At 31.8% G+C, this 142583-nt stretch overlaps 17 protein-coding genes, 1 long non-coding RNA gene and 2 other non-coding genes across 28 annotated transcripts in view; 10 read left to right on the plus strand and 10 right to left on the minus strand.

Annotated features, from left to right (window-relative positions):
• Nucleotides 1-669, plus strand: part of LOC114373607 (protein indeterminate-domain 11-like) — a 2936-nt gene extending 2267 nt beyond the window's left edge. The window contains exon 3 of the mRNA XM_028331105.1: nucleotides 1-669. This exon is cut by the window's left edge and continues 290 nt beyond it. Coding sequence (XP_028186906.1) covers nucleotides 1-536 — 536 coding nt within the window. The 3' untranslated portion in view covers nucleotides 537-669.
• Nucleotides 670-9778: 9109 nt separating this feature from the next.
• LOC114377110 (beta-galactosidase 17) lies at nucleotides 9779-20141 on the plus strand. The gene is made up of 19 exons (XM_028335506.1): nucleotides 9779-9998; nucleotides 10322-10423; nucleotides 10759-10954; nucleotides 11858-11946; nucleotides 12801-12881; nucleotides 13524-13618; nucleotides 14766-14836; nucleotides 16266-16356; nucleotides 16427-16544; nucleotides 16626-16721; nucleotides 16810-16858; nucleotides 17814-18001; nucleotides 18078-18149; nucleotides 18313-18462; nucleotides 18792-18842; nucleotides 18922-19093; nucleotides 19245-19390; nucleotides 19513-19578; nucleotides 19844-20141. The coding sequence occupies exons 1-19, from the start codon at nucleotides 9810-9812 to the stop codon at nucleotides 19946-19948; spliced, it is 2127 nt and encodes a 708-aa protein (XP_028191307.1). The 5' UTR covers nucleotides 9779-9809; the 3' UTR covers nucleotides 19949-20141.
• Nucleotides 20142-22553: 2412 nt separating this feature from the next.
• Nucleotides 22554-23409, plus strand: LOC114373849 (LOB domain-containing protein 22-like). The gene has a single exon (XM_028331398.1). It carries the CDS (start codon nucleotides 22714-22716, stop codon nucleotides 23359-23361), a length of 648 nt encoding a protein of 215 aa, XP_028187199.1. The 5' UTR covers nucleotides 22554-22713; the 3' UTR covers nucleotides 23362-23409.
• A 2880-nt stretch (nucleotides 23410-26289) lies between these two features.
• On the minus strand, nucleotides 26290-28090 carry LOC114375070 (serine/threonine-protein kinase BLUS1). The gene has a single exon (XM_028332819.1). It carries the CDS (start codon nucleotides 28073-28075, stop codon nucleotides 26483-26485), a length of 1593 nt encoding a protein of 530 aa, XP_028188620.1. The 5' UTR covers nucleotides 28076-28090; the 3' UTR covers nucleotides 26290-26482.
• Nucleotides 28091-32109: 4019 nt separating this feature from the next.
• On the minus strand, nucleotides 32110-33470 carry LOC114376917 (NDR1/HIN1-like protein 13). Its single transcript, XM_028335242.1, has one exon. It carries the CDS (start codon nucleotides 33157-33159, stop codon nucleotides 32395-32397), a length of 765 nt encoding a protein of 254 aa, XP_028191043.1. The 5' UTR covers nucleotides 33160-33470; the 3' UTR covers nucleotides 32110-32394.
• A 4219-nt stretch (nucleotides 33471-37689) lies between these two features.
• LOC114374677 (receptor-like serine/threonine-protein kinase ALE2) lies at nucleotides 37690-43264 on the plus strand. 3 transcript variants are annotated; one of them, XM_028332350.1, is made up of 9 exons: nucleotides 37690-38270; nucleotides 39153-39440; nucleotides 39548-39661; nucleotides 39814-39888; nucleotides 40052-40423; nucleotides 40532-40816; nucleotides 41556-41957; nucleotides 42052-42295; nucleotides 42506-43264. In XM_028332350.1, exons 1-9 carry the CDS (start codon nucleotides 38195-38197, stop codon nucleotides 42909-42911), a joined length of 2262 nt encoding a protein of 753 aa, XP_028188151.1. In that variant the 5' UTR covers nucleotides 37690-38194; the 3' UTR covers nucleotides 42912-43264. The 3 variants fall into 3 exon arrangements, with proteins under 3 accessions (XP_028188151.1, XP_028188149.1, XP_028188150.1); XM_028332348.1 differs by having other exon boundaries at nucleotides 37692-38270; nucleotides 39781-39888; XM_028332349.1 differs by having other exon boundaries at nucleotides 37694-38270; nucleotides 39781-39888; nucleotides 41559-41957.
• A 2092-nt stretch (nucleotides 43265-45356) lies between these two features.
• LOC114377719 lies at nucleotides 45357-45473 on the plus strand. The gene has a single exon (XR_003659158.1). It is a non-coding gene; the product is annotated as a U5 spliceosomal RNA (small nuclear RNA).
• Nucleotides 45474-46815: 1342 nt separating this feature from the next.
• On the plus strand, nucleotides 46816-48215 carry LOC114373408. The gene is made up of 3 exons (XM_028330871.1): nucleotides 46816-46838; nucleotides 47580-47644; nucleotides 48037-48215. The coding sequence occupies exons 1-3, from the start codon at nucleotides 46816-46818 to the stop codon at nucleotides 48141-48143; spliced, it is 195 nt and encodes a 64-aa protein (XP_028186672.1). The 3' UTR covers nucleotides 48144-48215.
• LOC114377697 lies at nucleotides 48046-48196 on the minus strand. Its single transcript, XR_003659136.1, has one exon. It is a non-coding gene; the product is annotated as a U4 spliceosomal RNA (small nuclear RNA).
• Nucleotides 48216-51178: 2963 nt separating the features above from the next.
• Nucleotides 51179-57693, minus strand: LOC114374534 (protein HOTHEAD). The gene is made up of 6 exons (XM_028332190.1): nucleotides 57537-57693; nucleotides 56980-57334; nucleotides 54088-54398; nucleotides 53159-53544; nucleotides 52049-52617; nucleotides 51179-51482 (listed from the first exon to the last, which is right to left on the minus strand). Exons 1-6 carry the CDS (start codon nucleotides 57616-57618, stop codon nucleotides 51428-51430), a joined length of 1758 nt encoding a protein of 585 aa, XP_028187991.1. The 5' UTR covers nucleotides 57619-57693; the 3' UTR covers nucleotides 51179-51427.
• A 6033-nt stretch (nucleotides 57694-63726) lies between these two features.
• Nucleotides 63727-72329, minus strand: LOC114373409 (protein ROOT HAIR DEFECTIVE 3 homolog 1-like). The gene is made up of 23 exons (XM_028330872.1): nucleotides 72326-72329; nucleotides 71759-71908; nucleotides 71301-71367; nucleotides 71118-71220; nucleotides 70530-70600; nucleotides 70298-70361; nucleotides 70142-70207; nucleotides 69975-70022; nucleotides 69822-69884; nucleotides 69653-69709; nucleotides 69295-69453; nucleotides 69140-69208; nucleotides 68957-69048; nucleotides 68811-68889; nucleotides 68402-68567; nucleotides 68099-68223; nucleotides 67499-67761; nucleotides 67326-67422; nucleotides 67063-67230; nucleotides 66274-66378; nucleotides 65643-65737; nucleotides 64589-64685; nucleotides 63727-64316 (listed from the first exon to the last, which is right to left on the minus strand). Exons 1-23 carry the CDS (start codon nucleotides 72327-72329, stop codon nucleotides 64122-64124), a joined length of 2403 nt encoding a protein of 800 aa, XP_028186673.1. The 3' UTR covers nucleotides 63727-64121.
• Nucleotides 72330-73967: 1638 nt separating this feature from the next.
• LOC114377079 (WD-40 repeat-containing protein MSI4-like) lies at nucleotides 73968-78952 on the plus strand. Of its 2 annotated transcripts, XM_028335471.1 has the most exons (14): nucleotides 73970-74150; nucleotides 74223-74286; nucleotides 74362-74511; nucleotides 74730-74795; nucleotides 74939-75013; nucleotides 75115-75190; nucleotides 75729-75927; nucleotides 76323-76404; nucleotides 76894-76967; nucleotides 77080-77191; nucleotides 77300-77374; nucleotides 77917-77996; nucleotides 78227-78326; nucleotides 78594-78952. In XM_028335471.1, exons 1-14 carry the CDS (start codon nucleotides 74038-74040, stop codon nucleotides 78687-78689), a joined length of 1362 nt encoding a protein of 453 aa, XP_028191272.1. In that variant the 5' UTR covers nucleotides 73970-74037; the 3' UTR covers nucleotides 78690-78952. The 2 variants fall into 2 exon arrangements, 1 of the variants encoding a protein (XP_028191272.1); XR_003659037.1 differs by lacking the exon at nucleotides 77917-77996 and having other exon boundaries at nucleotides 73968-74150.
• A 686-nt stretch (nucleotides 78953-79638) lies between these two features.
• Nucleotides 79639-82247, minus strand: LOC114377080. The gene is made up of 6 exons (XM_028335472.1): nucleotides 81742-82247; nucleotides 80996-81048; nucleotides 80517-80604; nucleotides 80323-80421; nucleotides 79979-80100; nucleotides 79639-79882 (listed from the first exon to the last, which is right to left on the minus strand). Exons 1-6 carry the CDS (start codon nucleotides 82156-82158, stop codon nucleotides 79846-79848), a joined length of 816 nt encoding a protein of 271 aa, XP_028191273.1. The 5' UTR covers nucleotides 82159-82247; the 3' UTR covers nucleotides 79639-79845.
• Nucleotides 82248-82395: 148 nt separating this feature from the next.
• Nucleotides 82396-85321, plus strand: LOC114375269. Its single transcript, XM_028333048.1, has 3 exons — nucleotides 82396-83316; nucleotides 83405-84633; nucleotides 84748-85321. The coding sequence occupies exons 1-2, from the start codon at nucleotides 82878-82880 to the stop codon at nucleotides 84358-84360; spliced, it is 1395 nt and encodes a 464-aa protein (XP_028188849.1). The 5' UTR covers nucleotides 82396-82877; the 3' UTR covers nucleotides 84361-84633; nucleotides 84748-85321.
• Nucleotides 85322-89005: 3684 nt separating this feature from the next.
• Nucleotides 89006-95554, minus strand: LOC114377096 (beta-galactosidase 1-like). Its single transcript, XM_028335491.1, has 19 exons — nucleotides 95140-95554; nucleotides 94904-94999; nucleotides 94663-94775; nucleotides 94512-94578; nucleotides 94297-94389; nucleotides 94008-94151; nucleotides 93736-93824; nucleotides 93520-93625; nucleotides 93356-93443; nucleotides 92801-92919; nucleotides 92540-92704; nucleotides 92111-92289; nucleotides 91867-91976; nucleotides 91393-91502; nucleotides 91141-91251; nucleotides 90957-91067; nucleotides 90111-90316; nucleotides 89700-90030; nucleotides 89006-89592 (listed from the first exon to the last, which is right to left on the minus strand). Exons 1-19 carry the CDS (start codon nucleotides 95314-95316, stop codon nucleotides 89482-89484), a joined length of 2526 nt encoding a protein of 841 aa, XP_028191292.1. The 5' UTR covers nucleotides 95317-95554; the 3' UTR covers nucleotides 89006-89481.
• A 14866-nt stretch (nucleotides 95555-110420) lies between these two features.
• Nucleotides 110421-116625, plus strand: LOC114376095 (protein FLX-like 3). 6 transcript variants are annotated; one of them, XR_003658905.1, is made up of 7 exons: nucleotides 110421-110557; nucleotides 110804-111355; nucleotides 111471-111625; nucleotides 111773-111849; nucleotides 111942-112189; nucleotides 115748-116002; nucleotides 116319-116606. XR_003658905.1 is itself a non-coding variant. In XM_028334015.1 (6 exons), exons 1-5 carry the CDS (start codon nucleotides 110436-110438, stop codon nucleotides 112023-112025), a joined length of 990 nt encoding a protein of 329 aa, XP_028189816.1. In that variant the 5' UTR covers nucleotides 110421-110435; the 3' UTR covers nucleotides 112026-112053; nucleotides 115748-116625. The 6 variants fall into 6 exon arrangements, 3 of the variants coding, with proteins under 3 accessions (XP_028189816.1, XP_028189815.1, XP_028189817.1); XR_003658904.1 differs by having other exon boundaries at nucleotides 115748-116606; XM_028334015.1 differs by having other exon boundaries at nucleotides 111942-112053; nucleotides 115748-116625.
• A 5276-nt stretch (nucleotides 116626-121901) lies between these two features.
• LOC114373674 lies at nucleotides 121902-123289 on the minus strand. Its single transcript, XR_003658452.1, has 3 exons — nucleotides 123113-123289; nucleotides 122425-122982; nucleotides 121902-122124 (listed from the first exon to the last, which is right to left on the minus strand). It is a non-coding gene; the product is annotated as an uncharacterized LOC114373674 (long non-coding RNA).
• Nucleotides 123290-129043: 5754 nt separating this feature from the next.
• On the plus strand, nucleotides 129044-130035 carry LOC114373776 (PRA1 family protein F3-like). The gene has a single exon (XM_028331315.1). It carries the CDS (start codon nucleotides 129254-129256, stop codon nucleotides 129806-129808), a length of 555 nt encoding a protein of 184 aa, XP_028187116.1. The 5' UTR covers nucleotides 129044-129253; the 3' UTR covers nucleotides 129809-130035.
• A 2439-nt stretch (nucleotides 130036-132474) lies between these two features.
• LOC114374167 (apoptosis-enhancing nuclease-like) lies at nucleotides 132475-135960 on the minus strand. The gene is made up of 7 exons (XM_028331775.1): nucleotides 135740-135960; nucleotides 135156-135307; nucleotides 134925-135058; nucleotides 134525-134754; nucleotides 134166-134372; nucleotides 133667-133747; nucleotides 132475-132973 (listed from the first exon to the last, which is right to left on the minus strand). The coding sequence occupies exons 1-7, from the start codon at nucleotides 135778-135780 to the stop codon at nucleotides 132718-132720; spliced, it is 1101 nt and encodes a 366-aa protein (XP_028187576.1). The 5' UTR covers nucleotides 135781-135960; the 3' UTR covers nucleotides 132475-132717.
• A 3373-nt stretch (nucleotides 135961-139333) lies between these two features.
• LOC114376499 (inactive protein kinase SELMODRAFT_444075-like) overlaps nucleotides 139334-142583 on the minus strand; it is a 5825-nt gene continuing 2575 nt past the window's right edge. The window contains 7 exon segments of the mRNA XM_028334649.1: nucleotides 139334-140202; nucleotides 140205-140288; nucleotides 140614-140763; nucleotides 140950-141097; nucleotides 141188-141264; nucleotides 141398-141558; nucleotides 142052-142583. The exon segment at nucleotides 142052-142583 is cut by the window's right edge and continues 502 nt beyond it. Coding sequence (XP_028190450.1) covers nucleotides 140044-140202; nucleotides 140205-140288; nucleotides 140614-140763; nucleotides 140950-141097; nucleotides 141188-141264; nucleotides 141398-141558; nucleotides 142052-142583 — 1311 coding nt within the window. The 3' untranslated portion in view covers nucleotides 139334-140043.

Here is a 142583-nt window from a genome sequence, read left to right on the forward strand (position 1 = left end):
CTAACCCTAGAGGTGGTCCCACTCTTCTTCCTCCTCCTTACCACCAAACAGCTCCTCACATGTCAGCCACAGCATTGCTGCAGAAAGCAGCCCAAATGGGTGCAACGATGAGCAAAACCGGCTCCATGATTAGGACCCACCAACAGCAGGCTCACGTGTCTGCCAATGCTGCTTTGAATTTGTCCTCACGTGACCACCAGATGAACCCCACTCCCCATGACTTGCTACCTTTCGGGAATAATAAAGCTGTTGATAACGGTGTTGGTGTTTCTCCTTCACTCCTTCATCATGTTATCAATTCTTTCTCTTCTTCCCCCTTTGAAGGGACTTTTGAGGACACTTTTGGTGGTGGCGATGCCATGACCGCCGATGAAGGTGGCGGTGGCGGTGCCGGAGGAAACAATAACGAAGGCTTGACAAGAGATTTCTTGGGTCTTAGACATCTCTCTCACACTGATATCCTCAACATTGCTGGCGTGGGAAACTGCATGAACTCCTCCCAACACAACCAAACCCGAAACCCTTGGCAAGGTTAACTCCATATGTCTTATACATATTTGGATTCTTTTTCTTTAATATATTAATATACATTTATTTTAGCTTATTTTTAAATTTTGCTTTTGTTTATGATATATATTGTCAATCTTCCCGAACCTTTCGGAATCCCAATATTTTCTTTCCTTAAATGCACTTATTTCCTTTCCTTAAAAATTATGAAATATGATATGAATAAGAATTAGTTATAACATTGATTATACTATAAATATTAAAACATAAGTACAGATAAAATAAATTAATTCAGTTGTTTGTTTAGTTACAAGAGATAACAAATCAATTCGGTTGTTATAAATACAATAAAATATTATTATTACCGAGCCAAATAATTATAATACGTAAATATTTAAAAGTAAATAGGAAGAATATATATGTATTAGATACCGGTACGATAACTATTTTAATATATAGTGCTTCTAACTGCTTGCACCGGCAATGATAACCTTCAAATAGTTTTTTTTTTTTTGCAAAATTATATTTTTGTCTTATAATTGTTTCTAATTTTAATTTTAATCTTCCTTTAAATTTATTTATAAATTTAGTCTTCAATTATCTCAAATTCTATAAATATGATTCACAAGTCATATTTAAATGTTAATCGTTACCGATAATCATTGGATATAAAAATGTAGGATACTTTATGATTTTTTTTTAACATGACTTTAAAGTTGTAACTAACGAAATATTTTTTTTTCCATTGAATTGTAAAAAACTTAACGACTTCAATTTTTAATTTTTTTAAAGTCATAAATTATTTACGACTTTAAAGTCATAAATAAATTTTTATTTTAATTATTTAACGAATTAATGCATGTTTTCTTTTTTTAGTTTTATTTAATTTTTTCTATATTTGTTTACTAATGTTTGATTATTATTTGTTTTTTATATTAAAAAAAATCATGCAAAGACTTTTGAATTAAAAGTCGTAGATTGTATTATAATTTTTTTTTCTTTTTATTGAAGTCATAAAATATCTTACAATTTTTATTTTTATTTTTTTAATAAGACTTTAAAGTTGTAAGGGGTTATTTATTTATTTTTCTTTTTTTATTAAAATCCTAAGATACTTTACGACTTTAATTTTTTTTTTCAACATAACTTTAAAGTCGTAAGAGACTTAACGATTTCAATTTTTAATTTTTATAAAGTTATAAATTATTTATGATTTCAAAGTCCTAAATAATTTTTTATTTTAATTATTTAACAAATTAGTGTTTGTTTTTCTTTCAATTTTATTTAAAAAAAATTATATATATTTATTTAATATATTTTCTATATTTTTTTACTAATGTTAAAGATTATTATTTCTATTATAAATTAAAAAATAATGTAAAAGACTTAAATTTAAACAAAAGCATTAAAATGTACTTTGTATAACAAAAATGTTAATTTTTTTGTTATTAATATTAACAAAAAATATTAATTTATAATTTACCAAATAATATATATTTTTATTTTTTAGTTGATTAGAAAACTACATGTTAATATTTTTATTTAAATTTAAGTCTTTGCATTATTTTTTTTAATTTACCAAAGAAATAATAATCCTTAACATCAATAAAAAAATATATTAAATAAAACAAAAAACAAAAAACATATATTAATTTTTGAAATAATTAAAATAAAAATTATTTACGAATTTGAAATCGTAAATAATTTATGACTTTAAAAAAATAAAAATTGAGGTTGTAAATTTTTTTACAACTTCAATAAAAAAAGAAAAAAAAATTCCTTATAACTTTAAAGCTGTGTTAGAAAAAAAATTAAAATTTTAAAATATTTTATGATTTGAAAATAAAATAATCCTTACAACATTGAAGTCTAATTGAAAAAAAAGTTAAAATCTTAAAATAATTTATTACTTCAATGAAAAAGAAAGTCGTAACACATATTATATTACAACTTTAGATGCAAAAGTAATAAATTGCTATGATTTTTTTTTTTGAATGTTAATTTAAATTTTACCCCTATTTAATAATTTTGAAAAAATATTACCTCCGTTTTCGTCGTCAACCATATTGTGATTCAATTTTCATCTTTTCCGTCTTTCTTAACTTTTAAAATTAAGTGAAACACTGATATTAACATATGGTCAATAAATTTGTGATAAAACTATTCATCTTTTTTCAATTTTCTACTTTTAGAATGGAGTGATACTTTTTTTAATCATATATTTGGATATAGCTTTATATTCTTTTCTGACAATATTTGTCTTTTATGCTTTCTTGCGATGCCACTGGATTCAAGTTGAAGTATGTTTGTTGTGATATGAATAACTACATGCTCAGTCCTTATCACGCTCTGTTTGCATTCTTTATTTTGTAGTTCATGCAGCTTTACAGACATTAAGGAAAATAGATAAACATTAAGAACGATAAACGTTAATGGGCAAAATGTGTGTGTCGATCCGTATCACATTTCTACTTTTGCATATTGGCTAGCAAACCCTCTTATATAGTACGTACAACAAGAAAAATGATAAATAATTAAATAAATAAACTTAAGCACGAAGAACTCCCGCCAATATATATATATATATATATATATATATATATATATATATATATATATATATATATATATATATATATATATATATATAAGGACTTCATTACAAGATAAATGAGTTCATGTGGTGTAAGACTGTAAGATTCACCATTGCTTAAAATCCTTTAAATTCAATTTCTGCTTCGACACTATTTAATTAGTGTGTGTTTGGTTTTAATCACAAAGAGGACTATGCATGTTTGGATTAAAATTAAGAATGCGCTTTTAGGAATTTCAGTGACATTCTCAAGTTCTAAGATACAAAATGAAGAATGAAAAAATTGTTGCTTTGAAAATAAAAATATTTTTGAGTTCTCTCAAGTCTAAAATGTTGCACATAAATGTTTGGTTATTAGTATCAAGTAAAATTGATTAAGTGCCTCTAAACTTTGATTCGGCTTGAAGTAATAAAAAAAAATTTGTGTCAAGTTAAAAAAATTACAGTACAAAATCTCAACATAAAATTATTTTACACCAAAGGATATATATATATATATATATATATATATATATATATATATATATATATATATAAAAGCTTAAAGGATAGATAATTAACTTATATTTTTGGTTCGAATTGTGGATTTTAAGCAAACTTTCTCAGTTCAAGTGTTCCACACAAAAATGCATATTTTTTCTTTCAATAAAAAGATCAACATTACATGTCTCAACAAAAACATTAATGCATATTAAAAATTTGATATTGCACATATAGACGAAGAATATATATGTAACACAGCAAGACTTCTTTTTTTCTTCCTTTCTGAGAAACAATACTCAATTTGATATTGTATTAGTTTTCTAATACCTAGCTAATAGCAAAGTGGAGGACTTGTTCTTTGAATAAATTCGTGGTGTTAATGCTAGATCCAATGTGTTCATGGAAGACTTAACGATAAAATCTGCAGAATATATTCATCATTGATCGCTATTTTGCTATTTAGTTTGGTAATTATGAAGTAATCAAATGTTCTCATGAATAATGATAGCTTTGAATCGTTATAAGATAGTCTACATGAAAATGTATCCTACCTACCACTTTATCTTGGATCTTAATTATAACCTTTTTCTCTTCACTGGTACCAAATCTTAATTATTAACCTTTTTCTTTCATCATTTGCTGCAAACTTAATTAGTGGTGAAAACTCAAATTTTCTTAAGCCAGTTAAGTTTTTGTTTGTTTTAAAATTTAAAAAAAAAGTCAATTTTTCACATTGCTTTTAATAAAAAAACTCATTCTTGCAAATATATAGTTCAGATTAATTTATATGCATATCTCAATCACATTTAACTATTTAAAATCAATTGTACCAAACCAACACTAACTGGTGTATCTATTTTATTTTATAAACAACTAGTGGTTAGATCACTCTTAATCTTGAGTGTCTCCGAGAGTAAGGATCAGTTACAAAACAAGATCAAAACAAATAAAAAAGAGCATACATAGGCGTAGAGAAAAGATTGTGGAATTAATGAAATAATTGAAAACCAAATTGCTAAATTGCTAGTTAATCAATACTGAAGGAAGTTCAAAACAGTTTAGGTCAATAAAGAAACTAAAGCAACAAGACATAGTCACACATGGTCATGGAAGCAACATCGATATACGATCAGAATTTATGGAAGAGTTTGATTATGGGGACGTATGCATGTGTTGTGAGTATAAAGTTTGTTACGGGATATACGATTGACAGGATGGGTTTTGGGTTTTGAAAAAGCATTGGATTCTTTGTGATGGGGTGACTATGATATGCATGTTAGCTTGATTTAGATTTGTTGCTGTGTGATTTTTGAGGAATTAAAATAAAAGAAAGATGTGGTTTGATACCCGATGTAAGTGCAAGTAGGATTCAATCCCGAGGGAAAATCCCTTCATCATATCCATCCCTTATTTTTCTTATTTTAATTTCCAGCTAGCTCAGGCAGAAAAAAAAAATCTTGCTACAATTTATTCCTAATTTTGCAAACACACAGATATATAATCTTTCTTTTCTTAATTAGACGTTTTGTGGTTGACAATTCGGATTAATGTCCTTTTTAGATAGTTATGTGCAAATTGAAGACCATCCACCTGTCATAGTTTTTTTGGTGCATACCTGTCATGGTTTAAATAGTAGTATATATAAGGCTAGCTTAAGATAACAATGCTTAATTCAATTTAAGTTAAAAACTTCTAAAACTTTAAATTATAGACAAACACAAACATCACGAATAAAAAACAATAATAATAACGAATAAAAAAATAGAAAGCATCTCATAATTTTATTTTTTGAAAATTCTATCCTCTTCATCATCTATTTCCACACAAAAAGCCATGCATAATACAAATCTGATATCTTTTTTTGGTACACACATAAGTGTTATCCAATAGTATTATTAATTACTTGTAAATTAAAACAACCTTTTTATTCATTGTTTTCCTTTCAAATTAAGCATATGTATAATTAGAAAAAATTTATTTATTCAGTGACAATATAAAATTTTTTATATAATTATCCAATCATAATCATTATCATATAGATAAGTTTATTGATTTTTAAAATAATTATTTTAAAGTAATTCAAATATCAATTTATGATTGAATGATATTGTAAAACTATTTTATATTATTAATACATAAATATTAAACTCATGTTTAATTTAAGAAATATTTTATATTAATTTAAAATTAACAAATAAAGCATTACTTTCACTGATGTAAGCTTCTCATATGCTTTTTTCAAGAACATTATTTTAGCCTTCTGTTATTTACATTTATTAATTGAAATTAAAAGGAATTAAAAGAGTCATGAAATGGCAACACAGTATTGAACCATTAATGCTACCGAGCACTTGAATCAAGTGGCATAATAATGTTTTAGCTTAATTAGTAATTTTTTATCTATAAAAATAAGTATTACAAAATTTACAATAACTCATAATCTTATCCAATTAATTCAGCTAAATCCTACTATAGCTTAATTAGTTTGAATTTGAGCCTATGTATAAGATTTTGTTAAATACTTAGAATATATATACAAGAATTTTATAGACTATAACGATTTTATCTGATTGTTTGATGAGAAAGATGTATGTAAACAAACCCAATATATGTTTTTTTTGGTGCATATGGATATGAATTTTGTTTATGGAGGTGCCATTAGCACATTGGTGTTTCAGTATTTTTATCAGATGCGAAATGTGAGAGAGATTCTCATCCCTGCCCTAAGATTTGCTATGTCAGGTCAGTGTATGAAGATATATATTCATATAATAAGCAAGTTTTGAAAGTGGCGTTGGCACCTCTCTTTTTATTCGTTTGGCAAAGGCAAAACATCTACGCGGAAGATTCCTCTAAATTCAGATGCTCTAGTATTGTGAGCCGTCATCTTACACATGAAAAGAAACACAAATAATCAATCAGATTTAAACGGTGAAATCAAACGATATCTTGAAAGAACGTATTATATTTTCAATTTAAGAATCGAGAATGTTAATTTGTGTATTTAAAAAATTGGATAATTAAGAATATAAAAACTGAAAAGGGAAAATATTTATTATAATTTCAAAGAAATTTATTTTTTTATAAAAAATATTAGAAACATTAAGTAAAATGTAATAATGTATTAAGTTAATGATCATACTTAATGCTCAATCCTTGAAACGTGACAAATTATCTTTACACATATATACGTCTGAACTTGGTCTTGATCTCTGAAGTCGCATGATCAGTGTCGTTCTTCTATAGCTTCAAATGAAGAGGATCAGCAAAATTCATTTCTGATGTACGTTGAAGATAATAATAGGATAATTGCATGTTTGTCAAATTTATGTAAGTACTGAAATTTCTTTGTCGGAGACAGGAAAGATGGAGAGACAGCTAACAACGTAAAAGGAAAGGGAAGAGTGATAAAGCACAGTCCCCCAAGACCAAGAGAGAGTACTGTTACTGTATTATGTGGATGCATTGGTTTTAGAGGTTCAATTCTTTTATTGGGGTTTCTTTTTGTCTGCAGTCTTAATTAGAATAATATGAGGTTGGTAGTGGTACCTATAAAAGCTGAGAGAGTTGGCAGAATGATATTGAAAGGGTTTTTGTTTGTTGTTTTCGTAGTTTAATGGTTTGCATATGTAGAAGCCACAATCCCAGTTGACTTGTCATTGTAAAGATGCTTCCCCACCCCTCCCCTTTGGCAAAAAATAATGTCACCTTTTCTCTTTGACTCAAGCCCCCATCACTTTCTTCCTTCTCTCCATTCCATGTACATTAATGCAAAGCTTTCAGCTTTCTCCCTCCATTTACCACTTTATTATCTCAAACTCGAAGGTGTTATTAATGAAGTGACAAACTATCATTTTTTTTAAGTGAATAAGATTCAGCAGCCCAGTCTCTAAGATTGGATCGGGGCTTGAATGTGATTTTTTTTTCTTTCTAATGGAAAATGTTAATTTATTAGAAATATTAATGAGAAGATTTGAACTTAAGGTATGTTTTTCCTTTTTTTCATTCTTAAATTCTTCTTTCCAATCATTAGACCAATTATATATCTTTCTATGAATATGTTGATGAGAATAATGTGAATTGAGGGATGAATTCATGTCCTCCACCTTATATCTAAGTATAATTAAATAGATGCCCACCCATGTTATTGACATTCTTTTTTCCCTTTTGCCCCTGCATTTTTATCTCCTCCTTGCCTTTTATTCTTCTTCAAACACTAAGTCACCTTGTTCAAACTTAAAAAAATATATTTTAAAACAAAAGTATTTTTTTTAAGAAATAGATAAGATTTACTTTTTAAAAAAACAATTTTCTTCCTTTTTTAAGAAAAAAATGGTCTAGACAAATACTTCATAAAAGAAAAAAAATGCTTATTTTATTAATTTTTTTAAAATAAGCTTAAACAAACGATGCCATTATTATTATTTTTTGAACTTTAACAAAAAGTAATTTTAAAATAATTGTATAATCATAAGATACAAATTTTTAGATTAAAAAATAATCGTAAACTACAATTTTCTAAATTTCAGTCATGTTCCACAACATTTAGATTATTTTGCAAATAATTGTTTTTGAAAAAAAAGAAAAGCTGAAATCTTGGTTCAAAGATTAAGATGTCGATAGCATGATGGGCTATAGATGCAGTAAAGATGATATACCAAAACCAAAATTCCATGGTATTGACTCCCTGGACTTTTGGTCCAACAAAATAAAAAAGACTCCTGGACTCAGTCCATAGTTTGGAAGAACATTTGTAGTACATGGGTCAATGTTTTTTTTTTATTTTTTTTTTTTATGTAAGAATGCTGTTGTATTACTCAGAAACAGAGTTGCCATCAGGCATTACATCAATATCAGCTAATTGCAAAACTGGTGCAGGAAAATCATGAAGCCAAAATTTATCCACAAACTTAAAAGCTAATCTAGCCAAATAATCGGCCACCCTATTAGCATTCCTATTTACAACCAGCAAAAGATTCACAGAATGTTCCGTCATCAAGAATTTGCAATCTCTTAAAATACCTGCAAAATAGGTGTTCATATCAGCCAAGTCATCCTTCCAAGTAAAGAAGTAAAGAACAACTTCTGAAATGGGTCAATGTAGCAAATGGAGTACGTGCGTCTGTTGTTTTTTTCTTTTTGCTGAGAACATGCGTTTGTTGTTGGTGCGAGAATGATACAATCTTTTGGAGAGGTGAAAATATAATAATTTTGATGATATACGGTCAGTACGTACAATATTTACTATGTATAATTTGTTATGCATAAGTTTGTTTAATTTTAGTACACCAAAAATCCTCTCTGTATTTGTTCTTTGTTTGGTTCTATTAGAGTACCGGAGTACCTCACCTCTTAACATCACGATATCCGATATTCGTATTACGTTTTATATTTTGGACATTACAGGTGTTCATATATCTGTGTCCGTGCCCTGTTGGTATTGGTGTCAGTATTCCATAGCTTAACATTACTCGGTCCATTTGAAATATTGTTTTTGGGGATACTTTGTCGTTGGCAATGCTGTGACCGTGCTAGTGGAAACTCCTATTTTTGGCTTATTTGAAAGGGATAGAAAATGAATATTGAATAAAATTGTGTCATCTTCGAAACTGAAATGAATAGAAGTATATTCCAGTTAGTAGTTACACATTCGTATTCTTATTTCTCAGTACTAGTTATAGAATACAAATGTTGCGAATCCTTGTCTGCTCTAAAATGTGGATGACATTGATGGGCTTGTGGTGCTTTGTCATGTTTGTAGAGAAGGCCAATATTGGTTAAGGAGGCCATGCCTCAAATTATAGAGTGCCCTTTGCTTAGAAAAGATATATTGATATGATGGGATGAGTCATATAGAGTGACATACAATGTGTTTGAATTAGATTCAGCGAAAAATAATTAATTATTTTTTTATGATAAAAATAATAATAAATAATTACTTCTTTTTTTCATGATATTATCATAATTTTATAAGATAAATTGATTTTTTAATGTTATCCAAATACACTAATAATAGGCTTCCAAACTCAACAACAACACTTACATAAATATTTATAAATTACCCCCTTATAGCTCATTTAAATTAATTAATAGTAAGACTAAAACTTAAGTCCTTGTGATACTTTTAGATAAAATAAATGAAATTAAATTAATGGGGTTGGGAAATATGAAATTTGACCCCATAAATATTAAATATAGTGAAGTGTGTTTGAATTGGGTTTGGTGAATGAGAATCGGATTGAAGAAGAAGAAGACGACCAGCGGTGCAGCTTCGAAATTGCTGGCCATGGCGAAGAAGCTAAGCTCGAAGCCCACCATTTTGTTCATCTTCGTCTCTTTCATGCTTTTTTGCGCCTTTCTTCCTGTTTTCGCTCCTCTTCCTTCTTTCTCCTCTCACCATTCTCATCGCAATACAGTAAGTTCCTTCAGTCATTTCCCGCGACTCAATTCTCTCTTATACATTCATCTTTTTTTTTAATCTGAGTATTGCCATTTAGTTTGCATTAACTAGCTCTTTGCTAATTGCTAAGGATAGTAGATCGTAGTTTCTAAAATTGTTGTGTTCGCTGAATCAGTGATATTGAGCTGGTAGTGAAAAAGTTTTTAACTTATAGCTTTTTTTATTATTATTAAAATAGGACAATACTATGATATAAATACTTTCTTCAATTCTAAGATAGCTTGAACTAGTTTGTTTGTTATTTTCTACCTTAACTAACTGTGATTGTTGGTGATCAGGTTAACAGAAAGTTCGAGATCGCCAACGATAGGTTCTGGAAAGATGGTGAACCATTTCAGATCATCGGTGGTGACGTGCATTATTTTCGAGTGCATCCAGAGGTACTACACTTCTTGCTTGCATCTCTTAGTTTAATGAGAGGAATTTTCAACAATTCGCACAATACGCATCATAATTTTGTTACAATCAATGGCAATATTATTGCTTCCTCCTCTTTAAATATGTTTTGGTTCTTTTATCTTGGTATCTTATGCACATAGCATAACAAGAAAATTGAGTGAGCTATCACGCCCTCTTGTTATCTTCCTCATAAGGATAACACAGACTGATAAATGAATTTTGCTCCATTTCTCTGGGAGGTCATAACTCATAAGCAATTTATTTTGTTCGAGTTAAGTACTTTTATACAATGATATTGATTTTTTCTAATTCGCAGTACTGGGAAGATAGACTGTTAAAAGCCAAGGCATTGGGCTTGAACACAATTCAGACATATGTTCCTTGGAATCTGCATGAGCCCGCACCGGGAAAGCTTGTTTTTGAGGGTTTTGCAAACATTGAAGCATTCCTCAACCTTTGTCACAAACATGGTCTCCTTGTGATGATTCGACCCGGACCATACATATGCGGAGGTTACATATCTTACAGTTTAAATGTTCCATTTACTCAATTTATTAGGGAGCTTCAATTGTAATTTTTGCTATGTACTCTCTTAGATTTTTATATCTTTTTTAACAAGAAAGCAGAATTGTAAAACACTTAAAACCCATATCATGCAAGTTCCATGAAAAATTTCCTCACTGATATATTCTATTCAGGTGCACCGTTTAAGATTATATGGAACATTATAATTATGCTTATATGTTAGATTCACTTGCTGAAATTTCTTGTAATATTTAACCAATCTTGAATTGAAATTTTTAATCACCAAGTTTCTCCACTCTAAAAGCCATCCTTTGCTCTGCCTTTCCTAATTGTAGTTTTCTGATGTATGGTTCTGTTCTGCTGCTTACGTTTCATTTAATAAATATCTTGAATTACAGATGTGAAATTCATTTAATTGCTTGCCTTCATCCTGCCTATATGCAGATTTATTTATCAAAAGATATAAACATAAATATTAATGATCTTGCTATGATGATTTTCAAATCTGAGAGACCTGTCAAATTTATCATCCCGATCCATAATGCCAAATAGTCACTTCTTCCTATGTAATACGTCTAAACAACAGAAGGCAACATGTGTTAAATGTTGCCAATCCAAAGTCTGTATGGCTGCCCATTGTCATCTTTTGGCACAAATATTTCCATTTCTTATTCTTTATAGATGATATAGAGAAGCAAAAGAATGTTTGGCTTCCGTAATCCATATGCTGTGCACTAACTTTGACATTGTTCTAGAATACAATCTTATCTATTTTTATGTTATTTCCTCTTTTATGCAGTTTATTTAATGCCATCTCTGTTTCTGTTGATAGTTTGTTGAAAATGGTATACAAGAATTCAAGATGATGAGTTACTGTTGATTTATTTCAGAGTGGGATTGGGGCGGTTTCCCAGGTTGGTTCTATTCCATGAACCCAACCCCCAAACCAAGATCATCTGATCCTACTTATCTTCAACTGGTATGCTTTACTCAGTATATTTTATGATAATGTTGGTCTGCCATACAACTAACTTTTTACACTCACAAATCTTATGGTTAGAGTTGTATTTTTATGTTATTCCTTCTAGATTTTTGTCTCTTATCTGTTTTTCTGCTTTTCCCTTTAATGTTTTTCAATTTTGGAAACACAACTCAACATATCTCAAAAACGGTATTGGGTGTAATAAGGGAACACATCAGGGAGGGATCCATGTAATTTATTCTATTTTTAACCACGTGTAGCACCAGTATTGAAACTAGTGAATATATAAAGTTGTAAAAAATGTTTTCCCATGTATACTGGCTTTTTTCTTTGCTTGAGAAAATGGGGACTGGGACTGCCAGCAGGGAATATGGTGCCTTTATTACAACCTGACACGTTTGGGAGTACCTTCAAACATGTATGTTGGGGTTAATGCACAAGGATTCTTTGCAAATGGGGTTACTTCAGGAAGCAGCAGAAAATAGGCCACTTACCCATGAACAATGAGTGGGGGTTCAAACCTAGGAATTGAGCAAGTTGGATATCACTGAATCAGCCTCATTGGAGGAATCATTTAATACCTTTGCTGTCAGGCTATGCTTAATTATGCAATCTATTTGTTATTTCCAAAAGGGAAAAGGGTGAACTTTATTTGTGGCTTCATTGTAACAATGTCTTGTAGTGCGATTATTGAGCTCATAACATTTTGTAAACAATTCTAGATTGTGAATCTAAATACTATGATTTTCATTACGATGTCTATGTGCTTGAAAGCATTTGTTGTATGTCTTTCTCCATGTTTATACATTACTTTTATTGAAATTTGGACTTATTAAAGTTTGGAATTTAAGGTTGAAAGATGGTGGGGTAACCTGCTTCCAAAGTTTGTTCCTCTTCTATATGAAAATGGAGGCCCTATAATAATGGTTCAGGTATGCTATTTTTGGTAGAATTTATTAATTCTGCTTACCTGATTGGCAATTTGGCATTATTATACCAGATATTTGCAAAACATAAATTATATGAAAGTTTTGTGTTTTGACTTCAAAAACAAAACGTTTATTTGCTTTAGTTTGAAACTGGAATAATTTGCTACCTAAAATTATAGGGATATGATGAGAAATGCAAAGAAATAATTTAAATAATTGATAGGATGTGTTTAGAGACACCACTTATAGCATGTACTAATAATTTAAGTCATTAATAATTTAATACTGATGTTGTACGTAGAACTTAACTGGTACAAGCCCAGCCCAATAATACCATTAACATCATAAATTGAAAAAAATGTTATGAATCCTAATATTTTATTATTTCTCATCCTATTTGTTTTCTTTAAAACTTAAATTATGTGTGGTTTGCTTACATTGAGTGGAAAGTAGTTTGTCTAAAAGTGAAAGTATTCCTCTACAATTGTAAATTCCTGATTGCTGGAATTTCTTTATTATGATTGGACTTAAAATCACCATCATTGAATATTTCTCAAGATTTGTGCATTTCTTATCTTTTGAATGTTAACCACTTATCTTGTGATAGGAGAATTATATTGATTTATATGACATTGTTTGACACAGATTGAAAATGAGTATGGTTCTTATGGAGATGACAAAGAATATCTCCATCACCTGATCACCCTGGCAAGAGGTCATCTTGGGCATGATGTTATTTTGTAAGAGTTGTTATGTTTTTGAACCCTCTCACTTCATTGTTCTTAAACTGAAATATCCTGCTGTAATATGATATAAATGTGTTATAGTAAAAGATCTTGGTTTGTTATCAATTTATTTAAACACACATAATCTTTTTAGGCAATTTAATAGTTGTAATTCTCTAGTGTGTCATCCTTGTCATTGTAGGAATAGGGTCATCTGAAGAGTTAGATCATGGGTTTTTGTTCTCTTTCTGTCTGTATCTGTCAGTATCAGTAATTTAACTGTCAAGGAAAATGCAAAGATTGTAATAAGAAATGGACAAATTGAAAAAAAAGGAGAGACAAGTTATAGAAAGAGGAGTATCAGAGGATGTAGTGGGAGAAGCTAAGATAAAAAGAAGTCATTCAACACTGTCTGATTATGTAAAAATCTCTGTATAGGCACATTTTAGTAGTCCTAATTCTATTGCATAAAGACAATTTCAACCCCAAATGATCCCAAATTTGAGCTATTGAGGGTAAAACATTCATTATTAAATCCTGACATGAGGAAAAGTTTCCATTCAAACAATTGAATCAATCAATAATTACAAACATCATAAATGTTCCTAGTTCTTATTTCATTTTTCTTCACTTAATCTTACTTTCACTAATATATTCTCCAAGAGATCCATACATGTCCTGCTCCCCTTATGATGGGGTCTATATCTCAAAATTATGCAATTTTAAATCTTCTTGCATCTTCATAATTAACTTTACCAAATTTAGTTGACAGTCTCATAGGAATTCATGTCTAGACATATTATAATTTGTGCAAGGAATGAAAAGATGGTAAGGAGAACCAATCATTTGGTGACTGTAAAAGTTCTCTTGTCTACACACACACACTTTTGGAGTGGTCTTTTTAATGTTTTGAGACAAATCAGATAATGTGCAATAGTGGTATATTGTTCAGAATAAGGTATTGATATATTTATCCACAAAGAAGGATTGGTTAAAAATCAAAACATGAAGTTGAATTCCAACTTTTGAACTTCTATTTATAATGTACTAGTATGCCCCTAAAAACCCAAAATTTAAACAGATAATGGAAAAATGCAATATCTAGGTTAGTTTGAGGGGGATATACTTTTTTATTACTTGTTTTCAATACCACTGTTTTCAGATACACTACAGATGGAGGCACCAGGGAAACTCTTGAGAAAGGAACCATTCGTGGGGATACCATCTTTTCAGGTGAAATATATCTTATGTTTTTCTTTCCTGATTTAACTTATTTTTTAAGTTATTCTTATTAATAGAATTATATTAAAAAATATAGACTTAAAACTAAAACATAGATAAAAATGTTGAAGCTAAAAAAGAGAATCAACAACAATAAAACCTTATTCCACTAGATGAGGTCGGCTTCATAGATCTCAAGACACCATTGGGCTCAGTTAAAAACCTATTTTTTTTCCTACTTTACTAATTTTAAAAAAATTACATGTGGCACTCTAATAGAGGGAGTGGCACAATAAATTAACTTACCATCTAGGCATAAATTTGCATTTTAAAGAACATATGACATTCCAATTGGGAGATTAGTTTAGCAAACTATCAAGAAAGAATACTCAAAATTCTTGTATAGTGGTAGACTATATTTTTAGAAGGCTTGAGAACCTAGTAACTAGTAAGTTTATAGTATTTCTTAGGATTGTAGAGATGAAATCAGGTGCAAAGAATGCACTACCGATAGAGCAAAACAGAGAGTCCAGAAGAAAAGGGAGAGACTCCCCCAAGGGTTTCCCCTTACAACAGAGAAGGTTTGGGTACTCAGTACTCCAAGAATGAATCCAATTACACAGTGGGTCCACTATTTGACAGCCTAACTTCCCGTAACTGACTACATGAGACATTCAACTGCCTAATTGATTGCAGTTGACTAACTTGGTTGCTTCCTATTCTTTCAAGTGTACACTTTCCAAACCCCTGCACCCCATTGGGTGTAACCAAGAATAAAGAAGAGTGGAAGGAGAGAGAAGTTTGATTGTAGTCTTCTCAAATTCTGAACCATTACAATCTGAAATCTGAATCTTCTTCTGATTGTAGTCTTCCCAAATTCTGAGCCTTTACAATCTGAATCTGCAGTGCATTGTATATATTGACCTGAAACGAACTATTAACTGTTGTAACAACTAACTAACTGCTCTACTGGTTATCTTCTCACATGACCCATACATTACTGCCCCCGGGATGTCAGCTCTCAGGGGTGGTGCTAAGATAGGAATTTGGGTATTATGGGGAGTCCCACATCAAGTAGTATGGAATGCTTGTTGGAGTACTTAAGTGGCTTCATTCTCCCCCTTTAATAGCTAGCTTTTAAGGGAGGGTTCTCCAAGTACTTGGGTGCTTATCAATTGGGGTGTCTGCTCATCTTATGCGCGGGTGCCTAAGTCCTGCATTGAGCAGTATGGGGGCCTGGGAGTACTTAAGTGGCTTTCTTCTTCCCCTTTAACAGTTGCTAGGTTTTAGGGAGGGTTTCCCTATGCTTGGGTGCTTATCAGTTATCAGTGATTTGACCTATTATAACTGCATATTATTCTCATCAGTTTACACCTTACACCACAAACATTGCATTGACCATATTTGATCATATAACGTAATACATATTATATTTTTGTAGCTGTTGACTTTGGTACTGGTGAAGATCCTTGGCCTATATTCAAGTTACAAAAGGAGTTCAATGCCCCAGGAAAATCACCACCTTTGTCAGCGTAAGTGTACTCCTATGAAATATTATTTTTGTTTATCAAATGTTAATACTCAAAGTGCTTGTCATATCAGTGAATTTTACACCGGGTGGCTTACACACTGGGGAGAGAAAAATGCTCAGACTGATGCTGATTTTACAGCAGCTGCTCTTGAAAAAATTTTGCAAAAAAATGGTTCTGCAGTTCTCTATGTATGTCTCAACCTCTACCATTATATGGTTTGGAAATCACATTTTGAATAATCATTTTGGTTTGGGTTTTCTAATTTTCAGATGGCCCATGGTGGGACAAACTTTGGATTTTATAATGGAGCAAATACTGGTGTAGATGAGGCTGACTACAAACCTGATCTCACTTCATACGATTATGTTAGAAATCTTTTAACCCTTATGTTGCACCTTCCATAGTGAACTGTCTTGTGTGTACTACAAACTGGACTGACTATCTCATATCCAGGATGCACCAATTAGGGAATCTGGTGACGTTGACAATTCAAAATTCAATGGTATGGATCTTGTGTTTTCTCTCATTTTCAAGCTATCAAGAGTTTGCTAATATTTACATTTTCAATATTTTTTTGTGTGACTATTTTGCAAATTTTTATCTCAAATTTCTGAGTTCTCCCCAGCTATGGGCATTCCAGTAACATGAATACCTTTCTCTATCCCTTGTGAATTGTATCACTTCTAGCATTCATGCACCACTCTCCATTGTTACATCGTACTATCCAAGGAGTTCTTCAACTCACCAATGCATAGATAAACTTGAGTTGAAAACTGTACATAAAGCCATTAGCATCATAATTGCAAAAATTTGAAAGAGCTGTGCAATGAATCCAAAACTAGTTGGAGATGCATATATTATGTATTGCTGCAAAAGAAAATGCTATCACCGACATGGATACAGAAAAGTTTAGCGACTTTCAGTTGAAACTTTAAAGTCCTAACTACTTCCAAGTTCCAACAACTTTAAATTTCTAATTATGTCTTATATGCTTTATGTTTTTGAGTTTTTCGTGTTTATTATTTTGTTTTAAAAATAGTTGAGATTTCAAAGCCACACCCTTTGTAACTTAGGCTTTCAGAATTAAGAGATTTGTCTTATTTTATAGGGAAAAGAAAATATGATATTTGTTATAGTTTGGGTGTTCATGCAGAGATAGAAAACATTCCCCATAAAACACACCGGACAAGCCAGTTTCAACAGAGTCATGCTTTTCTCATCAGTCACCCTCTCACATTATTAATCAAATTTATGAGGAACTTTACTATCTATAATGTTTAATACTTTAACCACTTCTGTATTGATATAAAATATCATATATTCAGTTGAAGAATATCTTCTCATTGATCCAAACTAATATTCGTTTCCCCTTCTGGTTTTTTCATTATTTGTTACATTGTTATTTTCAATGTGATCATCCAAGCAAAATTTTAAATTTGTGCTTGTGTATGTTTCAGCTATTCGAAGGGTTATAGCCAGATATAGCTCAGTACCTCTTCCATCTATTCCCTCTAATAATGAAAAGGCAAGATACGGACCAATTCACTTACAAAGAGAGGCTTTCGTATTTGACATGTTTGATTTCACCAATTCCACCAATGTGTTTAAATCTGAAACCCCAATGTCAATGGAGTATGTGGGCCAGGTATGTGATTTCTGTTCATACTGGTGTGCAAGATTCCTCCTATTTTGTATTATTGAAGCTTAGCCTTTATGTTCAGTTGTTTGGTTTCGTATTGTATGTCACTGAATACAAAGCAAAGAGAGGTGGAAGAATTTTGTTCATACCAAAGGTGCTATTTGAATTCTTTCATTAATTCTCATTTTGTTTTCTAGCTATTTTCGTCTGATACTATCATCTTATTTCTATTACCCGATAGCTAGAAAGTTTACAGATTGTCTCATCTATCTAGAAGAAATTTGCTTCTCTGAATACAATAAATGATGAATGTGCAGTTACATGACAGAGCTCAAGTATTTATTTCATGCCCCTCTGAAGAAAGTGGTGCAAGGCCAACTTACATTGGAACTATTGAAAGGTGGTTAAATAACAAAGTAACTCTTCCGGATATTAAATGCCATTCTAAGATCAACTTATTTATTCTGGTACGTTACTACTATCTTTATGTATTCTTATTTTTTTTGTACAGAAAAATGTTTTGGCCATTTTTTAGTTGAGTAGCTTACATCTTGGACTAAGAAAACATTAATGTTTTGATTATTTTACTTGGTGGAAGTTCACGATCTGATTCTCGTCCAATTGAGTCAGACCCCCATGGTATTTCATACGGTTTTAAGTTAACATTATTTATTAATTAACTCCTTAATTTATTTAAATAGTTGTTTATGATTAAGATGCCACACATCTTCTGAAGAGTTTTCCTTCAGCTTATAATATTTTTAGTTGAATGCTTCCCCCCCCCCCTTCTTTGTAGGTTGAAAACATGGGTCGTGTAAATTACGGGTCTTTCATCTTTGATAGGAAGGTAAGGGTTATCTGAAGTTGACGATGCTGCTCTAAATGTTTTGATGGTAATTTTTTTATGTTTGTCACAACTTCTACAGGGCATTCTGTCTTCTGTTTATCTGGACAAGGAACAAGTAAAAGGGTGGAAAATGTTCCCTATTCCTTTGCACAACCTGAATGAAATGTCAACCTACAATCCCATCACGCAAGTTGCATATTCTGCATTCAGTGGCATATCATCATTCAGAAAAAAGTTGATTTATAAGAATGGTATGTGTGTGCTAAAGTACATCAGGTGGAAAAGGATACCGTTATCCATCAATGCTTTTTTGTACTATCTCGTACTTTTCTCAGTCATCACTTTCATGGTAATTTAAATCGTTGATGTCAAATATTGACCAAGGTATTTCTTTTTCTGCAGGGAATACTTCAAAAGAACCTGCTTTTTATTCGGGCCACTTCTTAATTGATAAATCAAGTCAGGTCAAGGATACATTTATATCATTCAACAATTGGGGAAAAGGCATTGTGTTTGTTAATGACTTCAATATAGGAAGATATTGGCCGGTAAAGTAAAATAGTCTTTTAGTTCTCTTAAATGAATTATATTTGTGATTATGTTGCATAATAGTTAGTTCTCTAACTCTTGTTGTTTTTGCTTTCAAATATTAATTTTGTTTCTTTGATAGTTGAGAGGACCACAGTGCAACCTCTACGTTCCTGCTCCACTCCTTAAACAAGGAGATAACTTTTTGGTATGTCTTGAGAATTGCCATTTTTTAACTCTAGCATTTATTATTGTTTCATGACTTGTAAATTTTACCTATACTACTAGTATTAAGTTTCATCGGCTAACATAAATTCAACTATTCTAACTGTCTCTAACCACGTCGTTATTCAACTGTTTATAGTTATCATTTATCAACTTAATTTTATTTTTTTGTGAATTATCTCACTGAATTATATTCACTTGTATGTATCAATGAAAAACACAATTCACAACTTGATTTACTTGTACAGGTAATACTAGAGTTGGAATCTCCAGACCCCGAACTTGTGGTGCACACAGTGGATGAGCCAGACTTCACATGTGGCTCTAGTGGGACGAGTCTCCATCAGCTGTAATAAATTGTCATAAAAATATGCTTGACCTTTGAAAATACATGTAAGAATTTGGAGGTTATCGAATGACTATCAAGTCATTATGCTTGTAAATATTAACTATGGTTATTATTGCTCTTTAATTTTTAGCTACAATTCTGCACAAAAGAAAAACCTCACCATTACAATTTAAATCTTTTTACATTAAAGTAACTCATAGCACTTGCCTCTAATATGCTATATCTTTTTGTGAGATAGGAACTCATTATGAGATAGGAACTCTTGTATTATTTGTAAAGGATCCTTTAGGTGTTGACACGGTTTCATCAGCATATAAAATGCTTATCGTCCCCTTAAAGATGGTTATGTTTGTGTGGAAAGTCTTGCGTGATAGGATTACTTTGAAACATAATCTTTCATGTCGAAGCCTCTGGGAAGGGGAGGATGTATGGTGTGTTGGGTGTCAAGCAGCTGTGGAATCTACGAAAAAATTATTTGTGGGAGGGGTTCTTCTGTTGATATGGATGGGTGGAAGGTGTTATGGTTTGCGGTGGTGTGATCAGTGTGAAAAATGAGGAATAAAATGGTTTTCAAAGGGAAGAATTTTACTGTCAGTGATATTGTGGAATAGGTAAAGATTTTATCCTAGGAGTGACTAAAAGGGAGAATGAGGGGATTCAAATATCCTCTCTCGTGGTTACAAAATTCTTTCTCTTGTCTTGGTGGCTTGTGGAGGTTGCCGAGGAAGTCATGGTGTTATGTATCTTGTCAAATAACCAATGTTGATCCCTCAAAATACTAAGATGGTCATCCCAAACAACTAATGTAGAATTATGTCATTATGAGCAGCATTCTACATCGGTTGTTTGAAAATCGATGTAGATTTCTCAACATATTTCTATATCGATTTTATCTTTAGAATCGACGTAGAATGTGCATCATTCTAAGGCGGCTTTGACTCGAGGCCCGACTTCGTATTTATGTCTTTCTATATCGGTCCATCAACTGTCGTTGTAGGGTGGTGAGTTTTCAACAACTTCAGCTACAACAACAAGTCGATGTTAAAAGAATCAAATAATCGATGTAGAAAACCTAATTTTTAGTACTCTTTTAAAGTTTGAAGTGATCATGGTGTGTTTCAATGTTTGGGGAGTTGTGTTTTGCTGTTAGGGTGAGTGGGGCTGGGATCTGATACTTTTCATATGATCTTTTTAGAATTGGTTTTTCATGTATTTGGCATCAGAGATTTGGTGGTTTTTGTAATTTTGTTCTAGTTTTCGTGAGTGCTTCTAGGCTTCTTGGTGTGGGGTGTAAGGCACATGGAGTTTACGTATGCTCTTACGTATTTTGTTTTGTTTCTTTGCTTTTATTTGGTTTTCTAGATCCTGTACGGGTACGTCTTGTTCTTCCTAAAGGATTGTTTCTTTAATAAAATTGTTGGTCGTTCAAAAATAAATAAATAAATTAGCATATATAATTTGGAGACGGGAGCTTTCACTCTTCCTTCCTTTCTTGTGAATATTTTACTATCTACCTCATCAATTAGCTAACAAGAGAATATTGATAATGATAATAATTAATCTAATTATTTAGAAATTTTAAAAATATCATAATTACTTGATAAAACTAATTTATAGTTATTAATTGTCATAAATTTAATTGTTCTTCAGAATTTTAAATCGGATTGATAATAATCAATCTAATTATTTAAAAAATTAAATATTTATCATAATTACTTGATACTAATTAATTTATAATTATAAAAAATATATAAAAAATCCACTCATAAGGATTTCCTCCCAGACATTTTTACTTTCTTTTATTAATATAAAGATTTTTACACTTGATCTTTTTAACAATTTACCTTTTTTAATCTATCATCTTTTATTTCTATTTCAAAATTAAATTTCAATAGATTTTTTAAAAAAAATATATCTATAGTTTTATGACAGAAATTATTTATAGTTAAAAATTACTTGTTTAACATAATTTAAGTTATTCATTATAAAATAAAAATATAATGCATAAATTTAACGATACTTATTTATTATATATTTTAATTATAATGTAATTTTTTATATAGATATATTTATTTATTGTCAATTTTAATTTTATCTTTTTCAGTTACAAAAGCTAACAAATTAATAATTAATATTGATCAGTCTTTTAAAAAAATCATTTTTAATTTTATTAAAATAATTACGAATCTTTACCATACAAACACTAAAATTTGTGGTTGGGATTAAAGCGTATACAGGTGAAGTGAATGGAATTGATTTGGATATATAATATCTTTAAAGTAACAACAGGTGAAGTGAAGGAAATAGAGTTGTGGATGTCATCTTTAAAAAGATCTTATCGAGACGGGTCTTAGTAGTTTGTTCAAACTTCAAACAACAAACAGCATGTATGTTTGTGTAGTTTACTAGTTGTTATATCTTCAGCTTTTGACTAGACTTTAAAAAGTCAAAACTGCATTATTCTGTATAAATTACTAAATTAAGCCATATGACTAATTCAGAAAATACTAAATCATGCCCTAGACATATATATAGCAACGAGACCAAGAGATCAATTTAATTTTGAAGAAATTAATAATTAATAGTTAAATATAAAAGAAGCTTTAATAAGATTTGATTCCACGATCCAAGAAAATCGTATTGGCATAACAGAATCAGTTGTGAGGAATATGATACGATATGATATATAGAATTGTTAGCAATTAATAAGAGGAAGAAAGAAAGTGGGCGGAGAAAATAAAGGCATTGCAATCGCGGCGGGCATGAAGGATGTCAAGGAGCAGCACACAGGCATGTGCAGCTTGTAAGTACCAACGCAGGAAGTGCGGGTCCAACTGCATTCTCGCACCTTATTTTCCTCATGATCGCCAAAAACAGTTCCTTAATGCCCATCGTTTATTCGGGGTTGGCAAGATCACTAACATGCTTAAGCCCCTCGATCAGCATCACAGAGACTTAGCCATGAGCACCGTTATCTACGAATCCGACATGCGCGCCCGTGACCCCATTGGCGGTTGCTACAGGCTCGTCCTCCAATTGCAATCTCAGATCGATTACGCCACCCAAGAACTTCATCTTCTTCTTCAACACCTTGCTTTCTTCAAATCACACCCTCCTAATTCTAATTCTCCTGACATCATCAATAATGTCACTCCTCAGCCTCCTTACCCCCTTGAACAACAAATTCCACAGGAGCATCAACAGCAACAACAACAATGCTTTAACTACAATCTTCTGCAAGATGATATCAATATGTGGACCATTCAGAACGCTGTACCTCCTTTGTCACCCTTGTCCTTAGAGAATGACATCAATCAAGATCAAGATCCTGTTGTTGATTATGGATACGATCAAAAGCCTGGTGTTCTTGATCTGATGGATAAAATAAAATCAGATGATTCAAGTGCCCAATATTAATCCACCAGTTTATAGGTTTGTATATAAGTTTATGTATTGATTTTTTAAATGAATTTGATTGATGTAGTTTACAATTAAAATTAAATTATGCGTTATCATTATTATGTTTGATTGGATATTATGGTTGGTTGAATGAGTTAATGTACATCAAAGGAGGAAAGAGAAGTTCTGAATGACACCAGACTTTTAATTAAATTTAAAAAATTAGAAGTGATATTTATTGTCTCTATATGACAATATATATACCTCTTACTCGCTCATGTCTTATGGAGACACATTCATTGCATTTGGGAAAAAAAAATATTTCATCAATATCCATTATGCTACAAGACATATAGAGGGAGAAAAATATAAGTATTATAAGATGAGAGAAAAATATAAGTATTATAAGATTTATAATATAACAGGAAGAGAAGGATAAAGAAATTAGAGGTGTTGGTAGATGTTTGTGTGTCATTGCTTGAAAAGAAAATACACTCCTTGCCTTGGTGGTATTTAGCATGAGATTACTGTGGTAATCTTGGCCTAAAGTTCATTAGGGAGATGAATATTTCTTGGCCTAAAGTTCACTAGGGAGATGAATATTTATAGCTTTTACGCTCAAAGCAGAGATGGTGAAACAAAATCTCCCCCTAACTTTGGGAACTTATACTGTGTACACTGTCAGATTACGTGGATGTTACTGGTTTAGAAGATTGATGCCTTGTCCTCTCCCAATCATTGCAGTTGTGCTTGGATCCCAGCAAAGGAAGGGTGTTTCCTCTTCATCCTAGAGCCAGTATTTTCAATCACATTTGGGGTTTGGCTGGGAGAGCAAAGTTAAAAACATTCTAATGAAAATATCTTATCGAGCGGTTTAGAAGGCACTTGTCCACCTCCTCTAATGATGTTGAACAAAAGAGGAATCCATTATTCATTCATTCATGCATGCTTTCACTTTCAGAGACTGTCAATCTAGTAAAACTGTGTATAAGACGGTAAGACCTATATCCATCTCTCCCCTAACTATGACAAGAAATTAAATGGTCCATTTTGTTTGGTATGACTCTTGATTCTTTAATTTGTGGCAAGCTAGGAACAATTGGATGTTCCCAAAACAAGTCTTCTACCATTCAGCAAATCATCTATTATTTGCAGGGAACCAGGACTACTCTTCCAACACAATTGAGTCTAGTCTAATTCTATGACTGCCATTGGCCTCATCCACAAAGGCTGTTCCCCTACTCCTATGGCCTTCTCTCTGGTTGCTAGAATCTTTTTGCTGCCTCATTTCCCTTTCCATATACATGGGACCCATGCCCTCCGATCGAGAGAGAAAGACAGAAAATTTAAATAATGTGATGGAGAGAAATAAACACAAATTATTAATATCATATAAATTATTGTATGAATTGTTATGTATGTGTATTACATCAAGATCATATTAACTGTTTTTCTGTTTTGTTGATTCGCAACATTTTCTAATATGCAGTGACGATATGAAGCTGTTTTATTTTATGTTAGACAAAGCAGCAATGAAAGGAGAGATTGATTGCCACTTCAGCAGAGCGGTTTAGTATTCAGATTTGAGGCAGGGTTTTTAATTTATTATTGTACAGAGATTATTAAATAATTGGTATGTTTGAGTTGCCTCAAGTGGCCAGTGGACGATGGTTTTGCCTCAACAGTTTCCAATATTCAGACATGGTTGCGTTGGACTTTGGAGTGAATGTCAGTTTCCAATAAACAAACCTTTAGCGCCTGGACTACATTTTCATTTCAAAAACCTGTTTAGATTCAAATTCAAGTGTTTAAGACTCAGATTCCACAACTATTAACACAAGAAAACTGGAACTCGATTCGTAGTGTAAATGTTGATTACACTCTCGTGTCTGGTCTGCCTACCAATGTACAGAAATAAACTTCACATGTTGCTTTAGTGGGATGACCGTTCACCAGCTGCCATATCATTTAATGAAAATAAGATCCACCTCCTCTAATTAAATTAGAAAGCTAAAGTTTAGAGGATAAAATGTTGTTATATAGTCATTAATTAAAAGGTTTATACTTGTATAATACAGTAGAATTTTAAAATTAGTTAAAGATCGACTTCATTATTATTTTTCTAATTAATGGTTGTCTTAAATATACTCTTTTTAGTCTGAGTCTCAAATACACTCTACATACATTACCAGAAAATAATCTTAGTTTTTCACACTCTAATTTTTATATTTTGTCTTATACTTCTCTTACTTTTTTTCCTTTTCTCATCACATTATACATTATGACAGAAGATCAAATAATAGTAGGAGTCTTAGTAAAAATAACACTTACAATAACTTCCAAATATTTAGTGTAAAACTAGTTAAGAATATGGCAAATTGGTCAAAATCGGTTTTGTATTATTTCTTAATTCAAAAAAGCAACAACGATCATTGATATAATTAAGTACGTGTCCTAATATATTTTTTATTAAACAACTTAAAGATCATCTCACTTTTTATTTATTTTTTCCTAGACTAAACAAAGCCTTAGGTGTACGAATGATACAAAATCTTGTTTTTCTTCTTTTTTTGGGATCATACATAATGATGTTGCAAATGATTGACTCCATCGGTTCATTTAAATGTTTAACTTGATTATTTGTTGTGTGTTTGTTTTTTCCGTTCTGCATCTCTTAAATAGACGTTCAGGCAAAAATGCAAGTATTTGTTGCTTCTTATAAAACAGTGATTTGAAATGTGAATCAACTGGATGGAACATGTATACAAATTAACATGCTCTTACTCGTTAGTTTGAGACATTTTTGTATGTTATTAGTCCCCCACGTGTACCAATAACAATAGATATGGATAATCATAATTAAATGTGAATCTAACAACAAGAAATTATACAATTTAGGATGGAGAGAAATAGGAAATAAGCCAAAAGTTTTGAATAAGATGAGTATGATAAGAAAAAGATAAAAGACAAATTATAAAAAATTATGGTAAGTGTAACATTAATCCGTACAACAGAAATTTAATCTTTCAATTAAAAATACAAACATTGACGTTGACACACATAATATAAGTGGTACAGGAGCAGAAAGTACACAGAATTCCTCTACATATGGTAGATGTATGATCGTTGGAATCAGATTTTAGTTGGAATCAGATTTCTGGTGGAGCTTGGAGGTCTGAAGCTGCAACTCCAACTGCAAGTTCTTCATCCTCTCATTTTCCAATTGAGCCCTCAGCCTAGAAATCTCCTGCTCCTCAGGAACTTGAGTGTCGTGATGATCTCCTTGTATCGTATTCACCAGAAACTTCACTTGCCACAGCTCTTGCTCCAGGCTCCCTTTCAATACATTCAGAGTCGCCAACATCCCTTCCCTACTGCTACTGTTGTTGTTCACTTTTTCCATTCCTGCAGCTTGTTGGATAACCGTTTCTCCTCCAAACCGAACCTCTTTAACATCGTTTGGAAACACAGGGTCAAGCTCCAAGCCGTCTTGATTGAAGTTCCACCCACTTATCCTTCTCTGCTTCACCTGCATGGAGGGATCATCATCATCATCATCACCATCATCATCATCTTCATGCAAATTACCCTTGCTCTCCCTGTACCTTTTCTCCACGCTGGGCAACCCTTGCAGCACATTCTTCACCAGAAAATCGGTTCCCTTACAGTTCTTAAAGAAAGGGTGTTTGAGCAACTTATCAGCAGTAGGTCTCTTGGAAGGATCTTGGTCGAGACAAGAAGCCACCATGTCCTTGAACGCCTTAGAGAACTTCTTCCCATTCCCCTTCCTATACTTGTCATCGAAATCATCGGAGAAACGAAACCTCTTGGTGATCTTGAGCATCATGGACTTGGAAGGTGGAAGGTGCGAGAGGGGAGGCCTTCCATGCGCAAGCTCCAACGCGGTTATCCCAAAGGACCATATATCAGCCTTGAAACTGTAACCCGTGTGTGAGTGAATCACCTCAGGAGCCATCCAATAGGGCGTGCCGGCAACATCGGTGAACTTGAGAGACGAAGAAGAAGACGTGGTGGTGGTGGACTCGTATATGGAAGCGGAGACACCGAAATCAGCGAGCTTCACTTGCCCATTGGTGTCTACGAGGATGTTACCGGCTTTAATGTCTCTGTGGAGATGGCCCTGGCCGTGGAGGTAGGAGAGTGCGTTGAGCGTGTCTCTGAGAACCACGGCGATGCAGGGCTCCGTTAAGCCGTTGGGGTGGGAATGAGAAATGATGGATTGAAGTGATCCTGCGGCCATGAACGGCATCACCACCCAGAGGCGGCGGTCCACGGTGAAGGAACAGTGTGCTTTGAGGATGTTGGGGTGGGAAAGGAGGGATAGGGTTTTGGCCTCGCGACGGACGTCGTCTAAGTCGGGCCGGGAGCGGTCGAGGTCGATGGATTTGATTGCGACGGCGGCGGAGTTCATGGGGATGCAGAGGGCTTTGTAGACGACGGCGCTCACGCCTTCGCCGATCTCGTTCAGGAGCTTGTAGGAGGAAGAGTCCAGTGGGTATTGGACCCTTTTGCCTCCTGCTGCTTCTTCTGCTTCGTTGGTTGCAGCCATGCTACTGTACATGTGTGTGAGGTTCAAGAATATGGTGCATGCATGGAGTGAAGTGGAGGAATTAATAAATGGAGAAGAAAGTGTGTGGTTTAGGTTTAAAGCGGTTTTCTTGTTGAGGGTTGCAGGAAAACAAAGTGCTGTCGTGACTTCTCCTGCATGCATGTGAATAATCACGATAAGGCTGTATAGCCAGTCACCTTTTTTAAGGTAACCAAAATTACTCATTTATTTCCCTTTTCATCAATCAGTTGGAATCACGTGAATATGTGGAGGGATCTCCTCCATTTTACCATAAAAGCAAAGTAATGGAGGAAGAAGATCAAATTTGCAACTCCAAGACATGCAAGCTCTACCTTTCTAAATTTTACTCTTAATGCTTTCCTTTAAAAAATAGTTATTGTGTTAAATTTCTCAATTAATTATATTATAATTTCAATTTTTTTCTGTTTACTTACTTATTTTTTTATTAATTTTTGGAGAAAAAAAATAATTAATACATCTAAAAATTAAAAAATAATCTTATGAAAAGGAACAAACAATTTTTTTAAAAAAATCTTTGGAAGGGATGGAGTATATATTTAAGTAAGATCCTATTCAACTTACATATCATCAAAAACATTTATAATTGAGAGGTTAAGAAGGAAGACAAGGAATAAAAAATTATTGTGGGTTCAATTCTTCATACTAACAAAAAAAAATTTAACATATGTGATTTATTTTATTTTGATTTTCATTGAAAATAAAATTCACACCAAACCAACCAATATAATTTCCGGCTTAATTTGGTTCAATTTTTGTAACTATTACTAAAATATTATTTTATTAAAATTTATATACTTTTTTTATCTTTTAAATTAAATTACATTAAAAAAATATGTTAATAACAATCTACAAAATCTTTTAATATTTTAAACTTTTAACAACAAATACAAGTGATATACATATAATAATAAAATGCAAACCACATATCCAACTAAACTGATTGGTTTGTGAAAAAAAAAACATTCAAACAAATTAAAAAAATATCGGTTCAATTTTTGGTTTTTTTTTATTTTGAATCAATTTAAATTTAAACATTCCTACCATTAAGCTCATCATTGGGGGCGACCAAGAATGGTTGCATATGGATATGGGAGGTTGAAGGAGAGATGAGAAAAATGGGTTGGAATTGTGAAAAGAATTTGTAGAAGAGGTCGCATTGAGCATGAATGAAGCTTTTATTACTCTCTCAATGGCAGTGCCAGAGATCAAATACTTCCAAGGCGGGGTTTCATGGGAATCGAAAGAAGTAGGTACATATTGGGGTGCTGTCTGGCCCAGCTGCAGGGCCCAATAGAAAATATCCTTAAGAAGGCCCAATCCAAACTTGCAGGTGTCATGAAATGGCTAGCTGAAGAGGATGAAAAGGATGAGATTATTATATTATTTTTAGAAGGCAGAAAGGATGAGATTATGTAGAATAAAATTAGAACAAATTGGATATGCATAGATAGTGTAGAATATTTTTATACTTTCATTATGTATAAATCATTATGTATATGATAAATTTATTGATTTTAATAATAATTTTGTTAGAAATTATACTAAATTGATTTTCAATTGGTTGATTTTTTAAACTGACATTGTATGCATATTAAACTCGTGAAATTATCATATTATGGTTTTTGTTTCATGATGATGCGAGTCTTCATTCCTTTTTTGGAATAACAATGAGATTAATAAAGAATAAGTTTATTTCATTCCATATTTTACATATTAGGGATAGATGGAATTTAATAAAATGTTATTTTAGATGTTTCATTCCATTTTTATATTATTGTTTTAAACAATTCAAATTATAACACTTAATGTCACTCTATGTTATTTATTATTGCATTATTCTTCATCAATTCAAAGACGACCTTGTGGAAGTAGTGAGCAACAAAAGAAAATCTGAAACAATATGCCTAGCCAAAAAATAATGGATGGTTAAATTTCAGAAATCTCTCCATGTTTTTTTTTTTTTTGACAAATATCTCTCCATGGTTTGATTGAGCTTGGCTCGAAAATTATTGCAATAAAAAATTATTTATAGGATCAAGATTTTGCAAAGAAATGTGGATCAAAAAAGAATTGTGCAACAACTCACTCTTTACCCTGAGTAAGTCTACCAGGGTTGGCCGACTTGAGCTTCTTAATTATCAATATAGTATTAAGTTTCTTAGCCTCTTTTCATGTTATGTATTAAGTTTCTTTTAGACCTAAAAGTATTTCTTGCTCTACATTGAAAGGCTTCTTTTTTTCCTCCTAAATTTTCGAAAAGAGAAAAAGAGAGAGATAGCTGATGAGACCTCTCCTTGAAAAGATTCAAAAGCTTTTTTCTCCAATCATGGATGATTCATAATAGCATTGCATACAGGTTGGACGATGAATACAGTTATTATCTGTTAGTACGACGAGAATACGGTTATTGATTTTACTCCATTAGTTAGGACGAGAGTTCTAATTTGGATTATTCATCCATTTCTGTTTTGTTTGATGGGGTCGTAAATGTTTATCTTCTAATATAATAAGATTTCATATTCGGTAGATAAAGTTGTCTTTATTTTAAACAACTTTTCGTTGTTCTAAAAAATTCTATTTAATATTTATAATTAATAAAATGTAACTTTAGAAATTAAAAAGAGAAAAAAAGTTATGAATTCATAATACACAAATAATTATCTTAGAATAATTTAAAGGATAATTTATAATTAAACGAGAGTGTAAAACTATTTTATATTATTAATACATAAATATTAAATTCAATTAAAAATATATCTACTTTTAATTTAAATTAAAACCATCTTGTAAACTTTAACTTTTTGACATTAACTATAAATATATCATTATTTTTCACCCCCATACACGTACTATAGCAGTAAAATAATAAATGTAAATCTGCACTTAATTAACTGAATAGTTTGGGAAAGTATATATTTTCCTTTTCCCAGACATTTTACCACTATGCTAAATTTAAAGAATAAAAAATAAAGTTTATGTGCCGTACAAGGAAAAGAGCACCTGAATGAGAATGGGAAGGGATAGTAGAGCACAATAATTGAAGGCTAAGGGAAGAGGAAAGAGTAGGGACAAGACAAGTGCAACATTGTAAAATTATGCAGAAATTTATGAAGTTGAGAAAGAGCACAACCACTATTGGCGCTTTTCAAAGCGATAGCGATTACCATTATTCGTATCTCGTGACCACACACCTTACCTCACCCTCAACAAGTCAAATCACTCTTTCTTTTACTAGCAATTTTTTGGAATTGGAATATTAAAGATGCCTCTAACCCCATAGGAACTAAACAACCTAATTCTATTGCTAGCATTGAAATTGGAATAAAGACTATTAAATAAATGTTTTTTTTAAGTAATTAAAATAAATTTATGCAAACTATTACCTCTCTTTAAGTTTGTAAAAAATGGTTAGCCAGTCCTTTCCTGTCTATTTTCATCCCTATTTCCTACCGTTTCCATGTAACTCTCAGTTTACTTGTTTTAAATCAATCTTTTTTATTTTGGGTCAACATATCAGACACTTTCGTATACGCCAAGATAAAACTAACCATTGTACTTTGTAATAGCACTACAAGTTAAAATTATTTGTGTCTTGATCTTACACTTCTGTGTCGGTACAAGCCTGAAGCCTAACACATTTTTTTTTAAAAAAGAAATATGATAAATATAGAATAATTTTGACAATAATTTATATGATATTATTTTATGTGTTTATCTATATCATTTATTACATTGTAAAAATTTCTCTCCCTTTCTCTTTTTTTCCTTTTTTTTTATAGTAAAATTTATCATACAAGTATAATTTTTTCTTAAAAAAAAGGGACAAAAGAACGAAAAAAGTGTAAACATTCATGATAATCTTTCTAACTGCTTCAAGTATTAAAATCTGTCTTTTCATTTAATTATTTCTTATCTTGAGCAATTGACTTAAAAGCATAATGATTAACCATATTTATTAGTGATAATTAAACAATGACTTGTGGGATCAAGCAACAAATATTTTACATTCCCCCACCCTAAAATAAATAAAAATTACAACCGGTGCCTGCCCTTTTAACATTATGTAATATAAATATAACTGGTACCAGATTAAAATAATGATAATGATGTGAATCTGTGATGGAATGCAAAAGAATAAAAGCAGAGACAAAATATAATAGAAAAATACAAAACTATGTAGAAAAAAATAGACTAGTATACATTGAAAATGCTAACAACTGTCACCGACTGAATCCCCCGGCAACCCTCGTTGCCATTTACACGCATTCAATTCAAGTAATTAATTATGAATATGGACAAATACCAAAATAAAAAGAAGCTAAAAGGAAAAGGTAAAAACAAAAACCAAAGGCAAGAAGAAGAAAACAAATTAATAAGACCATTAACACAGTACACACCTCTGTGCTGTTGTTGTATGGTGGTGTACATTATTACATGGATCAAACGGTCCACTTCCAGATCTTGAACCGAACATCGACGTCACATTTGGCGTTAGAAGTGGACGCCGTCGCCGGTTTCTTACCGGAGGGAAGACTGACTCTGATTCCGTCGCAGGAGACTCTGATTCCGACTTTTGGGGTTTTCAAATTTCCCATCTTGGCCTTCACTTTGGTTTCCAAATTCACTTTGAGTGGCAACCCGTTCTTGCTCTTCATGCTGGACTTCAAGCGTGAGGCTTCGTCGCTTTGGAGCGCCTGGCCGGAGCTGAGGATGGAGCCTTTGATCAGCGTGGTGTTCTTCTTCGGGTGCTGGAAGCCGGGGACGGTGCCGTCGCCGAGGTCGATGTCGGCGGAGAGGATGGTGATGGAGGTGGGGTCGTAGGCGAAGAGGATCTTCTTGTTGGGGTTCGTGGCGGAGACGGTGATGTCGAAGCGGGAGTTAAGGGTGTTGGAGGAGGAGGTGAGGTTCAGGTAAGAGAGTTTCAGCGACGTCACGGTGAAGGTGGGGTGGTGGGGGCGGTAGAGGAGGTAGAACACCGTGCCGCCGACGCCGATCAGGAGGAGGAGGATCAGAACGGTGAGGATCAGCCAGAAGAAGAAGGTGCAGCAGCACCGGCGCTTGCTCCGGCGCCGGTGGTGGGGCTGAGGGCGGTAGGTGGGGCGTGTGGCGCCGTAAAGTTGAGCCTTAGTCGCCGGAAAAGATGGGTTGGCGGCGGCGCCGTTAACCGCGGCGGGCTTGGCCGATGGGTACACCCTGTCTGTCATGGCTGTGTGGTGTTACTGTTTTGTTTGGTGAAATGAAAAAAAGTGTGATGTTTTAGTGAGGAAGAGAATGAGGAAAAAGGGTGGTGTTCTCTTTGGATTAGAGAGTGTATGAGAGGGGGGGTTTAATGGGTTATTAGGAGGTTGTTTTGGGATAACTAGGGTTTAAACATTTGGAGAAGGTGGGGTAGGAAGGGGAAAGATGGCAACTTTCTAACCATAGCCATTTAGCTGTATCCAGCTCTCCCTTCTCTCTCACACATTCGGCGCGTATAAAACCAGCAAAATCCTCCTCACGCTTTCTAATTTCTATATCTCGTTTATCATACTTTAAGACTTTAACTTTAAGGTCAACTTGTTTTTCTTTCACCTAATGAAACCCACTCCTTTCTCACGTACTGTGCCTATTTCTTAAAGGCATATTCAATGACATTTACGAACTAACTTGAGACAGAACGATTTTCGTTTTCTAATTACTCACCCACTAGGCAATTAATTAAGCGTGAAGTTGCTGGCTACTCTAGTTTCATTGAACATTTAACATTAATATGCAAATTCATCGCTTTTTCTTTTAATTATTTGACAATGATTTAGGAACTTTAGCCTAATTTTATACCTATTATTAGCCTGTTTTTTTAAAAGATAAATATTTCATGAAAATTGTCCTCTACTAGGAACATGAGTTGTATACTCGTATTCCTAATTAAAGGTGCGAATAATTGACTAGTGAGTACAGCTAGATGAATGAATAGTCTTCCATACTGTTTGTCAATTCAAACTCACCGTGAGTTATCTCTCCTTTCTCATATTCTATAATCCAATAATGTATAATTAATAACCCACATTACGTTGTTTATTAATTACAACTAAAAGAGATTATAAAAAGAAACAACTTAAAAACTAAAAACAAAAAAAAGCAGAACATACAAGAGTAATGTATTTTTTTAACAACCATAATCATTTAATTGAAATTTAGTTACACTTAAAATTCATCATTCTTCATATATGATGATAATGTATTTAGAAGAGAGTTGAATGAGCAAATTATAAATATTTTAATAAGTTAAAGAGTGAGGTAAAAACGTATCTCCTATACATACATAAACAGTAGTATATAATGAATTTAATTAAAATGTAGGATAAAAATTAAATTATCATCTAATTATAGTTATAAATTACTAGTAAAAAAACATGAAATTGACATAAATTAAGTTGAACTTGGTATAGAAATTACTAGTACTGTATAAGTAAGATTATTGATATGTTTAAGAGGGTGTGTTCCTAATATTATATATACGAATGAGATAAGGGTGCAAGCAACGCGCCTATATTGAGAGTGGAGCTGTTAATTTCTCAATCATTAGTGTGCAAGTGATGTGAGATGCTACCCCCTTCTCCTACTACTCCAAAGTGCCAAAAACTAAAGCAACGAAGGCGATGCTCATTATGAAGCTGGTGACGGTGGCTTCATTGAGTCAATTCTCTGTATACCATGTTTGAGTTATTACCCTCAAGTCCTCAACTACAACACTTGTAATCTTCATACGCCCACGATTTCCCAAATCATTCATCACTCAAATATACTAGAAATTAGAAACAAGGCATGCTAATTATTTATTAATTAATCTGCTACTTTACATGAATAACAACCAACGCTCAATTCTTAATCATAAATCACATATTTTATTTAATCATCATTCACACAATTAAAGTCGATAATACAAAGTTATAGCCAGCTGATTGAAAATTGGTTCGTCCCCTTTTATTTATTTTCGTGGCCAATCAAATTGATCTTATACACCTTCTATTGCTTATTTAGTTCTATACCTAATCATCATCATATCTACTTGGTGCATATCGTATATGTCCATTATTTCTCTTACCACGAGCGATTTAATAGTCCCTTTAGTTTTTTCCCCCTTCAGAGATCACAATATCCTCTATTGGAAATAATATTCTCAATACTCAAACATGAGATCACTGGTTTGTGAACTATTGTTTCAACTTCACCTTTTTCAATTGCACAACATCGTTTTCTTTGATGATTGTTTTTTTTTTGCTTAATTGTGTTTTTTTGTCCTCAATGAAATTTAGTTCAACAGTTAATTTACCCATTGCTTTGACACCAAGCACAAGATCAAAAGGGCACTAATTAATTTGATTTATGTATGAAAAATAAATAATATATAACTTAAATATGTGGGGAACTAAAAATGCATGTGTTTATACTACTAGTAAATATATAATATAATGTTGTAAAAAAAATTAATAATAAATTTATTTTTAATACTAATTGTATATAATTATAACTTAAAAAATAATTTTGTTATTTAAACAAAATAATTAATATAGTAGTGTTGGTTGTTAAAAAACAAATAATAACTTAAATATGTATTTTATGTTGACCCAACGCCAATATTAACCCAAACCCCAGTTCATGTTGGCCCAACAAGCAACCAGACCCAGTGATTATCAATCGACTTCAAAACCAAACTAAGCCTAGGTCAAATATTGGGGGCATTTCAATTTAATACGTAATTGTTTTCATTGCCCACTTTTTTTCTTTTTTTTTTTCCTTCTTTCTAAAACTTACAAAAAGAAAACAATATTAAACCTGGGCAACTTCACCGACACAAGTTAGAGTTTATTATTGTTATTATTTTCGTGGCTATCAAATGCCCATTCTATAGGATATAGTCCGAAACGTTATTTTCATGGAGGGTAGAAGGTGAACGTTAGATACTAAATCTGACAACGCATCTTAAAGCAACTACCAAATCTTCTGGGTGTTGTCTATAGTGGGGACATTTCATGAAATTAATCCTACCGATGTTTATCTCGCAACTTCTTTCAATATCTTTTTTAACAGGCAAAACAAAATTTAATTAAGAAATGACTATTGTTTTCTGTTTATTATTTATCCTATTCTAATATATCTAGAAATGTTTGTTTTTATTGTTTGTGTGTCAATGATGCTCATGCAAAGATTGCAGAATTAAATTTTTGTAGTTCCAATTCATCGTTAAAAACTTCAGATAAAAACAATAGTATTATGTGTACACATTTATGCATATATCACCTAATAATTATGTAACTTTTACTATATAATAATTATAACTGATGTCACCTTATTTTCTACAATTTATATTTTGATTTTATTCATATATATATATATATATATATATATATTCCTTATTTCACACCAAAAAAAAAATTCCTTATTTGTCAGAAGCATTGTTCTAATGAAAATTGTTTCCACTTTTGTAACTTGTAAAAATCATTCATATAATATTTATCTTTTAAATACAATATTTTAAAATTAGATTAGTCAAAGAATTGGTAAAAAAATCATTATTTATTTGTTTAATTGTGGTTACTCGTGATGCGGAAATACCAATTTATACACTATGTTAAATAATAAATCAATCTAAAATTACAAAAATCAAGTTGGGTAAATTTTTAAATTAACATAAAATGATTTACATGTTTTACAAGATACATAATTTGTAAATAAATAGGTAAATGATAACAATCCATATGTGGACCTTATGTACGATTCTTTATTTACATAAACCATGTTTCTGAAAAAAAAAATTAAAAATACAAAAGAAAAACATAAATATCGTTTTAAATTGATTTTTATTCGATTTTGATAGCTTTATCAAATCAATTCAGCTCGTCGAGTCTAGTTTTAAAACTATGCTTTCCTATATTATTAGCTTTAACACTATCAGATGAATAATCTTTTCTCCCCTTTACATCCCATGATCCCATATTAATGTACAAATTTAAAATAACTACTATTTGATTTGTGAATTAAATTCCTACCTATCCTCACAATTTGTGGTAATAATTGACATACTGTCTAAAAAAATATTGGCCCATCATTATTACGCTTTTATATCTAGGACTTATGGTATTTGAAAGATATTAAACCTTGACTAACTTGAGTCAAATCGGATAGACCAACTAAAAGGACTAAGACTCTCTCAATACATTTTTTTTTTCATTTACTAGATTAGAACTAAAATGACAATATCTTATTCAAGGAAAATCAAATTTTTATCACTTGCACCAGTAGACGTTGGTGTCATGGTTATGTGTAAAGTTGCCTCAACAGATGAGTTTAAAGTTGAATTGTGTTTTTGGACTTGTGTGATAAGTTGTTGTCTTAGTGTTTAACATCACAAGTGAAGTTCAAAGCAAGTGATTCTTGCACTTATGGGATCTAATTCTGAAACAAAAATAGACCATTACCAACAAACAAACAAGAAATCCACTTTCATTAATTTTTAAGCTAAAACTTTTTTATTTAGTGATTCTTTAATCTTTTAGAGCATTCTTTAAATCTGTTCTCAAATCTTAATGCAACCCAAAAGTTTTTTAGTTTCCAAACCAGCACAGTAACATTGTACATTAAATTAAACCAAGAAAAATAAGTCAATCATGTGTTTGGGTGAATCATTTTGCCTCGATAAACTATACAGAAAGTCAAATGTTATGGTATTTGATTCAATGACTTGCTTTCGTTCAACCAATGCACATGCAATTGGCACGGTTAATTCAACGAGTCTCTGCCTCAATCAATGTTTATGTCATTCAGTACTTTGCCTCTTCCCTCTCTTTCTCTCTCTCAAAATCAAAGCACACTAACACAAGTCCAACCCCACCAACCCTCTTACAAAGAAGTTACTACTCTCTACTTTGTTGTTCAGATTGTACTGTGGTGTTTTTTTTTTTTTTTGGGTTTTTATCTACTCTTAGTTCTCCGTCACTGCTCAGTTATTCTGAAGAACGATGAAAATGTCATTTGGCAATCATTAATTATGAAAATTAGGAAGCATGTGTGTCTCCTTCCTAAACCATTCTTTTCATTTCCTATTAATTTGGTTAGCATTTGTCGGTCTGCTTTTATTTGAGTCTTTTTCTCATAGGAGGCTGTCCCCTACAGTGCTTCAGCTGCCTACAGCTACCTCCAAACTCCCTTCAATATTATCAATATTCTCCTAATTAGGTTGTCGGTGAAAAGATCTTCAGGATGGAATTGCAGCTTATTTTCCTGCTAATTAAGCTACATTTTGTTATATGTATTCCTCAGCTTCATGAATATGCTGGTATGAGCTTAATTTATGCCTTTTACTACTTACATGTATTCCATTTGAGTAGCCCATAAAATTTTAATGAACTTGAAATGTGGTACATTATACATTTATACATTTATAGAGTCTTTGTTTGTATGGGGAAATGTTCCCTTGTTGAAAATGAATAGATGGAAAACTAATTTCAAGCTTACTGGAGACTAGAGAGTGATATAGTCACAGCTTATCTATTTTGCATATTTGGATGCTCATGGGTTTTCGTATTGGTTCTCAGTGAGATTGTAATTTATAAATGAGTTTTGTCTTAGTTCCAACCTAATTTGTCCAAGCATGTCAAAATGGCTTACCTTTAACTTCTTAATATGCTAAGTTCTTTTTTGCTCATATTCACAATCCTTGAGTGGTAAAATGTGTTTATTGTTGAAGTGAAGATCGAAGCTCTAATATTGAGACACAAGTCTGTCTGGTCTGGTATACTATAGCAACGCAAGTCAGTAGTCAAAATTATTTGAGTGTGTTATTTGTGTTTGCTTACCATTCTAGGCACAGACAATAACATAAATATGATAATATGATTGTGCAATCATTAATAGAACATCATGCTCTGGATTATAGAAGCAGCAGGTCTTTCACTTTTTTTTTTCGGGTCACCATGTCAATAATTTAGCATTTTTGACAACCAATGCAAGTAATGAGCAGGTTTGCTATGATTTTAGAATGGACAAGAGAAGAGAAAAAAAAAAGCTTCAGATAAATGAATCTGAACATATGGTCTCTGTAATTTAGCTTTCTTAGTGCCACCTGAGCAGTTTTATTTCAACTTATTTAATAGTTTATAACTTCCTCTCTATGATGTTCAAACTCACAATTATCCATATTAAATTTCAAATTCTGTAGCCACGTATCTGCACCATTCGAGAATCAGCAGCCATTCAAGTATTGCATTCCCACCATCAGAATCACCTTCTGGAGTTCCCGATAGTATTGCACTTCCACCTTCCAAGGCATCTTCTAGCATTCCCAGAAGTATTGCACTCTCACCTTCCAAATCATTCCCCAAAATGAAATGGACGCACAGTTCTATGGACTATCCAATATCACACCATAAGCATCACCATTCCAGAATAAAGTCCATCAACCAAGTTCCTGCACCAACCTATCCAATCCACCCTCATACTCGTCAAGGTTTGATTCTCTGGAAAATAAAGTTCATGCACAATTTCAACATTTCTTGACTTGGAACACCCCAAAATTAATTACATCTCTTCTGTATACTTCTCTTGAAAATGTAGGTTCTCCAGTCTTCAAATCACAACATCCATCCTCTTCACCTATGAGCTGGAATTTAAATGCAGCAGCACCAGCACCTGCACCATCAACAACAGCTCTACCACACCACTTGAATGGTATTAAACATTCATTTTGGTCATTTCTTTTGCATGTGCTCCTTATATCTTGTCAACCCTGATGTCTAACTAGATTTAGCACCTCATTCTTTGTGGCATGCTTTGACCATCACCATCAGTGCCCTCTCCTTCACCTAGAATTTCACCTTCAGGTTCATCATTGAAGAAGAAAAAGACTCCACCACCAGCATATACTTTGGTTCTACCATCTCCACCGCCTAACAAAGGTATTAAGAGTCTAGACTTTTTCCCGCAACTGTAAAATTTTACAGGATTTTTATATTACACATTTACATTGATTGCTTCTTTTCAACAATCTCCACCAATTTATGTGATATGTATGTATTGATCCTGTTGTTCTAACAGATCCTATTCTTAATTGACCTTTAGATTGTATGTCGGTGACTTGCTCTGAACCCTTGACATATACACCTCCTGGATCAGCTTGTGGTTGTGTATGGCCACTTCAAGTTAAACTTCGCATCAGCATTGCAATATACAAGTTTTTTCCTTTGGTTTCCAAGCTTGCCAAAGAAATTGCAGCTACTGTTTTGCTGAACCGTAATCAAGTACGCATTGTGGGAGCTGATGCAACTAGCCAGCAGCTAGAGAAAACCACTATTCTCATAAACTTGGTACCTCAAGGAGTGATGTTTGATGATACAACGGCATTTTTAATATATAAGAAATTCTGGCAGAGAGAGATTCTCAATGATGCTTCTGCCTTTGGGGACTATGAAGTGCTCTATGTTCATTATCCAGGTTATACATTAACATAAGTTTCTTAAGACCATTTTGTGTTTGTATTAATATGAAGTCAATAAATGTAGTATATTTGGTTTTATTTATCCTTTTGGATAACACACGCAGGCCTTCCACCATCTCCACCTTCAAATGTTCATGGTATAGATGTTGAACCATACCCTGGTCGCGGCAACAATGGAACAATAGTGAAACCTTTGGGAGTAGATATCTCAGGGAAGAAAAAAGAAGGGGGTGGTGGAAGAATGGTTATTATGATCGTGCTGTCATCTTTTACTGCCTTTGTTCTATTCATTGGAGTAGCCTGGCTTTGTCTCTTGAAATGTGACTCCTGCACTCTCGAACCTGAACAAATTCCAGATGTCAAAATTCAATCCTCTTCAAAGCGATCAGGTAACTTAAAAGTACTGATTCTGTCAAAATCTTGATGGCACTTTAGAAACAGTAATATGAAAATTTATGTTTTCTATAATTTCTTTAAACAATTAAGCATCATAGTGATTTATTTCTTGCAATTAGAAATACTTCTATCCTTTGTTTGAAATCTTGTAATTCTAAGTGAACTGCTTACACCATAAAATGAAAGGGCTGTCATGAATGTTTCTTATGGAGTAGTATGACTGACACAAAGTGAATTACTCTTTCACCTTTTACAAAAGAAAACCTTGTGCTTGTTACTTTTAAACACTTATTTTTTGAAAGAGACTCCCGATTAGAAGGGCTCTGCAATGTCAGTTTCAATTATAAATATTTTTTCAATCTAATTTGTATTATTAGGCTACAGGTGGCTAGTGGTATGTACATAGATTTTTTGCACATCTAAATCTAATGTTAAGGAGCACTAAATCTAATGCTTGAAATACCTAATAATAGTCGGTAATCTTAAGGTGTACCTTTACTTTTTTATAATTTTAAAAGACCTAATTTCAAGGACAGAATCGATGTTTTACTCACTTTAAAATATTTCATCAATGCAGTTTTAAGTGTTTCAGGCTTTCAGCCATTCAGGTTGATATGCTAATCTAGTCTTTTACTTTTTGTGACTTCTCGGGACATTTTGCTTGGAAAATCTACATCTTCAAGTAGCTACAAGTAGAATTCACTCTAAATATAAAACTGAATATGTTGAAAGCAGGGACTGCCAGTGCTAGGTCATTGACTTATGGGAGCATGCCAGGTTCTAGATCAATGTCCTTCAGTTCAGGAACAATAATATACACAGGATCAGCTAAAATATTTACTTTGAATGAAATAGAGAAAGCAACAAATAACTTCAATTCTTCAAGAATATTAGGAGAAGGTGGCTTCGGTCTTGTTTATAAAGGTGACCTAGATGATGGCAGGGATGTGGCAGTGAAGATTCTCAAAAGAGAGGACCAGCATGGTGACCGTGAATTCTTTGTAGAAGCTGAGATGCTTAGTCGCTTGCACCATAGAAATTTAGTTAAATTGATAGGTTTATGCACAGAGAAACAGACTCGCTGCTTAGTCTACGAGCTCGTCCCTAATGGCAGCGTGGAATCCCACTTACATGGTAAGCAGCAAAGTCACTGATGATGAAAGTCACCAACTCTTTAGGAAGCCAATTCATAAGAGTCTGACTTTTGAATGCTCTAACTTGTTCCTAGGTGCTGACAAGGAAACCGAACCACTTGATTGGGATGCACGGATGAAGATTGCACTTGGTGCAGCTAGGGGATTGGCTTATCTGCATGAAGATTGTAATCCATGTGTCATACATAGGGACTTCAAATCCAGCAACATTTTATTGGAACACGATTTTACACCCAAAGTTTCAGATTTTGGATTGGCTAGAACAGCACTGAACGAGGGAAACAAGCACATCTCAACACATGTTATTGGAACATTTGGGTAAAAATCCCTTCCCAGCCCTTTTATTTGATGCTTATGAATCATGGACGTGATAGTCAAATGAGCACGTTTACAAAGTACTCATTTCACTCCAACTTCTCGTGTTTATCAGATCCCGGTGAACTTTTTTTTACACAGATATACATTACCATTTCTGTGCATTTCCTCTAGATGAAACTGATTTTTTGCCATTAAAATCTTGTTTTGCAGCTATGTAGCTCCTGAATATGCAATGACTGGTCATCTCCTTGTGAAAAGTGATGTTTACAGCTATGGAGTTGTACTCCTTGAGCTCCTAAGTGGAAGAAAGCCTGTGGATTTGTCACAGCCAGCAGGTCAAGAAAACCTTGTTGCTTGGGCTCGTCCACTTCTTACAAGTAAGGAGGGTTTGCAGAAGATCATAGACTCAGTTATAAAGCCCTGTGTTTCTGTCGATAGCATGGTAAAAGTTGCAGCAATTGCATCCATGTGTGTGCAACCAGAAGTCACTCAACGTCCTTTCATGGGTGAAGTTGTTCAGGCGTTGAAGCTGGTATGCAGTGAGTTTGAGGAAACAAGTTATGTAAGACCAAAAAGTTTTCGAGTTCCAGGTGAGAGAGTGGGCTTTTCAGAGTAAAACATAACACTGCCTCAGCCTTTTCTTATAAACCTGGTTAAGAACCAAGGTAGCATAATCTTCGTAAGAGATGATCAGTACACGGGGCAAGGAATTTGAGTCGTTCAGGTTGTTTGTGTAGAGGGAGCATGAATTTTCAACTAAATTACATTTATGCAAATGATATTCACATACCCCTTTTTGATCTTTACTCATCAAGCCTGGACATATTACAATCATATGTCTTAGCCTCTACCTGTATGTGAAACTTTAAGTACATAAATCGACTCATACATCAAGCCAACTAGACAAAACAATGAGAAATCTCGGCATAATGAAACAAAACTAAATAATGTATTTCTGTTCCATTATTACTTTGTTTGTAGCTCTTTATGTCAACCAACTGATTAAGGACTATACACAATGTTGAGAAGTCTCCCATCGCCTGTCTCAATTCTTAAATATAACTTATATATCTATTGTATAACTTTATATGTATATTTAATTTTAAGATGAAATCTAATATGGTAAGATTGAGCTCATCCTTGTTAATATTCTTAATAGAAGAGTAGTACTAAAATTCATCCATTCTTTTTCTTAGCCAACTCAATGATCTCACTTTTACTAGCCTATCCATAGCACTACATTCTATATGCTGAGAAAACACCGATTTCTGTCCATCCATGTAGTCCCCATAGGAGAAAAAACCAAATTGCCACCCATTCATGTATCTGTGTTGGGATCCGGTTATCTAAACTAATAAGATAGCATTATAGCACTATATGATTTTTGACTCTTTGCTTTTATGAATGGTTATTATTCCTCTTAATAATATTTGGCATGTAATGGGAGGAGTGGAGGACAGTATCAAATCAACCAAATTCTGAAGGACTTCTACGTAAATTAATAGTACTCAACTCCATATGTTTTTATCCAATTTCTCAGTGGTCACATTTCATCAAAATTAAAACTAGTAAATAAATTTCAATATTATTGTCAACAAAGGAAAGGAACGTAGCTGGATGCCAAACAGCAAGAGTAACTTAACAAAAAGAAGACAAGCTACATTCCTCGATCCAATCCTAGCTACATTCACAGGTTCAGGCTTCCACTGTAGCGGCTGAAAATGTCATCCTATAGAAGCCTAGAGGATTCTATTACACATTTACACTGATTCTGATACAGAGCAGAAATTACAAATACAATAAATAACCTAAAAACACCATCAGAAGCTATGAAGAAGAACAAAAGGCTACTGGAGATATACCATTTTTCATTGATTTCCTATCTTCATGATATCAACAGTGTGGTACTGTAACAGCAAGTGAACTGGTTACACGATAAAATGAAATGGCTATCACATTAATACCTACGGAGTCGTGTAATGAACACAAAGCCAACTATTCTTTACATAATACCGTGTTCGTCACTTTAAACGGCATATGCCTATTTTTGGAAAATATCAATTTAAAATATTTTTTTTACTTTTGTTGTGTTGGAGTGTGACATAGACATAGAGTTTTACCAGTGATATGTATCTGGAAAATGAAAAACCTATTTGGCAAACTGCACTTAACAGTATTGAAGAGAAATTGATGTTTTAAAAACACAGTATTTTTTTAATTTGGGAGACTTCTACTTATGGGTTCTACATAATGTTATTCTGTTCTGGAACAATAAATATACAGAACCAGCTAACTAAGTTTTTCAAGAATATTAGAAGGTGGCTTTTTGGTCTTGTTTATAATGTGGCCTACATGATATGTGGTAATGAAGATTCTCAAAAAGATGACCGTGAATTCTTGGCAGAAGTTGTGATGCTTTGCCGCTTGTGCACCATACAAGTTTAGTTAAATTGTACAATATAAGCAGAGACACACACTCACTGCTTAGTCCATGATATATATTAACACTGTGCGTGCCTTACCTGAGTGCTGGATTCTAAAATGAAGTCGTAAAACAATTCCTCACCCGTGAGGAAGTGTTTCTTACATGCTATAATAGGTTCGTCACCGGAAAAAAAAATCAAAAAAACATCCAATGAAAACTTGGGTGAATTTCGTGTTCAAGAGAAGGGAAAGAAGACAACAAAACTATTTCAAATTAATTAGTTAATAAATTTAAATTTAGTAATTGTTTCAAATTATTAATTAAATTTATAAAAGATAATGTAATTATTAATAAATTTAGATTTAACAATTATATCATTAATATAAAATAATTCAAAATTACATTTTCAAAATAATTACTCAACCGGTAATTGGTCATCAATCTTGACCATTTATTATTTTAATAATATATTGTACGGTCTTAACCATTGTTTACCGGTGTACCTCAAAACAAACTAGTTCATATTAGAATTCGCCTACATTTCTGACCAAAACCCACATCGAATGGTATTATAATATCAGGTGAACTAACTGGTTACACCATAAAAAGAAAGGGCTGTCACACCATCACTTACAGAGCCGTGTGATGAACACCGAAAACTATTCTTTTGCCCTTTACTAAATAATACCGTGTGATCGTCACTTAAAGTGGCATACACCTATTTTTGAAAGAGTCCTTGATTATTGGAGGGCTGTAATATCAGTACAACTAATAATTATTGGAGAACTAATGTAGACTAAGTTGATAGTAATAATTAGGATTTTGTAGGTATCTTCTATAACTGAAGACATTTGTTAGCAGTTTCTTAACTTAAAATGTAACAAACAAATTTATTGGCAGTTATATATTGTTAGGTGATAAAAAAAAAGTTGGTAATGCAAACTGAAATGGTTGAGATGACAAATCTTAATCTGTTTCATATAGAGATTTCCTCACAGATCTTATTGATCACATAGAAATAGTTTCCATTTTGCTCACAGCACTTATTTTTTTAAAAAAAAATGTTATATATAAAGAGAAAGTGATAAGAGAATGACCACTATCGAGCAGTGTGACCATATCAAGTAATTATCCAGCAGAATAACCACTATCATTCAATTTAACGTGGTCCAATGAAAAACACCTTAATTCACCTCAAAAAATCGAAAATACGTTTAGTATAGCACTAACATGTTTGTTCAGGAAAAACACTTATATGTGACTAGTTACATGACCTCTTCAATTTCAACTCCATAATGTTGAAATTTTAGGACATACGGATCAAATATCAATAATTATGAAAAATATATTATATTAAATAATCAAGAAGAGTTTTAGAAATATGATTCATAATAATTAATCAAACAAAAACAAACAAATCTAAATAACAGTTACACACAATTAGTTTAATGATTTTCTCAATTAAATCTGCTTATTTCTCATGGAATTTTTATTTTCTAATGGAAGAGAGGAAAAATTGTTTTTTAATTTGGTGTCTATGAGACCATAATCATGTCTCAGGTTTTAGATTTGCATTATCCCTTAATGGACCAAATTAGTTTTCGCTTATTAAATTCATCAATTTTCTATTGATAATCTAATAAGTTCATCAAATTAAATCATTTATATTAAATTCATAAAAAATATAAATAACCAATATAAATATTATAATATAATATATAATCCAATTAATTAATTAATTAAAAATTATAAATTTTAATATATGTAGGGAATGTATACAGTGAGAAAGTCATTTTATATAGGTCATACAATTATACATTGATAATAAAGATTAAAGCTTTGTTAAAGTTACATGATTGTGTAAAACCACATGAATTGTGTATTCTAATTGAGTATTTTTTTTTTATCAAATTTAATGATCAATATTTATTTTTCTTTCTCTTGTATAATAAAGGATACATTTCTGTCCAAAAAAAATATAATAAAGGATACATTATAGTGTGAAAAGTTAAAAATTAACTATACAAATTATATTCAAATCAAATTTAGCTTTTTCAACTCAATCTTGGATCTTGCATAATCTGCTTCATATGCAATGGTATTGCTGCCGGCTGAAAAGTAATTATCAGTGGTTTGGGAAAAGCTTTGCTTGGATTGAAATAATGTTGACTTTTATTTACAAATTCATTTTGTAATCTGGCTTAACTCTAATAAAGGTCATGCAATGGTGTTCTTTATCTTCGAGCCTCCATAAGTGCACCAAACAAATCACACTAGTCATCAAACTCCACCCCTTGACCACGAGAAGCTCCATCGCACATCAATGCCATAACCAAACACCAGAAGTGCTGTCCAATAGTTCCGGCAACCACAATCGCACCCAGGAACAGGCTAGCACTCAAAGCAGATTCAATACATGTAGCAATTGCTACTATATTTGACTCTACCCTTCAAAAAATTAATTTCATATCACCAGGTATTGCAGATGCTACATTTGATCTTAATAAAAGTTAGAGAAAAATATGTATTTTATAATAAAACACCAGATGTTTGTTATCTCTTCTCACCTATGTGGGACTTAGTAATGAGTAGTTCATGTGCTCAACATTGAGCATCAAATAATCTTTCTATTCATAACACCGTCCAAGGGTAGCTATCTTTGTCATGTTTGTTAGTGCATAACACTGGTAATTTTGACAAATGAGTGAATTGAAAAGAAACAATTTCAAATGATTTTGAGACTGCATGTCCTTGCTCTGCATGAAAAAGAGAAACAATAATTCCACTTCTCCAAAACAGAGTCTGTAGACAACATAGTTGTCCTGTTTAATGTGTTGAATCTTGAATTTTTCCATACAGAAATTCATGGATGCCCTCCTGTCGCTCTGGGTTGATTGCCCTTGTGTTTTCGGTTCAGTTCCTCGGTTCTTGCCTCTCTTGGTTCTGCCGCTGCCATCGAATTGAATAACAGCTGGCGAATACAAAGCCCGTGCGTGAGAATTAAGTCAAGGATTCACCACTTTCTCAGATTTACAAACAGTTAAAGCAAATCTGCAAAACAGAATCAAATCAACAATTTAGATTTATCAATTACAGATTATTCAGTACTTCCTAATTTTTAAATTATTAGTATTATTAGTACTAACCATGCATAAAGATATTTAAAGGTTACTAATAATCCGATTAATCATTTTTTACACACCTGCTTCACATAAACAGAATCAATAACCACTCAAAAAGCGAACAATTTTTAAGGGTGAAAGAAGCCCTTCCAGATGAGACAAAAGCCCGAGCCTTGGACAAAATTTTGAACTAGAGATTGCAGGGCTTTACCCCAAAGGGAGCCCTTCCAGAAATTCTCGAAGGCCTAAGATAAACTCAGGCCCAAGAGGGGGTTTGGAAATAGTTTTCAACCAGCAATAGACGCGCCTCGGTTAGAACCTCACTAGCTGCGTCATTGCCCCAAGCGCAAAGATGTTTAGCTCTGCTGTCTGACAAGTCATTTTATAGTACCTTCTGTCAGTCTCATCTATTGGTATAGTCGATGTGGGACTTCATGGCAATCTCTATGTACCTGTGTAGGCTTCTGAACCTTTAAACTTTGATTCACAGGCTTAATCAACTTGTTAACATGATGGCATGTATATTTTTCAGAACTTCAAATCTTGGATTAAGAAAAAGATGAAAAGGTTGAAGAGGAGACCCTGCTAGACAGCTAGAGGACCGGATGTGGTGGAAAGACTGGGAATTTTTCAATAGCCTCTCCCCTTCTCTCACAATAAGAAACTGCTTAAAACCTTTTTTTCCACCCCCACCCACTTGAAGAATGCGAGCCCCTAATCTCAACTTTCTCTTAACAGTTTCAAATGTTCTTTTTTCAATTTAATTATAACTGTTTTTGCTGATAATTGGATTTTGATTATTTATGCTGTATTATATATATTTGAATTTGTATATAGGCTACACGTTAGTGTTGTGGCGAGTAGTATGTGTACATTTGGAAAAATAAAACTATCTCTATCAAGTCCACCTAATAATTTTGCTTACATAGAAAGCTAATTTTCGTGTATTTTAGTAATATATATTGATGAAAAAGAGAGGGACGAAATTAACTTAGAAACTCACCACTTCTTCCTTTTCCCCATATTCTTCAAGAATGGCCTGAACGAATTGAGGAAGACGAAATATCAGGAAAGGATCAAGAACGACCATTAGACTTTACCTTCACGTGGTAATTCTATTCTTTCATTGATCTTTTCTTATGTTAATTATCTTCTTTAAAATCCTTGATATGCATTGATCTATTAATGTGCGTAGCTAGTTTTTGATTCTTTCCTTCCCGTTGATCTAAGCTACATTTTCTTGGTTGAGATATGTGTGAGAGAGACTGTTTAATTTGTTTTCATGCTACATTACATGATGCATCGTCTCATCACAAACTAATCTTTACAATTCATTACCATTACTGTAACTGTAGTTAGGATTGTTTCAATTAGAGTAAATTTGTTGGAATTTTTTTTTATTATTGTTATTATTTGTTTTGTTTTTCATCATGTGTTTTTAGTTCTCCTTAAAAATGTCAATAGAAATAAGTTTGACAAACACTTTTCCTTTTAACATCTTATCTTTTTTTTTCCAACATAAACTTGTGTTTTAAAAAGTGAAATGTTGAAAGGGAAGGAGTTTGCCAATCTTTTTCATGTTAAGATTCATCAGGAGGCACCACATGTTTACACCATGTAAGCAAATGTATTAATAAAGCATTATTTTAGATAATTTTTTGTCTGTGTAAAGGAAATTGTTGTTTTGAGCAAAAAAGTTTTTATGAAACATGCACGAACGTGTGTTGCTGCAAAAACATATTATATATAATTTTTTTAATTAATGTTTACTTTAAAAAACAATAACCGTCCAAATGTGTTCGTGTGTTTGTGCTTTGTTTCTTTCGTGCTATTGCTGGTGTGTAAAAGGAAGTTGCATCCTTCTTGCTTTCTTGTTTGCGAAGAAACAAATAATACAAAAAAAAACTAAATTTGGTTTTATTTTGTTAAAAAAAATTTGAAAAAGAGAGGTATGGATCCTCCTTATGTAACAGGATTAGAAGGGGGAAAAAGGATTAAAGTGCTTCTTTAAATAAAGTAAATAAGGGTAAGAAAAATAAATATAATAAGAATAAATATAAAAAAGTTTATTATATGACTTGGTCAATTTTTCAGGCAAAAGAAATAAAAAAAATAATTAATATTAATCAAATTGAGTTTTTCATACTATCATAGGAATCTAACATGTTAAATAAAAATTGATTTTTCATAATTTTTCTATTAAAAGGAAGTAATTATATTTTTTTTAGATTATTAAATTTTCATAATTATCACCTCTCGACAAATGTATTAGGAGTTTATAATGAATTTTTTTTTTTTACTCTTTCATATGCATTAATATGCACTGGATCTGATTTTGTTTTGCACAGCTGATATTATAAGTTTTTTTTTGTTTTCTAATAAATAAATTGGCAGGTGTTTAATAAGATTAGTAAAACTTTTGCATGCAAAAGCAAAGTCATCGTGGTATCTAAATATTGATAAAGAAATAATTTTTAATTAAATATAAGTGAGTAGAGTTAGTATTCTGATGTGGATAAAGTCACTTGCTTATTGGTAAGTTAAAGGTGTCATATGTTGCACTTGATTGAAATATGTGTGAAACTATTTGATTTTTCTGCGCATATATATATATAGAGCTGTGAAAATAGATCAGTTGGATTTGATTTATCTTAATCTATTTTATAAATGGATCAATTTAATTTGATTCACTTTTCGTTGAAGCACAAAAACATTGGTTGGATCCAACCCACCAATGATTAATAGGTTAAAAGGGCTGGTTTTTCAATCCACCTAAATTCTAAAAAAACAATTTAAAGAAATCAACAAAAAATTAATTGTTTTTGAAAAATAAATTTAAATATTTAGCATAACTTTAAATAATCAATTATAACATTATTTTTTAATTTCATGAGTTTAAAAATATAAAATATTAATTAAATTAAATCTTCCATTGTCCACACACCACACCTACAATAAGACATATTAACAACAAGCTAAAAAATATCTTGCCCGAAAGGTAAGCCGAATACATGTGGTAATCATATAATTATAAATATATAATAACAATATTTAAAAAAAATGATAAAATCATTTCATATTTATTATTATTTTTTGTTCTTTAAGGTGGAGTAGGCGATTTCATCTAACCCACACCACACAATTTCAACTTGAATGGACCGTGTTCAATTTTTAAGATGTTATAAAAAAATTAGATGGACTGATCCTATGGTGGACTAGATTGACCCATGATTCTCTGATTCATTTTAACAACTCTATACATAAGGTACATCATCACCACGTCACGAATTGATTCTAATCATTTTCCTGTTTTAAAAAATTTGAAGGCAAGCAACAAGTACTCAAACTGTATTTTATAGAAATGGGTTACAGTTTAAACCCAGCTTTGAGGAGATGCAACAACTTTTCCTTTTAGAAAAACCAAAACTTACTTGATAATAGAACAATCACTCTTCACCGACAATTAACAAATAAAATACATCAATTTCCAGCCCTACATGCTATAACTAACAGTCCTTCTTGTCTTCGAATTACACTTTTTTTTTTCATTTTTCTTTAGATAATTTTCATATTACACACTCATCCTTAAATACCAGCCAATTTCCCCAGCCTGTCCCTTAAAATCTTCAGTCCCATGTACCTGCGAAAAACATAAATATATTATAAACTATACAAATTAGGTGAGGAATATTATTTAGTCTGATTACAAATTTGATCTTTATACTTATTGTTTTGTTTTATATATTACAAATTTGATCTATCTGCTTACATCATTTTTTACGTTTTGGTCACTGTAACTAGAAACTAGAGTTTTAATATCTACATATACAGTTTTAAGTCTATTTTAGTCCCGATCGTTCAGTTTTAAGACACTAAACGAAGTTAAAAATGCATGTCTGAGGACTAAAACGTCTAATTTTAATGTACAAGACCTAACAACTATAAAATGTTGCAACTATAAAGAACCTTAACCTTTATTTTTTATTGGTAATTTGACACCCTAACTTCTATACTCTATAGTAGCAAAGTTAATCCAAAGGAGATATAAAGTTGATTGGATGGTTAAAAGGAAAAGAAAGTCAATCTTATACTCTATTGTAACAAAAACTAACAAAACTCATAATTAACATTTGCTGGTAATAATAATAATAAAAAAAAGTCAATCCAAAGATGTTTACTCAGTGTTTATGTTCTCTATGTACATACCTGCCCATCATCATCACAGTGGCTTGAGGGTTGGTTCCTGGCGACTCAGAAAATGTTGAGCCATCAACCACACGAAGTCTATCAACACCAAGAACCTTATGCTCAGAGTTAACAACCTTCCCCACATGGCACCCACCATGGTAGTGCCAAATAGTGATCACAGAGTCTCTACAAAACTGCTCTACTGACTTTGTGTCATTGGGATGCTTGGGAATGAGGTTGATATTGGCCTTCACACTGAGGTTAAGCATTTTCTCTGCATTTTCTCTCTCACACAAAGTGTAGTTTGTGACGTGTTCTGTCTGGACAACCTTTATTGCCAAGCGGATACCCTCCACACAGCGCTTAAGATCATAAGGGTGACTGAAGTAGTTGAAGGTAACAGCAGGGTTGTCCTCTACGTTGGTGTTTATCAACTTGAGCTCACCTGTTGACCAAGGGTTCGCAACTTTTGACAATATGAACCCTCCCCTGAATGCTTCAACTGGTATGTCTCTCTTGCTCTTCACATAAGCTTTTACAGCTTCTCGTGATCTTTGCTTTGGTGGAATTGTGGACAACTGCCCAATCTGGTTTATCATGCAAAAAAGAAAAAAAAAAATACTTCTGATATTAGTTGCTAATTTACTATGCATGTTTCTGGATTATGTTTAATGCTTAGCATTGCTCCAGGGACCTTGTTATGAAAGTATGCAATTTCAGAATTCAGATCAATTTCTAGGTAGTTTGCTTAGTGTTTTTTGGTCATGATTAATTTATTAAGCTAAATGGAATTTAGATACTAAGAGCATCTTTAGTATATATCTTTAGGAGTTACCTAAAATTAAGCTACTGCTACATAGTGAATTATAAGGAAGAGAAGATTGCATTAAAAAGAGAAAGTTACTTACATAAGCAAATTGTTATGTGTCATGAGACATGCACATATAAATTTTGAGAGAAAACTATGCAAGTCATTTTTAATTGCATGAATAAAGATGTTCTAATAGTATGAGATAATGACTTGCAACAACACCCAACAGTTAAGCATTCCAATGTGCTCTCTAAGTCTCTAACATTATTTGTAATTTTGTACCCACAATAAGTAAATTTAGTGAATAAATTGCAAACCTCAGCTGACAAGATACCATGGTGGCAGTGAATGCTGTCTTTGGACTGGCCAAACCCACTGCTGGTCTCAATGTAGACACCCAAATTGGTAATACCAACAGTTTCTATGAGTGACTGCTGAACTGGTCTCTTGGAAGGAACAAAAATTGTGTTCATGGGGTTATCAGCCATGCCTTTCCCAACAAATTGATTATCAAGCACAACAGGGATGTTCAATTTCTGAAGCTCTGCTTTTGGGCCAATTCCACTCAGCAATAGCAATTGAGGAGTCCCAAGTGCCCCACTGGACACAATCACCTCACTCTGCCTGTCATTTCCTAGATATGCCTCATGCTGCTTCCCATTTTCATCCTTGAAAATAACCCCTGTAGCTTTTGGTCTTTTTCCTGCAACAATAACATCACCATTTTCACTCATGTATGTGATTGTAAGCTCTACTTATAAGGGCCTAAAGTGTTAACTTTCAATTAGGGAATTTTTTTTTTCATTTTAAATATAAAACATAAAATTAGCTAATGTCATATTTTTGGTAATTTTATTATAAAAACGATTCTTTTAAATAATTTAAACAACATAAATTGTCTTAAAATCATTGTTATTTAATATATTTAAATATAAATTTTATTTTAAAAGTCAATTATAATGGTAATCAATAATATCTATAATCAAATATTGAAATAATCACAAAAAACAATTCGATTCATTTTTGGTTGAGTCCCTCGCTCTAAAAAAAAATAATTCGATTTAAACGGACACTAATTCTCCTATACATATAAAACTTATTTTGTGTAATCAATTATATTTATAATGACTCAACCTAATTCAATTCAAACTCACACTAGTTGTCCAACATGATGAAAATTCACATAAAATGACCATTTGAATATGATTATAAAAATGTTTGTTATATATAGTGTATACATACATACCTTTTGTATCAAAAACAATCTTTTGGACAGTGGCATGGATCAAAACAGTAAGTTTGTGAGGGTTGGCAGAAGCAAGCAATTCAGCAGCTGTGTGGCGACGACCAAATCTGTCAAAAATGGTTCCACCAACTTTGGTTCCATACTTGTGATCATAGGTGAAGCCGTTGAAAGGAGACACACCAGCAGCTAGAAGCCCGTCCCTAACTGCTCTCTGCCAATCTGAAAACTTTGGCCGGTGAACAATCTGCTTCTCAACCCAAGGATATGACTCATTCACTAGCTTTGTATCCCACCCCACCTTCCTTATAAATCTGCATTTTATTGTACAAAATGTTATTCATCACTAATGCTATACTAATTTATAGTCACGTTTACTTATTTTGAACATGTGTAATTGCTTCCAAGTGTTAAATATTTTATTCATTTTGAAATAATTAGTGTTGTTTTACTACCTTCTTTTTTCAATTTATTTATTCTTTTATAATATAAAAAATATTTATTATCTTTTTTAACATTATCCTTCTCTCTCTAAATTAGTGTTTGATAACTTTTCTTTTTTTAAGAAATAAAATAATTAATGAATATTTATATTTATTTATACAATGCATATAAGTTTTAATAAAAGAATCACTTTTATTTTTTAATTAGTTTCTTGGTCTCTAACGGTAGTTTGCAACATATATACAAGTGAAATGCGGAAAAAAATAAAAGTTAAAAATTAGAAAAAGAAAAATAGAATAGAAAAAATGTGTTATTTAGATGGATAGCAATAAGATGGAAAAAGTGAAAAAAAATTCTTCCTACCTATTTAAAAAAGTGAAAGATATCATAACAATAAATAAATAAATTATATACAAATTAAAAATAGTTATATTTAATGTTAAAGTTTTATTTTTTACTAATTATATATTATTAAAATATTTATATTTTAATTTTGTCATAAGAAATTTTCTTTAACTTTTAAAAGCCCAAGATCCGAAAAAAATGAAGGAGCTTCGTTCTATTCATGTTGTCATTTCTATTCTTAACATAATAATAAAAAATAAAATAAAAAAGAGTAACAATGCACCCACACGGCCACACACTAATATTTCCAATTGATGACAAACAGTAACGATACATTAACACTTCTTTTATATACTATCACTTATATGTCTCTCTCTTTTTCTCCTTAAATAATAAATATTAAGTAACATTGACTGGTCCATGTAACATCAAACAGCAATACTCATTGTTTGAATGCATCCGTGGTTGCAAAATCCAGTGGATACATCAAACAGTTTCATTGTCGTTTGCAATTTGAATTTATATTTATATACCTATTCCAAGGGTTAGAATAGAACCACAGGGCAAAGAACCAGGGATCCAACGTCCCCCTTAATGATTTTACCGAAAAATAAAACTAGCTAAAAACAAATTGAATGACATTGTGTGTGGTCGCTTTTTCCACCCTTGCTTTTTCCTAAGATCTGACACTCTTACCTAACGACTTCCATTACATAAAATAGGGTTATGAAGGAACACACAAGGAGCATTTATTTGATGAAATGGATTTTTATTTTTTTTAAATAGATGTAGTCTTAAAGAAAAAAAAAAAAGAAGATGCAGTCTTATCATGAATATAAATGGGTAGGATATATACAATCCACAACTTAAAAAATGATAATAAAGTACAACTTTATTTAAAAGAAAAATAGGTTGAACTAGAAGTAATAAAAATATAGTTGTAATGGTTAGGTTAAGAATTTTATATTAAATTTAAAACTCATCTTGAAATAAAAGTTTTCAAACTTCAATTATTCAAAATGGTTAAGCAATCAGTTTCCAATTGAAAGACATAGCCTGCTTTGGGGAAGTAGTGTCGTCAATGCCATCTGATCTTCCTTCACCTTGGCCCACTATCTAATAATTATAGGTATTAATGGGCTACATAGCTATGTACCCTTTGTTTTCTATTGGGTAGCATACAAAATGTTAACCCCACTACACAATTTCTTTTGGAAACAAAAATAGAAACAATAATCAGCTAGCAACCAAACCTAGCTAATAATGATAACGAAAGAGAAAGGGAAAATGGAAAAAGCATCCATTGTTTAACTTGAGTAAAATGATGTTTTGGACGTAAACATACAAATGGATTCAAAATGTTTGTACTTGATGGTTGAAAGCAGACGCCTGGATAAGCATAAAATTGAGCCTTCTATGCACGCGAGCAATACTAAAAAAATGACATATATTGATAGAAAATAATGATTTTTAATCAAACTTAGATTTTTATTTAATGCGTCAACTATATATGAATTGCACTTAAAACAAAAATGAGAAAAAAAAATTATCCAACATAAGCTTGTAACATAATGATAAAGAAAAAAAATGAACATAAACGGAGAAAAAAGTTTTAAAATACTTGTTTTAAAAAAATACATAATAATTTCATATTCAAATTTGGCACAATAAAGTTAATTAAGTACAAGTTATATATATATATATAAAAAACATACAATGTTGCATACAACTTTCATAATTCAAAATAAAGACGCAAAAAAAAGTAAATTAAAAGAAGACAACTTTTATCAAAGTTCTTTTACTTTTTTTTTACAGCAATCTTTTAAAAAAAAAAACTACTTATTTTACTCTTTTTCTTTACAAAAAAATAAACTTCTTATTTGTTTAAGAGATTTAATATATAGAAAGTAGAAATCAACTTAATTCAGGATTAATTGTTTTAGAATTATTTTTTATTCTCATCATTTATTTTTTAATGATAATAATAAGATCACTAGTTATAAGAAAATAAATGAAAAAAATAAGAAAGATACTCGAAATAAGTTGATTGATCTTGATGTATACTTGAATGGTTTTCTTGTTTTAAAAAAGAAAAAAAGTTGTTACCTTGGGTCTGCTCTAGTGTAGAAGCCAGCGTTAATGGAAGTGGCGCCACCCAAAACCCTTCCCCTTGCATTGAGGACTCCGTCTGTTGAAATGAAGTACTGAGAAGCCGAAGTTGGTGAAGTGTCTGCCAATGTAATGTGAAAGTTGTGCAGAAATGAGACATTAGGGTTGTTGAAAGGGACTCCTCCTCTCTCAAGCACCAGAACTTTGAACTTCTTTGACAGTGTTGCAGCCAATGGACACCCTGCTGTTCCACCCCCCACTATTATATAATCATACCCACCACTTTTCCCATTATAACCCAATGAACTTGCTCTTCTTATAAACGGGTACCCTTCATTCCAGTTCTGCTTACCTGCGCGCACCAACCATATTTATTTTCATGTAATGTAACATTTGCTCACCATATCTTTTATGTAGCTAACTGATGCAGAAAATTGCTAATTTTGAGACGGATTAATTTGTGTCATTGTTACAATATACTACTACTACTATAAAGCAAAGCTTGGAAATTTGTACTGAGAAGGCGTTGTTGAGTTGAGGGTATATGATATAACCTTGAGAAAAAGGTAGATAGTTGAAGAGGCATAATAGAAGTAAGTGCTGCAGCAAGAATTTGACTGCACCAATGAACGCCATTGAATCTCACTAAGAAGCCGCGCGCTGCTTCAACCTCTAAGTGGCTGCCTCTGGTTGGCCTTCTTTTGAGTGTGCCTGTACACCATATAAATATTCTCCAAATACATTCTATCTCTACAATAAATGTGTAGCTACTTATTATTTTTTTCTAATACACATGAAAAATGTATTCAAAATTAAAAAATCAAATGAAAAAAAATACTTATTGAATGATATTAATAGTCATGTGTTTAACAGTAAAATAATTTTACACATATGAATAATTAGTATAACTTTTAAGATAAATCTTATAAAAATTAATAAACTTATCATATATAATTATTTTTTATATTATAACTAGTTCAAATTATTTATACTATTAACATATGATTTTTTTAGTTTAATTGATAGAAATGATTTTATTAATAATTTATAAAACTTAGTACAATATTATTAAAATTACTTAGACCATATAGTTCAATCAATAAACCAGCTAGGTAGCCAGTCTTAGTTATTAGAGATTAAAAACATGTGAGGTTGTTATTCATTGAGAGCCTATAATGTAGCCTCAGCAGACATATTAGGCCAACTCAGGTTAGGCCTATTTGCTAAATAAGTGAGAATATAACTTTCTTAAAAATCTATTTAATTAAAAATACAATATAATAATAACAAAATCTTCATGTAAGTTAATTTATATTATCATTAAATTTTTAATGTAATTTTTGAGGTTATATAATTATTATTTTATTTAAATGCTTAAGTCAATTATCTTACTGCACGCTTAAAAAAAGTCAATTTTTTTACGTTAACAACTAATTCAGACATAAGTTTTGTTGACTTATTTAAAATAATTTATTGCAAAATAAATATTTAAATAAGTTTTTCAAGGCAAACCATACTTTTGAAAAGGCCGAACAAAACGTTAAAAAAAAGGATTTATACCAAATAAACATGCAGGTCATACCTAGATTTTAAATTAAAACTTGGGTCAAGATGAAGTCTTGTACAAACCTAGCCCCAGCCCAACCTAACTTATTTCTAACGTATGTCAGACTAGAATTGGTATTAATAGATATAAACTAGTTTGAACGGGAAAAATAATAATTGGTACTGTATATATAATTTCCATACTTGAGAATTGAACATGGACCAAATTAATTATTAAGTCCTGTATTAACAACTGCTAAACCAGAACTCAATATTAATCGCAATAATTTTATTATTGTATTTATTGCGTATTTCAATATATAATACAATTCAATTAATTCTATCAGTAATCGAGTAATTTAATGATTTGAGCGTATAGATTATTAAATTAAATTATAGTTCATATTTCGTTGAAAATAATCTTAGGGAAACAATCAGTTAGTTTTTGGTTTTCAAAAATTAAATAAAAAAGGTAATCATTTTGAGTAAACGTAAATAATTTATGCACTTTACTGTCATCTAAATACAATTTTCATTAGTAAATTTGTTAACTTTTATTATAACTATTTATTTTTGTAAAAAAAATCTCATCAAAACTTAAATAATTTTTTAGTACTAGTATTTCATTAAAAATATTTGATCATAATATTTATGTAATCAATACTTTTCTTAAGAATATATACTCTACAAATAATATGAAATATAAAAAATAGTTCGTTAACTATATTTTTTGTTCTTGTATATTATTATTATTTTGTGAATTTGGTTTTCTTTTTATTTTTTTTACAATTTTGGTCTTTATTATTTTAATTGTACAACTTTGTTTCATTCATTAGCTTTAAGATTTTGCAAACTGATGTCTTAAAAAGGGGAAGTTTTATTAAAAATTATGTAAAATTTAAAAATCATAGAAGAATTTCACATTTCAATAAATAAAAAAAAATATCCTTTCACTCCCTTAATCAATACCTTACTACACTTATTAGCATTTGTCATAACTTTATATTCATTATTCAATGGAAATATTGATGTAAGAGTATAGTAGAGTATTATGTATCTATACAGTCGTCACAATAGCATTGATAGTAAATACTTGGTATTACATACAAAACCTAAAGTTAAAGGATGAATCAAAATTTTACAATTAACATAATAAAGTGATTAAATTTAAAAAAAAAAACGAACTAAATTCTCAGAAAGCAATAATGGCAATAAATGTAACTCTCCCGTGCTTGTTCAGAAAGTCTGAAACAACATCTGAAGAAGGCATTTAATGAGGAAATGAAGTTCAGAGGAAGCTGACCGTTGGATTTGGTTGATCACATACATCCTCTGCAGACTGAACCACACCACTTTTACACCAAGACAGCTCACTCACCGGCAAGAGCAATAAAGCTCTATATTTAATATTCTACCAAATATATGTAACTTCTCTCCATTCACTGTATTTTGGTTGGTTGTTCATTTTCATTTGATTAATAATTATAAAAAATTTACTTTTCTTTTCTCAGTTTTATGGTTTTTAGAAGAAAAATATTAAAATCTTCATTTTGACGTCTTTGAATTTTAGTTTAATTATATTAAGACTTTGCATTATTGAAAAATTATACTTATACCCTTTCTGGTTCTTATTACAAGGGCATGACTTGGAGGAAATTGATGGTTCTTCTTATTACTAAGTCACAGCTCTATAATGGCGACGTGTCTCAGCACCGACGTAGAAAATTTTGTTGTGGTGATCATTGCCGGTATTATTTGGTGATTCTGTTTATCAGGTTGACTGGTAACATTGATATTGAAAGACAAATTGGATAGTGAATGACCCATTATATTAGTTGATCTACAGTTTGGAGAGCGTTTGAAATAATTAAGCCCCCTTCATCGATTGGGAGATTAATTTGGTATTTTGGATCAGCGAATTAATTAAACAAGTACTTCATTGTGCAATCTCCATATACGAACGTTTGCATCTAATTATTATGGGTTGCGTAAAAGCATTTAAACAGAAATTAAAAAGATCAATCTCAATGCATAATACAAACCACAATTGCTAGATACAATTAATAAGACAAGTAATTATCATACCACCTCCTCCCCCCAACAAATTCGCACAAATTAATGGAGAAGAGGGAAAGTATATATATGTATATTAATATATAACCATACGTACAAATATTTGCCAAACGATGTGCAACTCGTGTATTATTAATAAATGCAAAGATACACATATAATAATCATTGCTTTATGTTATTGTTTTCTAATTTGCTTCTTTATGACTTACAGTTTGTTGTGTCTAGCGACTATAAGTTCAAAGCCGAAATAGTGAAGGCTTCTGATGCATGTAATCTGATTTATCTAGATATATCCCAAGTGATGAGGAAGACAAATATTAATTCATCTGAAAACACGGGTATGGAAATCTGTTTGTTTGTACCTATATCATATCCAGAACACGAACCAAAGTCTTATCCTATCTCCACAAACAAGGTTGCAAGAAAATAATACTAGTATATAAGGACATAATAAAAACTTTCAATGAGAAAGTGATAATTCGATCAATAAAAAAATCATTACAAGGAAAGTTAGTAATGCAAGAGGAAGGGGTTGATGATTCGTGGCGCTTTAATTTCATTTATTTCAACACTAGCCATAAAGGCAGACGATATGAATATATTGGTTGCATACACCAAATTGATCATGAGAATTATTAATTTGCACATGCATGCTACATGCAAGTGTGACATGAAAAGTTTAAATTGCCATAAGAAAAGGGGGGGGGGCATGGTAGAATTACTACTAGCTAGCAAAGTCGTTGGATCCTTCTTAATTCCCCGACCGAAAATAGAATTGTGCAACACACGCCCACCTCCCAGAGAAAATAAATAAATTACAAAGTGCAAACTCTTGTTATATGTCTATGTACACAATTCTAATGTATTTAACCTCTGCTTCAGAGATAAAAAATGGAGTTAAAAGTTTAACAAATCTTTAAAACCGAATAAGTACGATTGTATATTAAGCTTTAAATTTTACTTCATAAAGATCACGATGTACTTATGTCAAAAAAAATCATGATGTACTCTGAATTTAATTTGCTAGAAAATAATGGACTAATTAATATGTTGAATTTTAAAAATAGTCACGAAATAGAACAAAACAAAACACAAATATGAAAATTTTTAATATTTTCTTAAGGGATACAACGTAAAACTATTAAGTAAGAGTTTAAAAAAATATTTTAAAAATGCATTTTTTTAGTGACTTTCTTTTAGGACCGCTAAAAGAAATGTACCTTTCTCTGACAGTTATCTATGTAACTGTTTTTTTTTTTTTTGACAAGAAATATGTAACTTCTGAGAAAGACTTCTGTGTCTATATTATATATTAACAGCTTTGCACTAAGAAAACTCATTTTTATAATTAATTATAGCTTATTTTATGAAATAAATATTTTTGTTAAGTATTAGAGAGATGTTACGAAGATATATAATTTATAATATATCCATAACATTTTTTAGTTTAATCATTTCAAAGTTTTCATGATAACTAATAAACAACTTTAAATTTACAAGTAAAATGTTCAACCGTATTTCCTCTTCAATTGTGATTCATGAGTGCTTATATGATAAACACTTTTGAAATAAGAATTTAATTAAATTATTTGCTATTACACTCATTTTATTTTAGTCAATTATTACTCAATAAATTGAATGAAAACATAAAAAAAAGCTATTAATTTGATCAAACTCCGCGAATGCCAAATTTTGTCCATAAAAAATAACCAATTATTCTTTTTGTCTAATTAGACTCATATCCAATATAATAATTACGATTAGACTCATATCTAAGGTATTTTTTTCTTGTACTTTTGGTATTTTTTCCTGTATTTCTTATATTATTTTCGAAAGTAATATACGAAAAGAACAGGAAACAATTGTCCATATATACCCAATATAACAATTCTGATTAGACTCAGCGAATATAATTTTCTAATCTACTTTTAAACTATTTATGTTGTGCATCCATACCCCACCATATAAAAGTAAAATGAAAAATCATATTTGGTTACTTATTCTATATTATTATACTTATGTTATCCCATCAATATTTATCAATCATATTTTAAAAGGGTTTCTTACAAGAATTGGTATTGAACCAAAAAATAAGATCAGTGTTCACTTATCTAGGCAGGCAATTAAGTGTTTAGATCACAAATATTGATCAAATTTTCGGCATTCCTTATTTCTCATTACTTTTTTTTTTCTTTTTAGGTGACACAGACATTAAATTGATTTGGGAGGTAAAAATACGTACATATACAAATCTATTCATATCCTTGCCCTTTTATATGAATTAAAATTAATAACGACTAAACTTCACTCAAATCTTTTTTTAACTGTCAGAATTTAAACGTATGCGAAAATTTGTGAATGTATCATTTTTCTTTATGTCCGGCTATATATATTGATCATTTTCCCGAGGTTCATCTTTTGATAGTTATGCACCACGGCATATTAGCCTGAGTCATCAATTCTGGTTTAATGAAATTTATGATATTCACGTTCCTTGCACAAAGTCAACAAATTGAACATAAATGCCAATAAGGTTTGTGAATACTAGTAATTTATACTCTAACAATTAGATTTTAAATCGTACAATATATAAATTCAATTCAATTATATATTTAATATATATATAAAAATATGTATATTAATAAATTTATTTTTTAAAATATTTAATAGTATATTAAAATATAACTATATAATATCAAGAAAGATAATTAATTATATTTTTAATTGAGTAAATAAATATTATCTAAAAAATATTAAGCCTATTAAATCTTATCAAATGTATCAAACTTAAAAAAAAAAGTTTTACAAAACTAGTAAAATTTCCCTTTCCTTTTGGTGGTACAATTCATAAGTTATAGATCTAGTTAACTATCAAGTAACTAGATCAATTTGTTTGAAATAAACATAAATGTTTGAGTATTCAAATATTTATTCTGTCACTTATTTGAGTATTATAGTATTTACCACAACATATAAAAAGAGCTAAACATGTTTACAGTTAACTTTTGCCCAATGCATACTTGTTAACAAGACAGACATTTTTTTTTTGCCATTATTTGTTCATGCATCAAAACATAAATCCTGAAATTCTAAAGTCTAATAGCCAAAGTCAAAAGTCAAACAAGCTAATAGAAGTAAGCAGTGTATATTTACTTTGAACCTTGTTAGCAAACATGATCTTACAAGCAGTTGCATCAGTGTCAAAATCTTAAAAATCTAATATAAACACACGACTCTAACATTTAAACTTTCAGGAAAGATACATTCGGAACACACTCGACTCTTACACACAAATCATGTAGAATCTTCTCCAATTAACTAAAGAACCTAACTGGAAGAGAGATATCTCGAAACAAAACACAGCCCTCATGCGCAGCACTTGCATAAAAAAAAAAAAAAAAACCTTTGAATGCATCAAAAAATTATCACAAGTAAAAAAATTCCTGGAGTAGCAAAAACCCTGCAGAAACCACCATCTTCCAACAGAATAGTTTGGTTTTCGGTAAGATAACTACCTTTGCCTACTCATATTTTGATGAACTCGTATACTCGGCTCCATTGCCCGATGAAGTTACACTAGATGAAGCACTAGATGACGTAACTCTACCAGCGGGAACCTTAGCTGCATGGCGCCCATGTCCCTCCTCTGCTAGTTTTCTGATAAGGTTCATGATAGTTGGAACAAACTTGCTAGACAAGGAGATGATTCCGGGAAGCTGGAAGAAAAAGAAAACATTAGGATACTAAACATAATTTTGATTAGTTCAAGTAAACTGTGGTTGAGAAATTGTTTCAAGAAATCCTTATAGGAGTATGTAAACCTTAGTCAAGGCATTTGGTTCCCAAGTTTCAGTTTGTTTTAATTCTAAATTTAAATGATAAAATGTAAAGTAATATTACGGTAAGTTCAGAAATGTTACATTTCTTAGAGGAAAAAAATCAAGTCAACATTTTAAGGATTGAACAACAAATCATAAAAGATACTCACAGCTCCATGGCGAAATTCACCCGTAATGTCAAGCTGCGCCCATAGGGCTTTAATGAGAAGATAGCCAACGAAGATGACACCTAAATACAAGGGATTTCTGCCATAAAGAAAAACAAATTTAGGTGAGACCAGAGTCAAGTTAGACAACTGGACAAAAGTTAAGAAATTTCTTTAGGCTTGAATATTTTTATATTCTTTAATCTTGAAAAGGCCCATTCAATCACAAATTACATGAGGTTGTTCTGGTAGCCGCCTTCTTTGTGTGGGTGCATCCAGCCCTTTACAATTAGTGGTTAATATCAGTACTGCTACCTTCATATTTTTAACACTGTTCGGCTGCTAGGTAGTAGGTGATAATAATCAGTGGCAGAAATGGAGCAATTGCTCCCGCAAAATAATTTTTTTTATTTGAATATATTAAATAAATATTTTTCCTCATAAAAAAATAAAACTTATTTTCACAAGATTATTTTTTTAATAAGATGAATGTAAATAATTGTAAAAGATAAAAGAAAAAATAAATTAATACTAATTATTTCCACTTTATCCTTTTAAATTTTACTATTTTTAATTTTTTATTATCATTTTTAATAAAGCCTATATAATATTTTGTTTGAGAAAATATTAGACTATTTTTGTCCCACTGCAAAAAAAAAAAATTGGATCTGCCACTGCTAATAATGTAGGGTTTTTTTATTTTTGAATTTTGTGAATGTTAAATATGTTAAATTTGTGAATGTTAAACATGTTATTCCCGAGGTTTTGGGAAGTAAAGAGGGTTGCAATTTGTGTTGTTAATCGATCACATGGTTGGACAATTAAAGAATTTTTAAAGATGCTTTAGTTATCGAGTTTCTTGAGATAAAGTGGTTTATTAACTTTCTTATGGTGCTCATCTAATGGTTATTTTTTAGGATTTCAATGGAGGACATGCAAAAACTTCCTTAAGAACAAAGAAGATAGGTAGAAAGTTAAGAGAGAATATAAATAGAGCCTTGTTCTTCCAAAGGAAAAAAGGTTAGAAAGATATCAAATGGGTAAAGTTGGCTTGCACCTTAAAAGTGTCATAAATTCATTAAATCCAAGAATAAGCAAAGCCACAATCGCCCATGGTGGAGGTAACCAGTGCCTGCTACGATTGTTGGCTTCCTGAAATTAAAAAGAAATTACACACCATCAATAAGTAAAAGTTGGCTTTTTTACCAAAAGGGATGACTTTTTTTTCAAAATTACCAAATGGGATAGATTTGGAAAAAGTATCCATTTAGGAGTAAATCATAAAAGTAATCACAATTTTGTACACAAAAATCGTAAATCTTGATCCAACTTTTGTGTACAAAGTCGAACGATTTATCCCTAAATGAGTATTTGTTTTCAAAATTTACTCCCATTTGATAATTTTAAAAAAAGTTACTCCTTTTTATATAAAAAAAAAACCTATACAAGTTAGTAAAATGTTTGATCATTGACAAATCAAATGCCTACATAATATGCATCCATGATGTTTTATCAAACTAATTATGTCCACTAGTCAGCAAATCATTATGTAATCTTTACGCAAGGAACTAAACAAGACCACAAAAGAAATTTATAGGAATTATATTTCTTATAATTTTTCAATGATAGATTTTCCTATAAATAGAGGAACCTTGAAAATCATAAAAATAATGGACAGAACATTATACCTGTGCAGAAATGGCCTGAGAGACACTATATTCTGTCTCCATCTTGAATTGCCTCCACAAGGATTTGCATTGGACAGGTGTGATCAATGTTTTAGAGGGTGGTACCTAAAGAGAAAATTAAATCAGAACAAATGATAGGATAGAAAATATTCTCAAATCATAAGAACATGCAGGAGATCAAAACACAACATTCTTTAACCTAATATATATATTAATCATTCTTTTTCTCAATAAAATTTCTATCATTCTTCTATTTTCATTCCCACTTCTTTTGATACAATTGTATCAAACTGGTATAGAGTTATGTCTAGGAGCTTTGGGTACCCAATCACATGGGATAAAAAGGTTTCAATGGTGTCTACAAGAATGGAGGTAAGATTGGACTTAATGGAAAGACTATTGGAGAGTTGGAACAGGGACCAAGACATGCAAGAAACTTGGTTGCTAGATGTTAGACTCAAGAAATTGGAAGAAGTGATGTGATGGATGAGCTCATGCACATGATGTGTGATAAATTGTTAGAGTGAAGATCATCGGAATTCCTCAACTATCGAGGAGCAAAGTTCAATCAATAGTTTGGTACAACCTTTTGATTAGGGCTCAAGTTTGTACCAACATGCGTTCTTTTTTGTTTCACTTATTGTAAATTCCATACACTCACACCCCACTAGTTCCTATCTCACTTTGACATTAGATTAAGAGAAAAGATATACCGGTTAATTATCTTCATAGATTGCATTTCTGATCTATCATTTTATCAAATATAATTTAGCGACAATAAAATTGCACCTGATCCCAAGTGCTTGAAGCTAGTGGTTCAACTGCCATGGTGCTCTTATCTTTAGCATAACTGCTTGATGAATCTGCCAATGCAACTATTAATGTTTTCTCGATGTCATAAATGTCATCACCATCATCCAAGCGAATTACAGCCATTACAGACAACAACTTCAAGCACTGTAAATTATTAAATTTGGTTAAAAGGGTATCTCAAATCTCAAATGTAATACAAACTCAGGTAATGATATGTGAATCTTAATTATATGTCATACGGAAGAGCGGGCAGACTTGGTGATGGCTCGAACATCTTCTTTTCCCGTCCAAATACGAGGCATTGAATCAGAATCATGACTAAACAATGTCATAAACCTGCTTTGAAATTTAAGATAAGTGCCTCTAAAGTAAAACTCAACAAGTAAACTTACATGTTGTATAAGGTTCATACCTGTCCTTCATACTTATTAGAACTCTGCCAGCTTCTTCCCTAGCCTTGGCTTCTATCACACCCTTAGCATAATCCTCTAAACTCACAATCATGCTCTTTTTTTGTTGTTCATCCACATCAAATCTGATAAGTTCAACAGAGAACCCAGAAACAGCTGATTGAGTCTCACGATTAAGAAGTTTCCTTATTGATGGCCAAGTATCACTATTAGCTCCATCCAATAGAGTTTCAACAGGTGCAGACAAGGCCTCCTTTAGTTTTTCCTGCAAGGGTACTATTATCAACAAACTTCCTAGGAAGTTAGCCAGTCATCTATAGAAACACAACAAACTTCCACCAAGTTTCACAAAGCATAAAAAACTTCATATAAATTTTGACTTGCAATAATTAATAGGCAAAAAAAAATATTGACAAAAATACATTGTATCAAACTATCAATTAACACATTTTCTATTTCTAATTTCATATAACCATCTAAAAGATTTCAAATATTGGTCATTTGGTCTATTTGGCACAAACATATATCATCTGCAATATTGCAATTGTTACTGAGCTCAAATACACTCAAGAATTTGTGAAGCATGAATGTCAGACATGTACCTCATATGATGAAACAAGTTCTGACATCTTAGATGCTCGCACGGATGCAACATGTGCATCAATTTCACGTTGTAGCTTCTCCCTCCCTTTAGATGTATCCCAGTTTGCTATTTCAATAACAACATCTGCAAGGATAATGTATCAGTGCCGAATTGTAATTCACTAAAGCGAGTTAGATGCATACTTGCAACAAATAAGTTTAAATCTCTTATGTTTTGGTCACTCTTTTCCTTTCAAGATATTGGGCATTCAACTTTAATCTGTTGATGTCTAATAAAATACGATAGACAAATTTCTCAATACCTGCACATCCTTCATCAAACTGAGCCATATAAAACTCTATGCACTTATTGGCAGCAGATGAAAACCCTTCCCCTCCATTCAATGCCTTGTCAAATGCTTCCTTGAACTTATCCAAAATTCCGGACCTTATATGTCCCAGCGCAATTTGGAATGTTGGTTGGACAAGCTACCAATTGAAAAGGCATTAAGGGAAATATAACAACATTATAAATCTAAGAATTATCACAAATCTCCAAAAGCATTTAAGAAAAATAAACATGACAATTCAATATCTCAACTAGTCAGTATTATTTCAACATCACCAATTTTTGTTTCTCTTTCGATAATCACTAGCTAATTCATTTATGTTAACATGAAAGAAAAGGTCAAACAATCATGATTGCACAAAAATGAAGTTAAGAAGAATTACTTGAAACAATTTTTCTTGAAGTTGCTTTTGTTTTGCAGATCTCACACCTTCGTCAAAATAGTTGGCTTCAGCATCATACCTAGAGTAAAAGAAAAATATCTCAATATGTGAGCCATAAAAAATGTCATAAAATTAGTTATACTCACTCTGAAAGACAAGTGGTAATGAGTGAATTGAGCTTTTTGCCAAATCCAGAAATAGGGCCAGATTGCACAGCCTCTTCCAACTCACACCAATCCTGAGTTATAATTACAACATAATTTCCATGACATTAGTACTTAAGATAGTCAAGCGTTGACAACAATACAAAAAAAAAGAAATGTAAATACCTTATTTGTAGCAAAAAGGTCATATTTCTCGTTAGCAATTTCTTCACATCGTACAGTAGCAACCATTACCTACAGGTGGGTGGATCATAAATAATTAACAAAATCAACATACATGTAAAACAAAAGCAGTAGAACCATAACATCTAGATATTTACCTTGTGGGCAGGAAGGTCGAGATCCTTGTTCTCCTTTATGATTTTCCAGATTTCTTGAGCACTAAAAGAAAAGCCTGAAGCAGGAACTACTCCACGCCGATCCCCTGCAAGCCCACCTGGAGCGATAGAATGATAGAATCGTTGCCTCAAGTTGGCAACCTATATTTAAGATTAATCAGAATCATCAATACATGCAAATTAGAGAACTTATTTACTTACAAATGGCCAACTTTTTTTTACATTATGAAAGCAAAACTAATACACACACTAAGCCACATTAACCACACATGCTGATAATCAATCGGTCATTCAATGCCAGCAACATGTAAACCAAAAGGAAGCTAGTGCTAATTCATACCTGCTCCTTAAATTGTTCTTCCTTTTCTTCGAAACTAGAAAGAGCAACAACTTCAACCTGGTCATTTGTAGCCAAGTGCAAAAAATTATTATAAAAGTCCAATATAACTCTACTATGTTTAAGTGAACATTATTAAGTTAAGTGATTCAAAAAGGAATGATGATCTTACAATGAAAAATTCACTTAATGGGGTTTCTTTATGAGCATCTGGTTTAGGAACAGAGTCCCATATCTGCCAAGTAAAAAGTAGAGAAATAAAGGTCAACAAAAAAATTGGATACCTATTTGATAACATCATATAAAAGTGAAATAACTGCATTACCTTCTGAATATCTTCGCGCAAAACAGGCTCTAAATTTTCAAGCGGTGTCTATGAATGGAAAAGGTTGATCACATCATAGTAAATGAAGATATATAAACAATACAAAAATGAAACACAGAAAAATATTTAGAATTATCAAAACAAGCAGCAACATTTTGCTTTCACACCTTTGTCTTATCACGTATGACAAACAACATTGTTGTTTTGCGTGGACTAAACAATCTCATCATGACCTGAAAGCAAATACAAGCATGCAATTAGATAAATACCAACTTTTTAGATTGGAAACTATTGCTTGTAATCAATAGGTAGTTGAATGATACCTGAAACACAGTTTTTAACAGCGGCTTATTTGCAGCTTGTTCGCGACCAATGTCATGGCACCACCTTTACAAATATTAAAGGGGAGGAAAAATCAAACGCACAAAGAAAGAAGATTTGACTTAAAAAAAAAACATTAAAACAAAGAAGTACAACAGTTACACTAACTTGAAAATTTCTAGCACAAGTCTATATTAAAAATAATTGAAAGGAAGAAGGGGTAAAAGAACTCACATGTTTATTAGCACTATATCAGAGATAGCCAAAGCAAATAAAGCACTTTGCTTTTCAAATGTAGTATCATCCTGGGGGGAAAAGAGGATTTCAGTATAATGGAGAAACAACCAAGGCAAAAATATCATGTCTCATTTCTCTTTGTTCTAATTTTTCCTAGTGGAAGATTAATTACATGTTTGAATAGCCAAAAGTTCCTTATCATTGACTATTGTTAATCCACTATAGTGCAAATGCAAAACCAGAAAGATTGCAGTTATGTATTCTCGTCAACTTACTAAAATACATAAATGTAATGAATCTAAGAGATAATTGAATCCTCTCATTTAACATTACTAACAAAAAATAAAAGTAATATTTCACAAGGAAAATAAATAAATAAATAAACATTACCCGTAAAAATCACGAGCAAATAAGAGTATTGCAAATTATAATTAAAGAAGGTATTATGTACTGTGTTCCACTGGGGCTACAAACACATTAACGCATGTGCATTGCCAAGATATGGTATAAATAAAAATGCAAAAGGCAACAAACTCTAGACCATGACCACGAAGATAAAGGAAAATTAAGGTGGGAAAAAACCACCTCTCCACGTTCTCTTCCATCAGTACCCTCCAAATCCATCACAAGTGTACAAGGCTCTATGCCAACACATCTAGCCATCCAAATTCCTCTGGTTGTTTGAGACCTGAAAACAAGCACATCCTTGTTAATTGTGATAGCTAGATTGAACTGTTGGAGTGAATATAAGGGGTTGTAAAAACATGCCTTCCCTTAAATGCATCCATCTCTGTGAAGTTAGTGCAAAACAAACTATTTAAGAGCGTGCTCTTGCCTGTCCAAACCAAAGAAAAAAGTCAACAAGTTAAGCATCCCTTCATAGAAATAAAATGAATAATAAGATAAAATTTTCAAAGGGAGGAATTAATAAAATTATTAGAAATCACTAGTATATATAGGTAATTGAGTCATAAACCTATACCAAATATCAACGTCAAGTTATTGCTCATTTGTCAGTAACACACACGGCACAAGCATAAAACATAAATTTAATATTCCCGATTCCCATCAATCTTAATATACAATCACCTTCAGCATTAGTATTAAGTAAAAATATATCTTAATAACATACACATCCTCAAGTGCAAATTGACTAGTAGAAGCAATTACACAACAAATTTGCTCAGGAAAAGAATAAGAAACGAAATTGAGATCACGAAGCATACCACTACTTTGTGGACCCATAATAGAAACTACGGCATAGGAAAGCCCACATTCACTTAATTTAACCTCTTTCATGAAGTTTTCAATCCCGGCAACATTGAATGCACCATCTCCATCAATAAGTTGAGTGGAACAACATTTCTCATTGTTCGCTGGATAAACACATACTCAATCTTAGTTGGGACACAAATTAGAAGCACAAAACTTGTAGTAAAATTTTCAAGCACATATTAAATTAGGTGTCACCTCAGCATTTTACTTTCACGTATAAACAATAACGATCTAATAATTTTGCCGTGTTACGGCTCAAATGGCCAAGATTAATCAAATCAAACCAACATCAATTAATAACAAATTAATCTTAACTTGAAAAACATTTATAAATAAACAACTGAAAACATCGTTATCCGTTATAGCTAGCCACTAACACCATTAATATTTGATGCAATTGTAATAAACGGAAATTACAAAAAAAAAAAAGGAAGAAAAAGGAGTTACAATAGAAGGCTTTGATGAGTATATTTACATAGAAAATGCATGCATGAATGAGGGAAATGAAAGAGACGTACCCATTTGCATGGATCGCGATTGGATTTGAAGCACGAAAATTTTAAAAAGAAGGTGTGATCTCTCATCTTACAGGGATCATTGCCCTTTCGTTTTCGTTTTTATAAACTATCCTTCAAATTGTTCTCTGCCTAAGGCAATGTCTTTGCCTCTCCTTGTCTCTGCCATACAACACAACACACATTTTTCTTTTCTGTATTTTTTTGGAACAAAACTATTGTGTGTGGTAATAAAAATATCCTTTACGATTTTGGCTATTTTATGCATCTTTAAATTTGGAAACAACATATTTTTATTTTGCATACTATCTTGATGATCATTAAACCAATCCCTTGAAATTGATGAAAATGTAAACTTATTTTGTTACTAATTATAATACTCTTATAATTAATTCATATTCCTTTAGAGAATTAGTTAATTATATTAAATTTATCAATTATTTATATTATTATTCTAAATTTATCATTTTTTTATCTCTCTATCCATTTAATTATTTCTTATTAATATTTAGAGATAGAATAATTAAATAAAAATATGTAAGAAAAAATAATTAATATATCTATAAATTAAAAAATGATCTTATAAAAAAGGATAATTTTTTTAAAATCCTATAATTAAAAATGAAGAGAATAATCTGTAATAATGCATGGCATATTCTCATTTTCATGCTTAGGAGTGCCTCCTGAACCCAATTTAAAAGCATTAGGACATCACGTTTTTATGGACCCGCCCGCAAAGTTGTGTATTAAAAATTAAAATCTTAGTGAAGTCAAAGGGTGAAGACTATTACATTACATTTCTTTGTTGAAAAAAACAAACAACCCGACCAATTTTTTTTAACAACATTTGGTAATTTCTGGTTGTATTAGGGATTGATCCCGAGAGTTTAGTGATACGGAATTTTGATAGTGTTTCCTACTTCCTAGCGTGAACAATGACAAAAATCAATAATTTAATCATACAAAATACTAGTAATTTATGATCAAATAATAATATTTTTTTTATTATTAGTACATTTTAATTAATTTTTTATATTTATTTACATGTTTTTTTCTCACATGCAAGCATCACTCATTTATTCGTGTCAATTTTCTATTTTAACAACATTATCTTATAAGTTTTTAATAAATACAGTATTATCTATAATCTATTTATATGAATGAATTAAAAAAAAGTGGTTTTTTTCGATAGAAATTAAGAATCTAAATAAATTAGTTGATGCACGGAAAATTAAATTAGCTGAATTATGAAGAGAATTAAAATTTTGGTGGGTGTCCAGGTGTCAACTGTCAAGTAATTAAGGAGAATAGCAAACGAGTGAAAATTTAGGAATTTATGAATACCTATTAACTATTTTTTTTCATTTACATGTTTATTCTCACATGTAAGCATCATCAGCATAAATATATTTATTTTAATAGTATGATTTTGTCATTTTTAAAATCATTAGTATTATTTATAGAGTTTAATGTAAATATATTAACACTATAATTTCATAATTATAAATGATTATTTGAATACTTAAAAAATTTATGATAAATGCATGATTATGTGTTATAATAAAATCATTGTGTAAAGCTTTATAAGTGTTAGAGTATAAAGTATTTACATTTTATAATAAAAAGAAATAAATTTGGGGAGAAAGTGAGGGAGTAGTATAGCATATTTTGGAGAGGGAAAAAAGGCGGGAAGAAGAAAGTGTGTGAGAAGAGAGATGAAGGAGAAAGAGAAGGTGGAGGAGAGGTACACTCAGTGGAAGTCTCTGGTTCCCGTTCTCTACGATTGGCTCGCCAACCACAACCTCGTCTGGCCTTCTCTTTCTTGCAGGTTCTCTCTCCTTTTACTTTATTCTTTAGGGTTTTCCATTTCCCAAATTATTATTCATCTTCGCAATCGCAGATGGGGTCCTCAGCTAGAGCAAGCCACTTACAAGAACCGCCACCGTCTCTATCTTTCCGAACAGGTCGCTCTTTAATTCATTTCCTATGCTTTTTCCTTTTCAATTTTTTTTACTTACACTCTTTTCTTCTCTTCTCAGACTGATGGCAGTGTTCCCAATACCCTTGTTATTGCCAACTGCGAGGTTGTTAAACCCAGGGTTGCTGCTGCTGAGCACATCTCTCAGTTTAACGAAGAAGCACGCTCTCCCTTTGTCAAAAAGCACAAAACTATACTTCATCCTGGCGAGGTATGCATGCTTCTTACTTGTGTTGTTTCTAGGGTTTTACTATCACTATTTTAAATCTCAAATAGCCGCCCATAGTCGCCAGCCCCAATGGTAACAAGGGCTTTACAACTCACCCACATTATTCAACCAACTCTATAGCTTGCTATTTCAAACTGTATTTATAATCTGTGATGTTTGTTTATAATTTACTTGAGCATTAGGTTACTTATTTTTTTCAGGTGAATAGAATCAGGGAATTTCAGCAAAACAATAAGATAGTGGCCACTCATACGGATAGTCCTGAGGTTAAGCAATGCCTTTTATGTTTCCTTTTCCCTCAAATTAGATTTTCGTCATGTCCTGAATTTGAATTTTATCCTCAATTTTGTTGTCATGAACCAGTCAAAGTTTTGTAACTGAATTATAATTTTCTTTTTTTGTAAAACAGGTACTTATTTGGGATGTTGAAACTCAACCTAATCGTCATGCTGTTTTGGGGGCTACCACTTCCCGTCCAGACCTGGTTTGTTTTCATACATTCTTTTTCTTACAAAATTTGGTTCTTCCACACCTCTATTCATAAGTTAGGCACCTGAAATATTAAGCCATATACCTTTTTTGTAGGTATTAACTGGCCATAAGGATAATGCTGAATTTGCTCTGGCTATGTGCCCAACTGAACCCTTTGTTCTTTCTGGAGGTTGGAGTCTTTTTTATTGCCTTCTCATCACAAAAGATGTCAAGTTTGTTTTCCATTAGTTTAAATTTCTTACAATGTTGTTAAATAATTGTTATTGCGCTGCCATAACACTCTGACATGGCGTTTTTCGATACCTCTTTCATGGGCAATTTGCTCTGCCTGCTATGGTTGCACCATAGGCCGGAATGGTGTGCTTATATGGTGGAATTCTGGCCTTCTGCCATTGATAACTTTGATTTCTTACTCAAGCATTAACTTTTTGGGATCTGAGGGTGGAACAGTTATCTTAAAATTTGCATATTATCAATATCAATACCACAATTACAGTAATCTTATAAAACTGACCTTATCAACAACACACTCATTTTTATTATTGGTCATAAACTTGTCGTGCTGTTAATGTTGCTCTTACTATATTAAACTTTATCTGTTAATTTTCTCCCGGCAAAAAATAAATGGTAATTTCCTTACTCTTACTGGATGATTTACTGCTTATGGACAGTGGTTTTGTTAACTTTGTTTGAATTCATTATGGTAGGGAAGGACAAGTGTGTGGTTTTATGGAGTGTTCATGATCATATTTCAACTTTAGCAGTAGAAACAGCATCCAATGTTAAACAGGGCTCTAAAACTGGGGGCAATAATACAAAAGCTACAGAAAGCCCTTGTATTGAACCAAGGGGCATTTACCAGGGTCATGAGGACACTGTTGAAGACGTGCAATTTTGCCCATCAAGGTGGCTGTTTCTTGCTTTAATGTGTCAGTTTATGTCCTATCTAAATTGGAACTATTTATGCTTTGAGTTTGGTAAAATATATTATCATGTGCTATGTATTTGCAGTTTATTCATTTGCATGTTATTTATTGGTTCTAGAATAATAATTCTGGTCATATGAATTCTTTGATATTTTATTTTGTTATGATAGAATTTGCTGTGTTAATCAAACCACTTTGTTTTATCAAAGGGGGACTTAAGTTAATTGAACTGTCAAATTTCAATTTCAAACTATGTTTTGGATATTAGTCAAATATTAATGGGTTGATTTGCTGATTTTCATATTATTTTTCTCCTTTGCTTTTCTATTGTTTTCTGATATACTTCCTGCACTTTTTTGTCACTATGAATTGTAGTGCGCTGGAGTTCTGTAGTGTAGGTGATGATTCTCGCCTTATACTCTGGGATGCACGCGTTGGATCTGCTCCAGTTGTTAAGGTTTAAATTCTTCAGTTTATCTACATTATTGATGCTTTCTTCATGTTTCAAAACGCCAAATGTTAATATCTGAAATTAGTCAAGAAGAGAAATATTCTACGTTTGGCATCATCACAAGCATCCCATCACTTGTGGAATTTGAATTGCATAAAGAGTTTGGTGGCTTGTGAATAATGAACCTAACCCTTGGCGGTACAAATGCTCATAACTTGTTACTATTAATAATATTTATTCTAAGAGGAAAATGACTTGAGTACAACTAATGTTTTTAATTGAGGTTTTGCTACATTTAAATTTTTGGCATGTTTGAAAATATAGTTTTTCATTAATCTCATCTGTTTTTCTTTTGTGCATGTATATTTTCATTCGGGTTTGATATTTTTTTCCTTATTTCTATTACTATTATCAGTATTATGCAACATTTGTGATTTAGATTTGAATATGCTTACATTTCCTTTTTTTTTTGCCCCATGGTTATCTTTTAAGCAGGTTGACAAGGCACATAATGGAGATCTTCATTGTGTTGATTGGAGTCCTCATGATATAAATTTTATCCTGACTGGGTATCCCCTGCCCCTGACTATTTGAATGAACATGAATTAAGCTCTGATTTTTCTTAAAACAGTTTATTGGCCTTTTGAATCCTCATTCTAATTTTTGTTGCTTTGGATCCAGTTCTGCTGATAATACAATTCACATGTTTGATCGTCGAAATCTTACAAGTAGCGGAGTTGGATCACCTGTCTATAAATTTGAAGGTCATGATGCAGCAGTCCTCTGTGTACAGGTGGCTGGGGGATCCCACCTTGTTTCTTTTAATTGCAGTTTTAATGTGCACTTCAGTTATGGGCATTTTAATTGAGTGCTTGTTACCTACAATTTTGATCTGTTTCAGTGGAGTCCTGACAAGTCATCTGTATTTGGAAGTACTGCTGAAGATGGTATTTTAAACATCTGGGACCATGACAAGGTTCGAACTCTAATTTTTTTAAGTCATAGACCTTTTTGTCCCATGCCACCTCTCTTTTTATGAAATGTGAATTTGTATATTATGCCAATACTAATCAAATGTAGATCTTATGGACTTCAAATTTATTTGAGTGCTAGAGCTACTGAAAAACTTGAATTCACAAGCCTTTTTGTTATTTTTGTCTATTGATAAATTGTTTGACCCTTCCAGGAAAAATGAGATCTAAATGCTGCATATCAGAAATATTTGAAAGAATCTTCTTGCTTATCTGTTTTTATTTCCAGCCAGGCTAGTTCTATCATGATAATTTAGTTTTCCAAATTATCACTGCTTGGTAAAGTCATGCATAGAATCCTGTTGGCAGGAAAAAAATGGACCTTTTCGTAAAAATCAAGATAAGGTTTAATGGGCTACAGCTATTCTATCACTCTTGCTTATTGAATTTTTAATTTTTTTTATTTGTCAGATTTTGTTTTTCCTATATTGCATGTTTGTGTTTGTTATCTAAAATTTGTGTCAAGCTAAAAAACTGCTACTTTTAGGTTGGTAAAACAACAGACTCTGCTGATTCAAAAGCATCAAATGCTCCCCCTGGTTTATTCTTTCGACATGCTGGGCATAGGTATGATATCAAATGGTTGTGTGCTTTCATTTCTTTATTCAGTTCATTGGAATTCAACATTATGTTTAAGCTGTTCAAGTTTTACAACTGGGACTGTTCAATTGCACAATATTGTAATTTGCTGTGATGTAATATTTGACTGGTGTAGTAAATACTCTGTACCTACCATGCAACGCTTATAGATCTTATTAATAGTAATGTTTTAATATGATGCATACTTGTGCATTCAGGGACAAGGTTGTTGACTTCCACTGGAATGCATCTGATCCATGGACAATTGTTAGTGTTTCTGATGATTGTGAAAGTAGTGGTGGAGGTGGCACCCTACAGGTAAACAGAAATTTATTGCATCTTTTGGATTTCTCATCCATAACAGATTGTGGCACAAGTGGGGTTGAATTATGCCAAACCTCATTATACTCCTTTGTTTAACAGATTCTTCCCATGAATTTCTTGATTTTATTATAATGTGAAAAGGAAATAGTGAAATGCCGGAGATATGAAAATATTTTCTGATATGTATCATAAGTTTTGGTCATTATTGCTTATGTAATATGACTAAAGTTTTTTTCTTTTTCCTATTTTTTTATGATGCAGATATGGCGGATGATGGATCTAATATATCGACCGGAGGAGGAGGTGCTCACTGAGCTGGATAAGTTCAGATCACATATTTTTGGATGCAACTCATGACATCTTTTTGAAACTATAACTTTCAACTCTTGCCAGGATTTTGAGTGGAATGTTACTCGATCTAAGTTACAAGAAAAATATTAGAATGTAAAAAACGACTTGATACATCCTTCATCTGAGGGAAACTCTTTAAACATTTGGATGTGCTGTTCTTGTTTTAACGTCTGCTTTCACCCAAGCAAAATAGGAAACACGTTTTGCATCTTTTGTTTCGAATAGAAGGTATATGATTCTTCGGAAAAAAAAATTAGTTCAGTACTTCATATTGGGGTCTCTTTCAAGTTCTCTTCATTTGCACTTACTATTATGATTTTTTTGCCACTTAACATTTTTTTTTTGGTTATACTGCATTTGCATGAGCTTGTTCTCTTCTGTTCGACACATAAATAACGACATCCATGTCCATTGCAGAAGCTATTGTTACATTGTTCAATTTATAAATTTTTATGATCACCTGTTACACCCAAATCATTTCAGGTTTTTTTTTCAATAGCAGTGACAAGATTAGAATCTTGATCTTCTATAAATCATGCCGAATACGTGTACTCAATAGTCAAGAGTCGCATCCAACACAAGTAGCTAATTAACTTCTATAAATCATGCCAAATACGTGTTTCATTGAAAGAAAATGCAAAATCAAATGTGCACTAGATCATATACCATTGACGAAACTTTCATCAGCCTACTACTTGAAAATTCTGATCACTTACAATTTTTGCATTTCGGATTGGGTTTTCCAGAATACATGGGACGCAGCAGGAAGCAATAGGGAGTTTAAACCTTGAAAGCTGTGTATGCTGGGCTGTTTATCTTGGCATCGACAATCCAAATACATCTTTGTTCTTAACAGTGTTGGAATGTTGGTTATTTTAACACAATTGGTGACAATGCTAGTCTCAGCCATGCTTTGGCCTTAGACGGGTAACAATGCTTGTGGTACTACATCGTATATCGCATTAACTTCAATTTAACTGGCTTCCATTTATAAATTTCTAAAATAAACTCAAAGTTGTATCATCTATATTCCATTAACAACCAAAATTGGCACAGGCAAGGAACCAAAAAGAGCATTCCTGTGACAATACACAGCTACAGGTATTGGATGTACATACTAAACTAACTCAGGAGGTTACAGTCAGCCAAGCTAGTAGTGTTACTAGCTTGAGCTTAGTCTTGATTTCCCATTTCTTTGCCTGTGCAAACACAAAAAAAAGTGGTTATTGGAGACTTGAAGCCAACCCTTCCCCTCCAAGATATAAACAAATGGAGAAGAGCAAAATGAAACTAACCAAAATGAATCTTTCTTCTCCTGTGCTAACAATTCTTCAAAAGTAATCTCAGCAAACTCATCTCTGTTCTCTCCCAGTTCACTTGATTTTTCCTTCTCCATGCAAGCTCCAAGCTCAAGCATCTTTGTAGAGAGATTTAAATAATTAGCATACGTATCATAGAAAATGTTAGTCAATACAAGGAAAATTTCCTGAGCAGATGAAAAACAAATTTCAAATCCAAGAACCGTATGAACATGTAGTGTTTACAGTGTAATTTAAATAACATTAACATATTTTTGCAATAAAATTAAAGAGAAGATGTTTGTTAATCCTCCTATAAAGGCTTCGAATTAAGTGTATACCTTCTGGTAGGCTGGTGACAGTTTAAGCTGTTGTTGAAGCGAGTTATAAACAAAAGCATCCTCTTCTAAACGTTTTTGCTCTAATTCTAGCTTGTATATCTGAAATATTAAAAATTAGATCATCAAACGTGTCTGCAAGCTTAGCTTGATGGCATAAAGGTTCCCTAGTAACAACACATTACTATCTAACCAACCTGTTGATGAAGGCGGTCAAAAGAAGATCTGTCTGCCTTGCATAGTAAAGCCTTTGTTATTACAAACTTACGTTGAATCACATCAGCTCTGTTATAATAAGAGGATGTAAAAGAATCAGAATAACACAGCATAAAAACATGGTAAAAAATCTCTCCTCCAAGGGTTTTCCACTTTCACAGCTGAGCATTTGCTAAATTCCCAAATGCTAACAAATCAGAATGATCCCTCTTCCCTTATCTAACTAATCCCTTTCAACTAACTGTTCCTAACTAATCCCTTCCAAGTTCCAACCAATCTTGAGATCTCCAATATGAACAAATGTATCACAACTATCATGCTAGCATAGTTGTAAAAGGTAGACAGACATGTCTCTAATGCAAAATAAGTTTCCATAAGTACACCTACATGTGCAGGGGGAGAGGGGGACCAAAAAAGGGAAAAGAAAATCCGACGTGCTTTAGAATAAATTTGTACATACTTGTGCTGTAACTCATTTCTAGCATCAATCAAACTATTAGCAAACTGCACAACCTGCATTATATAGGATTAGAGAATTAAATTTTTAAGAGGTTCACATTAAAATAAATTTGACACCGATACCTCATTTTGATTAATAATAGTTTGCAACTTGCAAGTATCATAAAAAACGAAAAGACCATTCATGATCCTTAAAGCGAAAATAACCTCTAATTGTGAAATATAAAATGAAAACTACCAAAGAAAGAGCACTTTGCTGTCAACATAGGAGTTAAGGGCACCCTTGGCACATCTACAAAATCATTTGGCATGTCATGTTGTAGAGATAGACAATATTATCAATCATGTACACTGAATCTATGCTATCTGTACTATTGCACTACGTTTATAGTATGCTTGCTTCCTAAGAAAATTCTATATATTCCCCCAAACTGCTTCATCCAAAACAACCCAAATACATTCAAAAGGTTTACAGGTTTGTACTTTACATGTACATAATTCAACTGCTTCCCAAACACACACTAACATATTAAATTGCCTGATTAATCAATCTATAGAACATACATACCCTGCTCACTGACACATAAATACCACACCATTTTTTCCTATCAGCAACTGTTCTTACCCTTTATTTAAAAAGCACAGATTTCTATATTAAAAAGAAAAGGGTAATAAATTAGTGAAAAAAACAAAGGCGTATATCAAACAGGAAGCAAACAAAGAATTCAAATATGACTTGAGAAAAACCTGCGGCAGTGTGAGTTTCTTCAAGTGGTTGCATTTGACAAGGTCATCGTACTGCTGTTTGATCTTTCTCTGCATAACGCTACTGGAAGACGTAAACGGATACTGACAAGTGGATTCGAGTCGGAGCCCCGAACCCGAATTGGCGGCGTCGTCAGCTTGGGTTCTCTTCTTCTTAGGTTTCTTCCTCTTCTTCTTGGGTCTGTGTTCCTCTTCCAACAAGCTGGGCACTTTTTGAGTATGGTTTTTGTGTTCTCTTTTTGTTGAGAAGCGCTTGAAGAGAGAGAAAGAGAGGAAGAGAAGAGAGGAGAGAGAAGCGAAGAAGAGGAAGAAGAGTATGGGATCGTGCATTTGTATTTGTGGGTGGCGCTCAAGCGAGAACGGGAATGGGGAATAGGAATAGGAAGGTGGAGGCTCCATGGAAACGTAGAGAGAGAGAAAAGGAGGAGTGAGAAGCAAAGTGAAAAAAGAGATAATATTCTATTCCGCTTCTGCTGCCTATTCTCATTTCATTTGAGTGAATAGGCAATTTAGTCCCTGAGATTGTAACCACTTTACATATTAGTCCCTGACTTAAATTTTAATTCATAATAGTTCCTAACTTTACCTCCGTTATGCAAATAAGTCCCTGCTGTTAAAATCTAATTTCATCCGTTAGTCAAATGTCTATTTGGCAAATGTAAGCATCCAATGTGGCAGGTTTGAGTCCAAGTCAGCAATATTATGTGGCAAGGCAAGGACTGAATTGAAAAATTAGGTTTAAAAGAAATCAAAAATGAAGTAAACCCATTTTCCCTTTCACTGTTGCTCTTCCCTCCCCTGCATTCTCGTGATTGAGGGTTCGCGCTTTTTGTCAGGTTGGTGGTTTCATTCAATTCGTTTGCATTGTTTTGGTGGTTTGATTTGGGGTTTTACATGTTCGAGGGGTTTCATTTGCGGCATTGTCTTCGCGCTTCGTAGGGAGGTTTATGATCGTTTATTATTTTCGTTTATGATGCTCTGTTTTTATAGATGACAATGTTTTTGGTTTTTGATTGTGTCTTCGCGGTTTTTGACAATGTCAATGTCTTCGCGCTTTTTGAGGTAGGTTTTTTTATTTCCTAATATCTGACCATGTTTGCGGTTTCTGATTGTGTAGAATGAATGATAATATAACTTTAGTATTGCACCATGGAGGAAGATTCACTCCACGTGCCAGTGATGGAAAGGTTGAATATATAGGCGGAGAATTTGACGTTTGGGAGGATATATCTGCAGATTGCCTGAATGCATTTATCTTATATGATCTGGTGAAAGCTTGTAAGAAGTATAGTAATATAGGAGAATGTTTTTGGTTGATTGATAAGGACTTAGATTTTAATCATGGGTTAAGGAGTTGTACAACTGATGGAGATATATTACACTTAGTTAGGGATGCTTTTGAAAATGAGAATGAGATAAATGTTTATTTTCATCATGAAGTAGATCCAATTTTAGAAGAAGTCCCACAAATGTTGTACTTGGAATGTTATCCAATTCGAAAAGCTGTTGAGAATGAGGATGATTTAGATGATGTACCTGTTGCTGGCCATGAGGAAGGTAAGTTTTAATTCATCTGTACTTGGTCCGACATGGTTACCATAATTAATTAATATGATTAATTTTTACTTTATGACCATTGATGCAGATGTTGGTGCTGGAGAGCAGACAGATGCTGGTGAGCAGATGGATGCTGGTAAGCAGAGGGATGGTGATGAGCAGAGGGATACTGATGCTGGTGAGCAAAGAGATGGTAGTGAGCAGAGGGATACTGATGCTGGTGAGCAAAGAGATGGTAGTGAGCAGAGAGATGCTGAAGCTGGTGAGGAGAGAGATGCTGATGGTGAAGAGAGAGATGTTGCTGATAGTGAGGAGGAAAGGGAAGTTGACAGTGATGAGACAGATGCTGAGTGGTTTATAAATTTCTCTTGTATGTTGAATGAAGTTGAAGCTGAAGTTGAGACAGATGGTTATCATTCAGAGGAGCTTAATATCCCCATTAGTAGTGATGATGAAGATGAGGATGTTGAAGTTTATCCTCAATATAGTCAAAGTAGTGGAGTTGGTGAACAGAAGTTGGAATTAGGGATGGAGTTTGGTACTCTAGATGAATTTAAATCTGCCTTGAGGGAGTATAGCATATTGATGGGCAGGGAGTTCAAGTGGAAGAAGAATGATAAACAGAGGGCTAGAGCAAAATGCAAGAAGGCATTTTGTGATTGGGAAATCTACTGTGCAAATAATGAAGTTAGAAACTCTTTTCAGATAAAGACATTTAAGCATAACCATAATTGCTGCAGAGAAGTGAACAACAAACAAGCAAATAGACAGTGGGTGGTCAGTAAACTTGAGGGCAAACTCAGAATGCAGCCAACCCTTAAATGTGTTGAAGCTTTGGAATATTTCAAGCAAGAGTTTGGAGTGCACATTGAAGTTACAAAGATGTGGAGAGCCATGAAAGAAGCAAAGCAATTAGTGGAAGGGAATGAGAGGAAACAATATGCCAAAGTATTTGATTATGCACATGAATTGTTGAGGAGCAATCCTGGATCAACAGTTAAGATCAACACAGTGCCAAGTCCAGAAGGTCCACCACAATTTTAGAGGCTATATATTTGTCTTGCTGGCTGTAAGAAGGGGTTTGTTGCTGGATGTAGACCATTCATAGGTCTAGATGGATGTTTCCTAAAGAGTGCATTTGGAGGAAACTTGCTCTCTGCTGTTGGGCTTGATGGCAATAACCACATCTATGTTATTGCTTATGCTGTTGTGGACATTGAGAACAAAGACAATTGGAAATGGTTTTTAACTTTGTTGCATGAAGATCTTGGGGATTACATACAGAATGGGTGGAATTTCATGTCAGACATGCAAAAGGTATGACATGGTGTGATTTGCAATTGTTATCATAAGTTAGGTATTTAATTGAAGTTAATGACATAAGTTAGGGACTAGTCCAGAAGTATTTACTACTTTGCTGCAATTTTTCAGGGACTTATTCCAGCTTTACAGGAAGTCATGCCTGGTGCACCTCATAGATTTTGTGTCTTGCATCTTTGGAAAAATTTTACAAAGCAAGGAACTTAAAGGAATTGTGTGGCAATGTGCAAAATCCACTACTGTTGCTGAGTTTGAAGGCCATATGGCCCATTTGAAGACAATCAACTGCCAGGCTTGGGAGTATTTGAATAAATGGCCCAAACAAGCATGGACAAAAGCCCACTTCAGTACAACACCCAAGGTGGATAATATATGCAACAACACTTGTGAGGTATTCAATTCCAGAATTCTGCAGTATAGATGCAAGCCTATTATCACAATGCTTGAAGAAATTAGAAGTTATATCATGAGAACCATGGCTGCCCGCAAGGTTAAACTTTCTGGAAAACCTGGACCATTATGTCCAGTGCAGTATAAAAGACTAGAAAAAGAATTCCATTTTGCTAATCAATGGACTCCCATTTGGTGTGGTGATAACATGGGCCTGAGATATGAGGTCCACATGTGGGGGAATAAGGTTGAGGTCAATTTAGGTGAATGGACATGCACTTGTGGAGTATGGCAACTAACAAGTTGTGTTTTTTATAGTTTTTTTTCATTCCTAACCTACATGTGTGCTGATTTTACAACTTTGATGTAGGGATGCCATGCCGACATGCCATTGCAACAATAACTCACAAAGGAGGGAAGCCTGAGGACATGTGTCATGAGTGGCTGTCAATAGAAGCTTATAATAAGACATACCAGCATTTTATTGAACCAGTCCAAGGACCACAATATTGGGCCCAGACACAGTATACACACCCTGTTCCACCACATAAAAAGGTCCAAAGAGGAAGACCAAAGAAAAATAGAAGGAGATCTGTAGATGAGGACAATGTCACAGGACATAAGCTAAAGAGGAAATTGGCTGAGTTTACATGTGGAAGGTGTGGCCAAACCAATCATAACATTAGAAGCTGTAAAAATATTGGAGTTCCTGTTAGGCCAAAGAAATATGTTGCACCATCAACTTCCAATGAGGATGACCACCTATTATCTCAAGATGAACAAGCTTTGAATGAGGCTGAAGAAGCTGCTGCTCATGTTCAACAAGATCCGGTGGAGATTAATTTATCTCAGCCTCATTTGTCACAAGATAGTGACATGGAGGTCCCTGCAACTATTGTTCCACCAATAGCAAGGAATAAGCTAGCCATAACAAGAGCCAAAAAAAGGAAGGTTGCTGATAAAGATGATGCAGAAAACTGAAGAACCATTTTTTGTTGCATTTTGAAGGTTGCTGAAGACCCATTTTTTGTTGCGCATTTTGAAGGTTGCTGATGAAGAAAACTGAAGAAGCATTTTTTGTTGCATTTTAATATTAGGATGTGTAGTTGTATATTTTGAAAGCTTCACTGGCATGTGAAATGATGTCAAATATTAGGATGTGTAGTTGTATAGTTTGAAGGCCTACTGAACAATTGCTTCTAACTACCATGCTTTGGGATGTCAAATATTATGTGAAATTGATCTAAAGTCATGTTTCTTCTCTTTCTTTTATAAATTATACACTGTGTTGGATTTGGAGTTGGAGTAGTACAATCCATCCCAACATACATTATGAGTTGCTTCTTATTACCTAATTCTCTTTCTTTTATTAAATTATATTTAATAAACTGCAAATTTCAGCAACAAATTTCACCAACAAATTATATTTAATTGAAATGGATAATTGACAGTAGCAACAAAAGCTGCTATTACACTACAAAAGCTACTTCCTATTACAAATTCTTCAGCAAAACAACAATTGACAGTAGCAACAAAAGCTGCTATTACACTACAAAAGCTACTTCCTACTACAAATTCTTCAACAAAACAACAATTACAATATCAAAAGCTGCTATTACACATTTTACCTAAAGTACATTCCCCCTAAAACTAACATTACAATTAAAAATGAAAAACCTAACAACACAATGTTTGTTAAATTTCTCATTTTCTTCTGCAAAGCTTCAATTTGTAGCCTCAAATCAGCCACTACCATTGTTTCTCTTGAGACAGAAGACGAATTAGAAAGTTGGTTTTCTTCTTCAACCCATTGAAAAAATTGACAGTTATCTGGGTCTGTTTGGGGTAATGCACAAGTATAGAATAACCTTCCTGGGTTTCTCCTTGTTCTTGCAGTTCGAATAGCTGCACGTCTTCCATGGTGGCATTGCCGAATGAAACTACCAGAAAATGCACAACAACTGCCACTTGCAGACATGGACAAATCAAGTGAACAAGCAGCAGGGACTGAGCCTCAGAGTAGAAGAAGAAGAAGCAACTCAGCGTGGGAAGAAGAAGAAGAAGAAGAAGAAGCAACCAGCAGCTTCGTAAACCCTAATTTTTTTGGAGAAGAAGAAGCAACCTTGCATGTGAGAGACAATTTATAGATGCAGACCTCAGTGCCACGTTGGACAATCTACGTGGCACTGAATTGCCACCTATACACCTCACTAACGCCGTCACCTGAGAAATTAACGACAGGGACTATTTTGCAAAACTTATGTAAAGTTAGGAACTATTATGAATTAAAATTTAAGTCAGGGACTAATATGCAAAGTGGTTACAATCTCAGGGACTAAATTGCCTATTCACTCCATTTCATTTCGACTTTGGAACTCTTCACTTCTCTCCTACAATTCATCATCATATTAGAGATAATTTTGTTCTCACCTAAAAAAAGAAAAAATAAATATTATTTTGTTTTAGATATTCTCTGACATTCAATTAGCAAAAGTAATTTAAAATTTAATAACTACTGTAGTTTGTTTTTAGCCGAGATTTCAATCTTGGATCATCATAAGAACGGAATTTAGGTAGTTGAGACATTTAATTGAGTCTTCCATTCATATTAGCTGTAATTTAAGTTTGATTTTTTTTATTTTATTTTGTTCATAAATTATAGCCAGTAAATTATACTACTACTTCTTAACCTTATAAGAGAATGTGTCATCCTTGATCTAATTTTTTTTACTGCCGAAAAATAATAAGACGATTAGTCCTTTCTACTAGATGCAATACATGTTGGTATGATGGTGAAATAATGTTCCAACTAGGAAATAAAAATTGAAAGAAATAGTGTTTTGTGTAGAAAATAGGAAAAATCAATTTAAAAGCTATTTACTGAAATAGAAATATATCTTTTTTATGTTTATAAAGAAATAAAATCACATATGAAAATTTCCACGGATAATAATTATTTAGGGGGGGTGCATATAGATTACTTGATAAAATACTCTTGCACTGAAGTTTCTTTAAGTAGAAAAATACATAAGAAGACGATATTTTTAAGCATTGTTTGAAAGATAATGATTGAAAAATCTAAGGTGGAAACTTATTAAAAATATGGCATTGCCTATATTTCTATAAAACATTGATATAAAAGGAATAATTAGCAAATATGTACTATCATAAATAAAATTGTTTTGAAGTTAGGCATTGGACTGGTAAATATTTAAGGAAACATGAGGTTGAATATTATCACTAAATTCTTAGTTGATGAGGGAGTTCGGCATACTTAGTTAGCTATGATGCATATGTAATCACTTATCATGATTATTTTCCCCTCATAATATAAGGTATAAATCGTTTCATTCAGGAGTGAGTATACGTGTCCCCGTGAGTTTGCGACAGAGAAAACAGAATCACCCAATAGAACAACAATATTCCAAACTTCTCCTTTGACACATACTTGTAGTTCTTTCCACTCAATAAATTAAAGATTAAAGATAAGCAAATGTTTTGACATTAAATAATAAGTAAACAAAATGACAACTCCAATACATACTTTCAAATTAGGAGGGGAAAATTTAAATAATTAATTGTATTTTTTTTTGCAAGATAATGAGAATAATTAATTTATACAATAGTATTACAAAAAGAAAATAAAATTGAAAAAATATGTAGTACATCAATGACTGTTGAAGAATAAAGTGAACTAAAAGATGTATGCACTAAAAATTAGTATAGCCTTTATGTATTCTTATAAAGTGAACTAAATAATGTTGTCAAACTTCATCATTCAATCACATTTTAAACAATTCAAATAATAACAAATCAATATTATCTTATCTTTTATAGCTTTATTCCACTTCATTTCAGTATTTTTCATCAATCCAAAAATATGGTATACATTATTTCCCTAGGTAGAATCAATATGATCTATTGAAACCCGAAAGAACACTAAGACAAGGAACATCTAGAAATCAAAAGCCACAAGGCATGAAGTAACGAAACCAAAATGACTGAATTTAATATGCTTGATCTTATCATCTTGAGAAGTTTCTTACAGGGAGAAAGAAACTAAATCGCTATAAATGCAGCTTACAATGGAAAACTAATATTACAGGAAGCAAGAGGCTTCCACACTAAGTCTAAAACACTAAGCACATGGACACAATCAGTATTCGGTATCGTCTCATAGTGCACCAATCAAATCTTCACCTTTCACCTCTGTATAACAAGCAGAACACAAGTATATACACATATCCACAATCATCTCAGCAATGCTTTCAACCATATGGTGTGTTGTGTTTTCTGCAACTTCACCTTGGTAAAGCCGAAATAATAATGCTTGTGATGATCAGATTCAGAAGTGTAGACTTTGGTTGACCCAAAAGAACTGTATTAAAATGAATAGTGGTGGGAAAAATCAATCTGAAGAGACTTTAATCCATTTATTTTCTGAGGTTAAAATGATCAGGAACAAATAGCTTCCACTGAGAGTTTCTTCAAGACATTTGGACATGGATCTCCTCCAAAATTTTCAGGTGACACAGCTACTGTGCACAAGTTCTGTCCAACACAATTCTGCAATAACAAAGTTTATCGTTGAATAATGAACCAAGTAATAAGATAAGACCATAATAATAAGTGAGTTATTTGACTAGCAAAAAAGAGAGAACAAAAGGCAATACCCTTTCAAAGGCATCATAAGACATGTGAGCATGGCAGCTTCCTTCATGGAAGTTTCCACAAGAACCTACTGGAGTACCAAAGCTAGCAAATTTGATTGATGAGATTTTCTGTCCAGGGCTACATGATAAATGAACTTTTGGTCTAACAGGTGCTTTGCCAGAAGTTTGCATCTGATAGCTTATAAGATTTGGCTGCCACTCATAAATATCTGCACATACACTATCTATATCCCTTCTAACCAAAGAGATTCCATTGAGGTCTCCACCTAGCTCTTCAAACACAACCAATAAATTTCCTGTTGGCTTTAGCCATGATTGAGGAACGTGATACCTGAAATTACCAGCCAGTAATTAATTAGTTTCTCAGCAGCATTACACAACTTGAGGGCAAGCTATATATTTCTCACTTACCATCTTTGAGAAGCCTCGCCACAGTTACTTCTGCATTTATTCTCGTTATAAGTTCCAGCATAGTCACAGTAATCACAAGTACCAGATGCTTTATAAGCAGGCCAGTAGCGGCCAAGATTCTGTCCATTTAACCACACTTGACCTTTGCCCATGCTGTTCATGTCTAAAGCCAATGGTGCAGTCCCATCTGGCGCGTCAAATGTTGTCTGTAATGATATTAAAAAGGATGTTGCTTAAAGAACTGCCTCTCAACAAGAGTGTTGAAATTTTCGGGTTTAGGTAGTGAAATTAAAAGAGAAAATAGATTGAAACTGATTGACTTGATGTGATGGGTTGCAAAAGACAAAGCACTAATAGTAGGAAGAGTAGTATCCCTCGTTATAGATCATCTAAGATACTCTAATATATTCTTAATAGTGTTATGAAACATTTTCAAGATATTCTAACAAAGTGCAACCCAAAAGGGTCTATCTTGTTTGTTACATCAAGTTTTATATATTTTTTTTAAAAATGTTTTTGGTACTTATCTGGTATGTACCCACTAGTACCCAACACATCCCAGATATTGGTATATACCTGGTAAGTGCATGGCATGACATTAGGAGTTCCCATGCTAAAAACAAAGGATAGTGTGGGGTTGAGGAATAAAAAGAAAGTGAAACATGTCCTTTTTCCATAAGGAACATTCCCTGCTTCCTCTATGATCATTATAATACTATTTATAATAATAATAATGAAAGAGTACTGTCACTAGAACAGACAAATACATATAAAAATTAAGCAAAGCCTACAACATAGGTTTAACTTTAGAAGGTTATAGAGGTCCTGTGATATATTATTACTCACTTTGTACCAAGTCAATGGCTGCCTTTGAGAAACTAAAGATCCCTGAATCCACTCCACTGACGAACTTCCACTAAGAGAGTGAAGACTCAAGGTTTCACCTTTAAGACCAACCTATGCAAAACACACAATTAGATTAATTTCAAGCAACTGAAAGAGAAGGCATGGTGAATGTTTGAGGGAGAACCTTATAAGACCATTTCTGCCAAGACAAGTCCCTTCTCCCTTCGTTGAGACCACTTAATGAAATCGGGCCAAGAACACCAGCATTCCATGTTTCAAAATGAGGACCAACATTCTGCATGTCAAATATAGTTATGACTCATGATCATAATCTACAGTTGATGATACTGAAAAATCAGCTTAGTGTGACATGCAGGGGTGCTGACAATGCCTATTTGATGTGTGTGTGTGTGAGAGAGAGAGAGAGAGAGCAAACCGGGAGTCCAACTGCAACACTTAGAAGAGAGATCTTGTTAACACCGGTTCTGAGCTTCACTCCCTCGTTAAATGTCAGTTTAGGGAATTCTAAGCTTCCATATGCAGTTCCTGACCAAAAGAAGAATAATAGGATCAATAACAACAAAGCTACTGGACAATTATTGGCTTCCAAAGTAAAATAGTATATTTACTCTGTGTTCTAAAAAAGAAAGGTCAAACAGGCATGACAACTAGATCCATGATGTTTCAGTCCAAGTATTGGGTAAATTCTTCAATGAAACCTAGATTCTAGTATTGTTTCTATGCAATGTTCTAATTTATTGAACCCTAAAAAGCATACAATAACTAATTTTAAAGAGTCATCTTCCTCTTCGATCATAATGAGAAAAAGTACAGAAGATAACTGAAACTATTCTTATTAGTTGAATTAAGTGGTACTGAAATTTGTAGGCCAGCACATTATGCTCCTCACCTGATAGCTGACCATTTATAAAAACATGCAAAGCATGCCCAGCAGAAAACACAGTAAGAACAGGATCCTTTCCGTTTCTCAGAAATCCTTCATTGGGATCAAGCACAACACTAGCAAAAGGAGCAATACAGGTATAAGATGTGGAAAAAGCAAATTTGATAATACGATTCATCAATTGTTCTAACAAAGGAATGTAAGAGAAAAAAAAAAAAGGAAACAGAGTGCCGAGTTGTATGTCACTCACTCTGTGGAGTACCACAAGTAGTCAGATAAATCTCTTGTTGTATTTAACTGCTCCAACAGGCCAGTCATTGTGAAGGAACTATCATCAGTTGTGGTTGTTTCTTCGTTGAATGATAGCCAAGAGAGACCACCATGAATAGGAACACGAGTCATCTTCATCTGGGCACTCTGAGAACCAACCTGTACAAAGATTTTAGAATTTTTATTTTGGCTGAAATCTGCTGCCACTTGGAAATTATTGAAAAATCTCACTTTTTTTTTTCATTCACATATGGTTGCTTTCATGAAATAAAAAAGTAAAACAATAACTGAATATAAAAGAATATATCCAGCCAATCACATGTGCTTTGGCCAAGCCCTTCTGTACTCAAATTTTCATTTAGAACTAACTCAGTTGATCATCTGAAATAAAAATATTTAATTTTCTCACCCTAGCAGTGTTATAAACGGTGTTCTTGCAATCAGGAAGAATGCTTATAGACCAAGGAGGCAAGTTGTAATGCATGTTTCCAAATGCCACTGTTGCATAAGATTTGGGGTTGTAGTTTGCAAGGAATGCGGCACAGGCTCCAGACATTGATTTAAAGACATGAGCCTGGACATTAATGACGAAAATAGAAATTAAGTCTGGTTGTAAAGCATTTTATTTAGATAGGATTGATAATTCTCACATCACTTAATCACGTTATACCTCTTGATAGTTTCCAATCTTTGTTACAGTAGGATCTCCAGATACTAAAGCTGGTTCACAGAGTTTTATTGCTCTGTGTAAATCCTTCAGATGACCCCACTTTGGTTGCCTGAGCAATCCTGCACGGAGGAATAAAGAAAAATAAGAATAAATGTATATCAAATATGTGAAGCTCTTCACGTATAGTGCAAAGTAATTGAGCATCTCTAAGGCAAGGGCACACCATTAGATGTGGGACAAGCACAAGTGCCAATTACATGTATCAGATTTTCATTGCCACACATCAACAAGAAGCAATACATAGAAATGTACCAACCATATTCATTATTCACAGGACTCACAATATAGAAAATTGATTTGGATTTTTGGTTAGCGTAGAGGAACAGCAGCAATGTTCTAATTTGCTATGCCTCACAATGTTAAGGAACAAAGGAGGTTTATAGATTATATTTTGAGATTTTTTTCTTGTAGGTCCTACATAAAAAAGAAGAAAAAATATATCATAATATCAGTACTTATTGGTCATATCGGGCATTTATAATCCTTTGCGCTTACCATATTCATCAAGTGGTGCATCATAATCATAGCTTGTAGCAATAAAGGGACCACCAGCAGTTCGACCAAAATTTGTTCCTCCATGATACTGAAAGGAACAAAATAAAGGGACTGAGTTGAATATTTAAAATATACACATCAAAATCAATCAATAATGAAGTTACCATGTAATAATTTATAAATGATCCCCCTTTCTGTATAAACCTTGCAACTGAAAATGCCAAGTCTTCAGCAGGTCGATGAGGAACAGGACCTCCAAACTCGGTAAACCTGCAAGCATAAAAGAGGAATAGAGGCAATGAATAATCACTTGATATCTCTAGCTTGAATGATTCTTATTCTTATGGAAACCAAAGAAATAAGAAACAAGGCATCAATACCAGCCAGTCCAAGCTTCTGTCCACATCTTTGGCTTGTAAGCCTTATTTGGAGAGAAATAATCACAATAGAAGCCATTGCAAGTGTTAATCTGCGAAACATTTTATTACATTTGAAATTAGAAGTTGAATACTTTGGAGGCATTAAAGACTGCATCAAGGACAGAAAAATTAGACAGTATTCCCACCCAGGAAAAAATAGCTATGAACAATATAGAAATACATATATAGAAGATAAAATGTTTTCTCAAAAAATGCACTTCATCTGAACTTACAAGAGGATCAGGAGTGTCATCTTGCTTGCACATGATCCATGGAACCCCAGTACCAAGTTCCATAGCCATTTCTGCTGCCCACTTAGTGTAAGCTTTACCGGCAGCACCAATTTCATACTGCATAGGTCCATATTCATTTTCAATCTGCACATAAACACCAGTAGTAAAGATAACAGTCTAAGTATTCATCCCCGCTCTAGTCAAGGAATGAAAAGCTAGTCAGTAAACAAAATACACAAGATAATATAAGGCAAGTAATTGGATTAAGTAACAGCACATTTTTTTCTACCTGGGACATAATTATTGGACCTCCCTGAGATTCATATAACCTCTCCGCTTTCATCAAATCAACAATCTTCGTGGTAAATTTTTGCATTTGAACCTTCATTAAAGCAATGTAAAAATAAAAAAAATAAAAAGTAATTAGAAGGTTCTCACAATGAAAAGGGAAAAGATTGAGAATATTTACGAATTCTTAAGGTACAAGGAAGATTGGAATCTAACCTTAAATGGTTCATTGTCTGTTCTGAAACTGATTCCTGGAATGTACTTTAGCCAAACAGGGAAACCACTGAAAACCAATCAAAGAAAATCTGCTAAGATATTTCTAATTTGAGATGCACCAAATTTTTTTTGCAATGAACACGTTCATTACCCAAAGTTCCACTCAGCACAGACATAAGGACCAATCCTGAGATGAACATAAAGGCCTGCTTGCTGCACCAGCTTTATGAACTTCACCAGATCATAGTTCCCCTCAAAATAATACTACAGCAATCAACAAAACAACAACATTGAGATTGGTTATTCAATATTCCTCGCTTCTCATTCATAATATACATGTGAATGCAAGAAAAAAAAAAACTAAAAGCCATTATTTTTCTATTTTGAGCTACCTTGCCAGGTGAAGGTTCGTGTCCATTCCAGAAAACATAAGTCTGAATCACATCCAAGCTTCCGTCCTTGGCCTTTTGAATAAGATCTGGCCACATCTGAGAAACAAAGAAACCCCACAAGTTACGAATGCAAAAAAGGAAGAAACTTTAAGGCACCCATTTGTCAAAAAGAAGAAAACATGAGGACCCCGAAGCTCATTTGAGAGTAATAACAATAATAATATTAATATTAATACCTCAGGGGTGCTCCTTGGGTAATGAATGGATCCAGAAATGAGGATCCTTCTCTGGCCATTAATGGTGATAGCCTTAGAGTCATAGGACACTGAGGCCTTAGCAGAACCAATGAGAGAAAAAGCCAGAAGCAGTGCCACATTCCACATTATGAGCTTCAGCTTCAAGCACATAACCATGATTCACCTTGGTGGTGCTTGCTGCTTATTCTATTATTATGCCTGCAGAGGGAAGCAGCTAGGAAGTGTCTATGGTTTTCCCTGCTTTCTCTCACTCTTGTTCTCTCTCTCCCTTATTATTATTCCTTACTTTTTCTCTTTGCAAAATGATGATTGGAATAAAAATAATAAAATAACTGGGGCGGCAACCTTGCAATGTTTTTTTTTTCTACTTTGTAAGTGACTTTAATTTGAAGATGTTTTAGTACCAAATGGAGTTGCTGCTTTTAAAGGCTGAGGAGTGAACTGGTTCGGCTTAGAAAGAGAGTGGGACCTACTTTTGAGTGAAATTTGGGACCCACACACTTGTCCTTACGCGGACCTAGACTAGAACCAATCCAATTATTTTCAATTTTTGCTTTTTTTTATACTTCCTTTTCCATCTTTTAATAATTTATAATTTTTTCGAGGTTAATAGAAAGTTTAACGAAGAAATCGGAGTTAAAGTTAAAGGCGTGTTTGGGAGAAGCAAGTTGCCCGAAAACGAGATTTGAGTTACCATTTTCATGCGACAGAGAGAAAGATTCTCCAGCCAATCCTAATGTCATGGACTGTATGTTTTCTGTTTTACTTACATACCTTCATTCCCACGCGCCTCAAACCCTCGTCACTCACATGATATCATAAAAATAAGAAAAAGAGAGTAGAAATAGAGATAATAAAAATAATATTGGTAGTTTGGTATTATAAAAATAGAATGAAAATAGGATGAAATCTACTGAGATTTTTCACTCTATTTCTCATTTATTTTTATTCATTTTTTATATTTTTTCAACTAAATATATTATTCTAACAAAATTCTATTTATTTTCTTAATTTCTATTGACCATATTTCTTTTCATTGTGCTATCCAAGGATAAATAATTCACATTTCAGAGGAAAATTATTAAATATAATGTTAGGCAGATAAAGTGTCACATTATATAAAAATGAAAAAAAATATCATATAAATTAAGAAAAAATTTATAAACTTAGAATAAATACGAAGAGATTCAATCTTTTCATTCCTATACAATATGATACGAGTTTTTAAATCTAAAACTTAATTACTTGATTCATCAAGATTAAATGAGTTGATTAGTTTAGTTGATAATAATAAATTTATTTTAAATTTATAATTTTTTTAGAAACAATATTGTCATTAATACATCTCTCTTATAATGGTTTGTAAATACATTTTTTATCTTCTTTTTACGAACGTATTCTTAATTTAAAAATAGTTAACACAAAAAATATTATAAATTTAGTCTTATAAAAAATAAACAAACACAATTTTAAACTTAACACAATTGAGTCTTAAGTAGGGATTCATAAGTCATAACTCATATATGTGAAAGATTACATACAAATTTATAAAAACTTATCATTAATTGATGCTTATTGGCATTAAACAATTTAATGTTAAAAATAGAATACATTAAATAGTAATAAAACTTTTTAATGACTCCTCAAACAATAAAAGTAGATTATGAAAAAAAATCCTATTTGTAAACCGAATTAAATGATTTTCTAAATAAAATATATTAATAGCAACGATAAAAATGAAAAAAAAAATTATAAAGTATGCATTAAAAAGTCATTAATAAAATTCTAACAAAATTAAAAAGTCATTATAAAGTATGCATTAAAATATATTTTTTCAACTAAATATATTATTTCTAACAAAATTCTATTTATTTTCTTAATTTCCATTGACCATATTTCTTTTCATTGTGTTATCCAAAGATAAATAATTCACACTTGAGAGGAAAATTATTAAATATAATATTAGGTAAATAAAGTCTCACATTATATAAAAATGAAAAGAATATCATATAAATTAAAAAAAACTTAAAATACACACGAAAAGATTCAATCTTTTCATTTCTATATAATATAATAAGAGTTTTTAAATCTAAGATTTAATTACTTGATTCATCAAGATTAAATGAGTTGCATAATGCATGGACTTGTCTCGCTTTCGTCATTTCAATGCTTGTCAACAAATAATTGAGAGTGGAAATTGAGTCATGTCCTTATTGATCCACATATCCTAACTTAGACATCAAGGATATTTTTTTATCTGTTGCTGGCATTGCATGTTCCTTTTTATTTTTCAAAGACGCATAATATAAGTCATAGTTGTTATCATGGCTTTCTATGATATGAACCGCCTCTAACATCAAGACCGATGTCGGTTTAGTTTGTTGATAAACTAAATTGATGCAACCTAAAATAAATATTTAATCCATATAATAATTATGTTGACGGAAAAATGCTAAAAGAATGTTTGTCTTTAAAGAACCACAAGATTTTTAAAAATGGTGCGCTAGGAGTTTGGATAAGTTTTGCTTCAATTGGAAGGTACTGGAGATTAATTAAATCCCAAATTCTATTTTGCAATTGGCAAAATTCATCAATTTGTGTCAGAAAATTACCCAGCAGTTTTGTGTCGGAAATTTCCCCATTCCAAATCTAGATTTTGGGGAGCTATATATGTGATCAATCACATCACCTTCATAAGCAAATATTATATAATTCAGATTGCTGGAATTTGTTATAATTAAGGCATGGTGAGATTAAATAGAGAATATATGAACTATTAGTCAAAAACATTTTTAAGGACACTGATTAGAATTTTTTTTTACAAAAAGCATTTTAAATATCTGTTCTAGAGCAGGACACTGCCTTTGTATGAAGGCAATTAGATGTGAAAGTGAAACACAAACAACTTGAACTTGAAGCATTAAGCTTTTTTCTTTCTTTCTTTCTGTAAGAATTTTAGGTATTGTTCACTATTTTATGAAAACCTGTTTTATCTACAAATAAATTAATTTAGTTTAAAATTGTAAGTACAGATTTAAAATTTATTTTAATGACATACTTTTTTGTTTTTACATTTATAGATGTTGTGGTAGACTGGACATTGAACCCTGTTGTTTTTTTTAAAAAAAAAAAAGAATACACCATTTTTATTACATATATTGATTTGTGTATCTCTATTAAGATAAACTTAATAATTAAAACGAGTTGAACTAAAAAATACTGAGAATAGATGAGGGTTTCCTTTTCAAGCTTCGGATCAGAATTCAGAACACAACCTGTCATTTAATCTCTCGAGTTTAATCTCAATATAATTGAAAACAAAACAAGTATTGGGTTTATAGGCCTTGTTTGATTAGAACTACTGTTCATGGCAGTGAAGGCTTAAGAGGAAATTAAGATACCCTAGTCACTCACTTATCTACATAGTTGGTGATAGCTGTGATCTAGTTAGCTTCTAAAGGAAGGATGTACCCAATATTGGACATTTGCTCCTACTTTTTATGACCAACAATACCATTTTGTTGGCTATAATACAAAGCCAGCTCATGTCTTCTATTTCAACCAATAATCGTAAATGTAATGCCTGAACATACAAAATTCATCACATTTAGAAGCTCCATAGTATATGCTTAATTAAATAAGAAACCCTGTACCATATCCACTTGCCAGTGCCCTAATTATTAGACAGCACGTGATGTGCACATGATCCACTCTAATTGATGACAACGCAGTTTTTTGTGCAACAATAGGAATTGGGTAGATGCACAACCGCGTGTAACCAATAAACATATTAATTCGGCATAGAGAAAGCACAAGATAAGAATATAACAATAACTGTAACAAATGATTGAGTAAAGGGAGTGAAATTTGCCGTGTTCATAAATCTGAAAAGTTGCAGAAACTCGTGATTCTTGGATGAATCGAAAGAGCTCACATTTGAAAGAATTTCAAGGCATTTTAGTTTGTAATGCAGATAAAAATGTAATGTTAGGGTATGTCGATTTCAAGCGATTTTTTAAAGGCAATGTTTATGCAGAATTTTAAGGCATTTTAGTTTGTAGTGTGGATAAAAATTTGCCGTATATTTTTACATTATCAACGTATTTAAATTAAATCTTTTAAAAAATTAACCATTATCAATTATATAACAATCAATAATTAGACCTTTCAAATAGATTTTATCAAGAGACAAGCGAATGAGATTACTCATCAGTTAGTCTCTCCTCTTTTGATCATATAATTTATTGTATTGCACATTTAATTTATAATTAAATGAGATGAACTTTTTTCAGTAAAAAAAATCAATAATTAGATGAAAGTATATATTTATGTTATCGATATATTGTAAAAATATCAAATGAGATTCCTTTTACAAATTATTTATCTAAATTGGTCTGTTTTGAAATTATTTACTTTATGAGTCTATTTTTTTTATTACAAAGCGCCTCTCCAAAGGACGCGTTTTTCGTGAAGGTGACACATGGCAGAACTTGACACGCGTCCTGGGTACGACGAGTAATGCTGCTGCAGCAGGCGCGTCGGGTCGCGCTGGGACCCAGGCACGACAGGTCGCGCTGGGACCAGGCACGACCCAGTTGGATCGCACTTTATTTAATAGTTTTTATATTTTGTATATTATTTTTATTTAATACATTTCTATATTATTTTATTTAATTTTTTTATATTTTATTTGATAGTTTCTATATTAAATAAATTCTTAGTATTATGTATGATTTTAAAGTCATAAATAATTTTTTATATTGTTTTTATTTACTATATTTTTTATATTTTATTTAATATTTATATATTAAATAAATCCTTAATATTAGAAAAAATAAAGAAAATATTAAATAAAATATAAAAAAGTAAAAAAAATATTAAATAAAATATTATAAAAACAATATACAAAAATATAAAAATATTTAAAATAATATTATGAAAATATCTTACATAAAAAAAATACTAACTCCTTTTAAAGACCATACAGAAAGAATATGTGTAAGATATTTTCATCTGCATTTAAAGTACTAGGATATTTTCATAAAATTATTTTAAATATCTTATTATGAAAAATTATTTTTTATTTTTTATACTAAAATCGTAAAAAAAATTATATTTTTTTAAAATTCAACTTTAGAGTTTAAAGTCATATATAATTTTATTTAAAATAATATTTTTTTATTAAATATTTCTATATTTTTTATATTATTTTATTTAATATTTTTTACTTTTTTATATTTTATATTTTATTTAATATTTTCTTTATTTTTTATAATATTAAAGATTTATTTAATATATAAATATTAAATAAAATATAAAAAATATAGTAAATAAAAACAATATAAAAAATTATTTATGACTTTAAATATAGTAAATATATAGTTAAGAATTTATTTAATAAAAAAACTATTAAATAAAATATATAAAAAAATAAATAAAATAATATAAAAATATATTAAATAAAAATAATATACAAAATATAAAAAATATTAAATAAAATGCGACCCAACTGGATCGTGCCTAAGTCTCAGCACGCGTCTCAAGTCCTGTCACGTGTCCCCTTTAGGGGGAACACGCCCTTCGGAGAGACGCTTTGGAATAAAAACAGATTCACAGGAAAATAATTTTAAAACAGACCAAGTAAATAATTTGTAAAATGAAATCCATTTGGTATTTTTGCCCATATTCAAAATAAATTATATTTTTTATTGTTATCACAGTATAATCATAGACTACTAATAATACTTGATAAAGGGGTGGGGTGGGGTGAAGACTATGTACCGTCTTTTCCATGCTCTAAACAATGAGAAGTTTTTCGTAAAATAAAAATAAAAATAGAAGTAACAGGAGTTTAATTAAGATATCTGCAGACTCAAAATAGTAGAGTCTTTCTATTTCCTGCACCTCTGAATATAAGATATGATGATAAAAAGGATAACAAGAATAAAAGATGAAAAAAGTACAAAACGAAAAGAAAAAAGACATGAAAGTGGGAGTGTAATCTTTTGCTAGACCGTATATCATGTCCTTTCACAACAAGAATATATCTTGGTTTTTATATCCTATTTTTTTTCCCATCTTGTAAGGCTTTTGCCATGTGGTGCTAGTTTACTCTTTTTTTTGTTTTGATTACCAAGACTTTTGTGCATTATACAAATATTTATTGATTAAGAAAAATATAAAATAGAAATTAATATTTAAAATTATAAATAATTTAAGTGAAATCCAAAATATAAATTTTAAAAATAAATATAATAAACTAAAATGTTTAATTTAAAATAAATTAAGCTATTAAAAATATATTAAAAGATAAAATAACTTTTAAATTGATTATAATTGAATACACATACACATATAAAGATGAAGTTAACCTATATTATCTTAAAAGATAAAATAACTTGAAACAATTGATTATAACTTGATACATATATAAAGATGAAGTTAACCTATAATTTGGAGTACTCAATCGCTAATATGCTCCAATGCATTAGAATAACTAGTAAATTATTCTGCACATTTCATGGATATTTACAAATACATGTTATATGTTTAAAAAATTGATTTAAAATTATTATTTTATTATTAATATGCATTTGATTACAATTTTTAAAACTAATTAAGAAAATTTGTTAATGAAATATTATTTTAATGAATATTTGTAACTCTCATTATCCATAATACTAATTGAAAATTTTAAATATTTATTAAAAAATATTTTAATTAAATAAATAATTAGAGAAATATTAATTTAATATAGAAACTCATAAAGTGCACATCCCAATTTTTTTTTAAAATGTGATTACTTAAAAGTAAAAACATATTAAAATTATTTCGCTTTCAAAAATGAAAATGTAAGTTTATAATATAAAACATACCACTTTCAGAAGAAATTATTAAAGTTATACATAATTGTACGAGTTGGTTAGTCTAAATTGGACCAAAAAAATTTAAATGGAATTAATTGTATTTAAATAAGTCCCAAATAACTTAAAAAGTGTTTGTATAATCATCTGCATGTATAATTTAAAATTTGCAAGGCTAACATAGTAACATCATTTTGTATTTTAAAATTAAAAAAACACTGCTTTCCTTTTAATACTTTTTACTTCCCATTCTTTGTATGTTTTTTATTTGTAAAAATAAAAGATAATATAAAAAAGTTTAAATAACTCCCCGTAACTCTGGCTCTTTGCATTTACGCATAGGTTTTTGGTTGCCTTTACGCACTGAGCAACAAATAATATTACAGTTGCACCTCCGATGGGTCCTTACCTTATGGCTCATTGTTTATTTTTGTCGTACTTTATGCAATTTCAGGTTACTTAGCTCTGTTCCATACTCTATGGCCTTTCAATAAAAGTTGGATCTAAAGTCTTCATTTCATCTTGTTTGAAAATTCGAAATATTGTATGATCAACGATAATAAATTCTAATGTACCAAAATATTATCAAAGAATCTATTTTAGTTGGTTAAACAGAATATTTGAATGTGACACATCCTTTAATACTGTGTTGAGTATGTTTAATTTTTATTGATAAAAAAATACCAAAACATTAAACAATTGCTAGTGGACTACGCACACTGACCCTTCAACCTTTCATTTGTTTCGCGAATTTTTCATTGTATTTCAGAATGGCAGGAAGTGGTCATCATTTTTGCTTTTCTTTCTGATTAAGAGATGTTTTTATTTTCAAAAATAAAAAATTGAGAGTAAATAATTTAAAAGATCTTTTTTGTACATAGATCTTGATAAAATTAATTCGACGTTTACTAGTTTATTTTAAATTAGAACAATTGAAACACCCCCTGCCTTAGATTTACAATAAAGTCATAAACATAGGGAGTAATTGATGAGAAAATAAATGATTGATATCAAGTGCACATGTATAACGAATGTTGAAACATCACGGCTGGTTTTTTCATTAATGATTGAGATTATTTACTTTAATTTTATTTATTTCAGTGAAGTTCATGTCTGAATAATTTAGTACTCAACATTATAATATATATTTCCCTCTTTTTAAGGTTAGGTTAATAAAAATATGAAATTGCTGTCCCTTGAAAAGACAAAGGGAATGAGGCAAAGGATTGTACTTATCTGAAATAGAAAGCGAAAGAAAAAAGGGCAGACATAATGCAAGTAATGTGAAAAAATTGAGGCCACTCAAGGACGAGGTTGACACATAGGCACAGCATAAACATCATCCATTGTAACAGTGTTGTATTACTATTAACTCTTTCGAAAGACAAGTAGTTTGAGATAGAAGGTGTGAAAGCCATGCACATCCCACAATCATCGGAAGCTATCTCCAAATGGATGAGCCTGCCACATACATTTTGTGGTGGTATTGCCATTGTAGCTCTCCCCAGTCACCGTCCTTAGACATTGGATTTGATATTAGGGCCCAATATTTAATCCTATTCCACATGTGCCCACTAGGATATGTGGGTCAAAAAGTGCATGTGTGGGACAAATAAAACTATAAAAGGGTGACTGATAACAATTCTTTAATTTCTTCTCAACATGTGATTTTGATTCTCTGTTTTTGACTTCCGGGCTGTGTTATTTTCCCAATCATTAAAATAGTATTTGAGAATGATTTACAATTACAAATAATCCTTTTTTATATCTTACCTTATTTGTTGTTCAACGTTTGTATATTAATGATGAGACTACAATGAGTATTACTATACATAATTTTCTCACTCTTAAAGTACAATCTATGTTAAAATGATTTAAAAGGGTATTTAAATCTCTAGTGATGTAAGTGTTAATCATTGAGATTTATTATCAGCAAACACTTGAGTTATTGATTATTTAGTAATCTGGGAGATTGAATTCCGCACGGCAATAAGATGGCCATAAATCGAAGATATGATGGTGTTTGCCACATTATTTCATAAAAGCATCAGAGCCAAATTAATGGCGTCACCATTAATAGCAAGATTGTTTAAGGGAATTTCTTTTAGTTGAGAAGCGACTATCATGCCTTTCTCTTTCACACTACGTTTTCTTTAAAGTTTTAGCACGCATGTGCATTGTTCTTCAAAATACTAAAAAAATAGGACAGAGGTAATTGTGCTAGCTTTGAAATTATCTCATTTTACACTACGTTTGCTTTGAAATTATCTCAAAGCAAAAGCAATTACCTTTTTGGTTTCTTTTGAAGTGTTGGAGTAGTTGTGATAGGTTTTCTTAATGCCAAGACAATTTATCTTTCTGTTGTCTCACTCACACTCGTTAAGTTACAAATTAAGCAAGCAAATCCTGTTTTATAAGGGCAAAAAATCAGTGGCATCGATGAATGTAGATGTTTATTTATTGATAACTACTTGGTATTTAATTATGGTCACAAAATATCATCAGAATCATCAATTTTCGCTGGATTGTAAAGGGTATCAAGGGTCACGATTCTCATCAATCGCTTGTTTCTCTTTTTTTCCTGATAGATATTTGCATCAATCTTCGTCAACAAACTAAGGAAAGCCAAGTTATTGTTATTAATAATAATTTCCCTCCCCTAATTCTAATGATCATATGTATTGATCATACCTATGCTTATATGACACTGTAAAAGAAAAGCTGTGCAGTTCAAGAATATAATGAACTTGGCATAATTCATCCTCATCATTGAAAGTTGTTTCCCCATAAATACTCTGTATCTTTAGCGTGACAACATCATGCACCAGCTAAAATCTTCAGGCCTCTTTTGGTTATGTTTGCCTGGGACCATAATGTCTGAATGTAGTTAGATACAGTTGGCATAATACTTATATTTTTGGTTCAACCACCATTGCCTTCGAATAACATGTTAATGTTCCTCAAAAGTTTTGAAGTTCCTGGGCCAAATGAAATGTTTATGGAAAAGTCAATTAGGCGACTTGTTCTTTCCCTCTGACTCTGACTCATGTTCATATTGGGACCAACAACATGTTCTAACTTTTAAGCATTGTACTTTTTTTGCTAAATGACATTTGTTATATACTCAGGAGTCACGAGACTCGATGGACCAAATGTTCAATTAACCACACAAATTGTGCATGAGGATAATATTGTTTGCCTCCAATCGAGTGTGGGCTATGGGCTTCTTTTGGAGGGAAATTAAGAGAGGCCAACCATGTCTCTACCTCTACTAGGACCACCATCCAAAACGAAACAAATCCTACAATTCCATTTTTATGATAAGGTAAATGTTAAAAACACACTTTTTTTAATTCTTTTTTTAAAAATCACAAAATTTTATGAGTCTGACCATATTTGGCTTCTCCTTGTACACAATGCATTAATTTTCTTAATCCTAGAATACAATGTAAACAAATATGTCCTCATCAAGATGTATATTAAATTGAAAGATGAGGATGACTATGAGAGTTATCTGCATTAGTAATCACTACGTCGGAGGAAGATAACCGTGAAAGAAAAAGGATTAGTGGGTCAATTAATTTCAGACAAAGCACTTTAAAGGGAAACAGACACATGTGATGGGAATGTCACGTATTCAGCATGGCATGACATGGTCCTATAATAGATAGGACCTACTTGATTCAAATAAGCAGATGATAACCTTCACTTCAGGACCTCTGTTAATTTTAGTCATTATCCAGTCACCTTATTCATTATCTATGTCACACATTCCCTTCTTGCATAAAGTTTTTGAAATAAAAAATGCATGACAGATACTGAGAGGGACTATTTATACATTGTTTCCCTGCATATGAATACGCACACTTCAATCAATTTATGAATAGTTTAGTCGGAAGGGATGAGGCATTGTTATTATACTTGTCTTTAAACTCTTAAAATTCAATCTTTTACCATAATGATAGTACTTATTATCAATATGAGGTAAATTCCCATAGTCCCGTCGTATCTTCTTTTCTTCGTCTCAAAAAAATTATATCTTATTTTCTCCGTTAAACATTATTACCATTTTTAACAAATTTTTCTTTGTTTGTTTTCTAAAATTTCAACACTTTGTATTTTTAGATTTCTTATTTTATATTAAAATTTATTCTTTCTCCCTCAAATTTCAACTGATCCACCTCTACAAATTAAATTGATATATATTATCATTAAAGGGAAAATAAACTTTTAGTTTACTCTTTCTTGAAAACTGATGCACACATTTTTATTTTTTTTTAACATTTTTTAATTGTAAGTGAATTAATTATACATACATCCCTTATAGTTTTAAATATTTTTTTATTTATATTTTCAAAACTATCTTAATTTAAGATACACATGCAATGACGTGATACTCAATTTTCGTTTCAGAACCATAGTCTTGGGTGAAAATAAAATATGAAATTTGTAAAAGAATAAAACAAGAACATATTGAATGAAGTAATTTTACTCTGCTCCATGCATTGGGCCTTTCTTTTTTAAAGACTTAGTGTTAGAACACTTCTTATTAGAACCTTTTTTATAGGTTTTATTTTAATTTTATTTTTTAACATATGTTTGTTGATTGTACCTGTGTTAATTATGCATAAATCTCTTATTATTTTGAATAATTTACATTCTTTTCAAAATTATCTTAATTTATAATACGCACGAAATGACGTGATCAGTGACAAATTTAAGGGGGGCTAGCACGGGCTTCAACCCTCCTGCCCCTCCCCCCAAAGTTTTAAGTGTATATTAATAAAAAAATACTTATAATATTAATAAACTACTTATAATATTAATAAAAATACAAATTAATAAATTTAATAATATATATTACCATTGATTTTATACTAATATTATTTTTTTAATAATATTTGTTACCACTAATTATAATATAATCTAAAGACATATGGATATTAATTAATAGATATAATAATAATAACATTTCTATCACTTTTTTTTATCACTTGTTATTATCTTGGTTAATTATGTTTTGTGTATTAGTATAAGTATCATTTATCTATCTATATATCTAATTATTAAAACTATTTATTATTAAGATTATATTATATATACTTGTTATAAAATTTGATCACTTTTAATTATTATTATTATATTTAATGAGTTTTTATTTTTTATTGTAAGACTAAAATTATTTTTTATTTAATTGTTATTGTAATTGTGAGACTAAAAAATATTTCAAATTTTGAAATAAAAAATTAATATGAATAAGAAATACACGTGTTTCCTTCTTATATTATTTGAATAAAAATTAATTTTAGTTTTATGTGTAAAACTAATAAATAATTTTATAAAATTCATTGTTTATTAAATATTTATTTGTTAGAAATTAAATTTTTAAGTAATTAATTAAGATGGTGTTTGGTTGATTTAAACTGAATTATATTTGAGATGATTTTTTCAAAAATTGATGTGAATCAGATACATTTATATTTTACTTTAATTTAAATATTTTACCTTTTTCCATCTCAATTCCCTTTCGCACATCTATCATTCCTTCAAACCAAACTCACCTTAAAGTAAAAAAAAAAAAATCCAGCCCCCTTCCATGATTTATGCTGTGATACCTAATTGAATTATAGTCTCGGGTTAAAAAAATATATATGAAAAATTGTAAAAGAATAAGATCCAAAAACGTATTGGATGAGGTAATTTACTCTGCTCCATGCATGATGCAAATTGAGCCTTTTTTTTTTTTTAAGACATGGTGCTAGAACACTAGTCATCAGAACCTTTGACTTTTAGGGGAAGGGGTGTTTACTCATCACTTATATTTTAGTAACATGTGCAATCACAAAATTCAAGACTTAATTAAATTTATGTTTTTAGCTAAGCAATACTACTTATGATCCCTTTTATGAGAACGAGAACATATTATAAATAAAAGATTCCTCCAAACTATAAAAATAAATTGCTAATAATTTTAATAATGTTATCTTAATTAACTAAATATCTTGTGACGTTGTTAAAAAACTAGAGGTAATAATTCCAAAGTAATAATACAAATAGGATATCTTGGACCCTATGTCCTTAGTATTCAACTAACAAAATTCGTACATCAACCAACCAACTCAACCAAGTTCGAGAGAACCAAAAGTTCGACTGCATTGCTAACAAACTACGGTGCCATGACTTTTGTACAGTAGAAAAATTGTTATGAAGGACCTTGAAGGCTTCTAATCTATAAAAGAGGAAGTCATTTATGCTTTGCAGAAGTTGTTTTGCCTGCTCCTGTGGAATTCCGATTGCCTGAAGATCATATTTATCCATTGTTCAACTCACCTGCCTAAAAGTAGGGATGATATGAAACTTACGACTATTTCCTCAACATTCAAAGCCAAGCAAGAGTCAACTGAGAATCCCAACTCTAACATCAGCTTTTCCAAGCGATTCACATTTGTCAAATACAAATAGCCAACCTAGTTCAATCTCTGGGTCAGAGAAGAGTCTGAAAACAAGTTTCAAATCATAGGAAGTTATTTGTTTTAAGATTATTCTTATCAAATTCTCTGATTTTCAAATACAAATGAATAATAAGATGGATATGTTGCAACACGCATGTAAGCAGAAATTGCAAAGCATTGAGTTGGAAACTAGTTCTTACCCCTTAATAGTTGATTGTGCTACATATATTGCACAAATACAAATAAGCACACAAATATTGTCATATAAGCTTTGTTTCAAAGAGTAGAGCTGCAGCTTGGAAATATGTGACAAATGTTCTCATGAGAAATACAAATCTTTACCATACAATCATACATTAATGTCACAATCAAAATTGAATAAAATCAAATCATAATAGTCCATGTATATATGATTAAGACTTGTTCGCATAAGAACCATTTTCAGGCTTAAATGTGATCTTTAAAATACCATGATTTTCTAATTTGGTCTGTCATTTATAAAAAAGTTGTAATTTAGTCTTCATAAATTTTTTCCCTTTCCTATATAGTTTCTTTGTTAGTCTTCCATTTGCTTTGTCTGTTAGATGTTTACATGTCTCCTGGGAATGGAGAATCAAATGGTGAACTTGTTATATTAAAGGGGAACCAAATGGATAAGAAATGCTTGCATTTTCATTTTATTTTTGTGTATAGTCATTTATGAATATCACGCAGTGTACATAATATTTGTTGTTTTATATTAAAATAGAATAAGATATGGGTTTCATAAGAGAGAAAAAGAAGAATATAGCACAATTTTTAAAAATTAGAAAATAGCAAATTTAGGCATAGTTTGATGGAAGGACTGTAATATATTCAAAATACATAAACTCATATGATGAACCTAATAATGAGGGTTTTGAGTAGGATGGTCAAGTTTGTAGGTTCAATTTTCATTATAGTTTTTATATATTAAAAAACGAATATATAATTTATTGGGTTAGTTAGGTTTTTAATCTCTTAATTTTTTAAAATTATAAATTTTAGTCTAAAAAAAATTCGCTAATATTTTTAATAATTTAGTATTGATGTGACAAAGGATTAATTATATGTGTTTGCACAACACACAACACAACACATTATGTCAGGTGATATCACATTAAATTCAGAAGGCTGGCACATGGTGCTTAATTGGGCAAATTTCCCCAAAGGGGGTGCTTTTACAAAATATTTTTCTAAAGGGGGTCCTTTCCAAAAATATTACATGAGAGGCTCTTTTCTACGGCATGGATAATATAGCAAACCGCCACTCCTAGTGGCGAGTTTGCTGGGAAAACGCCACGTGGCACAGAAAACGCCACTACGAGTGACGAGTTACCCAGCTGCAGGCCTAAAGGGGAGTTGCAACTGCAACTTGCGATTTGAGTGCAAGTTGCAACTCCCATTGGCAACTCCCATTTGTTTTATAATTAAATTAGTTTTATATTTTATTTTGTAGTTTCCAGTAAAATAATTTGTATGATAATTTTTTTTAAGTAATTATTAATTAAAACTAAATGTCAGCTTTCAAGTAATTTTTTTAAATACATACATAAATTTAAATAAATTATCAATTTATTTTCCGATAAACAAAGTTCAAAGCTAAAACAAATGTCACAAATCTTCTTGATTAATTTTAATATAAAAAATAAAACTCTATTCAAACTTCTGTTTTCTTCGTTGAGTTATATTTGAAAGGAGAAAAGGATTTTAAACTTTTCAATGCATCAAATGAGGGGGAAAATGAAGTTTTTTTATTTAAAGTAAAACTTTTAAACACATTCTAAAAATGCTCACACAAAATTTAGGAAGATTAAAAATTATCAAAATAAAATTGAAGAACTAAAAATTGAAACATGTATAAGACTAAAAACTTAATTAATCATAAATTATTTTTTAAAAAAATGTATAAGTTTGTAATGTAACGACGCCGTAAAAGCAAATGATACAATACAATAGTGCATTGGGATCAATCCTTTATTCATTCATTCATTGTAGCGCTTGCTGGGTTTGCCGTGTTCGCGTTCGTTGTTCGATCGGAGAAGACCCTTTTCCCTCTCGTAGGTTCACTCTCTTTTCTCTCTCTCTCTCTCTTTGTCTACGATTCTAGTCTCCCTCTAAAGCATCTATTTACTGTATTTATCTACCTACGAATTGAATTGAGTTTTATTTTTCATTGTTATGGTTATCATTATTTTTATTATTCGTTTCGCCTTTTCTTCTTGCAATTGCAATTGCAATTGTAACTGTCAGAGGATATCAACATGTTTGTAATTGTAATTGAAATTGAATCTTCGTTTACCCTTTTAGGTCACTTGAGATGGCATCAAGACACCGTGTTCACAGAGAACCCTTGAATGCTCGAAGGGGGTACCCGCCAGAAGGGCCATATGCTCGCGTGCCTCCCATGCCTCGCCCGCCACCTCCTATTCCTCCTCATCCGGCTGTGTTGGAAGAGGAACTTGAATTTCAGCATGCCGAGATGCGGAGACTCGTGGCAGACAACAGGAGGTTGATTGATGACCGAATGGCGTTGCAGCGAGACCTTGGGGCCGCTAAGGAGGAGCTTCATCGCATGAATCTTGCCATTGGTGACATTCGCGCCGAGCATGAGGCTCATTCGAGGGAGCTTGTTGAGAAAGGCATGAAGATGGAGGCTGACCTTAGGGCAAATGAGCCTTTGAAGAATGAGGTCATGCAACTGCGATCTGAAGTTAAGAAACTTAACAATCTCAAACAAGAGCTGACAGGTAAGGTTCAGACACTCACTCAAGATGTTGCAAGGTTACAAGCAGATAATCAACAAATTCCTATGATGAGGTCTGAGATTGATGGTTTGCACCAAGAGCTAATGCGTGCCAGGTGTGTGGCTCAATGGCTGACATGGTTTCTGTTTTCTATTGCCAAACCCTTTTGTGGTTGGCATTTCCACATTTGTACGCCTAAACTGATGATGATTTCATTTTTTGTTTTTCAGAACCATGGTGGATTATGAAAAGAAGGCAAACATGGAGTTCATGGAACAGAGGCAGTCAATGGAGAAAAATTTGGTTTCCATGGCCCGGGAAGTTGAGAAATTACGTGCTGAGCTTGCAAGTGCTGATAGCAGACATTGGGGTGGTGGTATGTCAGGTATGACTTGTTTGTTATATTGTCCTTTTGCAGAATTTTTTATCCTTCAATAAATAACTCGTGTGTATTTATTCGCAACTCAGGTTGTTAGATAAATTACAAATTGTTCTTTTGTCCCTTTATTTCATGTTTGATTCATTTATGAAGGTGGGCCTTATGGAACCAAATTTGGTAGCCCAGAGGGTTTTCCAGCTCCATATGCAGATGGATATGGTGTTCACCTGGTATGTGGTTTCCTTAATTTACAGATTTTAGATTAAGCACTCCTTAATTTGCTGATAGATATGGAGTTCACTTTTTATGTGCTGCTGTTCAGGGTGCTGCAGATAAAGGTCCTATGTATGGGGTAGGTGCTGCTTCGAGAAAGGGGCATGAGAAGCCACGCATGAATCGTCGTTGAAATTCAAGCAACTGCTATTGGTGATGAAGAAAGTCTTGCCATCACTTTGCATTCTCTGTTTGCAGAATAGCTGAGATTGAGTTTGATGTCCTTCTGTGTATGCATGCGACACCAGTGGTCATTTATCTGGAACTCTGGATATATTTAGTCCTAAACTGGCATATGTAGGTTTTAGTGTTGCTTAGCTTTTTCTTAAAGAAAACATTGCTGCAGTATCTCTATGTTTAAAATTTAGTATGATGGTATTCTTCACTTTATCTATCTTCCATTGTTACATGTTTCAGTTATTGTTATGTTTTTGGTTGCTTATTGCGACTTGTCTTTCTTCTGGGTAAAAAATTATTTTCTGTTCATCATGAGCTGGAAAGAAGTATCATAAGGTTGAGGTTTTGTAACTCCCATGTGCTGAATTGTGCGAGCTGAAGTTAAATAGATGAGGGGTTTGTCAGGCTTGCATTATTAGAAGAGTATGGATATTTTGTTTCAACTTTCAACTGCTGTTGCATATGCTCCTTGTTGAACTCCTGGCAACATGTTGAATGAGTGGTGGTGTTGAATGCATTTTTTGTCAAGGATTATGGATGTGTGGTTTTGGAATTAGTCTACTGGATAATTACTACTTTGTCAGAGGAGTGATCACATGTAGAGGAAATTGGAGCATAATTTATATTAGGTTATGTTTTCTAGTTTACTCAAGTGAACAAAATGAGAAGTTGCTCTTTTTCTACAATTAGAGTATGTTTCTGACTTTCTGTTAGGATAGAGTGGTAGATTTAAGTTTTTAACTATTTGTAAGATTGGATAAACCTTGCCCAGAAGTGCTGGAGATGTTGGATTTCATTTGGCTATAGCCAGTGTATTTCTGCAACTGGTAAAAGGGGCATCCTGCTCAAATTATTGGAAATATAAATTTGGGAATGGCTTATGTTGCGAATAACTTCTGGGGTGTATATAGGATGTCCTTTTCTTGGAGATAAAGTTGCAAGCTTGTAATGATGAGCGAAATTTATTGTTTCATTTTCCGGAAAAGATGCTTGTGTTGAAGGTGGCTGTACTCACTTTTGGAGTTGATATATTTACCTGCACAAAATATTTAAGTTTGGGAGTATTCAAGCATTTTTGTTCCTTATTTTCTATGCAAAGTTTCTGGTAATAACTACTACATTTTCTGGCATGGAGGGTGACTGGTGAAATGTGTTGCTTTTGTCATAAAATGGCATTGTTGATGACACATTTGCATTGTAGGCTGTAACAATGTGCAGGGGCATGTGTTTTCCTCTTTAGATAATCTGGCATTCTGTTATGTTTGTTGATTGAGGAAAACCACTAATACAACAAATGTGGATGGAGTGGATACATATATAGATGTATGTTGTACCTTTGTTTAGTATTGCTCTAAAAAATCTCAATTGTTCAGTTAGACCTTTTGGGATTTTGACAAGTTTACGTTGACTACTGAGGGTCTAACACAACCGTCCTGCGTTACCCTGAATTGAGACTGGCTATGAGACTTTGTAGGATAAGACTTATGCTGTTGTTCAGTTAGACCTTGGGTGCTTTAAGTTGGTTAATACTATATTTTACATGAGAAACTGAGTTCATTGAAATTATACATTCACTCAGCTAGGTAGTAGTGCTATAGGTCTTGTATTGCTCTTGCAAACTATTTATTTGAAGTGGACCAGAAATTGGCTGATTTAATGGTAGGATGAAAAGTTAGAGTTAACTTACATATCTGCCTAGCTTTAGGATTTCAGGGGGATGTTATCCATTTATACCATTTTTAATATTGAAAATTTGAAAGAGAACAAGAACCGGTAGTGTTGCATCTCATACCACCACAAAGTTTCTCATTCTTTATACCGGTTGAGGTGCTGAAATCTCTTTGGTCAAGGTCCTCCATGATATGCTGGATTCTCGTATGTTGCTAGATTCACTGTGGAATATCAGAAGAGAAGGCTTCGAGCCTGCGATATGTGTGAAAGCCAGCTGTTGATCAAAAAGCTCATAGGCAAGTATTCTGCTTCTCTTTATCGGTCTGAATGATGTACCAAATGTAGAACTTGTTATTTGTTACCCTGCTGCTTACAGTCATGCACGGTTTAGTATGTTGCTTATTATGAAACTTAATTGTTGCACGCCTGAATTAGGGTATATTAGTGTTAGATCATCTTCAGGTTTTGTTTCTAGTGATGTCATCTAACCAGAAGTTTTAGTGTAATGGTCAGGAATTTAAAATCTTAATTCTATATTAGTGTAATGATTTAATATAATGCCATCTGTCAATCTATCCTGCTTAAAATCTTAAGAACTATGATCTTCTACAGGCTCAATGATAGGTTTCAACTGATACAGTGAAAGATTTAGAAAAGAATAAAGGCAATGAGCACGTATGTTATTGATTGGGTTGGCTGGTCAACGTGACCAGAGAATATAGTGTGATATTCAAGAGACCTCTCCTCTCCTAACAACTTCTGAGTAAATTCTTAACTGCCTAACTACATGGCTTAAGACTACGGAGAAAGATTTTGGACTGCACTTTAATCAATGGTCAACTAATCTACAAGAAGCGTTTATAACTAGGAATAGATAGAAGGGGTAGTGCAGTTGTAATAGTTTTATTTGGGGCTAGCCTGGCTCTCTCAGATTTATTAGCCTGAGAATTAGAATCAGCTATCTTAACAAACTCATTATGTATTAGTAGTACCTCTGGTACTCCAAATATATATATATTTCTATTTTTGCTGAGCAAAAAAAAAAAACATCTTCTTTCCTCCCTATTTATAAGCTATTCAGTTACAACTGTGTTTCCCCTCTATTAGCCATTACATATACTCTCTTAACCATTGATCTCCTATGAATCAAATATTTGCATACTTGGAGCAATCTGAAGTTGCAGATGGAAAAGTTCTATATGCAATGTTCCTATAGGTCTTGATTGTTGTTAGGCTTCTAATATGAGCAAAGGAACATTAATCAAATCATTCAATATTGTTTGCTACCTTTGGATTGTCGGACCACCCAGTTAAGTTGGATGCATTATAGCTAAAGTTCAGCATTTACATCTTATAGATTGCATGTATTCCAGTGGTGGGTTGAGTATACCAGTTGTTATTGGTACTTTTCTCTGCAAGGGATTCATATGTAGCAGAATTTGGAATTTTGGAGACTACTTTGTTGAAAAACAATCAGCTGCAGCTAGTTTATTTAGGTTATATTTTAGTTATTATTGACTTGAACATGAATTGTATGATTTTGGAATCTGCAGTCTCTGGAATAAGCTTGACCGAGAGTATTAAGAGCAGGAGACAAGATGAATAGTCAGCTTCCTTAGTGAGATAAGGGTCTGGGGATTAGCTATAATGTTGACCTGGTTTCCACCTAGATCAAAAAATACCTGCATTCATTTCTTTTTGGGTAATGCTTAAAGCAATTAGCTTCATGAATCTTTTGAGGTTACTTGAGCACTTTATCAGGGTGATGGATGCTAGCAGTCTTGTGGCTTATTTAGTTCTCATCAGATTTATTTGCTTATGATATATAATGATTCTTTTGTTTTGTTCGGAAACTGCTATTTCTATATAATATAGCATTCAGGAGTATATTCTTTTACTTGTCTTCTATTATGCTTTTTCATGTATTTTCCCCTGCTGAACTTTGTATACATATTCAATTATCTTGCCATTTATTTCATCCTAATCTTATATTTATTGTGGTTGCAGATGGAAAGCTGGGATTCTTGTTGGGGGAGGACTGAGAAGTAACGAAAAACCCCATATATTTATTTTGAATAACACCGGTAGGTTCTTTATTATTTCAAAATGTGAAATTCGTTGAAGCTTTTGTTGGACTGAAGAACCATTGGTCACTGGTGGATGGATATATTTTACCTGGCTGTGATGGATTGAGATAAACGCATTAGCATGCCTTTGTTGGGTTGGATCACATTATTGAGATTGGAAATGAAAGCTTTAGCGGTAAGCAACTAAGCATGGGTTGTTTCTAACTTACAAATGTTAGTTTAGTTCGCTAGATGGACCATGAGTCCTTGCTTCAGATATTGTTTACCGTGTCATGTCTGAGGGATGCCTCAGTATCTATCTTAACGTATTGTTCAGTACAATTCAGATTGATTCTACTCATCCACTACCTGTTGTTTTGAGGCTGGGTCGGGAAAATGAAGCCTCTTTTACACACTTTTTTTTGTTGTTGCTCCTAATTGGTTTTGGCATTTAAAGATAGTCATGTTTGCAATGTTTGGAATAATATCGATGCAAATCCTACACATTGCAGACAACTCGGGATCATCATATTTTGTTGATGTGTTATCCTCGTGCATGGACAGCTTTAGGTTCTCAGAGCTGCTCAACAGGAGTTGAGAGACTATTGATGCGGATGGTTTTCAATTTCTTACCCATATATTTCAGTTATCTGTTTCCTTTATGGTTGATTGTGGTGCAGTTGCTTTTGATCGTGTAATTGCGGTTTATTTGTCACTGAACTAGATACCCGTTACATATTAGGTTTTATTATTTTAAGGGTTATAAAGTTGTGGCCAAATTATCTATTTCGTCTTGCAAAAATAGTATTTTTCTTTTCTTCCATTGGGTACCTCATTTAGTCTTTGTAAATTCCTTTATCCATTCTTATGTAGTTATTGTGCTAGTCTTTCATTAGTTTCGAATAGTTTTTGCCTACTTTTTAGTCCTAAATATTACGACTTAGTATTTGCTTTATTTTTTAAAGCTAGTCATTCATTATTTTTAAGCAAAGTAGGCATTAACAGACAAACACGAAGGGGAATCTAATAAAGGGATTGAATGGGAACAAACATTTTGTATAGAAGACTAAGAAATAATTTTTTGCATAAGCATTTACAGATAAGAAAATGAAAAGTAACATGAGTTAAATTTTATTTACAAGTTAAAATTGTTAAAGACTTGCAGTAACTGATGAGAGTAAGCAACACTAAGACCACGCCCCTGCACCCAACAACATATATAAGCGTGAATAGGGAGTGCTTGATCTTAGACCATCTCGTGCATGTAGCTTGCCATAATTAGAATTCCGCCTAAATGTAATTGCTGAGTTATCATTTTCTTGTATAACCTAATTGTAATAAAAGGAAATCAGTATTTCAGTTTGTACATTGTATAGGATAAATAATTACTCATAAATAATTAAAAACTATAATAAGTAATATTTTAAATATACAAATTATATATATTATAGTTAAAATTTATAGTAAATAAATATTTTTAAATTTATAATTAATAATTTAAATTGTGACATTTTAAAATTAAATCAAATAGTTGATTAAAAATGAAGTATACAACCAAATATAAAAGGGATAGTTTGAGATGATTGCGATAAATTTCTGCGGCAGTAGTGGTAAAACACACTTGCCGAGAAAAGAGAGAATGTGTGTTGAAAATGTCTAAACAAGAGTGTTGAAAGATTTCAAGTTGAGAATTCTAATTTGAGTATTACTCATCTCTCCCTTTATTCTCTTCCTCTAATGATATAACCTTCTTTACGATAATAATAATAAAAAAAATGAGGTAATTAAATTTCCAATGGGATACTAATTGTTGGTGAAATATCAATGAACCAATAATGAGATTTAACACCGTTATAATATAAAAACAATTCTGATATGAAAACGTATGTTAAAAGATTAAATAGAAAGAAAAAAAAAACAACGATTAAAATACTAATTTTACTTATAGACCTAAATCTTTAAACACAATGATAGAATAATATAATTATTAAATAACACCAAAAATAAAATAAAAATATATAGATTAATTATATGCTTAAATTATAAGAATATTAAAATTATATCATATTATTGTCAAGCTTAAAAAACTTGTCTAAAGATTTAAAACCAATCTATTTAATTAAGGAAACATTTAAGAGGATTTATTTAAATTTACTGAGTTTCTTGTGATCTTATTTATTTTGTTTAAATAAACTTTACTGTTAATGTGTGTTATGAAGTGAAAGCTTTGACTTCATTCAGCAAAAAAAAAAAAAGCTTTGACTTATTAACCTTCTTTACTTCAAGGGCTTCTGAATCACGACTGCCTGAATGCTGGAATCCGCTTTCAGTTTCACAAACACTTCCAAAGCCATGGATAGCAGGTTACTATAAATTAAATAATAATCAGTACTGAAGGAACCATCGAGAGTCCTCTTTCCCTTTTTTGCAAATGGATTATTATGACTTTAATGGTCATGTGCACGAAAAGTGTAAATTTTTATCCAATTGTTCAATCATCATTAATATAATTTTTAAAATAATTATCATAAAATCAATAAACTTATGGTACTGGTTAGATTGTGATTGGTTGAGGTATAAATTTTTTTAAAACATATAATCTTTTTTCTCTTATTATACCGTGAGCTGAGCTTATTTGCCTGTTTGCTGATTAAGAACCAAACCCCTTTCTTCTGATCAGAAAATACGAGAGAGCAAAAGGAGGCAGATACTGCTGATATTGATATGATAACTCAGTTGCCTGACCCCATTTTGCAGCAAATCCTTCTCTTCTTACCAACTGCTGATGCTGCCCGCATGAGCACTGTCTCCAAGTATTGGCTTAACTAACATATGGAATTCATTCTCCATGTTGCACTTTTCCTTTAACGAAAGTACTCAGAATCTTAAAAACTTTTTGCCTTTGGTTGATGATTCTTTGTCCTCTATACGATCACCAGATGAGAAACCAATCATTCACATTTCACAGCTTCGTATTGAACTTACACTTAGTCCGGGAAAGACGTCCTTTTGACATCAAGCGTATGCTTTACCTCTCTAAAATCATATCAATGGTTGGATCAGTTTGGTTCTGAAAAATTGTGTCAAGCATCTCTGACTTCGTTTTTCAAAGACAACATACTACCTGCCTCAGGATATTGTTTCTGCGAAATCCTTTCTCACACTGGATATTCAGGGTTGCTCTATCCGGGGAGAACTATTATTTCCTAGTGATCATACACAATTTAATTGTCTTAAAGAGCTAGTTTTGTTGATGGTTGATGCAAGTAGTTATAGAAGATACTATCTTACTCCCCCTTGCTTGAGAAACTTGTACTCAAAGAAATTGGTAACATGGGGTCCCTTAAAATTTGCAACCTTCCCATGCTTAGTTATGTTGAAGTTGAACAAAAACTTGAGGACAAGCTTAAGATTGAAGCCCCAAATCTTCATACCCTCATCTTACAGTTAGATGGGTCAGTTAAAGTGTATGTTTCTCATTGCATCACATGGTCTGGTAACTATGGATCAAAATTTGTTTTTGAATATGCCCTTTTGGAGAGTTTGCACCCGTGCTTCAACTCATGTGCTAGGATAGACATAGCGTGTTCTAATCTTAGAACTATGTCCTTGTCAAACAAGGGTTTTGAAAAACCACTGGATGTTGAGGTTGATGCCCCAAAACTTGAACAGCTCAATTAGGAAGGTTGTGTTATTCCATCTTTCCATGGTATGACATCTCAAGTAAAGCCTACTGTCACACTGAAACTACGGGTTGGAGGTTGCCCTGGTTTGGACGTTGCAGTGAGGAGTTGTATTGAGATGTTCAACCAACCAACAGTGCATCTAAGTAATTTTTATGGAAAGGTATAATTTCACCTATATAGTATACAATATATTGATGCCATTTTTGAAGCTTTTGCGACCTGAGATATTTGAGTGATATTTTTATTTTATTTTTGGTTCTTTCAACTAGTTTTTCAAAGCACAGGAGATTCTCTGGCCAGTACAAGTACAACAAGTAGAAGTTACTTCTCCACCACCTAAAGTAAAATGTCTGATATGGTCTGTTAGCTCATCAACACCAGCATATGCTCACCAATGCCTTTTAGATGGTTCACTTTACAGCTGCCATCCGGGTATTCTACGAGTAGAAGAACTTGCCAGAAATAGGGGGTTCATAGAGGTAATATAAAAATCAATTTCATTTTTTAAAATAAACATGACTTCCCTTTAGTTTGAAGAAATTGTGGTTACCTCCTTTCCTTCTATGTATGTATGGATGTATGTTTATGATACACAGTATTGTGCAGCAAAAGTATTACTTTTCAATGACGAAGGTTACTATAATTTTTAAAACGAGAGGGGAGGTGAAGACAAAGCATCACTTATCATTAGCTTTTAATGTAACTGAGAGTTCAATTATTATGAACTTGCAGTTCCTTTGTCATGAATTATTTAATAGAGAAGAAAATCCAGGATGCTGTAAAGATGAACCTGAGTTCAGATGCTGGAGACATTACTTAAAGGGTGTCAGTGTCACTGTTGAGATTCAAAGCCAGTCTAAACTGAAAAGCCAAAGACAAGCACAGGCAAAACTTTGAATATATTGAAGTATCTTGATACATCAGAGGCAATTCAGTTCGCATGAACTGATCACTTGGCTGTCACTGATAACCTACTACTAAATTGTTTACATGAATTAGTTTTACCAATTGAGAAATGCCAGTGCTATAACGCTACATTGGTTCATAATGTGATGAAATCGAAACAAGATATTCTCCCGAAATTGCTTTAGTAAACAACTGAGTTCATATGTAATTCCATTTAATGCTTAATGCATAAATGTGTGGCGGACTTATCAGCAAATTATAGCATAGTTATCATTGCTTAGTATTTAAATTTGAATGAATAATAGGCAACGCAAAGCAACTATGTTTTTTCAGATTAAGTGATAAAGTGAATATCAAACACTGGCCTGGTTCACAGAGTCCAGGAGAAAACAAATCACATTGCGGTTGGCCAGTTGTGGCGGTTTATATTGATTTGACGATCACAAAACTCAGTTAAATGAAGACGTAGATGATATTTTGCATTACTTCCACAAGCTAATTTTCTGATATTTAAATAACAAGACTCACGCATCAAAGCAGATGAAGAAATTAAGCACGCACAAAAGCAGGATAGCATGTTACCGTGTGTATTCGGTCATTATCAATGGTTGAACTACTGAGCTTCATGAACAGTAACTGCGAGAACACGATGAGGAGTCATGAACTCCACAATAATAGAGAAAACAGTAACTGAAATCGAAGAAAGAAGAGACCAACCATATCCTGTCTAGAGCTAAGCTGAAAATTAAAGCTTCTCAACCAATTAGCCTAAATAAAATAAAATAATGAACAATCGAATTCAGCGAGATCAATGCTATTGGCGCCCGTTAGGCTTGCGAGAAAATTATTACAAAACAGACGGAATGAAAAATCTCAATTCACACAACTCACAAGAGTTGCAACGCATTTTCGAGCAAACATAATAATAATAATAATAGTAGTAGAATTAAAAAGTATAAAATTAAAAGTATTATTATCTTTTATTTTAGATATGTTTTTTTTTAAAAAAAATAAGCATGCTATATACCTAATTGATAAAACTATATTGGATGATACTGGAAAAACATTTTACACCAATAGTATATATTTATCATACAATTGTTTGAAAAAAAAGTGTAAAATTTTAAAATATAAGTTTAACTCAAAAGTGTCATAAATGAGAAGTTAAGCATAAATGAAAATAAAATACAACATAAACCTGACATTCTAAGACTTAAATACACATTTTTCATTTTTCATATAGGAAAAAAAAAGAAAAAATATCATGTATAATAATTTATAATTAAATGATGGTAAAAAAACATATTTATTAAAAAAAATGAAAAAATATTTACATAATAAAGATATTTTTTTTTATAATCATGTTATTGGTATAAAGTATTAACTGATTCTGTGGATAATTAATCTTCCTGGATAAACCTGACCACTTCTAGTGGGATTTTCTCCTCTCAATCACATTTTTTTCATCCACAAAACTTAAACTTGAAATCTTATTAAAAAAGATCGAGTCTAATATCACTTGGATCAACAACTTGTTGGTACTCTACATATATTATTTATTTCTAGATAGAACGAATAATTTGTTAAATTTTTTTGTATATATAGATTAAATATTCTTTACAATTTTGTTAACCCTCACAGCCACTCCTTCCTCTGCCTTCTTCTTCAATAGCTCACCTAGCTTTATCTCCCTAGCATGTGGGATTTCTGTTTGAGGATCTCTAACCTGCACAAGGGGGACATTAGCTTCTCATAAATGTATATCAACTTGGTCTATATCCATGAACACATGTAGGAGGATCAAATAAGAAGGTGAAATGGATTAAGCTTCTCTTAAATTAGTTTATGCATAAGTTAAAATCAGCTTTTAGAAAAGTTAAATGAGAAAACTTTCATAAATTAGCTTATGCATAAGTTAACTTATGAAAGAAGCATAATTCATTTTACCTTCTTGTTTTCTTTTCCTATGAGTGTTTATTTAGAAGTTTATTCATACAGAAATTGAAATGAGATCATATTTACGTACCAGAACCATCTAGAGATTGAAAGACCAGCCTGCAATAAAAACCAAATATTTTGCACCCTCAATGGCTTTATAGACATCTTCCCACAGCTTTCTTGGTGCTCCACATAGATCAAAAGGAGGGTGGAAAGTAGAGGAATGGTGAGCATCATGATAGAGTTTAACCTGGCAATTAGACCTTTGTGGGAATGTAGCATCCCTCAGCTCTTGAAATTTCCCATTGCTTAGTAGCTTTGTCCAGCTTGGTTCCATATCTGCTGGCTTGAACCATAACATGAATCTTAATTTTAGCTGTGGAATTGGTTTTCCATTTTCCATAAGGAGAGGGAAGAAACCATTGATCAAACTATCTTCCTTCTACCGCTTGGCCTGCATGTGAAATCTCCCCAAAATGGAGCATGATGATTTCAGTGTAATTGTGATTGTTGAGTCTTCTGGATGAGCACACTGAATCTGAAAGGTTTGGTTCCACAAACATTCACGTTCTTGAGTCGTTTTCGCCACCTTCTTGTTATCTATGTTGATGGTCACATAAGCAGGCTTTCCATTTGTACATACACACTGAAAAGAATAGAAATTGATACAAACAAACTATGAGTATACAGAATAATGAAAAATGTCACATAATATTAATAGCTAACTTAAAATATGTAAATATGTAGATAGCATATTATAGTTATGTGAAGCTTACATTGAAGGGAAACGAAGGTGAGTAAGGTGTGGCATTGAAGATGGTAGCTTGAATTGTTCCATGGAAGAGGAGCTTAGGTTTTTCCTCCATTGATTTAGCCATCCAATATTCACAAGAAGGAGGAAATTGAAGATTAAAAAGAAAAATGTAGTAAGTGTGTTTTGACTTATGAGGGAATGGAGGTCAAGTTACAACTGTTAACAAAGACACATTTCATATATAAAGGTTGTAAAGTTTGGTGTTGAAGACGAAGAAGCAAAGGGAACCTTAAAATGCAATTGAACTGTTGGAAGGCAGTTTGGGAAAACTTGTGGAATTATGCATAATTAGGCGTATAGTCACAACCAACCGTCACGTCTATTCTATCCCAAAATACAAGTTTTCGCTTCAAGCTCAAGTTTCTTAAACTCAAATCACAATTTTTCGGCGTCAGTGGCTGTGAGACCAATTCAAAATATTGGTCTAGTATTTCGTATATTCTCGTTAGTCTATGTTAATAAAAGTGCATGAATACATTCGTTGTTGTAAATTTGACCACGTAACAAAGCTGTTAATCCATATGAAGTGACAAGAGCAGAAGAACTTTATTCTATTTTAGTATAATTTTAAAATTGAATCTTGTGAAAATTAGAAATAGATGTTGGGAGATTTTTCTTCTTCTTTCATATAGATTGATTTTTACTAAATTTAAATTAGTTAGAATATAAAATAACTTCTAAATATCACAAAAGCCACATAAATAATATCACAAACCCACATTAATAATAAACGTTGATGTATTAAATTCTGATTATATAAACTTTGATTATTATGATATAGTTTGCTTTCTAACTTTGATTAATAATAAAAGTTAGAAAGCAAACTATATCATAATAGTCAAAGTTTATATAATCATAATTTAATACATTATTGAATTATCAAAATTATTGGCTTACACTTAACCAAAAAAGAAACTTACACCTATACTAATTAGAGTTGACTTAGTGATGAGGAATGAAATAATATATATGAAATCATAGGTTGTATTTTCGGTGCGGTTATTGTGAAAACAAAAAATTATATTTCCTTTTAAAAAAACATAACTACGTTAGACCAACTTGTATATGTACAATGTAATTTGCAGAGATGCCCTTCAACTTTAAAAAAATGGTTTGCTCTTCCATAGGGACTAAAATTAAATAAAAGTTTATTCATGCTAAAAAAATTATTAACTAAATATTAATTTAAAATATATAATCAATAAGTAATACTTCAAATAATGAATAGAAAAGAACAAAATAACTCCAAATTAAAGGAAAGCCACATACCTACATGCATACAGAAGAAAGAAGCATAAATCCTTGAAGCTTGAATAACATAAACGGTTCCTTTAAGCATTGACCTTCGATGTCTGAAAGCTATGTTAAGGTATGGCTACTATACCATATTCATCATGTAGTTAGGGAATTACTTTCACAAATCAATTAAGTAAGCTTCTACAAGCAAAGAAACAGAAGGAGGAGTACAAGGAACAAAGGTGAAAGCAGGGCATTTCGATCCTCAATAGTTACAACACAAAATAATTATTATTTAAGATTTTAATAAGAATTACAAATAATTATTAAATACTTTTAGCTTCAAAAAAAAGTATATACAATTCATTCGATTATATGATTCTCTTGCTTGACAATTTTATTTCATTTTATTTAGTAAAAATATAAAACAGACAATTAAAGTTAAAAGATTAAAAAAAAAACCAACACAACATCCCTTATACAGTTATACACATTTTTCATTTATTATACAAAATTCTTTCTATTTCTAAAATTTACACAAACTTAATTGTGTTTTATTAATATATTATTACACTTAAATTTATTTTTTAATAGTATATTTCATGGAATTGTTTGCTGATTATTAGTTATTTTTTCTAGAACAAATGAAAAACTAACCCTTATTATCTGTCATTTTTCACACATTATACAATTTTTTATTTCTTAAACTTCCTCGTATTTTATAAATGCATTATAGATAAATATTTTTTTTTACCAAATTTAGATATTATCTATTGCAATAAAATTTAAAAGTACTAATTAAAATTTACTTAATTTAGAAAATGACGATTATCTAAAAACGAATAAAATAAGTTTTTTTTTATACAAATTACGTGAAAAAATACATCAAAGTGATTATTTTCCGTAGAAATTTTTGCATTTCAATACATCGAATTGATTTTTCTCTTTCTACATTTAAGTGTTATTCTTCTGCAAACACACTTTTCTTCCCTTCTGTAATCACATGACCTTTTATTGTTCAATCCATTAAAAAAGTTTCAATTATAAAATTGCGTACTAAATCAAATTAAGTTATTCCAGTATATTATACACTCGTGTCATACGGGATCTGGTGAGTGGTGATTAGAGTGTATTCATAATTCATATGCCTTCTTTTTATAAAATGGAATCGAACTCCCTTCCTCCACTTCTTTGTGTTGGTGTGTGTGATTGAATAACTTTTAGTTTAAAGCTTGAGCCACAAATTAAGAAATTTGATTTTATTTTTCATATGATATGTGCGTGTGTTTGAATATTACTTCAGAGTTTGAACAGCAATAAAGAAATACATTGAGTAGAAATATGCAGGTGAAATATCGAAAAATGAGAGCATTGTTGAAAATATAATTAATACTCTCATAATAAAAATTAAAAATACCAAAAATGTGAAATATAATATGAAACAGAATACCTAATTATACGAAAATTTTATGTTATTTTATTGACTGACTTATTCTGCGATTAATTTTGTTAGACGTTTTTAATTTAACATCTCTTAAATTTGAATTGAAATTTTGATACCAAACCTTTAACTAATTTAACTTTTAATTCATAAATAATGTTTAATTAAACAATTTTATTTTTATTTTTTATCAACAAATATTAATTATTAATTATTAATTTTTTAATAAAAAATTAAACTCACGATTTTTCGAGTCTCCTTTTAACCCAAAGAAACTTGTAAAAGTTTTATCAGAGAGTATTGGGACACTAGAGAGCAAAGTGAAGGGGGAAAAGGTTAGATGATAGAGGTCATAATATTATTGATAGCTGAACGTTGATGGTGGAACTGGAAACAAAATATTGAAAGAGAAAAAAAAGGGTTTTATAATTGCATTTGATCGATTCCTCCCCTTTCTATCGAAATGGCATTGAGGACACGTGGCCTTGCTGGCCTAGACCCACCATTTGCCTTTTTATATTTGCCATCCCTACAACTACAACCTTCAATGTGCTATCATCCACACATGATACACACAACCACCAGGGTCTTTTCAATGTCGGATCCTTCAACTTATACATTAAATATAAATTTCCATAAATAATTTTAAATATATTATTAATTAATCAAAATATATTTTAATCACAATTTAAAAAAAAACATTAAAAATTATAACTTTTATTAATATAATACTGATTTATAACCAAGTGAAGTCAATATCTATTTTAGTTAAATTCATCAAATTATTACATTATATCATATATTAGCATTGAGTGATTAAACTCTTTTTTGTTAAAAAAAAAAAACAAAGTGGTTAAACTCCTTGATATGTTGCACTGTCGTATATTTCTCAAGTATAACTGACCAAAAAAATTTTTTGTCAAAAAAAGAAGTATAACTGACCAATTTGAATATTACAAGGAATAGTCTTGCTGCGATTAAAAGGGAAATTGTTTAATTAGATTGAGTTTTTAACACTTAAACTGGAACGTGTATATTACTAATAAGTGTGTAATAATCTCTCGTCCCCACTGTGCCACCGAGCAATCAATTTCCTCCCTTACGGCATTGCAGAATCAGCACTATGCGTGTCAGTTGTCACCTTTATGGATGGGCATTTTCTACAATCTCTGTTCTCTAAGCCTGTATTTGGTAGAAAGAACAAATAAAAGAAATAAATAAAAAAGTTTCACACTTTTTATATTTTATATTAATTTAAATATTTTTTTCTTTATTTTTATCCACTCAATTCAACACATTTTAAATTATGTGTAAAAACTACACGAACAGCTTCGTTGGCGTGGTACATGAAATCAATAATCCAATTGACCAAGAAAGATAAGAAGAAATCAATAACAATAATCAATAATCCAATTTAAATATCCCAGAACAATACCGTTTTTTCCCTTGCCTTCATAAAATTAATATAAATATTGTATCAATTACAAAATTAAACATGCATGTCAGAAGTCAAATAGCAAATGTATCGACGCGTTTCATTAGTAGCAATATAAATATCACAAAAATGAAAGATAGAAATATAAATAGAAATATAATATATATCCAGCTGTTTAGTTCAAGTAATAATTTTAAAGAATGCTACCACATCATAATTTCCTCCGCCCTTTCATTTCATCTCTTTTCTTACAAAGAAATGGAATCTTTTATTCTTTGTGATTTAAAAAATAAATACTGTACAGTATTAAAATTGGAGTGATATACTATTTTCTTTTTTTGAAAAAATTATGAGTGATTCGTGTTTATATTTTTTTTTTGGATTGCGTGGTTGAACAACTTTAACGGGAGTTATAAATAAGATCAATGAAGATTGCCGTCATTTGATAATCAATTTGTAAACATTCTAATCCAGTACATGTGCTTCCCAATAGAAAAAGGCAAAGTTGCCCATGCAATCAGACCTATACCCGTGCCCATCTACACAAGTAACACAACCACCCACGTACTTTAACAACACAATTTGACTTGTGGTATATAATGTTTTTTAATCATATTTAGATTCTTATTTTCTTAAAAAAAATGTAAAATGAAACAAATTTTTATACGTGTTTATGCAACGATATACATCCCAACGCTATAAATTGTGTAAGCACTATTCAACAGTATATTCAAATGCAACACAACTTGTTAGAATTTTAAGCACTTATAACATAGGCCTTGACATGATAAAAACTTATTCAATAAGATCTTAAATAATTTGTATTTTCAAGGGGGCCCTAAAAATCAAGTCTTACAAATAAGGGTAGAAATTGGTTGGATTAAGAGAGATTTTGTTAGGTCTTAACTTAACTTTAGTTTAAAAATATATGATTTGATCATGATTTATTTATCTATGAAAATCTTTTTTTAAATGTTAGGTTTGACCTATATAAAAATCTGACTTATAAATTTATTTAAGAATATACTTTTATAACTTAATATTAAAGTAAAGATAAAAATATGTAGGTAAGATTTTATAAAGATTGAATATAATTTGTTTATATGATATGAACATATTTTTAAAATTATAAGGTTTTGGATTTGATCATTTGCTTACTTATAAAGTTGTACAGGAAATATTACTATCAAGATTGAACACAAGTATGATATAGAATTGTGATTTTTTCTTCTTAATATTAATATGATTTATGTAAAGTTGAATGTAATTATTATTATATATTTTGTTCTTTTTTAGTCATTATGATCAATAATAAAATAAAAATCGAGAAAATTTGACCCAAATAATTAAGTAGAGTATATGAATGATTGTAAACTTAATACATATCTTTATTCTTACATTCAACAAATGATATAAAACAAAAATATTAAAGTACAAAAATTGATAATGAATCAATAAAAAAAATGTCATAAGTGAAATAATGTGTAAAGTATTTAATGATAATATAAGATATATGTTATTGATATAAAGGAAAATTACATTTAATTTCTCTCACTGTATATATATCTTTTACAAAAATTTCTCTATATACTAAAGCATACTAATAAAAAAACACTAATATTAAGTAATAGAAAAACATTAATATTAGGTAATAATATAATGAATTGTAAAATACTACATAAAAAATGTGTATGACTAAACTTTTAGAAGACTTGTTTGTAGATAAGGTTAGTGTATGAAGATGCCTAGATGGGTGTGGAGACTCATCTACACATGAATCTGTTCTCTTTCTGAACTAAATTGGAAAACCAATATCCAAAATTTGCATATGGTATGAGAAGGTGTCCCAAGAAGGAAGACAAACCCTCAGGCACGTTATAATTAAAAAAATAAATTATCGTCCTATTAATAATTGATTTAGCGAGTGAGTGTTTCTTTTTTTTCTCTCTCTCTCAACTTGAACTCAACCCTTCCTTCGTTCCGCGACAACGATGACCAACTACGGCACAATTCCAACCTCCTCCTCGCCTTCGACCAACCTCGACTTCATCTCACGCGCCAAGCAGCGCGTCAAGGAGGGCCTCGGAACCCGCCGTCCATGGAAGCTCATGTTCAATTTCCGATCCTTCGGTCTCCCCGCCGGGGTCGGAGACGCCGTCGCGCGTGTGAGGGAGAACATCTCCTACTTCCAGATGAACTACGCGATCGTCGTGCTCATCGTGCTGTTCCTGAGTCTTCTATGGCATCCAATCTCGCTGATCGTGTTCGTCGTGCTCATGGCGGCGTGGCTCTTCCTCTACTTCCTCCGCGACGAACCGCTAATCATCTTCGGAAGACTAATCAGCGACCGCGTCGTGCTTATCGTTATGGCGGTGCTGACCGTCGTGCTGCTGCTTCTCACCGGCGCCATCGGCAACATCCTGGTGGCGCTGCTCATCGGAGCGGTGTTGATAGTGGCGCACGCGGCGTTGAGGAAAACCGATGATTTGTTCTTGGACGAAGAAGAGGCCACTGGATTCTCTCCTCCCGGTGCTCCTCTCTCTTGATCCCAATCTTCTCTTTCTTTCTATGAATTTGTTATTTGGTCAATTTAGTAAATAATTTTAGGTTCAGTTTGGTTTCTTTCGGTTTATATGTTTTTGCCCTTTTTCGGAGGGGAAATTTGCATTTCGTGTCTGTGAAGAGAGATGCTTGGTGAAGTGAAATTCATTTTCTTACGCTTTGTTAATTTAATTTAGTTATTATATCAGAGATTTTATCATCTTTTTTTGTCTATGATTCTCACTTTGAACCGAAATCGAAATTTCTTATGTGGTTAGGTAATTGGTATTGGTTTGGATTTGGAAAAAGAGTTAGTAGTTCCTTGAAACATAACGAATTGACATGTCGGCAAGAGGAACCGAATTGACATGTCAGTAACAGGAACAAGGGCTCTCTAATTAATTAATTATGCATCAAATAAAAAAGGCACAGTTTGAAGGATTTTCTGTTCGCAATTTATTGCTATATGCCATGTGGGTTAACTAAAAGTTTTCGAGAGATCATAAATATTTTTCTTTCAGTTTTTTTATTTTATTTTGAGAAATTATACTTGTAAAACAAATTTTACAATAAAGAGAAAGAAAGAAAAATTAGAAGAGAGAAATTTTTTAAATGTAATAAATTTATATAAGAAAAAAATAAACACATTAAATAATATCATATAAATTATTGTAAAAACTGTTGTACATGTGTTATATTTATTTTATTTTAAGGTCAATACTAATTAGTATCTTGAAATATTGGTTAAGAAATTAAGATGAAAAATATTTTTATTAAATGCGTTGTTGATAACTTTTTTTACATTCTTTTATGATTTCTAGTTAAACACTTCTTTCATTTAATTTTTTTAGTGAATGACGTAGGAGTAATGGTTCGTGATTTAATGAGTTTGACAGAATAGTAACGGAAGGAAGGGTACGATTTATCATTGGGCGCAAGGAGATCTAAAGTCTACATAAACAATTAATTAAACAATATCTTGTATGATTTGAATACTTCTATCAATCTTAATATAGTAATTGATCTTTATTATTGAAAATTACAAACCTTAGTATATATTCAATGAAATGATTATAACTTTTTCAGTCAAGCAGGTGTGCCATGTATTGATGACCTGAAAACATTCGCGTAAATTATCTGTTTCAAGTTACTTACAAGTTACAACATAATTTTAGCATGAAGTAGGGAAAAGCACCTATATCTGAAATATTATTAATATTGAAAATAAAAATTATATATAAATGAATTTGTAGTGTAAAGCTTTCTTACTTTGCGATAAAAAATATGATAAGTTTTATTGATTATAACAATTATTTAAAATATCATGACGATATATACCTATAAAACCCTTAAAAAATCACTTTTCTCAAATTTAAATATAAATAGACCCATTGCCAATTTAGCATGTGCAATTATTTCGTAAATAAAAGTTTATTCTTTCATATAGCCTGTGGTTTTTTTTTTGCACTACGAGAATTTAAATGAGAATTTAAATGATTACTAGTTTGATGACCCATGTCATGCATGAGTGAATTGTTTTATTAATTGATATGAATTTGTAATTAAATATATAAGATAAAGTGAACTTTATTTTTTTTCCAAAGATAATATAAATGCAATATTCCCACTAAATGTTCAAGTACATTATTCAAATTTTATTTACATTCTAAATTTATTTAAATTAATCGTCCAGCATGACAAAATGGAAATCAAAATTCTAAAATCTTATACTTAAAAAATATGTAATTGTATAATATAATAATCTAATCTAGCTATATAATAATGAAGGGTAAATCAAATCCGTTGATTTAATTTAACATGAGAATAGCAACTTATATTTATAAAAGAAAACAAAAATACCAATAAATTATTTGTTTGAGTAATTCTAGACTTGATCTTACTAAGAAAGGTCTTTATTAAAGGTAGTAACCAGTCACGTTCTCTGACGTAAACTAGTCATTAGTAAGATTAATAGATATTTTGTATCAATATTATGGTGATAAAAAAAACCAAAAATATTTTTTCAAAATATAAGATTCTTAAAATACAAAATTATAATTTTTTTTGAATAAACGGGTATTTTAATTTATACAATGTGCTATTTTATCATGCACATTGTATAATTGAAATTCATAATATTTTTTTACAAATACATAAATTATATTGAAGCTAAATATTTTAACAAGTATATATTTTAAATTTTTAATGAATAATTTAGATTGCAATATAACACTATTTTAAAATTAAAACAAATAAATGCTTGAGAAAAAAATAAGAATACATATACAAATAAAAGAATAGTTCGATATAGTTTGAATGTTTTTTTTTCTAGTTATGTAAATAGGATGTATAATGTGTCTAGCAAAGAAAGAAAAGAAAATATATTACTAACGTGTAACTAAAAAAGAGACTCTCCTTCCTCAAGTTGAGAATTTTTATTCCTATTTAAATATGAATTAAATTTTCTCATAATAATAAAGTAAAATATATTTTTTTAAGAAAATTAAATAATTACTTAACACATTTTGTATTTGAAATCAATTTTTTTGACAACGAAAGCTCCTTGCACCACCAATCAGCAATTTAGATCTAAGTGGCTCCGTTTAAATTGGATCAAGAACAAGCCTTGCATCCATTTATGTTTTTTTGTCGGTAGTTCGAGCCTATATTATAATGAGAAGGTAGGTAAGTCTTCATTCTAAACAAGGGCATGTGATTTGAACAAAGCGTTCTAAATATTTACAAAAGCTCCATCATTAAGCACCCCTATCTTTTCTCATAATTTTCTTGTCCGGAAGATAACTCGATGCATAGAAAGATATGCACAGAGAATATCATTGCAAATGCTCCATTCCCATGGTTCTTGAAGAAATATGCTTATGATATGTTATGGACAAATGCAAAGATCAATAATTCAGGCTGACAATCTTGGTATCAAATCCAAGCACCAACACTTATAATCTGATCTTGACATGGCATAAAGTTCATCTGGTGTGAGGTTGTCAAGTTCCCTAGATATCCAGCTATCAGGCATGCCAACAATGTTGTTACTCAGAGTCATTGTTCCATGGTCTTCCTCCGGATGAAGTTGAGATCGTATTCTCTTGTATAGTCTCATGACAGAAATACAATCTTCATAAGGGTCATGAGTGCCGGATTGGATATCATAACTGTAAACCAAAGAACAATAATACTGGAGATGAGATTAAAAATTATGGAATCTGCAATTAATATAGTAGCTACAGGTTATATTATGAAAGCAGTAGCTATCGCAATTTAAAAGATAAACAAAAAAGTATTGATGCAGCATTTGTGATAGGTTTGCTGCTCTAGCCAGAAATGTGGAAAACTACTGAATTAATGTGTTTATACCAGATGATGTTTACTAAAAAGTAGGAGATCAAGGTAAAGACTAAAGAAAAAATAAAGCAGATTTCTTTATATTACACTAATACTCCTAACCATCCGGAGATCTTTCCCAACTTACATGACACATTCACACGTGCAATAACTTTGGGCTTGTTTAAGATGATTATGAGTTTTTAATTTTTTATTTTCAAACATAAATTTCAAAACAAAATGCATCTAATTGAAATGGAGCCAAATTGATTTTTAACTTGGTTTTGAAATTCTTTCAAGATCAGAAAGTTTTGCTCACCAATTTCATTTTATTTTATCATGGACAGATGTTTCATAGAGTCTATTATGATCCTGAGAAAATTGAAATGATGGTCAATGTACAATTGTACATACAGGAGGAACCGATTAGATCATGCCAATCTGATTATAAAAACAGAAGAAAAACTTGAAATTGGAAGAAGCAATTTATGACTGAAAAAGGATTGAGGAAAAAATTAACTTGCCCAAGATATGTTCGGGTGAGATACTTGAGCGAATGGCTGACCAAATTTGTTTTCATCAAAGGACGATACTTTGCAGTGTCTCTGCAATGCAACACAAAAGCATAGGCAAAAGATGAGTTCTAATAATTTACACAGATCTGCTCTCAAATAAGAAACTGTCCATTCAAATAGAAAATTCAATCAACCTGGCATAATTCACAATATAATAAAAATCTAAGCAATTGAATAGTATGGATCTTTAAAGTCCGGAAACTTAATTTGGATAACAAAAAAAACTGAGCAGTATAACAACTATATAGTTTAAAAAGTGAATTCATAAAAACACATTGTAATCTTGTATATGAAAAAAAAAAGGGAAAAAAAACATAATAATTGTTTTGTTCATCATCATGACAAATCCTAAAAGTTCTGATAAAAAAAATAAGTGCAAGACATGGTTGTCAAGAATGATTCTGTCAAGCATGATTTAGCATAACTAAGTTATTCAAGAAGCATCTACCTCAGCATATGATCAGGATAATTCATTTTTAAGCAATCTAAATCGTGTGCTAAGTCATGCCCCACAAGAAGCCTGGCCTTTCCACCATCCAGTCTAACTTTGCCAATGGATTCCCCATTCTGTAGAATTTGCAGTAGCTTTTCTCGAACTTTCTTTAGTGGAATGGCGTTTTTGAGATGCTCTTCTGTCAATCCAGTTATATCATATCTGAAAATATCAAACAAAATCAACCCAAACACTCTCTTTTCCCTGTCCACTTTTCTCTTTGACAATAATGCTTTGTGTGGATTAGAAGTGAAAGAGAGAGTATAGAAATAGGAAGGATAGACATAAAAGAGAAATAGAAAAAAAAAAAGTACCTGTAATTAGTAACAGGTATTTCAGGCTGTACATATGTATGAAAGATTAATCTCTCATCTTCATCAACCAAACACACTCTAGCACAAAGTTCCAGAGAACCATCACTTCCACCACCAACCATTTCACAGTCTATTGCAACTGCTCCTCCAGGGCCCTCCCCAGCATGGTTTTCATCAGAAGAATCTTGACAATCAAACTGGGAATCTATATAGGGCAATGCACTTGTTCCCTGCAACAGTTCCATACACAACATAAACTTCCTAATAGGAACATAAAAGAGTAGACAAGAAACACTGATTGTGAGCAGGTTTGTTTGATTACTTAGGGTGAATAGTACACATAAGACATTTTATTTTAAATATAAATATAAATGCTTTAGGTTGCCAATAATCAACTTACTGGACAAGTAGGGGCAGATAAGCGACATGTTTCTCTATGACCAATGAGAGACCCGGGACTATCAAATAGTGCTAGACAAAGTTGACAGCCCTGTTGAGAGAAAATCTTTGAACAAATTCCTCTTGGCAAAGGACCTAAAACATAGAGGAAAATAAAAGGATAAATAATGAGCTAAAACATGAAACCAATAAATACTGTTGACATGAGAGATTGAGTACAGAAATGACTAACCAGTAAGATGTTCCCTCAGAGACTCAAAAGATTTGCAGTGCTTTTGACAGACCCCGCATCTTGGCTGATGAACAGAATGATACGAAGTTTTCATGTGCTCAATAAGATGCTCTTTCTTCTTATATTGCTTATAGCATGCCAAGCATTTGTGTCTGTAGGGAGAAATAAGTTATTCTTCAAAGAAACTAAGCAAATAAACAATTATACCCAAAAGAAAGCACTGATTTCAATATATTTAAATCTACTCAGAACCACGGAACATTTCATTCCATCATTCATTATATATAGCAAATTCTGGCAATTATATATAGCAGATACTCATTAGTCCCACAAACGGACTGAAAAGTAACTAGAATATTCTTTCACATAAGTGACTCTTCTAGAGTGCAGTAGAGAACAAAATGCAGTAATAACCAATTTAAAAATTCAGTGAGTTTGATTCTAACATTTTTCTAATTTACTTATGACAATGTTTGAATTTCCGATCAACGGCTACCTCCAGAAGCAACACGGAGATCATAATGGAAAATGAAATAAAATATAAAAAATTAAAGTGAGGGAGAATTGAGGAGCAGAAAATTGACCTTGTGATAGGGTTTTGAGGAGGGTCCGCTTCGGCGTCCATGGGGAACGGCTACTTCGACCAAAACCCTAACGCCACGGATGAAGAAGAAGAAGACGCAGCAGCGACTGTTTCAAGTCAAAACGCCACCGAGAAATTTTTTAAGGTAAATGCTCCAATTCAGCATATCTTGTTCTCTTGAAATTAATTTTTCTAAAATTATAACTATTACTTTTTTTTTTATTTATCCACGGCACCAAGCATTTATAATAGTCACCCACTCTACATAACCAACTACCTAAACCGCCTATGATAAGTACTGCCAGGGGTGTTTGCAGGTTAGTTTGATTCAGCTTACTTATCATCAAACCTAAAATATATGGGTTTAGCTTGGTTTAATTTTTACTTAAAATAGAATTTGAATCAAATTAAATTAGTATTTTATAATTTGGTTTGATTTGGTTTTTTTTATTAAAATAATATTTTATTAAAATTTATATACTTTTTTGAAAAATTAAATTATATTAAAAAATTACGAATAATTATTTATGAAACTTATTATTAATACGTTAAATCTTCTATAATAAAATCTGGGAATTTTATTTATTTCATATATTTAAAAAATCATTTGAAAAAGAAAACAATATTTATTATATAAGTTTTATTTACATAACACTACAAATATTATGTAACTCAATTGATATATATATAAAATATATATGTTTATAAGTGTCAGATAAATATTAAGGTTTGATTTAATTTTAAAAACATAAATCACAAACTAATGGACTTGAGAAAAGAAATCAATTTGACTTGATTTTTTATTTTTTTGAATATTTTTATTTTTATTTTAGATCAATTTGAATTTAAAGACCCCTAACTATTTCTCCCTCTAATGCACTCTTTTTTAAAATTAAATTTCAATAAATTTTTAAAAGAATTTGTTAATAAAAATAATAATCTGATATTGCAATTAAGTTATTGGGAGTAGTTGTCATGAATTTAATTATAATATAATTTATATATTCAAAAGTATTTATTTATTATAAATTTTAACTAAGTAAAAAATATTCATCCTATATAACATACAGAATAAAATACTAATTATATACTACATTACCGATATTAAGCATCAATAATTATTAATTTGCAATAAATAAAGTCTAAAAGCAAAAGACATTAGTTATACGACGAAGAATATCTAAAAGTTCATTTACAGACTCCGTATAAGTTATTAGATGTAAGTATGAAATCGTTATAATTTTTATGAATAGTTGTGGAAGGTTATGAAACAGAGCGTTTATGCATATTTGTGAGAGTTTTACAGACTGGTTGTGAACTTAATTCGTAGAGTCTATATGAAAATAATAATAAAATACTAATTAAACATTTCAATAATATAATAAAACAAAACAGTAAATGATAAGTTTATAATATTTAAATAACCAAGTTTAATAATAATACATCATTATTAGATAATAACTTGTAGATATTATAATAGTGGTAGGTCATCCTGATCGAGAGTTTGATGTTACTAGAGAACAAAGATTTGATATTATTAAATGTGAGAATTTTATAGTTGAGAATAACACACTAAATAAAGGTATGTTGAATGTTAAAATTTTTTTAACTTACTAATTTTTTGAATAACACACTAAATGTTAAACAGACAAAAAATAAAAAAAAATAACTTATATTTTGATTTAATTTTTTTAAGTCTACCGAAATTACTTTGAGTTCATAGAGTTTACTTATAATCTACTAAAAAAAAGTTTACCCAAAAGCCAACTCACATAAAACAAGTGAACTTGTAAACGGGAAATAGTTAACTGAGTTAACTTGAGAGTTTGACAACCATAATTATGACAAATTTCTTTAAAAATCTGAAAAATCTCATCTTAAAAATGAAAAATGTGTAATGCTAATGTGGCATAGCGAGACTTTGTTCTAGATCGACAAAAATATTTGTTCAGTTATCTGTGATAATTATTTAAAATTTTAATCCCAACATTATTCTGAATTTTCATGTCAAATTTTCATATGCCTCGAGACTAATAATTTATATGATTATTGAAAATTATTCCGAGGTTTAAATGGATATAGTATTTATATTATATACGATTGAGCATGCGATGATCCAACAGTTAAGGGAGAGTATTTGATTTTGAAGCCTTTTTTTTTTAACCATGCGATGTTTAAATGGATATAGTATTTATATTATGTATGATTGAGGATTCGATGATCAAACGGTTAAGGGAGTATTTGATTTTGAAGCCTTTTAAAGATCTGATTTTCCAAAAAAATAGTCAGAACAATATTGGATTGCATGTTTGTTTGGTATCTTTAGGAAAATTTGTTCAGAAATTGAGTACATATATTATTCCAGGAAACACGGATACGGCCAAAAACCAGTTTTGATTGAAATGCTTCGTTTAAAAAATTTGACGAGTCAAAATTTGATTTGAGGATTGAGTTTCCTAATTAATATTGATTGTTTTGAAGTTAAAATCAAACTTACAGAACTTAATTGAATCTTCCCTCTAACCCGTGGCTCTCTTACAGCAAGTTCTTCATTTCCGGCGAGGTTAATATGTCACATTTTTCTCTATACTTCTACTACTAGAAAAACAATGTCATGATTCTTTCCAAACTTAAATGATTTAGGTCTGGTAAATATGAAAAAAAAAGGTTCAGTGAATCTAAAATGTTTTTTGGAAACGATTTTGATTACCATGAATATAATTTTCTGAAAAATATTTTTTACTATTTAGTGATCATCTAGCATATATCTAATTATATTACATTGATAATTGTTCTAAGATGACATGCAACTGGTGATGATTAAATCATTTTAAATTTTAAAATCTATAAACACATTAAAAAAATTGGAGAACTAAAACTAAATTTATCATATTTATATGAATTAAAAACAAATCTATATTAGTTTATCATACGCAAATAACTTATCATCTAATAAAAAAATAATTGAACTTCATGTTACTCCATCTTATATTGAATTTGTCATTCATTTCTATACTATATTAATTAAATTATCTTGGAATCTTATATTTTCTCTTTCCCCCTCCATTGATATCTAAAAGAATATAATAAGATGGCATTAATAATTGTATTACCTTAAATTTTCATTCCGTCTCCCTTCAAATTAACCATTCTATTTTCCTCCGTTAATACTAATAAGAGTATCACATATTAGTAACTTTGATTTTTCTTCTCTCTACTTGCAAACTAAAGAAAGTTATCTCCTATAATTCTCTTGAAACAAACTAAATAAAAGGGTATCTTCCTCTTTTTTTTCTTTTTATTAAGATTCCTCCCCTCTTTATTAAACCAAACAATGCCTAAAGAAAAAATAACTTAAGCTAAGCTGCAAAAATAAAGTTAATATAAGAAAATTACCCTTTTTTTCCTCACTAAATCTGAGTCCTATTATAATCTTAATAAAAAAAAACGAGAAACAATGCGGTGGACAGGTGATTACAGTGCGTATGGAAAAAAAAAAAAAAAAAGAAGAGAGAAACAAAACCACAAAAAGTATAAAAGCTAAACGGGAAGTTAAACCTCATGGATACCAAAAATACAAAAGACAAAGCAGTAATGATACCAAACGGTTTGCACGTACTTGAGGAACAGATACCTCTGGATTCTGGACCTTGTACCGATGTTGATTTATTACAGCATACAATTAAGATCCATGGACCATATAAAACGATACATACGACCTACGGGTTTGCCCGAGGATAACGAGTGTAATCCTTTGTAAGAAGATGCCAAAACATAACCCAGAAACAAACATTTGACATGCCACTTGATCACGTTCAGCCTCTCTGCCTTGTCAATTGTCATCATCAGCCAACCAAGGTTTCTTTGTTTCACATGCTTCAAATTATGACACCTCAGCTTTTTAGTTTTACACTTCAATTAAAGCCACCACACTACCGTTGGCTGTTGCTAGTTAAAGTGACAATCCTCCGCCTAAGTTTTGTTTGTTTCTTAAAGCAAGCATGAAAACACATGCATCAGAGAGACTTGAACCAAACCAACCATACAAAAAGCTTTTTGATCCATTGATGAGCATAGCATAGTCATTTAGACACAGGATTACGTAATTTTTCCCTAAAGAATTTCAAAAGCTTCTATATATTACTTATCCTACTTTCATAGTGCGCTATACACATATGCAAAATTAGATTAAATTGCAGAGAAATAGAAAGAAAACTACAAATTACAAAATACTAAGGCAAGAAAGATATTTAGCATAACAATATTGCAATTTTCATCTGAACCGTTTTAACAGTTATTATCTCATCACATGTTGTCTGTCCACTTAGACTTGTTGCTTTCCCAATAGGAAAAGGCTTTTGTACTCAGAGGTTCCCACTGAACGCTTCCAGTGACTCTTACCAAAGGGGGACCACTGTTGTAATGGCGCTTTCTTTGCTTATGTTTCTGGCCAAAAAACAAAATCAACCACTCCGTTTTCCCAAATCATAACTGGGAGTTGAAATGTAATTTGGGTCCACGACCGTGTCTCCCTCCAGTATTCGCAGAACCTTGAACAAACAAGACAAGTATGCCATCAAGATCAGGTGGGGGAAACCAAGAGTGGTATAACATCAATGTGTAAAGTTGGTATTCAGCATAATATATTGCAAGCCATTGCTATTCTTAGTTCTCACATAAGAAACCATCAAGGTTGATTTCATAAAAGTTAGTGTTCATCACATGAGGAATTCCTTCAAGTTCCTGATTGACTCTTGGATTACAACCTATAAGGCTATGACTGCTTAAATAAAGTTTTAGTTTACGAAATATGTAATTGTAGCCCACTCAAGTAAAACGAGACCAAACAAAATATCTGTTGAATTTATTCCTTACCTGTGACATGCGTGGTCTAGAATAAGGATCTCGTCTTATGCATAATGAGGCAGCATGCAGCATGCAATAGACCTCATGCTCGGAATAGTGACTTCCCAACCTTGGATCAATCAGTTCCTCAATGGCATATTCTTCTAATAGTGGCCGAGCCTGTTTCATATCCAGATGCTCAAACAATTACTCAAGGCAAGGCTTGAACAAAGAAAGAAACTCATGGTCCACTGTTTATCTATTGAGTACCATGCTTCTTATTAATGGCCTTCATCTCAAAATGATGCCAATATATCACACAATTAAAAATCGTAATAAATTAGATACGTATATCATTTAACTTACCCACTCAGTAAGACACTGTTGTCCCTTCGGTCGATTGAGATCCACAGCCTTTCGTCCTGTAACAAGTTCCACCAATACCACACCGAAAGAATAAACATCAGCCTTTTCAGTTATTTGGCCGCTTTGAGCATATTCTGGAGCCAAGTACCTACATGACACCAACAAAGCTTAGTTGAATTGTTGATATTGTACCGACTAACTAGACAATGAAACTAAACAGGATTAATGCACTACATACCCAAACGTTCCAATTACTCTAGTTTCCACTCCTGTGTCACCATCAGGCTGCCACCTTGCCAGTCCAAAATCACCAACCTTGAAGAATTTAACACAATTATTTAATGAAGTGAAAACTTTTGGGCAAAAAAGATAAGTAGTGGCGCCTTTCATATATAAACTATAAAACTACTGGCTGCAAAAGCACAAAGCAGGCAAAACACAACCCTACCAGTGGTTCAAAATCATGAGTGATAAGAATGTTGTTAGGCCGCATGTCACGATGGATAATGCAACCCACTCTGCACTCTTCATGAAGATATCGCAACCCTCGAGCAGCTCCAACAGCAATTTTTTGCCGGGCAGACCATTCTAATGGTTCTGGCTGTCTCCCTGAAAGACATCCAAGTAATGTCAGTTAACAAATCAAGCCAGTATCAGTAAAATGTATCCCTTTATACTATATACTATATGATATTGCAATCATTGCATTTAATGTGAAAATAACATAATATCTTTAAATATTCTGCATTACTATAGTCCTCAACAAGAAAAGTCCTACTCCATCCCATGGTTTGGCAGGCATAAGAAACTATTCAAAATCATCACAAAAACATAATCACAAACTATTGGAAATATGTATGAAACTAAGTTTTATCTAATAGTCTAAGGGCTCGGGTCTCATTAGCTTCACAAAAATGAATTTACTATATCAAATCAACTTCCCAAATTTTAAGATGATGCATAAATTTTCAAGTAAACCTATGACCTTGGCCTCTTATGGACTACACAAATATTGCATGTTGAATGACTTTAGTAAGTTCAAACCAATTCAAAAACATGACTCTGTCATGACAGAACTTGGTCTGCAAGTAAAAGAAATTACCATATAAATGAGAATCCAATGATCCATTACATATGTACTCATATACCAATAGCCTTCTTTTATCCTCTATACAGAACCCAATCAACATAACAACATTTCGGTGCTGAGCACAGCTCAGGACTTCTACCTCTGAGCAGAATTCTAGATCACCCTGAGAACTAGCCAATTTATGTTGCTTGACAGCAATGACTTGTCCATCTGGCAGAAGCCCTCTGTGAACAGATCCAAATCCTCCTTCTGCCAAGAAATTGGCTTTTGAAAATCCACCTGTGGCAAGCTCCAATTCAGCATAGCTGAACCATCTGGGAGGTTTTCCAAAAACAGGAGCCTTGTGTTGGCAGATTGAACATAAGGGAGGTGGACCAGGTGGGGTATTTCTAGATAATGCCACTGCTTCTCTTACATTTCCACTGAAATCGTAGTCGGTCTTATAGGTTGAGATTTCAATTTCAGCTTCTCTATCAAGTCTTGAGAACTTTTCTAGCAAAGCTCTAGTGGTAGATGATTGAAGCCTATTATAAGATCTCTCTGT

This window comes from Glycine soja, chromosome 11, assembly GCF_004193775.1.
Source record: "Glycine soja cultivar W05 chromosome 11, ASM419377v2, whole genome shotgun sequence".
Lineage (NCBI taxonomy): Eukaryota > Viridiplantae > Streptophyta > Magnoliopsida > Fabales > Fabaceae > Glycine > Glycine soja.

Bases quoted from the DNA above. Each gene is read 5' to 3' on its own strand.
- LOC114377110 (XM_028335506.1), top strand. From the start codon at position 9,810: ATGAGAATCGGATTGAAGAAGAAGAAGACGACCAGCGGTGCAGCTTCG. The intron at 19,094-19,244 runs GTATGTGTGTGC...CTTTTTCTGCAG, and splicing joins AAAGTTGATTTATAAGAATG to GGAATACTTCAAAAGAACCT. The intron at 19,391-19,512 runs GTAAAGTAAAAT...TTTCTTTGATAG, and splicing joins ATATAGGAAGATATTGGCCG to TTGAGAGGACCACAGTGCAA.
- LOC114373849 (XM_028331398.1), top strand. From the start codon at position 22,714: ATGTCAAGGAGCAGCACACAGGCATGTGCAGCTTGTAAGTACCAACGC.
- LOC114375070 (XM_028332819.1), bottom strand. From the start codon at position 28,075: ATGCATGCAGGAGAAGTCACGACAGCACTTTGTTTTCCTGCAACCCTC.
- LOC114376917 (XM_028335242.1), bottom strand. From the start codon at position 33,159: ATGACAGACAGGGTGTACCCATCGGCCAAGCCCGCCGCGGTTAACGGC.
- LOC114374677 (XM_028332348.1), top strand. From the start codon at position 38,195: ATGGAATTGCAGCTTATTTTCCTGCTAATTAAGCTACATTTTGTTATA. The intron at 39,889-40,051 runs GTATTAAGAGTC...ATTGACCTTTAG, and splicing joins ATCTCCACCGCCTAACAAAG to ATTGTATGTCGGTGACTTGC. The intron at 40,424-40,531 runs GTTATACATTAA...TAACACACGCAG, and splicing joins GCTCTATGTTCATTATCCAG to GCCTTCCACCATCTCCACCT.
- LOC114373408 (XM_028330871.1), top strand. From the start codon at position 46,816: ATGGTATTGCTGCCGGCTGAAAA. The intron at 46,839-47,579 runs GTAATTATCAGT...TTTTCCATACAG, and splicing joins GTATTGCTGCCGGCTGAAAA to AAATTCATGGATGCCCTCCT. The intron at 47,645-48,036 runs GTTCTTGCCTCT...ATTTTGAACTAG, and splicing joins GTTTTCGGTTCAGTTCCTCG to AGATTGCAGGGCTTTACCCC.
- LOC114374534 (XM_028332190.1), bottom strand. From the start codon at position 57,618: ATGGCGTTCATTGGTGCAGTCAAATTCTTGCTGCAGCACTTACTTCTA. The intron at 57,335-57,536 runs GTTATATCATAT...TGGTGCGCGCAG, and splicing joins CTATCTACCTTTTTCTCAAG to GTAAGCAGAACTGGAATGAA. The intron at 52,618-53,158 runs GTTTGCAATTTA...ATGATAAACCAG, and splicing joins ATGGTATCTTGTCAGCTGAG to ATTGGGCAGTTGTCCACAAT.
- LOC114373409 (XM_028330872.1), bottom strand. The intron at 70,023-70,141 runs GTGTGAAAGCAA...TTCCATTCATAG, and splicing joins TCATACGTGATAAGACAAAG to ACACCGCTTGAAAATTTAGA. The intron at 64,317-64,588 runs GTGAGTATCTTT...TTTTTCTTCCAG, and splicing joins GTGAATTTCGCCATGGAGCT to CTTCCCGGAATCATCTCCTT.
- LOC114377079 (XM_028335471.1), top strand. From the start codon at position 74,038: ATGAAGGAGAAAGAGAAGGTGGAGGAGAGGTACACTCAGTGGAAGTCT. The intron at 75,191-75,728 runs GTTGGAGTCTTT...TCATTATGGTAG, and splicing joins ACCCTTTGTTCTTTCTGGAG to GGAAGGACAAGTGTGTGGTT. The intron at 77,375-77,916 runs GTTCGAACTCTA...TGCTACTTTTAG, and splicing joins ACATCTGGGACCATGACAAG to GTTGGTAAAACAACAGACTC.
- LOC114377080 (XM_028335472.1), bottom strand. From the start codon at position 82,158: ATGGAGCCTCCACCTTCCTATTCCTATTCCCCATTCCCGTTCTCGCTT. The intron at 81,049-81,741 runs GTTTTTCTCAAG...TATATAATGCAG, and splicing joins AGAAACTCACACTGCCGCAG to GTTGTGCAGTTTGCTAATAG. The intron at 80,101-80,322 runs GTATACACTTAA...CTCTCTACAAAG, and splicing joins TGTCACCAGCCTACCAGAAG to ATGCTTGAGCTTGGAGCTTG.
- LOC114375269 (XM_028333048.1), top strand. From the start codon at position 82,878: ATGAATGATAATATAACTTTAGTATTGCACCATGGAGGAAGATTCACT. The intron at 83,317-83,404 runs GTAAGTTTTAAT...CCATTGATGCAG, and splicing joins TGTTGCTGGCCATGAGGAAG to ATGTTGGTGCTGGAGAGCAG.
- LOC114377096 (XM_028335491.1), bottom strand. From the start codon at position 95,316: ATGGTTATGTGCTTGAAGCTGAAGCTCATAATGTGGAATGTGGCACTG. The intron at 94,152-94,296 runs GTAGAAAAAAAT...GTTTATGTGCAG, and splicing joins GTCCAATAATTATGTCCCAG to ATTGAAAATGAATATGGACC. The intron at 92,290-92,539 runs GTGAGAAAATTA...ATCTTTGTACAG, and splicing joins CCGTTTATAACACTGCTAGG to GTTGGTTCTCAGAGTGCCCA.
- LOC114376095 (XM_028334015.1), top strand. From the start codon at position 110,436: ATGATACAATACAATAGTGCATTGGGATCAATCCTTTATTCATTCATT. The intron at 111,626-111,772 runs GTATGACTTGTT...TCATTTATGAAG, and splicing joins TTGGGGTGGTGGTATGTCAG to GTGGGCCTTATGGAACCAAA. The intron at 111,850-111,941 runs GTATGTGGTTTC...GCTGCTGTTCAG, and splicing joins ATGGATATGGTGTTCACCTG to GGTGCTGCAGATAAAGGTCC.
- LOC114373776 (XM_028331315.1), top strand. From the start codon at position 129,254: ATGACCAACTACGGCACAATTCCAACCTCCTCCTCGCCTTCGACCAAC.
- LOC114374167 (XM_028331775.1), bottom strand. From the start codon at position 135,780: ATGGACGCCGAAGCGGACCCTCCTCAAAACCCTATCACAAG. The intron at 135,308-135,739 runs GTCAATTTTCTG...TTCTCCCTACAG, and splicing joins CCTCAAAACCCTATCACAAG to ACACAAATGCTTGGCATGCT. The intron at 132,974-133,666 runs GCAAGTTAATTT...TTTGGTTTACAG, and splicing joins CTCACCCGAACATATCTTGG to TTATGATATCCAATCCGGCA.